At 41.2% G+C, this 139484-nt stretch overlaps 13 protein-coding genes, 1 long non-coding RNA gene and 2 pseudogenes across 24 annotated transcripts; 7 read left to right on the top strand and 9 right to left on the bottom strand.

Moving 5' to 3' along the window:
- On the top strand, positions 7958 to 8515 carry LOC8064366 (1-aminocyclopropane-1-carboxylate oxidase homolog 11). Its single transcript, XM_021464874.1, has one exon. It carries the CDS (start codon positions 7958 to 7960, stop codon positions 8513 to 8515), a length of 558 nt encoding a protein of 185 aa, XP_021320549.1.
- Positions 9624 to 11823, top strand: LOC110436980 (annotated as a pseudogene).
- LOC8064364 lies at positions 25442 to 29176 on the bottom strand (annotated as a pseudogene).
- Positions 29566 to 30779, bottom strand: LOC8068539. Its single transcript, XM_021464572.1, has 2 exons — positions 30675 to 30779; positions 29566 to 30632 (listed from the first exon to the last, which is right to left on the bottom strand). Exons 1-2 carry the CDS (start codon positions 30762 to 30764, stop codon positions 29967 to 29969), a joined length of 756 nt encoding a protein of 251 aa, XP_021320247.1. The 5' UTR covers positions 30765 to 30779; the 3' UTR covers positions 29566 to 29966.
- On the top strand, positions 41347 to 44611 carry LOC8068538. The gene is made up of 5 exons (XM_002444850.2): positions 41347 to 41920; positions 42183 to 42310; positions 42847 to 43647; positions 43753 to 43902; positions 43997 to 44611. Exons 1-5 carry the CDS (start codon positions 41890 to 41892, stop codon positions 44381 to 44383), a joined length of 1497 nt encoding a protein of 498 aa, XP_002444895.2. The 5' UTR covers positions 41347 to 41889; the 3' UTR covers positions 44384 to 44611.
- Positions 47140 to 47809, bottom strand: LOC110436850. The gene is made up of 2 exons (XM_021464427.1): positions 47418 to 47809; positions 47140 to 47307 (listed from the first exon to the last, which is right to left on the bottom strand). Exons 1-2 carry the CDS (start codon positions 47772 to 47774, stop codon positions 47296 to 47298), a joined length of 369 nt encoding a protein of 122 aa, XP_021320102.1. The 5' UTR covers positions 47775 to 47809; the 3' UTR covers positions 47140 to 47295.
- On the top strand, positions 49335 to 53149 carry LOC8068537 (survival of motor neuron-related-splicing factor 30). Its single transcript, XM_002444849.2, has 8 exons — positions 49335 to 49549; positions 50537 to 50614; positions 51122 to 51229; positions 51414 to 51493; positions 51601 to 51676; positions 52011 to 52196; positions 52300 to 52425; positions 52625 to 53149. Exons 1-8 carry the CDS (start codon positions 49484 to 49486, stop codon positions 52793 to 52795), a joined length of 891 nt encoding a protein of 296 aa, XP_002444894.1. The 5' UTR covers positions 49335 to 49483; the 3' UTR covers positions 52796 to 53149.
- LOC8064362 (serine/threonine-protein kinase-like protein CCR4) lies at positions 73646 to 76962 on the bottom strand. Its single transcript, XM_002443686.2, has one exon. The coding sequence runs from the start codon at positions 76776 to 76778 to the stop codon at positions 74148 to 74150; it is 2631 nt and encodes an 876-aa protein (XP_002443731.2). The 5' UTR covers positions 76779 to 76962; the 3' UTR covers positions 73646 to 74147.
- LOC8064361 (bromodomain-containing factor 1) lies at positions 77818 to 84090 on the bottom strand. The gene is made up of 8 exons (XM_002443685.2): positions 83933 to 84090; positions 82924 to 83784; positions 82723 to 82800; positions 81641 to 81878; positions 81117 to 81195; positions 79914 to 80055; positions 79000 to 79302; positions 77818 to 78594 (listed from the first exon to the last, which is right to left on the bottom strand). The coding sequence occupies exons 2-8, from the start codon at positions 83713 to 83715 to the stop codon at positions 78382 to 78384; spliced, it is 1845 nt and encodes a 614-aa protein (XP_002443730.1). The 5' UTR covers positions 83716 to 83784; positions 83933 to 84090; the 3' UTR covers positions 77818 to 78381.
- Positions 86598 to 92164, bottom strand: LOC8068536 (auxin-responsive protein IAA25). Of its 10 annotated transcripts, none has more exons than XM_021464362.1 (6): positions 91382 to 92059; positions 89771 to 91297; positions 88919 to 88983; positions 87280 to 88791; positions 87005 to 87167; positions 86598 to 86877 (listed from the first exon to the last, which is right to left on the bottom strand). In XM_021464362.1, exons 4-6 carry the CDS (start codon positions 87776 to 87778, stop codon positions 86814 to 86816), a joined length of 726 nt encoding a protein of 241 aa, XP_021320037.1. In that variant the 5' UTR covers positions 87779 to 88791; positions 88919 to 88983; positions 89771 to 91297; positions 91382 to 92059; the 3' UTR covers positions 86598 to 86813. The 10 variants fall into 10 exon arrangements, with proteins under 10 accessions (XP_021320037.1, XP_021320039.1, XP_021320036.1 ...); XM_021464364.1 differs by lacking the exon at positions 88919 to 88983 and having other exon boundaries at positions 89771 to 89879; positions 90973 to 91297; XM_021464361.1 differs by having other exon boundaries at positions 87280 to 89879; positions 90973 to 91064; positions 91174 to 91297.
- LOC8064360 (adenylate kinase, chloroplastic) lies at positions 94767 to 97704 on the top strand. The gene is made up of 7 exons (XM_002444847.2): positions 94767 to 95017; positions 95273 to 95368; positions 95495 to 95623; positions 95720 to 95854; positions 96205 to 96351; positions 96787 to 96861; positions 97236 to 97704. Exons 1-7 carry the CDS (start codon positions 94841 to 94843, stop codon positions 97332 to 97334), a joined length of 858 nt encoding a protein of 285 aa, XP_002444892.1. The 5' UTR covers positions 94767 to 94840; the 3' UTR covers positions 97335 to 97704.
- LOC8068535 (alcohol dehydrogenase) lies at positions 98939 to 101839 on the bottom strand. 2 transcript variants are annotated; one of them, XM_021464281.1, is made up of 9 exons: positions 101765 to 101839; positions 101380 to 101696; positions 100882 to 101017; positions 100629 to 100698; positions 100431 to 100524; positions 100122 to 100335; positions 99851 to 99992; positions 99467 to 99637; positions 98939 to 99383 (listed from the first exon to the last, which is right to left on the bottom strand). In XM_021464281.1, exons 1-9 carry the CDS (start codon positions 101773 to 101775, stop codon positions 99189 to 99191), a joined length of 1350 nt encoding a protein of 449 aa, XP_021319956.1. In that variant the 5' UTR covers positions 101776 to 101839; the 3' UTR covers positions 98939 to 99188. The 2 variants fall into 2 exon arrangements, with proteins under 2 accessions (XP_021319956.1, XP_021319957.1); XM_021464282.1 differs by lacking the exon at positions 101765 to 101839 and having other exon boundaries at positions 98941 to 99383; positions 101380 to 101725.
- On the top strand, positions 103746 to 108479 carry LOC8064359. The gene is made up of 4 exons (XM_002444846.2): positions 103746 to 103982; positions 106555 to 106624; positions 106715 to 106742; positions 107093 to 108479. The coding sequence occupies exons 2-4, from the start codon at positions 106559 to 106561 to the stop codon at positions 108205 to 108207; spliced, it is 1209 nt and encodes a 402-aa protein (XP_002444891.1). The 5' UTR covers positions 103746 to 103982; positions 106555 to 106558; the 3' UTR covers positions 108208 to 108479.
- On the bottom strand, positions 109662 to 116121 carry LOC8068534 (phosphoinositide phosphatase SAC1). Its single transcript, XM_002443682.2, has 16 exons — positions 115905 to 116121; positions 115612 to 115816; positions 114944 to 115109; positions 114614 to 114836; positions 114379 to 114455; positions 113832 to 114019; positions 113154 to 113251; positions 112608 to 112741; positions 112388 to 112522; positions 111819 to 112188; positions 111463 to 111584; positions 111212 to 111331; positions 110905 to 111135; positions 110629 to 110817; positions 110398 to 110509; positions 109662 to 110297 (listed from the first exon to the last, which is right to left on the bottom strand). The coding sequence occupies exons 1-16, from the start codon at positions 115986 to 115988 to the stop codon at positions 110046 to 110048; spliced, it is 2706 nt and encodes a 901-aa protein (XP_002443727.1). The 5' UTR covers positions 115989 to 116121; the 3' UTR covers positions 109662 to 110045.
- LOC110436922 (TOM1-like protein 2) lies at positions 117370 to 121579 on the bottom strand. Its single transcript, XM_021464634.1, has 10 exons — positions 121424 to 121579; positions 121062 to 121263; positions 120661 to 120739; positions 120081 to 120179; positions 119866 to 119979; positions 119295 to 119452; positions 118595 to 118670; positions 118396 to 118481; positions 118104 to 118262; positions 117370 to 118029 (listed from the first exon to the last, which is right to left on the bottom strand). The coding sequence occupies exons 2-10, from the start codon at positions 121160 to 121162 to the stop codon at positions 117684 to 117686; spliced, it is 1218 nt and encodes a 405-aa protein (XP_021320309.1). The 5' UTR covers positions 121163 to 121263; positions 121424 to 121579; the 3' UTR covers positions 117370 to 117683.
- On the top strand, positions 128579 to 130289 carry LOC110437415. The gene is made up of 3 exons (XR_002455509.1): positions 128579 to 128731; positions 128840 to 129190; positions 130227 to 130289. It is a non-coding gene; the product is annotated as an uncharacterized LOC110437415 (long non-coding RNA).

Genomic DNA, 139484 nt, shown 5'->3' with positions numbered 1-139484 from the left:
AGAGAGGGGTTTTGGTTCGTGGGATTCAGCGCTTTTGAGAAAATGAAATGCATATTTTCTATTGCGCCGATGGAAAGTTTGGAGAAGTCGCCGGAGTGTTTCTCACTGAAAACACTCACCGGACGCTCTGACCGCACGCACCGGACGCTGAGCCTGCACGTTCGATGTGTTGTCAGTGTCTGACAGGTGAAAGCTGAGCACCGGACGCTCAGTATCGGACGTGGGCCGGATGTTGTTTCTGTGTCTGGTGCTCCTGCTCGTGTGCAGTGTTCTCTGAGTAAGAGTCTGGTGCTGAGGGGACACATCCGGTGGTTCACGTCCGGTGATCCTGCGCGAAAAACAACCTCTCTGGGTACGGATCCGGTGTGTACCGGATGCGTTCGGTGCTCACTTGACCGCATCTGGTAGTTTGAATATGACCGTTAGAGATCGACGTGTGTGGTTCAAATAGCTAACACGTGGCTGCATCTAGAGCACCGGACGCGGGTGTTGAGCGTTCGGTGGTCACCTATTGTGCGTCTGGTGACCGTATTATGCCCAGTGAAAGAGTCAACGGCTCTATTTGGTTGAGTAGCTTATAAATACGTGTTGGCCGGCTTGGGGCTCACTCTCTTGGCATTCTAGCATACCTGAAATCCTTATGAGCCTAAGCAAACAACTCACACTCATCTCTTTCATAAATTAAACATCTTTGTGAGATTGAAAGTGATTCCAAGTGGATTTGTTTGAGTGATTGCATTTAGTGGCACTTGGGGATCGATTTGGCTGCGGTTTTCTTGTTACTTTTGGTGGTTGTCGCCACCTAGACGGCTTAGAGCAGCAGAGGAGCATTGGCATGAGTTAGTGATTGTTTGTAGCCATCTCCCAGTAATTGTGAGAGATTTTGTGCCTACGCCGACGGAGAGCCAAAGGCAACTTTAAGTGGATTTGCGTGTGTTATTGAGCTACCTCACTTGTGGGTAGGTTCTTGCGGTGTCCTAGTGAGGACGAGGTTCATGCTACACCTCTTAGCCGCCGAACCACCAAGTGTTGGTCAACACAACGCGGACGTAGCGTGCCGGCAAGCACGTGAACCTCAGAAGAAAATTATGTGTCTCCATTTTAATTGTTCATTGGATTTCTCCCGGTGATTGGACTTTATATTATTGTGATTGGTTCATCCCCTCTGCGTGGCGGTATAAAGATCAAACCCTCTCTCTTACATTCCCGCAGACTAGAGTAGCTTACTTACTTGTATAGAAACTTTAGGTAGCTCTTCAGTGTAAGTAGAGACATGGTTCTTGTGTGCCTAGTGATTATAGCAATTAGAATTGTTGGTTAGATGGTTTGCAAACACCTTATTAGAGCTAGAGCAAAAAGCTTCGCTTTGTTATTTTCTAAACTCTTGCTCTAGTGAGTTTGTAGATTTTTTTAAATAGGCTATTTCCCCACCTCTATCTAATAGGACCTTTCAATGATATCTTTTTTTCTTCCTCATACTAATTTAAGAGTTGACAAACACCATATTTCAAGGAACAAAATATGAGAATCTCTTGGTAGTATTTACGATATCATCATCGCAAATATGTACAGTATAAAGCAATTGACAATTACATTAAGAATAGTCCCAATGCTAGAAACTACGTGTAATGTCTATACCTATTATAATTTCTATAGATACTACATATAGAAACTATGGTCCCAATAGATAGTTTTTATACAAATATTTTTTATCTAATCACATACTCTCTCTCTATTTTCTACCAATCACGTCCCTTTATGTCTTGGTTTTTGTGTAGACATGGTTTTTAACTTAGATATAGTTTCTATCATTTTTGCTCTCTCTTTAATAACTATCTTGCCACGTCAGCAAAATATTTTAGGTGATAGTACAATTAATGTTCATAGAATGATAGTTTCTGCATTAAGAGTGCCTTGAGACCCTGTTTGGTTCTAGACAATAAACCTTAGTCTATCACATTGAATATTTGAACACATATATAAGGTATTAAATATAGACTATTTATGAAACTAAAAACATAACTAGAGAATAATCTATGAAATAATTTTTAAATCTAATTAATCTATAATTAGACATTAATTACTATAGTTACAAATGTGCTAGGTATCTATTACACTTTAGTCGCTCAAACACCCTTTAAGAGCCCTGGAGGACAATACAGTAGTAGTTAGCAATGGAGCTATTGGCTCCCTATTATTTCCTAATTAGGCAGCCGCGCTCTTCCTAGGTGCTGACTGGGAGCTATTGTTATAAATTTCTGTATTGAGCACCTATATTTGTAACTATCTATTAGAATAATATACATTATTTTAGGAAATCACAAAAACTGCCCCTTCGCCACAGGAAAAAAACATTCTTACTTTCAGGAGTCTTAATATCAAATTTAACCCAAATATATAAAAATACAAATACTTTTTATCTCAAGTATACAAATACTTATGTTGTATAATAAGTATTATTAGATGGAATGTAGAATATATTTATATAATATATAAATATCTTTAGAGATACACGTGACAAGGTAGTACTCTCTCTATCCAAAATTGTAAGATATTTCAAGTATTTTAGAGAGTCAAAAGATCTTAAGTTTAACTAAATTTTTATATGATAAGACCACCTGTAAACCGACTAAATAGACCACCTGTAAGCCGATTAAATGCTGAGGTAGAGAAAAGAGGGAAGGAGAGAGATGAGAAGCGGGTTGTAAGAGCAAGTATTATAGTGGACTGTAAGTCGACTAAATGATGAGGTGGAGGAGAGAAGGGAGGAGAGAGGAGAAGCAGGCTATAAGCTTATAGCCAGCTTAGGCATATGAACCAAAAAACTTTGTGAGAGAAATATGTAAGTCATGTATTAATAGTGAATAGCTAACTATTGTATGGGTGGGCTGGAAGAAGGCTAAAAAACCTTACAACCAGCAAGTGAGCTATATTATTAAACTTACGCTAAGCTTACAACTGGCTTAGGCACAGAAACTAAGAAACTTTATGAGAGACAAATGAGTTATAAATTAATAGTGAAGAGCTAATTACTATATGATATGTCGAGAGAAGATTACAAAGAACATTACATCTAACAGATGGGCTTTATTATTAGTTTATTACTCTTACTCTAAGATAATAACATTTATGATATCAACTAAGTATCATTATATTTTTTGTTAATTATATTTTTATAATATATATATTTGATTTTATATCAAACTTAAGATGTTTTGGTTATTCAAAATTCTTAGATATAGACTTATAATTTATAATTTGAAATCGATTTTATAGGCCTAGTCAATTTTTTTGTCTGATCCAAACCTGACAATTTATGGCGATCGAGTGTGATATACTCCGCATACGGTACGTATAGTAATAATTTTCTCTTTTTTTGACATGAAATAATTTTCTCCTTGGAGCGCAGCAGCTCAGCTAGGGGGGTCGGTGGCGTGGTCCACGGCCACGACCACGACGTTTGACACGCCCGCCCGCGCTAGCTGCCAGACCGCAAGCAAGGAGCGCCGCGGCGCGGCGCCGCGAAACGACCGCACGCGCACCAGCACGTGGTCCGTCCGCGACGCATCCCACGAGCTCAACTGCCGAAGCCGAAGCGTCCCTACTAGCCTCCTCGTCCCCTCCGAGTGCCACGTGGCAGCAGTACCGTGACAGTAAGAGTTCAGGGTGGTCTGTGGAGACAGGAACGAAGGACAGCTCCACTATTTATCATATGAGGCTTGGCAAAAAAATTTGGTTCCGTGTGCTGTAGCACTTTTGTTTTTATTTGACAAACATTGTTCAATTATGGAGTAACTATACTCAAAAGATTTATCTCGCGGATTACAGGCAAACTGTATAATTAGTTTTTATTTTCATCTATATTTAATACTCCATGCATGTGTTGTAAAATTCGATGTGATGGGGATCGGAATCTTGAAAATTTTTGGGTAAACTGAACAAGGCCTCAAGTATTATTGATATGAATATAAATTTCTCAAATTTGAGGTTTATAGTATCAAGTATCATCATTATTATATATATACCATAGACTATATTTTCATAATATGCTTATTTTACGTCATACAATTACTGTTCTTTTCTATAAATTAGTCAAACTTAAGAAAACACAGATTCTATGAATTGATTTATTTGGCAACAGAAGAGTAGATTTTATATGATAACCATATACCTATATGCCTATATGCTTGTCGATAGTTTTAGTAAAACAAACTCATTACACAATAGACCATATCATTATATAACCCCTATAGATACTGACAACTCATAAAATAACATACTTAATAAATATTTAAACAACATATCCAAACTAAAAAAAGTATAAAATATATTTATCAACAAATATTGTAAATATATAAAACAATTTCACCAATATATGAATAATTGAATTACTTAAAATTAATATGATCAGACATATTAAAACTACCATTTATATACCATCAACATTAGTAAAAATATATAATGTTATTAGCCACGTAGATAAGTTTTAAATAGTTCAAATGATGCATATTATTACTCTTTAGTCATAGATATAAGTTTTAGATGACTTTAAAGTGTACTTTTTTTTATTTGCGGATACGAACAATATTGGATATTTTGTATTTTTTTAGTTTTAATATGAATGTGAAATCAGGTAGAGAACAAAGATCATAGAAAATGAGTACAGGTACAACCACTTAGTATCTATATTAACTACGAAAATGGATATCCATATTGACAGAAACATCTCCATTCATCCTAGTTGCTCATAGAACATTGAACTTCTGTTTAATAAGGAGATATAATGATAAGTTAGCTCTTCGTAAAGAGCTAAAAATTGTACAAACATCATATGCTACTTTAGTTTTATCTTTCTTTGAATTCATGTAAGGCCTTGTTTAGATCCAAAATATTTCGCAAAACATGAATAGTACCAACTTCGTTTGTATTTGACAAATATTGTCCAATTATGGATTAACTAGGCTCAAAAGATTCGTCTTGTCAATTTCGACCAAACTGTGTAATTAGTTTTTATTTTCGTCTATATTTAATATTTCATGCATACGTCTAAATTAGATTCGATGTGACGGGAATTTGAAAAATTTTACAAAATTTTTTGGGAAGTAAACAAAGCCTAAGCTAGCAAGCTGAGTCTATTGAGGGTTCTCTTTGCCGTGTTGAGCCACGCTCGTAATAAACACAAAATGTAGTGCCTTGCCGTTAAAGATTTTCCCTCATTATTATCTGGAGGCAGCTAGCAAAGACACGAGCAGAATGCCGGACCCACCGTGGCGGGCCCGTCCACTCTCTCTCTCTCTCTCTCTCTGTACGGTCCTTCCCCTTCCCCAGTTCCCCCCCTCCTCCGAACCGCCGAACGCATCCCCCTCGCCGCGGCGGTTATAAAACGTGGAGACGGCTCCTCCGACGCCGTCACGAGCAAACAGCAAAGCATAACCCCCATCTGGAGAGAAGTAGCCATACCACACCCACACCCACATCCATCGAGAGCGAGAGCGATCCGAATGGCGGCTCAGGGCCCGCCCGTCGAGGTCGACGGCCTCTGGGACGCGCTGTCCTCGGTGGTGCTGACAGGCGCGCGCCACCGATCGGTGGTTGCGGCGAGTCTCCGTGCGCGGGATGCGGGCCTGCTCCTGGAGCTCGCGACGCGGACCTGCAGGTGGCGGGAGCGGGAGCGGGAGCGGGAGCGAGGCTGCTCCATCTCTCCAACCGCGGTCCGATCGGCAGGATGGCTGATGCGGCGAACCTCCTCCTCCTTCTCCAGAGCCTCCTCCTCCCGGCGCTTCGAGACCGCCCTACCAGCGCCGCGACCCTCAACCTCGTCGACGCGTCGGCGGTGAGGCTGAGGGAGCACGCGAGAGCAGCTGGCGGGGGTTTCCGCAGGGAGGCGGTGGTCCTCGTCGACCGCCTCGCCGCGTTTGTAGCGCAAGCTCGCGATCTGCCGCCTCACGCCCCCGACGGCGGCCTCCGCGAGGGCGTCGACGACATTCATCTGATGGTCAAGGCTCTCCTGGATGCCAAGTGTACCATCAAGTACGAGGACGCTGCTGCGGGCGGCGGTGGCCACAATTGATGCGGGCGGCTCCTGAGACTTCATCGGTTCGTCACGATATCTTTCATCACAGTTGGGAAAGTAAGTTGAGCATCGTCATGATTTTCATGGAGTCTGTACCTCGATTTCCCAAGGAGTTCCCAGAGCTTTTGGTAGTTGACAATCTAGTTGATTAGTCGGTAATAGTTCCAGTAGTGGCAAGTAATCCGCAGTTGTTTCAGTAGTCTCGCTCGCTTAGTTCGGTGAAATTCTCGGTTCTGAAATCCGGTGGAATTGACTTCCCTTTCCCTAATCATCTGGAATAGTTGCATCTGTGACCCTGTATCATGATGAATGATTGTTGGCAATTCGAAGTGCCAATGGCTTTGTTGCAATCTGTGCTTATTTTTTATTTTGCACCAGCCCCTTTTCAGGGTTGCTTTTCGTATGAACTATCCAATGAGATGTGTTCCTTTTTTATGGAACTACCTACTGACCCTACTATGAAATTTTCGGTAGTCTCTGAGTTCCGTGAAATTCTCGGTTCTTAAGTCCAGTGGAATTGAATCTTAATCTGGTGGAATTGATGGGGCCAGTTCTCTGCTTCTTAATTTCTGGTATTACGCATGCATCTTCCTGTGTTTGTGGCTCTCTGTATGTGGATGAGTATTTTTTACCTCTGCAGTACATTAGGGGGGAACCATCGTTGGTGTTGGACTATATGGATGAAAAACTAAGCAGTAGGGTTCACATTTGATGACATGCAGGATGTCAATAGTGTGAATGGCCTTGTCTGCTAACTTGTTGTATACCATCTGCACCGTAACCGCCGTTTCTTTGGGATTTATTATTCATGCATGATGCTTGAATCGACAGAAGCTAGAGTCTGATGTCTGGAGTTGAACATTGTCGAAGGTTTGGGCCTTGTTTAGTTTTTGTTGGTGAAAAGTTTTCTAGCACCTTTGTTTGTATTTTGGTAATTATTGTCCAATCATGAACTAACTAGACTCAAGATTCGTATTGCAATTTTTAGGCAAATTGTGCAGTTAGTTTTTTTTATCTACATTTAGTGCTCCATACATGTGCCGTAAGATTCGATGCGATAGAAATCTTGAGTCTTTATTGAATTTTGGGTGTAACTAATATAAACAACGCATCTGTCTGAATTTTGAGTTGTTGTATATCATTCACGGTATCGCAAGCCATATCATTCACGTAATATGTGTCCATCTTGGCTGCAATGCCATTCTGTTCCATGTTGCATGATTCATCCATGGAGTTGATCATATCTGAACTCTTCTGATTACCTACATGAAAGATTGGCTTAGGTGGTCGCTTTCTTGGCCAACTCAGTTTGTTGCTATCTCGGTTTAAGGGTGTGTGTGAACCTTTCGATATATATATGTCTCGTTCCGCACGGACAATACGGCCATTCGGCCGGTGTCCTGGCCCGTGCACTTCCGCCGCACTCTGCCCCGGCGATCGACGATTGCAAATTAGTAAGTACGGAGTACTCAACATTGAACACCGCCGCGAGCGAGGTCAGTTATTTTAGTAGTACATCATTTCCACAGTGGAGTTATCTAACCCCCTCTGTTTGTTGCCGAGTCTTAACCCCCCACTGTAAAGTTGACATGATCTATAAACTGTAACTTTTATAGTTGATAACCTTTTTATTTGATATCTATTATTAAATGACTACTATACATATATATATATATATATATATATATTTTCAATTATTAAACTTTGAGTTTCATTTTTAAAATTTTCAAATGGCTACGTGGCATTCGTTGTAGACTTGTAGTGCGTGAGATCTAAAACTTTCTTGAGAATTAGAGAGGGGGGTTGACTCAGCCGCGCGCGCCCGCCCACCCAGGGATCAATCCAATCCTGCACGGCAGAAGGGATGCATGGCCGCAGTCGACGATGTTGACGCGCTGGTCCTGTTGGACTTCCACGAGTCCCGTGCCGGCGTCCGCGGCCTCGTCGAGTCCGGCGGTGCCGCCGCCGTTCCTGGCGCCCTTGGTCGCCCCAACCGTCGACCTCTCCCTCCCGCGTTGTTCCAGGTCACCAACCACGGCGTCCCGGCCGGCACCGTCGAGTCGGCCGGCGCTCTCCGCTGTCAGGGCCTTCAACGAGCAGCCACTGGCGTCGCGCTCCGCGTACTACGTACTCCGTCTCGACCGCCGGGCCTGCCATATCTACACCATCCCGGCGCGGAACGCGGGGCAGCCTGCCATGGCGCGACGACGCGAGATCGTTCTCCGCTTGGGCCACGGCGAATCCTACCTCGACCACCTCCCTGCGGCGTGCCTTGACGCGCTACTGGAGTACCACCGGTCGCTGACGGTGCTCGGGAAGAAGATGATCGCCGGCCTGCTGTCGGAAGCGCTCGGCGTGGCAGCTGGACAGGGCAGTGCAGTGCACGTTGAAGCCACCCTGATGCAGTGCCACTACTACCCGCCGTGTCCACACCGACGGTGATTTCTTCACGGTGGTTGCGCATGACGGTGTCGCCGGCCGGCTGCAGGTGCGGCTCGACGGCCATGGACACCGGTCACCGGTCCACTTATTGTCAACATTGGCGACGTGCTAAAGGTACGGTACTATAATCATGGAATAGTAACTTCTATTTTCTTTCCTACTACACAAGTTTACAATTATCTAGTACTACTTGCACACTTATTTCATTAAGATTATACACACACTTTATTAAAGGTCTTGTTTAGTTTCGAAAACTTTTTGATTCAAGGACTGTAGCACTTTCGTTTTTATTTGACAAACATTGTCCAATCATGGAGCAACTAGGTTTAAAAGATTCATCTCGCGATTTACGGGTAAAGTGTGCAATTAGTTTTTATTTTCGTCTATATTTAGTGCTCCATGCATGTGCCACAAGATTCGATGTGACAGAGAATCTTGAAAAAATTTTGGTTTTAGGGGTGAACTAAGGCCTTGTTTAGTTCCAAAAATTTTTGGAAAATTGACACTGTAGCAGTTTCGTTTGTATTTAATAAATATTGTCCAATCATGGACTAACTAGGCTTAAAAGATTCGTCTCGTCAATTTCGACCAAACTGTGCAATTAATTTTTATTTTTATCTATATTTAATACTCCATGTATGCGTCTAAAGATTCGATGTGACGGAGAATCTGAAAATTTTTGCAATACTTCTACCCAAAAATCCAAATTTTTTCAAGATTACTCGTCACATCGAATCTTTAGATGCATGCATGGAGTATTAAATGTAGACGAAAATAAAAACTAATTACACAGTTTGGTTGAAATTGACGAGACGAATCTTTTGAGCCTAGTTAGTCTATAGTTAGAACCACAAAGAAACGAAAGTGCTACAGTGTCGCGACCACAGACAAAATCGGGCCACATAGCTTTGCCCCGCTCCCTGTTCAGATCCGCCAGCCAAGGTCGAGTTTGCCTCTGGCGTGAGCATGTGCTCATGGGAATTGTCGTCAGGCGAGGAGTAGGAGCCACTGGAATATATGTCGATTCTTTAGTAAACCTTTTTTTCCCTTTTTTTTGCCCCTGAAAAAGGTAATGGTAACATTTTAATTGAAAAACTTCTTTAGGCAAATGTCCAATTTACCTATCTACATTCATCTATCTGCAATATCTACATGTGTAATGCAGCACACCTTTGGCTTTAGAATCCCAGTGTTAACTTTTTATCCATGCTTGTGCATGCAGGACATCTTGCACCATATACATTCCATGCTGCCATTGCGTGATGCTGCTTGTGCTGCATATGCCTGTCTCATGCCTTTCTACGTTTCTGGAGATGTCATCCCATCCTCACCTTGAATAGGGATATTCTTGGTTCAAAAGCAAATGCACGTCAAGAGAATTTCAGCTGCATAATTGACCACATTCTGAGGAACCACTCAGGCATTGGCGTTAAGATTTCAAGATTGAATTACATGGCATTGTTGATGCCTGTCATTATCTTGACGGGGTTTTTTTTGATGGAACATTATCTTGACGGTTGGCTTCAGACTGCTGTTACACCAGGGATTAAAGAACTCACCCTTGAGCTATGTCATAGAGGCAAGATAAAGTACAACATCCCATGTTCACTTTTATCTGACGGGGTTAGAAACTCCATTCGGCATATTCAGCTGGACTTGCCCCCTGAGAAACCTAAAAAGAGTGGTATTATGTTCTGTCCATATTTCGGGGGACGAGTTGGAGTGCTTTCTTTCCAAGTCTCCTGCTTTGGAACAGTTGAAACTCCATGATTGCAAGGAAATAATCTGCCTAAAGATACCTTCTGTGCTGTAGCAGCTCTGCTGCCTGGAGGTCTCTGATTGCTGGAAATTGCGAGTTATAGCGAGCAAAGCTCGAAACCTCGTTCGATTCATCCTTGAAGGTGTTAGTGTAAAAAGACTCTCACTTGGAGAAACATTGCAAATGAAGAAACTGAGTTTGCAGCGTGCAAACCTTGTCTGTCACGCGCGCACCGAGCTGCCATCCAGTATGCCAAATCTTGAGACTCTTACCATTAGCTCACATTATGAGGTATCCTTCTAAAACTTTAGTTGTTGTTGTTGACTAGTGATATATGCATGCTGTAGTAGTCATTCCTTGTGTACAATTAATCTGAGACATCTTTTAATTTACCACGCAGAGGGTCAATACACCAGTGCTGCCTACCAGATTCGTATTTCTCAAGCACCTGGAAATTTCTCTGGTTGCTGGATGGACCTTTTGCCCATCCTATGATTATTTTTCTTTGGTTTCTTTCCTTGATGTTTCTCCTTACTTGGAGAATTGGTTGTTGAATGTAAGGCACTGTTCATTGAATCCTGCAAATATATCTGGTCACTCTAGGGAACCAAACACCCCCCTAATTCTATTTTATGCTGTCTTTTTTTTTTCTTATCTTCAGGTGTCCCAGGAAAAATATGAAGCATCAATCGGTGTTGAAGGTTCATCACAGTTGAGGTGGATGCCTGAACATCTCCATGGCTGCCTCAAGAGTGTGAAGTTCAAAGGTTTCAGCTCAGCGAAGGGCTTGGTTGAGCTAACATGTTATATTCTCAAGAATGCGAAGTCACTTGATCGATCACCTTACACTGGACATCACTTATGGTTGGCCCTGAAGAGTCTGCTCTGCACACAAACTGCATTGCAGCGTCGGAGCAACTGAAACTAGTGCCAGGAGTCTAGGACTTGGCCGTGCTATTTTAACTTCAGGGCCAACCCACACTGCAGGACCTTTTGGCACGGCTAAAAAATCGAGTTCAGAACAGAGAATAAACCAATGCCTGCATATGTGTAGTGCCGTTAGAAAATGAGTAGCGCATAGGTTGCAAAAGGGTGCTGCGCCTGCGAGGATCAATTGAAAGCGTTGAGAAAATTATGTAGGGTGGTGAAAGCATTGGTTTCTTCAGTCATTCAAGTATATATAGAAAATAAGAGGTTTGTCTCAGATAGTTCAGTTTTATTGCCTTGTGAATCAAATCTGAAGTCATCATCAGAATATATGTTGCAGTATTTCTGAGTAATTTATCTTCAAGTATTTGATCTGCATACGAGTTATGCAAGCATTGGTCTGCGTCTCTGCATATCCGTCTCCGTCTCTATCTTATCTCTGCGTCCTCCGATCCCTCCAAGCCCGGCGGTCATGCAACGGGCTGGCTGTGCGTGTGCGACAACAAGAAGGCCCGGCGGCGCCATCTCGCTGCTCAACCCGGCCACCCGCGAGAAGCCGCTACGCCTCCCGCCGCTGCCCGTCTCCGGCCACCAGGGCGACTACCCCATGACGGGGCGGTAGGTACACGAGAAACCGGTGCTGCACCTCCCGTGCCGCGCCGACGTCACCGGCGGCTTCATGTATTACCATTATTTCAAATTATAAAACGTCTGATTTTTTCTACTCTAAATTTAACCACTCGTTTTATTCCAAAAAATATATAAAAACATAGTCAAATTTAAGTCATCCTTAAAAAACTTTTATTAATAAAACTAAGCCACGACAAAAGACGAGTAGTCAAACTTAATATAAAAAAGTCAAACATCTTATAATTTGAGACGGAGAAAGAATTTACTAGCGAATCTCTTTCATGCGGACATTTCATTCGAGTGTTTTAAATACTCCTAGGTTTTTAGGACCGTACATCTTATAAACACATGAAAAACTAAATCACTTTCTTGGAAACAAGACAGATTGCCTACAAAATCAAAGGGCATGGGCCATGAGCTACTTGCATAAACGGGTCCATATGGCAATGAGCATACGATCGAAATCTTTCAGCCCATGGGGCACATAAGTAGCACCAGGGGTGAAGCCTGGGCTTTGTAGCCTGACTGGGAGCTGCCTGTATCTATTATTTGGAATTCCATGAGAAAAAACGTTCACCAATCACAAGTCCATATTACGTTTCTTAGGGGGTCTTTGTTGTTGTTAGGGCTCAATGCAAAAACTATCATAATTTCTGTAGACATTAATTGTAGTGTCACCTAAACATTTTGCTGATGTGGCAAGGTAGTTATTCAAGAGAGAGAGTAAAAATCATAGAAACTAGGTCTAAGTTAGAAATCATGTCTACACGAGATCCAAGACATGAAGTGATATGATTGGTTGAGAATGGATAGAGAATGAATATGATTGGATAAAAAATTATTTTATAGAAACTATTCATTAGGACCATGGTTTCTATATATAGTGTCTATAACAATTAATAGGTATAGAAACTACATTGTTGAAAGATTTGCACAGAAATTTTGCGTTAAAGGATCTAGGGGATCTTCACTATTTCCTTGGCATTGAAGTTAAGAAATCCTCAAATGGAATTTTGTTAACTCAAGAGAGATGTGCAAATGATGTCCTTGCTCGGGCTAGTATGACCAAGGCAAAGCCAGTTGAGACGCCCTTGTCCGTCTCGGAGAAACTCAATATTTTAGATGGAGTAAAGTTTGGACCCGAGGACTCCACGCGTTTCAGAAGCCTAGTAGGTGCATTGCAATATCTCACGCTTACACGACCTGATATAGCATTCGTTGTGAACAAAGTCTGTCAGTTTTTACATGCTTCTACCTCGGTTCATTGGAGTGCGGCGAAAAGGATATTAAGGTATATGTTCCTGAAACAATCAAGCATGGTCTTTAGATTAAGAGGTCCAATTCCATGTTAGTTAGCGCCTTCTTGGATGCAGATTGGGCAGGTGATGTGAATGATCGTCGTTCCCCTAGAGGTTTTGCCGTGTATCTTGGTGCTAACCTAGTGTCATGGACGACAAGAAAGCAAGCAACCGTGTCAAGATCTTCGACTGAAGCTGAGTATAAAGCTTTAGCCAATGCCACAGCTGAGCTCATGTGGATACAAAATTGTTAACTGAATTGCGTATACCACATCCACTTGTGGCGCGGTTATGGCGTGACAATTTAGGTGCAACTTATTTATCAGCAAATCCAGTGTTTCATGCTAGAACGAAACACATCGAGATAGATTTTCATTTTTTGTGTGAGAGAGTGGCACAAAAGCTACTGGACATTCGGTTCATCGGTTCAGGAGATCATGTTGCCGATGGTTTTACCAAAGCAATTTCTGTTGCGCAGTTGAAGAAATTCAGAAGCAATTTAAACCTCATCATTGGCTAAGATTGTGGGGGAGTATTAAACTATAGTCTCGGCTGAACCTGGACACCATGCATCCTTGACTTGTACTTGAAGTAATGTAACACATTATTATTAGCTAGTAAGTTAGCTAGGAGATAGATCTTATCCCTGAGTTTGTTGTGATCTTGTAACACAAGTTGTAAACCACGCAGGGGTGTTTCCCTGCTTATATAAACATGCAACCGAGCGCCCCAAAGGGCCAACTGTTTTAACCTATTTTAAGGTAAGATGCTATACAACCTCCCCACTCATCAAGCTAGAAGATAATTATGTGCACACGATGTTCTACCTTTTCTGAATTGCATGGCATTAAGCAGTTGACACAGTTGTAAGTATCTAATTATACTGAGCCACAGGTTTTATACCCATCTCAAATGTCACCAAGTGCACTAGCTATGTTTGGACTCATGAAACCATGTGTTGGCCTTGGTCCTGTAGGACCTTGCCATGTTGGTGCTTTAAATATTACGGAGTAACAAATAACTTTTATGCAGATACTCCCAACACATCTAGCCGTTGGTGCTTGCTAACAATGCCCTTTTGATATTATTAAAAATATGTGGCATCAAGGTTTGTAAGAGCATACACTTAGGACAGAATTACTCTTAGTTTCACCTAATGGTCACCCCTCCTCTATGTACAACATATGTAGACATTGTCGAGTTTGCACAATATTCATGTTTCGAAGATCACGCTCACAATACTTTTTTGGGTATTAACTTTTCCCATTGCATCGCACGGACATTTATCTAGTATCCTACAAAAATTGGGGGATAAATTCTTTTATGATAACTTATGCGTACAATGACTGCCCTTTTGTAACAACTTATACATTACATGTAAAACAACTAATTTGTAACAACTTATACATTATAGGTATAAGACAACTAATATGCATGATTTAGAAAGACATTCAAACCTAAATGAGTGTTTGAAATCTGAAACTACTTTTTTCAAAAAGAAAACAAGACTAAAAAATGAAACTAAAAATATTGAAAAACTGAAAATTAAAAATTTATTTGAAAACTCCTCATAAAACTAAAACTAAATGAAACAATGAAAAAAAGAAATGAAACAAAAACTGAAATTTAAAAAAGAAAAAAATGATTCTTTAACATGACACCAATGGCATCCACCAGTCCACCACGAGCACAACATCCCTAGGGCCAGCAACAAGTTCTAGGATATAATGTTTTAAGGTGTCACTCGTATAGGGTGTTTCTATACTAATAAAAAACAGATTACAGAATCGATCAATAATTTACGAGATGAATTTATTAAGCTTAAAGCACATGTGTTACCGTAGCACCTTTTTTATAAAATTATATAGTAATTAGGTTTAAAGATTCGTCTCGCGAAGTAATCGTAATCTATATAATTAATTATTTTTAGTCTATATTTAATATTTCATACATGTATGTGTCCAACATGATGGAATAGGGTATAAACTTTTTTTTGGGTAGGAACTAAACGAGGCCCAGCCGTACTCAAGTCCAAAAATCAGAAATCGATTCCGAACCAAACTAGGGTCTGGTTTAATTTCAATTTTTTTTCAAGATTTTTCGTCACATCGAATCTTTGGACGCATATATGGAGCATTAAATATAGTCAAAAATAGAAACTAGTTGCACATTGTAATTTGCGAGACGAATCTTTTAAGCCTAGTGTGGCAGAACCTCCTGAATTAATTGGCCCACATGCACACATCATTGTTCTAAAGACTTTTGATCGATGTGCACGAGTTCCAAATGACTCAAGAAGTCTGTCGGGTGTCCTCGGGAAACCCGAATCATCCACGTTACATTCTTTTCAGGAATTCCCTCATCAAGCATCACAGTATTACAACATTTCATAGATAAGAGAAATCAGAGTAAAAGCGGAAAGGTTACATAACATAGATTGAAACTTAAGTTCATAGTTTACAAACTAAAAGTATTTGATACATAAAAGCTTCGGAACTTTATATTACATAAACCATAGATCACACAACAAGTTTTACTTGCCCAAGGTCACACATCAGATTCATCATCATCACTCTCCTCCACAAGGGTAAAGTAACAACGACTATCAAAAGGATAATCAAGAGGTTCACCTGCAACAGGGGTTAATAAACCCTGAGTACAAAAGTACTCAACAAGACTTAACCGACTATAAAAGAGGCGAAGACTCAGGTATGCAGGCTATAGGGATTCAAAGTAAGGCTTTAGCAAGATCAAAACATTTCTTTTGCATAAAAGCTTTCTAAGAGTAAAACCTACTTTCAAGTTTTAACTCAAGGTTATCATATATGACTAACTAAATTATTATCAAACTTTCATAAGCAAACCATATCTTTCTTATACCAAAGATTCACTTATTACTACGATGATGGTGTGAGGATTGAGGCTCCATATCCGAGGAAACATGGTGATTCGAATCGATTAAACCCAGCTGGGGATTCAGTACCACACGATATATGTAGAACTTAATCTTGCATATGTCAACCTGTTTCTATAGATCCTCCCATACAAGAACGGGTCCAGCGTCACCCGAGAGTACAGTACACCACCATCCTACAGCCAATCTAGATGTTTTCCGGTCATCTCAGATCCGTAAGGTGGGTACACGCTACTCTCGCCATCTCTCCACTCCCAGTACGCGGTTAGCCGTTCTCAAGTATCGGAATAGCTATAGGTAAGGCTTACCACCGCATGTGGGCTGTACTCAAAGATCTCAATCACAACAGGCCAATCAACGGTACGGTCCTTAATCGACATAGTTGGAGACACTACTTTAAGACTCCATTCTTAAAGCAAGTCCACCGACCGGTCTCAAGTTGAAACATTATTGACTATAAAAGTATTCCACAACAACCCTTCAAACTTTCTCATTTGAAAACCTATCTAATAAGCAGGGCTAAGCATACTAAGTATTTTCATAAAACAAGTATCAAGGTTAATATGGAAATCATCAAGGTAGGTAATGCAGCAAATAGGATTCACTCAACTCCTATTCACCTAATGCATCATATTAACTCAAGTGATATAAATAACTTTATGAAAATACAAGGATAGGGTTTAATGTCCGGGGCTTGCCTTGACCGGAAGGGAAGTTCGGCAACTCAGCAAAGCCCGAAGGATCCACAAACTCGGAAGTAACCCACTGAGGATCAGATTCTTCCAGAGCGTATTCTATACGTAAAAGTGCATATGCATGATCAATGAGATGCTCAAGACATGATAAAGACAGGTTACATGTTCTTGGATGATAACAACGAACATAACTTCCTCGAGTACAACTTTCCTTCACGGTATAAAAATAAACTAACTTAGCTATCAAAACCTAAATTACTATTAAGCAAGTTTTACCATCTCCATTAAGCAAGGTTGTGAAGCTATTATACAACAAAGATCATTTATATGAAATAAACCATAACCAGGGAGCATATCATGCTAAGTAACCTCTGGTTGTCAATCAATCCAAAATATCACTCAAATCCTAAAGGGATTAATTATTTCTATTCCTTTTATACTTATTTTAAATAGCTTTATTAATAAACAGAGCATACTTTATCAAAAAGAACTGAAATTATTCCTGAAGCTAGATAACAGTAACACAAGTTCACATATTAAATTTCATAATTTTTGGATATACCCATAAATTATTAAAATTCATGGAAGATTTATTTATTAATAAACAGAGGCATTTTAAATATACATGCAAACTATCAGAAAATAGAACCTAATATTTTTCCTGTGTCCTACTCATTTTATGGAATCTATACAAAAATTTTCACTATTTTTGAATTACTACACAAATTATTACACAAATTCAAACATCAAGCATTTTTAAACAAAAAGGAAAAAGAAAAACAGCACTGTGGCGCAGGCGGCCCGCTTGGACACGGCCCAAGTCGGCCCGGAAGCCTTCCCGCGTCGCGCGCGGGCGCTGCCGCTCTCCTGCAGCCACTGACGAACGGGTCCCGCTCGTCAGGTGCCGCCTCCCTTCCTCTCTGCGGGACACTGACACGGCAAACCCCACCTGTCAGTTCCGTCTCCTACACGCGCGCGCTGACAGTTTTGCAGAAAAGCCCTCGGCTTTCTTAGAAACCAACCCGCAGACCAGGCTACTATTCACATGAGTCTACGGCTTCGCAAACAAACCCCTCTCCTTTCTCATCTTTACAACTGCAAGGTCCCCGACGCACCCGGCCGTCCAGAGCGTGACACCACGCGGCGGCGTGGCTTACGCCGGCCAACTCCGGCCACCCCGAACCAAACGGAGACGAGCACGAGCACCAGCAAACAACCCGCAACCAAACGAGCTAGAAAACCCGCACTCTACCGCTCTAGCGAGCTCTGGCCATGAGCGGTGGCGGACATGGCCGTGGCGGTGCTTACGCCGGTGACTCTAGACTGGTAGAGAAAGAATGGAGAGGTCAGGAAGCACCGGTTTCTCACCCTGGGTGTGCTGACGCAGAAAGAGGGAGCGGAGAACAACCGGGTGATACTCGTCCACGCGATCAGTGACTTCGGCGGCGAGCTCCGACGAAGAAGACGATGTTCCGGCGACAGCTGTGAAACAACGGGGAAAAGAGCGAGCCGATGAGCATCACGGAGTCATGACGAAGCAAAGACGAGAGAAAGAGAGAGCAGAGAGTTGCTCGGATGGGCCAACCACGGGATACTCGAGCTCGGCGGCGGTTTACTCCGGCGAGGATGGAAACGATGAATTCTGGTGCTCTGGTGCGAGAGGGAACAGAAGGGTGGGTTCTGGAGATGCGCAAGGAGGTAACAAAGATATGCTCACGGTGAATTTGGATATGGATCAACCGTTGCGGTGAATTTTGGATTTGAGTGGAACGCTGTCCGTCGGTGCTCCGTGGCAAAACGACGTCGGTGAGCGCAAGAGGAAGAGACACGCCGCGCTCCACCTCGCCAGCAGCTGCTTCACCTTGCCACGGACGCGAGCACGCGCTTGGACGAGGTTAAACGGTGGTCCACGCGCTGTCAAACGCCGGCTCAAGCTCGGCGGTCTACCGCCATGAACAGAGACCGAGCTTATCCCCCTCTTTCCCAAAGTACCCTTTCTGTCTTTTTGTGAAAATCAACCAAAATTTGAACAGAAGTCAAATTTCTGCCAAAATAAAACTTGCTCAGAATTTTGAATGCTACAAAACATCTTTAAGGGTCCAAGGCTGATTTCAAATGGAAAGGGATGAATTTGAGCCAAACAGTTTGAAATCCAAATCTCAAATTGGGAAAATTTCAATTTTTGAATTGGGGCAGATTAGAAATTCTAAAATTACTTTTGATTTTCCAAAACAACTTGAAAAACTCCCAACATGAAAGTTGTTCAACTTTTCAAGCCCTACAACTTTCATGTTGACCGTTTTTCAAAATTCCAAATAGATTTTGAATTGGAGATTTAAATTAGAAAAGGGGACACTTTCCGGAAATCTGTATTTTCAAAATTACTTTGAATTTTGTATTAAAACTCCAAAAACTCAAAACGCCAAAGTTGTACCTCTTGACAAGACCTACAACTTTTCTTTTGAACTCAACTTCAAATTTTGCTTAGTTTTTGAATTGCACAAAAGGGGGCAAATCTAGGGTTTTGAAAACTAGGGTTCCCCCCTAAGTTTTTCGGAAAAAATTTTCACCCATGGTTTTTAAACTCCAAAACAAGCATCCATACACAAAATAAACACACTTTAATTCTTAAGCACATTCAACCAAATTTAAACTTATTTTAAGTTAATGCATAGGGTTTACTTAACAATAAACTATGCAATGCTCATGATGACATGTCATGTTTTAGTTCGCTTAACACGAGAGTGTTACACCTAGTTTATCTGTGATTAGATAATAATTGTCAAATACAAACGAAAGTGCTACAATAGCCAAATCCAATTTTTTTTTGCAAACTAAGGCCTTGTTTAGTTTAGGAGGTGAAAAGTTTTTGGGCACTGTAGTACTTTTGTTTTTATTTGGCAATTATTGTCCAATCATGAACTAACTAGATTCAAAAGATTCGTCTCGTAAATTACAGATAAACTGTATAATTAGTTATTTTTTATCTATATTTACGGGGTGGCACTGCTCCACAAACTCCGCCGTGGAGCAGCTCCACAAAAAAACTGGAGTTTGTGGAGTACCTCTTTAGGTGCTCTCACAACTCTACATTTTTTCCTCGAACTCAGTGCGTGAAGCTAAAACCGTTTGGCTAAAAAACATGGAGCGGAGTACTCCCAAACACTCCCTTAATGTTTCATGCATGTGCCACAAGATTCGATATGATGGAAAATCTTGAAAAGTTTTTAGGTTTTGAGGTGAACTAAACAAGGTCTAAACAAGGCCATTATAGGCTTATAGCTGATACTTCAAATGAAAGGAAGAAGTCCACTTTAGGTCCTCAACTTTCGTGAAAGTCTGTTTTTGATCCCTGAACTTCAAAATTAGATAAAATATATCCCTTAACTTTTGAAACCATGCATATTACGTCTCCAACATGGTTATGAACGGTTTTGACGACAGTTTTGTCTTTCTCATTTTTATTATTTTGTCTCAATATTTGTAAAATTATAGTAAATCACATAAAATTCATAAAATAGTAAATCTAATTTTGTTGGACCCCAAATAAGTAGATCTATACAGTAAACATATATTATGGTATACTTTAGTACAAAATTTTGTTGTAGCTTTAGATCTGTGTTTTTCTATAATTGATTAGAATAATTCAAAGCTATAGTTTGTATGGTCCAATTATGGTGAATTTTTTATATTAGGATAATTATTATATGTTTAAACTATGGTAAAAATTTCATACTTATTAGATCATGCATAACTTAGTTATAGATTTATTAAGACTTAACAAGCATAAACCTAAATAAATCTATAACTAAGTACTACATGATCTACTAAGTATAAAATTTTTAATACAACTGAAGCATAGAATAATTAGCCTACCATATAAATTTTATCACAATTGGACCATAGAAAATGTAGCTATAATTAGTCTAATTAATTACATAAAAGCATAGATCTAAAGCTGTATCAAAAAATTTGTATTAAAATATATTATATTATATATTCAATGTGTATATCTATTCATCTGAAGTCCAATAAAATTGAGTTTTCTATTTTATAATTTTTATGTGATTTATAGTGATTTTAAAAAAAAAGTTCAGCCGAAATAAATGAAAAAAGAGACAAAATCGCTTTCAAAACTAAGTCAGGGATGTAATGTACATGGTTTTAAAAGTTGAGAGATGTATTTTGTTCGATTTTAGAATTTAGGGATAAAAATCAGACATTCATCAAAATTGAGAACATAAAGTGGACCTTTTCAAATAAAACCCTATTTCCAACACAAAACATAGGCCCAAATAAAAAAGCTGAACAAAAGAAAAAAAATCTATCCGTCGCTATAAAGCTGGCCTCGCGAGCCAGGTTCGAGATCGAATTTATTTAGAGTCCGAATATCCAACATTCGATATCGTATCCGTATCCAAATACTTAAATCGTATATTCATGTTGTCGATATTCAATCGTATCTTATGCATTATCCATATTCGAATGCGAATCTGATTAGAAATATGAAAACAAATATAATAGGATATCTGTCTATGTGATGTGTTTTTATCTCTATAATACTCGCGAGGCAGCCGTCGCCATCCCCATCCATATCTACCTCCATCCTGAGAGGGCAAAGAGAGAAGGCGCCAGAGACATGGCGGACCTCGTGCGCGGCATCGAACTGCCCCAGGAGGAGCAGCAGCGTCGGGAGATGAGGGTTCGCGAGGCGGGTCCCTTCTTACAGCTGATGAATCTCCCGCTCTCCGGAGACGACGACGACGACAACAACAACAACATAGAGATCCGCCGCGTTCTCCCTAACCGCGAGGTTCTCAAGAAAATCGCTGATGCGTGCGACCTAGTCCTCCTGCTTCAGGATCCGCTCCTCCCATCTGTTCGCCGCCTCCCCACCGACGCCACCCATCTCCTCATGATGGACGCCTGCGCCAACAAACTGGAGGAGTACGCCCGGGCGGTTGGCGGATCCTTCAACGTCTCCTGTACGGAGTTTGCCCAGCGCATCAACTCCTACACCGCCGATGCCCGCGGCCACCCGGGCTACAGCACCGACGACTCACTGCGCAACTCCATCGATGATCTCCTGTGCCAGGCAAGTCGATTTCTCGACATGACCTATACCCCCGACGAGGCGGAGGCTTGAGGGCGAGGCAGGCGGCTACTACTGACCCAGATCTATGCATGGTTGGTAGTTCAATCCTCATCAGAATGTTAGGATGTTAGTGTTTACTTAAAATCTTCAGATCTATGCGCGGTTGGTAGTTCCCAATCTTCATCAGAATGTGTGGTTGGTATGGTTATCTATCTTCAGTAGTAGTAGTAGAGATGCCCGAGTGGTTTGGTCGAATTGGTTGGCCAGATCTTACTGGTCTATGGAGATGGAAACCAAACTGGTGATGGTGTTGATTGATGCATTTCGATCTGTTTCTCAATATGTGAAATGTTATCGGAATCGATGGTTGATTTGTCTGCCTTTTAGGTTGAATTTTTGTTTCTTTCAATATGTGACTGCTGATTCAGGCGATGAATTTAATCTTCTCCAGTGTGTGGAATGACAAATTATTTGTTTCTTTCAATATGTGACTACTGATTCAGGCGATGAATTTAATCTTCTTCAGTGTGTGGAATGACAAATTATTTGTTTCTTTCAATATGTGAGTACTGATTCAGGCGATGAATTTAGTCCTCACTATGAGTAGGATGACAAATTGCAATATCATTCTATAACATGTTTTGTTTTCAACACCATTAGGGTCTTGTTTAGTTGTAGCACTTTCGTTTGCATTTGGTCTTGAAAAAATTTTGGAACAAAATAAGGCCTAGATCTTGAATTTTCCAAAATAATTTATGGTCTCTTTTTACATTGCAGCCTCTTGGACTGCAGCCGTGGCTGAAAGAAACAAGTACTATTGTTTACTGTATCTATTACTAATGGAAGCCAAACAAGTGATTATGTTGATTGATGCATTTCTGTTTCTCCATGAGAATCGTTGTAATCGTGTTCTCTTCCTGCTTGATTTGATTTGTCTATGTTTAATTTTGTTCTTTTCAAGATGTGAGTAGATATGCTTAATTTTGTTCCATGTGAGTAGAGATGCTTGATTTGATTTGTCTATGCTTATTTTTTGTTCCTTTCAAGATGTGAGTAGAGATGCAGGTATGAATTTAGCCTTCAATAGTGAGTGGCATAGACGAATTACAAGATCATTTTATAATATATTAAGTTATCAATCAAATTTCAAAAGACAGTATAATTATTGATCTTAATTTTTCCAAAAGACCAATTGTGCCGTCACCAGACCCATTTGATTCATTGATTTTGACTACTCCACAGATGATGTTCATATGTATATCTCATATATCGCCGGTCAACTACAGTAAACTATTGAAATGGATGAAAACAACTGGAAGATAGAAACAAGATCCACATAATGTACACTTCGTAGTTGTTTTCTTTTTCTTCTAATTTTACAAAATAAGGATACACAATTTCTTGACTAACATTTCCAAAAAAAATCCCAAATAGTGCAAAATGATCAATATTTTTGGCTTAGTCTCGCCGTGTACACAATAGAAGAAACATGTTAAAACTGCAGATTATAAAGCCCGGAAGAACTGGAAGGGGTAAAAAACTATACACCGACCGATCTAAGAAACCGGCCCTCAAGCGTGTGTGAGCATGGTGTTGGCATCTGAATTTAGAAGAATACCCACTGCTTGTACCCCGCTTCCTGTAAGTGCATCTAGCCCTTTAGTGGTTTTTTGAACCGTTTTCTTAGAGGTAGTTGATGATCTTCTCTTGAGTTTGGCAATTGGTTGATCATCAAGTATGCTTATTGTATTTAGTACTTAGTACTGCATTCATGTTCATGGTATGTCTAGATTTACGAGTTCAATAGTTCTATACTATCCACTTTCACTGTTGTTTTTTCCTTTAAACTTTGACTTCAAGCCCTACGCTAAGCTCCTCGGCCTACTTCTACTGTCACAGTATAGTATTGTAAAGCTACACTAACTTCTACTTGCTGCTAAAAAAAATCCTACCTGCCCAAAGAAGTAAACAAGAACATAGATTCACATTATCGTCATCATCTAATATAATATCGGTACCTTACACATTGTTAGACCAAACTTTGGAATCAAACTGGTTTTCTGTGCTGCTTTTTTTTTGGTGTAGATGCGCTATGTTTATTGGGCCTCTAGAAAAAATAGCGCTGATAGATTCACTGTGTACTCGAAACTCAGTTCTGTTCCTTTCTTTTTAGCTGATCCTCAGTGCCCTATCTTCTTACGTGATAATGCAAAGGATTACTGAGGCGTGGGCCGTGGGGACTGTGCAAAGTATCGGTCCCTGTGTATGGTAAGGTGGCCTTCATTGATAATTCTTTAGATATGCCTGATGCCTTGGTTAGCTTTTACAGTAAAGATTCCTATATGCAGCTTTCACTTCTTCCGTGTTCGCCTTCTTTGGTTTAAAAAAAGTAAATGAATGTTGACAGTTCTTAGATTCTTTTCAGCATTTTCTAAACAATTTCTCTCAATTTTCAAAGACTTCGCACCTGACCTTCAGGTGTATAAGCGGTACCATTGTGGAATTGAGGGATCCCATGATCACCCGTACGTCTACCTAATCCTCCTGCTGATCACACAAGCTTCAGGCCTCCATCTACCTTTGCGGTGTCTTCTCTCTTGGACACAGGCACTTTGTGCATCTATAATGATATTCCAATATATTTATATGTTAAGTTTTTCCTCTAGCCGGAGATGTCTATGCTAAAGTTGTGGAAAGCAATATAGCGCTTTTGCGTGTCTACATATAGTTGCTATTAATTGTTCTCGTCTTTCAATTCACCTTACATCTTATTTGCACAAGTCGTGGTTCGGTATTCCTAAATGGCTTCGGTATGCAGCATGTCTGTTCATTCTTCTTAGACCCGTTTAATGTTCCATGGCTGCTCAACAATAGAGGGACCGAGGGAGTAACTACCCCTAGAAAATGCACCTTTTCTTGTATCCTTATTATCATGAAGGAGCGCACGGTCACGGTCAGCATTTGTCATGAGCTGAAAAGCATGCTCAAGCCCATTGATAACAACATCCACATTTAGGTCGGTGAGTTCATTAGGAGTGACAGCTCTGTGCTTTAAGTTGCACGTGATGTTTCCGTCGATAGTTATAGTGACTTTGTCAATCTCATCTTGATAAGGATTTGTCAGTCTAGTCTTCTAACTGTGATTACTAGGATGGAAGAATGATCCAGGGTGAGTTCTGTCCTGTATTCCCCTTTGACTGCTTGATGCTGAGTAGGCGCTGAAAAGTAAAGTCGCCCGTGACTGGGAGTGGAGGTCCTGACTGCCGCTTGTGCTTGCAGGACCTAGACCTAGGCCTTGTTTAGTTCTCCAAAAATTTTGCAAAATTTTTTGGAAGTAAACAAGGCCCTAGGGCAGGCGGACCGGAAATGCCACATCGGATGTGTTGGAAGGATGTCGGGAAGGGTTTTTAGAAACTAATAAAAAAACAAATTACATAGCTCGTCAGAAAACTGCAAGACAAATCTATTAAGTATAATTAATCTATCATTAGCATATGTGGGTTACTGTAGCACTTAAGGCTAATCATGGAGTAATAATTAGGCTTAAAAAATTCGCCTCGCGATTTTCAACCAAACTGTGTAATTAGTTTATTTTTTTATCTACATTTAACGTTCCATGCATTTGTCCAAAGATTCGATGGGATGGATGAAAAAATTTTAGGGGAGTAACTAAACAGGACCTTGAGGCGCAGCTCTAGGAAAAGACTGAGCTCCACCAGGAGGCCTGGAAATTTGGTACTGATGGTGGGCAGATTTGATGGTGTCAATGCAATTGGGCCTTGTGGTTGTGGTGTAGTTGCACCAAGAGGAGAGACAGAAATAGCCAAATAGGAGATGTCATTGCCATGAAAGTTTGCAGAGGCCTCTGAGCTTGCGATGGAACAGTAGAGAAAAAGGTGGCCAACCACCCGAGGCATGGGGTATTTGAAGGGGTCGCGGTGGCATTGAGCAAGATTTTGTGGACCAGGTGGTTGACCAAAAGAAGGCCCAATTGAGGAGTTATTAGCTCGAAAAATTGAGGTGGATGTTGTCGATTGCTTGATACTGGTTGCTGAGGCCCAGGAACAGGTTAGGTAATAATGTACTCAAAACAGGCCCCGTGGAAGGAATTGATGGAGCATTGTTCTGGGGTGTGGGCAGCCAAGGAGCATCGTGTGATTGGTAATGAAGGAAATCTGGCTGTGAAGTGGTATTCTGCACCGGTTGCACATTAGCTGAAACTGCACCCTTGGAGATAATTGCTGAAGAAACAGCAGTAGTTGAAGTAGCTTTTGACTTTACCTAAGGTCCAAATGACTCCATGGTTTGTTGACAACAAACTGATTTTGAGGGGGAAGAAAGGCATGCTGGACTTACGGAAACAGGACCAAGAAGCAGCTCAATCAACACAACTGCAGTATCTAAACTTTATCATTAGACTCAGCCGATACATTGATGTATAGGTCTTCATAAGCATCTTGTGCTTCATTTATGTCTTGATGGCGAATCTCACTCTGAGCATGACAAAAACAAAAGGGGCTTCATTTGTCTATTGTGTTGAAGTTGCTATATAAGTTATTTACTATAAGGACAACACACAACAAAATGATGTGCTGTAGAATGAACATCAAGATAACTAAAACATTATGACAAAAAGGACTGCAAAATGGAACAGGACATTTAAAAATCGCTCTGAAAAATATCTTAGCAAAATATACCTTTCCTCCATTGAGCATGACAAAAAAAACAGCGCTTCATTTGTCTATTGTGTTGAAATTGCTATTGAAGTTATTTACTATAAGGACAACACACAACAAAATGATGTGCTGTAGATCTGTAGAGCTTGAGCGTCAAGATAAAGATGAAACTAAAAAAATTATAATGAAAAGGACTGAAAAATGGAGCAGGACGTTTAAAAATTGCTCTGGAAATTATCTTAGCAAAATATCACTTTTCTCCAATGATTTTCTTAGTCCCATATACTCCAATGACAGCTCCAGTATCCTATCATGTGTGAATGAAGCCAACAGTTTAATAAAGAGACTGCTCTCAGGGATGTTTCAACAAAATAATACCATAAGATTTCCAAGAATAGATCATACTTCAAGTAGTCAGCTTCTGGGTATTGCTTTCATGACCTATACGCACTCCAATAATATATGTCCTGGATGTGCTTCTGCCTGCAATGGCCAACATAAGACAGTAAATATCATGGGCAGCCACCTAGACCTTATGGGCCAGATCGGAAGTAAGAAAGGGCCATTAGTGTTAGGATTAGGCATAAGATTAGCCACCCTTGTTAGGAGTGAAGTAAATCTCTCTTTATAGACAAAAGGTGGAGTTGTACTAATTGTATAAGTAAGGAAAAATTTACCAGGAGAGATCCTCATCTATCTGAGCCCCGGGCCTTGAGATTGACCGCCGTCCCCAGTGTGCCCAATCCCAAATGCTCGGTTTGGCGTCTGTTCACCCTATCAGGCTGCCACCCACAATCACTCAACGTTGTGCACGCCCCTCTAACCAAGGACATGATGAGAACTTAAAAAGATATATCAAAGTTTAACAAAAGGCTAAATATTAATAGCAAAATGAAGTATAGCACATCATAGATTTAAAAAAACAGATCAACCAACAATATACTACTCTCAGAAACGACCCAAGCTATGATGCGTAATTATAGTACATTACAAAGGAAAATTAAGATAAGCTCCTACTAGTGTAACTCGATATCCAAGTACAAGGAATTCTTGGTGTATCAGAAATATAGTGGCAGAAGAACCAAAAGGTCGCTAAAGGCCAAAACAAGCAAATAAGCATGATGAGGAGTTTTTGTCTCCTTGAGTATTGGTTTGTAGTCCTAAGGCATCTTATATCCCGGATTCAAACTGAGTATTTCACCTACAGATAATATGCACCACAGTTACGACTACAGATTTTCTCAGGGATTAAATACAGATATTTAACAAGGCCAATAACAATTAACAAGAACCTAACATATTTATTTTCAAGCAACTACATGCATTATCAACTATCAAGCAAGATACTACTTGATAAAGGAACCCTATGCCTCATTAGCACCAAGATGCATTGACTCAGGCACATATTTATTTTCACTTCAGTAAAACGAAGTGCATGAATACAAGAGAAAAGGATAACTTCTCTGACCAATAAGCTCTCGTCTTTAAAGTTCCAATAGTTCAACATTTCCCAGCTGCAAAAAGGATAAAAAAATTATTACCAAATGGGAGCATATAATCATTTTATCTTGACACACGATGGCCTCACATCCAAAAAATTTGCTGAGTGTAGACCACATGTAGTGGTGACAGCATTCATATTGGGAATACCTCATTCTCTTTCAAGATGTCAGAACCAATAGAATTCAATTCATTTCCAGTAGACACTGAACCATCAATTTTGAATGTATCCAAAGTTCCAGATTTCAGCTGCTTGGTAATTTGCTCCACTAGGCCTTGTTTGGATGTAGTCGGATTCACATCAATCCACATGTGTTGGGGTTGGGTTGGAGTGGAACTTGAACTAAATTCCACCCCAATCCACTCCAACACATGTGGATTGAGGTAAATCCGACAACATCCAAACAAGGTCTGAGTCTGCTCGTGAACTAATATGAATTAATGACACCTGGCAATCGAAGCATCATACATGAGAGAATCGCAAGAAAAATGCTCATATCTGTCCAGTCAGTGGGGAGGCTGGGCTTATCCTTTCAATAAAAGTAAATAATGATGCTTTTTAGCCTAGCCTCCAAAGTAATGCTCAATCAATAGTGTGTTTTTCAGCATTCCCGTTCTAGTCAAAGGAACTGAAGTATGAAGCAAATTCTAAATTTCTAAAGTGGTTGCAAAAATGTGTGCATCTTGCTTAATTTTTGAATGTAGATTGACATAGGTACCAGGCTACCAAGAGAAAGAGATATTTTACGAAAAAAGACATTCAAGTTAGACATCCTTTTGACTGGAAGTAATATGGAAATATTTACAACTGTCTCGGGTTATTTCCATGGATTAGTTTTACTGAGAAAATGTAACATAATGTAACCAGTAGGTACAAGTTGAACCAAACATATTGCATCAATCAAAATGCAAAAGATGGTAGTAGTGCATAGAACAACAGATACCAAGAGATAGAGCAGGCTAGAAGCATGAACCCGTGGAGGAGAAAGAGAGTGATAATAGATGGTAGGATACCTGGTAAGCCAAAGGCCTTCGTTTGCACACGACGGGGTCCAAAGTCAGGTCAGGCGCCCACTTTGTCTTTCTGTGAACGTATCTGCTTCTATCTTCGCTGGACACAGTTAGCGTTTCATTCTTGGCACTGATGCTCACATGCAAAGGATCACATTAGTTCATATGCAGGAAGTAGAGAATAAGTTCAAATTTAATTCAGAAATTGTGCACACATAACTGTAGCTCAGTAGTCAACTAAATTAACCATACATAATCTGTTGCCAGCAAGGCATGAATTCCTCCTTCCAAACAACCTGATATTGCTTTCCAATAGCCTCTGAGTCATTCTGGCAGCTGCCACCTATCTCCACTAATCTGGATTAAGATATCTATGGGAATCCTCCCACTCACTCATGGAACTGCCGTAGCCCGTAAGACAACCAGCACAATTCAGTCAGCAAATCACAGGACTTTCAGAGCACCAAATAATTCAAATCAGAGGACTCAAACAGCTGGAAAGATACCAGATAGTGCCCCTGAGAGCCTCATTTATCAGAAGAAACTTTAAGCACAAGAGAAATGAGCATTTATACATAGCTGAACATTCATAGGGCAAGTATAGCAGAATTGCTTATTATAGCAGCACTGTAGCACCATCTTTGATTTGAGAGACTAACAGAATTACAGAAACAGATATTTCCATGGGATGGAACTCTTGACTCTACTACTACCATAGTACTACCAGAGAGTCACATCTACTTTCACCATCACCCTAAACAGATATTTCCATGGGATGGAACTCTTGACTCTACTACTACCATAGTACTACCAGAGAATCACATTTACGTTCACCGTCACCCTATCCATAGAACTGCTCCGACTAGAAGAAAGTAAGATTGGTGGGACTCTAGTAGAAACTATCAACTACGATTTGCACCACTTCGGTGAATCTTCACGCCTTGCCTTAGTTGCCTTCGGCTTCCTCAGGATCAGCCTCGGCCTCGGCCCCCAGTCCCGCCACCGCGCCGCCGTACTGCGCTGCATATGCAGCCACCTCCACCGCAGCAGCAGCCAACTCACCCGGCTCCGGATGCTTCACGGTGACCGTGAGGTCGAGGAGAACCGTGGCACGGCGAATGATGTCATCGATAGACGAGCGGAGAGGAGCGTACGGTGAGAACATCGGGTGGGCGTGGGCTTGGGTGACGTACAGGATGATGCGCTGCGCGAACTGACTGCAGGATGTCTTGAAGGAGCCACCGGCCTCAGCGGCGAGATGCTGGAGTCTCTCCGCGCAGGCCTTCACCCCACGGAGGTGGGTGGGGTCGGTGGGGTGGCGGCGGAGGCAAGGCAGTAGCGGATCGATGAGGAGGAAGAGGACGTTGGCAGCAGCAGCGACCCTCTCGATCGCCAGGCGGTTGGGGATGGTGCGGTTGCCATGTGGGTTGGCTGCGGCGAGTGGCAGACGCACCAACTGCATGAACGGCCCTGCGTCGCGGACCTTGATCTTGCACACGATCACCGGGAGGAGTGAGGCCCGAAGCAGATTCCGCTGCTCTTGGTCCGGGTGATTGGGAGAAGACGTCGCCGTCCTGAGGAGGAGGTTCAGCGTATTGGGGAGACCGTCCACCTGGGGCCCGACCCCGTCGACGAGCGGTGCCGGTGCGTCCACCTGGGGCCCGACCCCGTCGACGAGCGGCAGCGGTGCCGGTGCGTCCACCTGGGGCCCGACCCCGTCGACGAGCGGCAGCGGCGCCGCCATGGGTGCGACGCCCTCCTCTCTCTCTCTCTCTCTCCCGGCGAGGATGGATGGTGGGGTATGCCTCCGAGGATGGAAGTGGGGGGATGGGGATGGATAGCGACGGCGGCCTGGGGGCCCCGCTTTATAGAACGGGCCGGGGATTGGACTGGGAGAGAGGGTCCCGCTCGGGTGTTGCCAGACAGTGACAGCTGGAGCCTGCAGGGTCCTGTAATACGCGAGGCGAGGGAAACGTACGCGCTACTCTTCCGTCCATGCCTGCGTTTTGACAGTGTTTCTTTTTCCATTTCCGCCGCCCCTAGAGATTTTTTTTTTTTTTTTTTTTGCTAGTGACACTTGGTTTCTGATTATCAGGCCTTATTTAGTTGGGAAAATGTTTTTTAACACTGTAATATTTTTATTTTTATTTGACAATTATTATAGCCTCAACGGTCTCGATGGTTACACCCCTATACTGTTTGGCTGAATCGGCGGCCGTGCACTAGGGCCTTGTTTAGTTTCCTAAAAATTTTGCAAACTTTTTCAGATTTCTCGTCACATCGAATCTTTAGACATATGCATGAAGTATTAAATATACATGAAAATAAAAACTAATTGCATATTTTGGTCGGAATTGATGAAACGAATCTTTTGACCCTAGTTAGTCCATAATTGGATAATATTTGTCAAATACAAACAAAAGTGCTACTATTCCTATTTTGTAAATTTTTTAGAAGTAAAAAAGGCTTAGGTCCGCCCTGGGGCAAATGTGCATGCTGGCTGCTGCTGAGACCCACCCGAGCGAGTGTGAGTCGGACAATGCCACGGCACCATGGTTCTCCCGAAAATTACAGATGTGCGCCAAAATTTGAAGAAAATTTGTTTGAGTTTATATACCGAATCTATCAACTATTTAACAATATTTTTTTATAATAAATCAGTGAATAATATTTTTAACTATAAATTTTGAGCTAAACGAACATGCCCTGTACAAGGGCACGTGGAGCCTACGTTTATGGTCGCATACTCAGCTTTGTTAGGCCTTTTTTAGTTTTTAAAATTTTTTAAGATTCTCTGTCACATCGAATCTTAAAACATATGCATAAATTATTAAATATAGATAAAAAAGATAACTAATTGCACAATTTATCTGTAATTTACGAGATGAATCTTTTAAGCCTAATTAGAGCATCTCTAACAGTTTTGCATATTGCTTTTGCATTCTTAATTTTTGCCAAAATTCACAAAACACCTCTCCAATAGTTTTGCATATTGGTTTTGATTTTTTGGAAACTTGGCAAATTCTAGAGAAGGCTTGGCATTTATACAAGTCCGTCCATGACTTGGCAAACACTGATCTGCCGCGTCCTCTACATCGCCACACCGCGCTCCTCGTGCTCTACCGCCTTTGATTTGTGGATCTTTTTGAGACGGAGGGAGTATGAGTCTTTGATTTGTGGATCTGAGTGAGACTCTTATTTAGATCCTTTCCCGTTCCAAGTGTATAGTAAAAAGAAAAAAAAATCTATATATCTCGAATGGCCAAAATGCCGTGTAATTTAGAACATGAGAAGGTAGGATCGTTTCAAATAAAAAACTCAGAAAAAAAAAACAATGCCAAAACGCCCGCCCTGCAAGCAAAACATAACGATGAAAACAAGAAAAAAAATAATTCAATTAGGCCTTGTTTAGTTTCAAAAAATTCAAGATTCTCCGTCACATCAAATCTTGCGATACATGCATGAAGTATTAAATTTAGACGAAAATAAAAACTAATTACATAGTTTAACTGTAATTTACGATATGAATCTTTTGAGCATAGTTAGTACATGATTGGATAATATTTGTCAAATAAAAATGAAAATACTACAGTACCCAAAATCTAAAAATTTTGCCAACTAAACAAGGCCTTACTATCTTTGCACGTGGAGCGCTCCCGTGCTCGCACCAACATGCAGCCGGCCGCAATTTAAATATGGAGTATTTTTTGTGAGGCAAGCTATTTAAATATATAAACATACTCCCTCCATTTTTTTATCAAAGTGTCATATTTAATTTGTTAAGTCAAACACTAAATCTTTAACCAACATTTTTTAAAATCTTTATGGTTTCACAATATATGGATTATATATTATGATAATATTTTTCACAATAAATCTAATAACATAAATCTTACTCCCTCTATATCCATAAGTAAAGTCATTTTAGACAAAATTTGAGTCAAACATTGAGAATATTGTCGAGTACCGTAAACCAGGTACCTAGTAAAAGGCATAAAAACGACAAAATCCTCCCTTCCCCATAGAACTTCACCAGGTTAGATCGAGATGACTCCGTCTCAGCCCAACAGACAAGCCCAATAGGACACAGTAAGGGTCACGACTCGCTCGAGCCTTGACCTCGAGCGAAACCTATGCCTCGGCCGAGCCTTGGCCTCAAGCAGGACTTACACCTCGTCCGAGCCCCGGTCTTGAGCGAGATCTGCGTTCCGCCCGAGCCCCGGCCTCGAGCAAGATTTACGCCTCGCCCGAGCCCGTCCTCGGCACGGACCACCCGCTTCAGGCTTCCCATACACGGTGACTGCACTGTGGTCCGTGGATGGGATGCGGGCCACACCTCAGGCCATACCACGACAGAAAATGACACCCATTGTGCTACCAACTCCGGTCCCTGTTGCACCTTACCTACATCACTATGGGTATGGCCGGACAAGGAAGGGGATGGGGGATGTCAAATCTCGGCGCTATCGCCATGACCAAGCATCACTATACCTTGACACAGGACAGAGGATAAGGCCTCGGAGGAGATTGCCACGACCCAAAACAAGGCTCGGCAAGGTAACTACATGAAAGTATAAATCTGGGTTAGTCCGAACCAGTATAAATCTCTTGTGTTCTTCTTGCATCACCATCTGGGTTTCGGAGCACGTAGACTCGTTTACTCGTTAGTGTCTAGATCACGTGTCCAGACACCGACAAATATATATCATGAATAACTTTCAAGTTGTTGAATTTGGAAATATGAAAACCATATGAATAGGTTTGTCTTGAAAAATATTTTCATAAATATCTATATACCACTTTTTGATAAATATTTTTTTGAAAATAAAGAGTCAAAGTTAGGTTTTGGAGACCATGTCATTGTCCTAAATGACTTTCTTTGTGGGTATGGAGGGAGTATGACATAAAACTATACATAATTTTTAAAACCAATGGTCAAAGATACATACGTTTGACTTAGGACAAATCAATGTGACACTTACTCCCTCTATCTCTTAAAGCTTCAACTTCTAGAGTTGTGCTAAGTCAAACTTTTAAAACTTTAATCGAATTTCTATAAAAAAAGGTTAATATTTATGGTACCAAATTAATACCATTAGATTTTATGTTATAGATATTGATGAACATATATTTTATGGCACTCTCTAAAAACGTAGCTAGAGAATAATTTGTAAGAAAATTTTTAAGCCTAATTAGTCTATAATTGCTATAATTACAAATATGTTACATTACCTTAAATTTTAGCATCTCTAACCAAACACCCTCTTGGAAGGTGAATATATGAAAAAGGGGCTTTGACATAGGACTAAAGGGATATAGTAACATCTAAAAAAAAGATGTAGTAAAACAAGTTGAGAGATATTGCATGGCATTTTGGAATAAGTTGGAAATTGCGTCTCTCAAGGTGACCCTTATGACGAATAAGAATTTTGATGCGTAAACCTTGACACATTGGTCGGTGGTCTAACAGATGGAAGTTACACGATAGTTTATTTGGAGTTTTGATGTGTTCGACATGCCACAATTGGAGAAGTGCTTGTGTGTGTACCCTAGAAACAAATACTCTAGGATGAGTTATGGGTAAAGAAGGATCTTACGTATACAAAGTTATTACCCATAAAGGTCTTGGACATATAGTTGATCAGGTCATTGAGAGCAAGGACGAGTAAAGTACAGTGGAATCGTTGCTAAGGAGCTAGTCAAGGGAAGGTAAAACATCTAAAGTCAGAGTCTCCATAGCTTTCTACTGAACATCTTCCGAATCTTGAGGATGAGATTTATAGTGGGTAAATTTGTAACATCCAAAATTTAGTTATTTTTAAAAAACATATAAATTGATTTAACTATGTATTTTGTATCATAGAAACATAAATTTTATTAAACCAAAATTTATTATAAGACTCAGTAACATTGTTGTGTATACATGCCGGTGCATTAGATTTATTGTAACGTGTGGCTTTCTTTAAAATTTAAACGTTTTCAAATGCTTTTGAAAAGTTTTGAAGATGTATTTGAAATGAAAAAAAAACAAAAGGAAAAAAAAGGAAAACTCACCCTCTTCTCGTTGTTTTCGCCAGAAGGGCTTGGCTATAGAATCGAGATGGCGGATTAGAGGGGGGGAGTGAATAACTATATATCCTTGTCAAGACTATATCCCTGTATTTAAGTTGACAAGCACCTTATAAAGATCCTAATTAGGCAAACAAAAATGTCGGGCTAGTTAGAGGTCACCTAAACAATTCTAGTTAGTAAGAACATACAAACCTATGTAACTTTGACAATTAGAAGAGCTCCTACACAATCTAACATGCAAATAGTACTTTGGCAACGAGAATGTGTTCCAAACAGCCCTTACAGGCTGCCCCTCGTAATTTTATATGGTTCCTGACAATCACAAAAAAAAAATAATGGTACACAAGTAAAATCCTCGTTTTGCTTTGTTTAGTTTCTACCAAAAAAATTTTACCTAACACATTAAATCTTGGACACATGCATAGAACATTAAATGTAGACGAAAACAAAAACTAATTGTACAGTTTGCATATAAAATCACGAGATAAATTTTTTAAGCCTAACTAGCAAATATGCTCGTGCGTTCTAATGGGAGAAAAAATATTCAATACATTAATTGAAAATTATGGTAGAGAGTGCTACATCTCTATTTATGTTTTTCCTTTCTATAAAATTTAAGACCTCTAACTTTTTTAGATAATCACAACTTCTATAATATAAATTAAAATTGGTAATAATACGATGGTTATAGCAGTACAAGCTCTCAGAACTCAGAAGGAGGCGGCACATATCAATGTCGACGGACTCCTCCATCTACGACATAGCAGACCGTTTTGTCATGTGAGGAGAGGAAAAGGTGAACCAGATAAAAGTGAGCGACGGGGACAGTTGGGCCACTAAGGTCTTATTATGTAGGTGTAATTTTTTTTTATTTTGACACTATAGTACTTGCTTTTGTATTTGACAAACATTATTCAATCATGGACTAAATTTAAAAAATTCGTCTTATGATTTACAAGTAAACTGTATAATTAGTTATTTTTAAATTTATATTTAATACTCCATATATGTGTCATAAGAATTGATGCGATAAAGAATCTTGTAAACTTTTGAGTTTTTTTAGTATATCTAAACATGCCCTAAACAGGCCCGATGAAAAAATACCGAGACCAAAAAAAGATAGGTATTTTGCTTTGTTTGAATATATTTTATTTTTTTATTATTAGGTGTATATACAGATATAGATATAGCAGCAGGTAATAGGTATAAATAAGGGTGGTGTGACGAACGTCGAGAGAAAAAAAATAGAAATAACTTGATTGGTAGCAAAATATCTAGTAAAATAGCTTCTCAGCAATATTGAAAACGATTAAAAGGCTCTTTTTTCTCTTTTTGCCCTTTCTTTTTGTTTATTACTATGTTTCTCTTCATTATTTCTCTCGTAATCTTATCGTCACATGGACCTTGTTTAGTTTACCAAAACCAAAAACTTTTCAAAATTATCTGTCACATCGAATTTTAGGGCACATGCATGAAGTATTAGATATAGATGAAAACAAAAACTAATTACACAGTTTGCCTGTAAATCACGAGATGAACCTTTTGAGCTTAGTTAGTTTATGATTGGATAATGTTTGTCAAATAAAAACGAAAATACTACAATACCGAAATCCGAAATTTTTTCGGAACTAAACAAGGCCATGGTCATATCCCATCGCACATAGCACACTGTCTCCGCCGTATCAGGCCAGTCTCAGTGGGGGTTTCACCAGGATATCATGTACATTTATTAGAGCGTCATATCAGCAAATTGCGTTGTTTCCTACATGATGAAACGGGATGAAATCGCCACTGAGGGCTAAATCGTTTCACCATCTTGCATGTGATCCAATTATTTTACAGTAATTAAATGTTTTGCCCAGCCTAGAAAACGTTAAAGTAAAACTCATACATTGTGGAAGTTGTTTCATTATCTATTTCTTTGATGCCCTATCAGCGGATTTGTTCGTACTGCCCTCTGCGCTAGCTTCTCTTCGTTGTCCTCACCTGCACCGTCGTCTCACCGGGTAGGCAGCAGCGGCAACGCCCCTATTTAGGCCTTGTTTAGTCCCCAAAAATTTTGCAAAATTTTTAGATTTACCGTCACATTGAATCTTTAGACGTATGCATAAAGTATTAGATATAGATGAAAATAAAAACTAATTACACAGTTTGATCGGAATTAACGAGACAAATCTTTTGAGCCTAGCTAGTCTATAATTGGAAAATATTTTGTCAAATACAAACAAAAGTGCTATGATTCTTATTTTGCAAAATTTTTTATAAGTGAACAAGGCCTTAGTTCCCAAAAATTTTTAAGACTTCTCATCACATCGAATCTTGCGCTATATGTATGGTGCATTAAATATACATGAAAATAAAAACTAATTGCACAGTTCGTTCATCTGTAAATCACGAGACGAATCTTTTAAACCTAGTTACTCCATAATTGAATGATTTTGTCAAATAAAAACAAAAGTGCTACAGTGTCGAAATTTAAATTTTTTGCGAACTAAACAAGACCTTAGTTAAGCAAAATTTTGTAAAAATAACTACTGTAGTATTTTTATTTATATTTAACAATTATTATTTAATTATGATAAAAAAACAATTATTATTTAATCATAAACTAACTAGGTTTGAAAGATTTGTCTCATAAATTAAAAGCAAACTATATAATTAGTTATTTTTTATTTATATTTAATGCTGAATGTATATATCGCAAAATTTGATAGGATGGAAATTAAAAAAATATATAAAATTTTTGGAAACTAAACTGCCCCAGGCCTTGTTTACTTCCAACAAAAAAACGCAAAATTTTTCAAGATTCCCCATCACATCGAATCTTTATACACATGCATGGAGTATTAAATATAGATGAAAATAAAAACTAATTGTACAGTTTGGTCGAAATTTACGAGACAAATCTTTTGAGCCTAGTTAGTCTATGTTTGGACAATATTTGTCACATACTCCCTCCGTCCCTGAAAGAATCAATTCCTAGGATCCGTGCCAGTCAAACTTTTTAAAGTTTGACTAACTTTATAGAAAAGAGTAACAACATCTATAATATAAAATACACATTATATGAAAATATATTTTATGATGAATCTAATAATACTAATTTGATACTATAAATCTTAGCATTTTTTTCTAGAAATTTGGTCAAAGTTTAAAAAGATTGACTTAAGACAACTCTAGAAATTGATTCTTTCAGGGACGGAGGGAGTACAAACAAAATAGTTACTGTAGCAATTTTGCAAAAAATTTCCCAAGTAAACAAGGCCCCAATGTTGGGCGGGCCACGACAGCTCGGTGGGTGAGCCGCATGTACACGTGCGACAATGGTAGTGGTAGGACAGCACGTCCGCGGCGACAGGGAGGGCAGGTGGCTCCACGACCTTGGGGTGAGCGGTGTTTTTTTTTTAATGGCCGTGCTAGGCTCAATTCCATTCTCACGGTCATTAGTTGGAACGATCTAACAGCTATACAAGCCGGTCGCCCACCCTCCTACCTCCCACTTCCTTTTCCCTCTCCTCTTGACGTCATTATGAAAAAAATAAAATATTTATTTCAAAGCACTATAACTTTTGAATGATGTATTTATTTTTAATTCTGTCTACACCGGTGTGTTCAACGTGACGAGACGAACAAAACTAGACCCCAATTGTATATGTTTTGAAGATTTTTATTTTTCTAGTAGTAATTTATGTATATTAACTTATAACATATAGTAAGTTATATTGCTAACTTATTCTGTTAAGTTATGCTGCTAACCTATTCTGCTAAGTTGTATTGTATAACTTCTGTTTGTGTATGGTACCTAACTTAGATCATTAACGTATTCTATAGAGTTATGTATGTAACTTGTGTTTTCATGTGTATGCTACCTAATTTATTTTATTAATTTACTGTATAGAGTTATGTATGTGACTTATGTTTTCATGTATTTGCTATCTAACTTATTTGGTTAACTTATTCTTCAGAGTTATATTTGTGCTTTTATGTGTATGTTAGATAGCCATCGTATGTTTTCAGTTAACTTATGTTTTTTCTTGTTATCAACTTTGTTTTTTACTTGTTATTTTAAATATTAAAATATTTTACAGACATTCCAAGTGAATACAAATATACTCGATGTCATAATTATAGAGATGCTGAGAATATCATACTTGCAGAAGTTATGAAAGTTATTATATATATGTTTTTTTTGCAAGTTTTCATGATATTATGGAATTTCTTTTGTAGTATAGATTGTAAAAGTTACTTTTATTTTCTCTCCCACCCCTTTTAAACTCTTGTCCCGTATTCCCGAATGATTAGTTTCTGAAAAGAAAAAAAATGTTGATGAAACATAAGGAGAATATAATTCTCATAACAACTCTCAAAGTTTCAATTACGTATATGTTTTAGTTTGCAAAAAAGAAAAAAAGTATTTGTATAACTTTGCATGTTTAATTTATTCCTTAAAGTTATATTGGGTACCTCAGCTAGTGTAAGTTATGTGTGCGCTTTAAAAAAATATTGACGTGCGTGAGAGCGCAAAAGAGAAAATTGGTTGCGCGTCGGACGTGCGAAAAGAAAATAAGACCCACGCGAACGTCTGTTTGAAAAGAGAAAGAGAATAGAACGTCATAGTACTATCCTACAATGGTATTAGACGGGATTGATTGTTTCCTAAAAGGAAAATATGATTGGTCGGAAAATCGTTCGCTGAAATCAGTTTGACTGAACGTTCGTTAAATAGTGGTGTCGCGTGCTAGGGCGGCGTGTCTGCAGCGACTGAGAACTTTTGTTTGTATTTGGGTTTTGTTTAGGCCTTGTTTAGTTCCAAAAACTGAAAAGTTTTCGAAACTGCGGCATTTTCGTTTTTATTTGACAAACATTATTCAATTATGGAGTAATTAGGTTTAAAAGATTCATCTCGTGATTTAAAGGTAAACTGTGCAATTAGTTTTTATTTTCGTCTTTATTTAGGCCTTGTTTAGTTCGCAAAAATTTTCAAGATTCCACGTCACATCGAATCTTTGGTCACATGCATAGAGCATTAAATATAAATGAAAATAAAAACTAATTGTACAGTTTACCTGTAATTTGTGAGATGAATCTTTTGAGACTACTTACTCCGTGATTGGACAATGTTTGTCAAATAAAAACGAAAGTGCTACAGTACCAAAAACCAAAAATTTTGCAAACTAAACAAGGCCTTAATACTCCATGCATGTGGCGTAAGATTCGATGTGACGGGAAATCTTGAAAAGATTTTGGTTTTTGGAGTGAGCCTTAGTTGTAATTTTTTTAAAAAATAAACATTGTAACATTTTTATTTATATTTGATAAATATTGTTTAATTATAGATTAATTAGGTTTAAAAAATTCGTCTCACAAATTATAGATAAACTCTATAATGAGTTATTTTTAATCTATATTTAATATTCTATACATATACAGTAAGACCTTGTTTAGTTCCCCAAAAATTTTACAAAATTTATCAGATTTCCCGTCACATCAAATCTTTAGACGCATGCATGAAGTATTAAATATAGACAAAAATAAAAACTAATTGCACAGTTTAGTCTGAATTGACGAGACGAATCTTTTGAGTCTAGTTAGTATATGATTGGATAATATTTTTCAAAGACAAACGAAAGTGGTATTATTTCTATTTTATAAAATTTTTTGGAACTAAACAAGGCCTAAGATTCGATGTGACGAAAAATCTAAAAAATTTTGTAAAATTTGTTGGAAACTAAATAAGGCCTTGGTAAATAATGTCTAATCATGCTCTAGCTAGATTTAAAAATATTTGACTCGTGAATTACATATAAATTGTATAATTAATTAATTTTTATTTATATTTAATGTTTTATACATATATGTGTCTGAGGGATTAGTGTTTTATACATACTAGGTGAATTTCCCGCGCGTTGCTGCGAAGTTTTCTTAAAAATAAATCATTATATATATAGCATTACTATAAGGTATTTAGTCTATTATGTATGTACATATATGAATTTAACTTGTATTGCTAAGCTAATAAAACAAAAACTAATATTTAGTTACATTATAGAGAAATTAATTGGTGATCAAACAAATAGTGTACGTACATGACTTGTATGTGAATATATTAAAGATTTAAAGATTTCACATGATATAGATGATATGGTTATTTTTTATAATTAATATAGAATGACATGGACTTAGTGGGGAATGACGTGGGGTTTAGCTTTATAAGAATTATAGATTATAGATACGTGTCTGAGGGGATTAGAAATCTTGTAAATTTTTGAGATTTCGAAGGTCTCCCTAGACTCTTTCCTCCGCGAAGAGCCGCATACGTAGCAGCCGCCGACGACGACGAGGAGCAGAGCGAGGGCGAGCGCCATCCCGTCCCGCCTCTTTCTTGCCGCCGCAGAGGAGGAGACTGACGGCTGCGGCGCCGAGCGGCAGCAGGAGGCCACGGCGGTGGTGGCGCGTAATAATAGCTGGGGGCCATATCGCCGCGGCGCGGATCAGGAGCAGCCGGTGTCTAATCGGATTCCGTCATATGTTTCCAACCGGGACAGGAGAGTCCCTCACTTTCCTTTTCCTGGTGCCTAATCGAATTCCGATCCAATCATCCTCCAAACCCAATCGAGTTCGAAACCAGACAAAAAACATAGCGCGGGAGGGAGGTGGCGCACATACATATACACACGGAGGATGATTGATAGATAAAAGAATATACATACAGAGGAGCGGAAATCTGAGGTAATCGGCGGGAGATCTGAGGTAACTCGGCGAGATCTCTCGAGGAGGGTGTGTCTTCTACTCGTGCCATGGGGATTCAGAGCGAGCAGCAAGCCCCGAGTAAGCTTCTACTATCTTGCCCCGCGGTCTCTGTCTGGTTGGCTTGCTATTTACTTCTGGCGCTTCATTCAAAGAAAATCGATTTTTTAATCTGTTGTTCGTTTACGATTCATCATTTAGACTGCCACACATGGATACTAGTTTTTTTTTTTTAAGAATCTATTTTTGAGAATCCATCTGTTGCGTCATTAGCTTAGTTCTCTCTGTCTCTCTGATCTACTCGTATAGGGCTCATAACCATGTTTGGTTTGTTGGCTTGCAGATGGATCCGTTGGTACCGCTGACGACATTAAGCACTCAGACTCACGCTGTCAACGACTTGGTGATGGTGGTGAGGGCGATTCTCAAGATGGGCAAACATCAGAATATTCAATCCCATGCCTTCCTGAGGTATGGCAACATAAAATTGTGAAGGCAGCTATTGTGTTAGTTTTTTGAACTCAAGATCTAAACATGCAGAACCTGAGTTATCTGCATAATGAGGCATACGGTTGTTTCTTGATGAGATATGTAAAAAATCATATTAGCGTAGGATCTCTCACCGGTTCAATTTTAGCCTGATATTGCACAATAAGATATCATCTCGTGTGTTTGATAGACACATTGTTTGCTCTGTGTGCTCATATGCAGGCAAGAATGGATAATAATGGATAGTTAGATATCATAGTAGTTAATCAGTGCTGGCCATCATCAGATGTGTATTTTTTTCCTTGTTAGAAAACCTTTAGTAACACTGTTAGGGAAAAACTTCTTTGTGAACTGCTAAGTTTATTTGCCACCGATACATTCAGTTGGCAAGTTACATATGTAATACACTGTCCCTTTTGCAAGCATGCAAAGAGCTATCTTGTTCTACTGTTTTCTTTATCTGATTGAAATTCCACTAGACTTTAAACTTGAAATTTTATCCCATATTGTGCTTGCAGGATATCTGGGGTCATATACATTCTTTAATGCCAATGGAAGCTGCTGCTCGTGCCGCTTGCCTCTCTCATGCTTTTCTAAGTTCCTGGAGACGTTATCCCACACTAATTCTGTGTTCACAAAAGTTTAAGGCAGGTAGCGGAAGTTTAAGATGCAAAATCAACAACATCCTGAAAAATCACTCAGGAATTGGCTTGAAGATATTATGGCTTGATTTACTTGATGAATCTAGTTGCTTTCCTTATATCGACGGATGGCTCAAGGTTGCTGTTACACCAGGGATTGAAGAGCTCAACCTTAGGCTGCCTGAAAAACACAACTTCCCATGCTCAGTTTTATCTGCTGGGGTTGGAAACTCAATTCGGTCTCTTCTACTTGCCTCTTGTGCCTTCCGTCCTACGGCTGAACTTGGACCTTTCAGAAGCTTAACAATTTTGCGTCTGTGTTCTGTCTGTATCACGGGGGATGAATTGGAGTGCCTTCTTTCCAACTCCCTTGCTCTGAAACATTTGCATCTCACTGAGTGCAATGAGATAATTTCCCTCAAGATACCTTCTGTGCTGCAGCAGCTCAGCCTCCTTTTGGTTGATGGATGTTTTCCTATGCAAATTATAGAGAACAAAGCTCCAAGTATCTCTAGCTTTACCCTTTCCAGAGTTTTACCAAAACTCGAGCTTGGAAAAGCGTTGCAAATGATGAAGTACTTGCAGTTGAATTTTGGGAATTCCGTCCGTTATGCTCGTGCTGTGCTTCCGTCCACGATGCCAAATCTTGAAACAATTTATTTAAGTTCGACCTATGAGGTATACTTGCAATTTCAAGTGGCAATACATCTGTGCAACAGTAGTCTTACGACCGTTATGTGCAGGCGTATAATAATCTGAACATGACATATATCTTTTGTGCAGGTGAATACACCAATGCTGCCCTCCAAATTCGTCAACCTCAAGCACCTGAGCATTCAGATTGCTTCATCGACCTTGCCCCCATCCTACGCTTATTCTTCCCTGCTTTCTTTCTTGGATGCGTCTCCTTCCTTGGAGACTTGGTGCCTGCAGGTAAGGTGCTGTCCATCCTATATATCCAGCAAATTAATGGATGCTCATTTGGGTGTGCATCCATTGATTCAGCTTCATGTTGTTTTGTCTTCAGCTACCCCAGGCAGATACGGGGCATGAATTGGTAGGTTCTTCTTCGCATTTGAGGCAGCTGCCTGTACGACGCCACAACCGCCTCAAGATTATGGAGATTGAAGGATTCAACTGTACAAAGAGCTTGGTTGAGCTAACATGTAGCATTGTCAAGAGCGCAGTCTCACTTGCTTGCCTTAAACTGTACACCCTTCGTTATGGTAAATCTCCATGTTGTTGGGATGGATTTTGCATTCCTTATGGCAAATCTGAGGTCGAGGAAGCTTCTAGAGCAGCGGCAGCTATAAGAAGGTACATTGAGGATAAAGTTGCACCTACAACCAAGCTGACCATTATGGAGCCTTGCCCACGGTGTATTGCCACCGCAATGGACGATGGTTTGGCCTAGGCAGAGAAGTTAAGATGGAGGGTGAAAGTTGTCAAAGGTTATCTTAATTAAGTGTGCTGTCATTTATAATACTTTTTTAATTTAGTTTTATCACTTAGTTTCTTTCAATGTTGTGGCTTAAAAGTTGTCAAACTAGTGGATGTGCACGCGAGGCATGGACATGGTTATGTTTATGACTTTTTTATTTATATATCATCATATATATAAGGTTAGTCTCAATGCATGTTTTATGAGAGTGTCATGCACATTAAATAGGATGTCACATAGCAAAATTGCTAACTTGGCAGGATCATTAAATGAAGGAGTTTCATTAGATGTGAGAGGAGTTTTATCCTCATAAAACTCATATGGCTCGGTTATCTAATTTATAGTTCTGGTAAATGTATCATAAAATAAAACTATGCACTGATTCGTTTGGTTTCTTTCATGCATGGATTCTAGAAGTCCGTCATCATTACATTCGTCCTTGTAGCGCTTGAATAGGCCAGTAGCAGAGCAACCTCCAGAACACACTCACTCTGGGCATGCCGCATGCCGGACCACTCCATGACGGATCAAGTGAATCCTCAAACCAAACAGGCAGTACTTGTATGAAACCGCTTGACAGTTGCTTCACTTGGTATTAGATAATTTAATAGCAACATATTATAATGTAAATCTGTGCTGGCGCATATGATTAGCAACAATAATATTAATAATAATGTATTACAAATGCCTAGTGCTCTCCTCGATATGGTTGTCATGAACATTATATATCCTGACGGGTTGATCGAATCCTTTCGCTGTTATGCACGCCTAATAGCCCGGCTAGCCCCTTGTCCATCCAGCCCTGATTGATTGACCTAATAAAGCCCAAGTCGCTGTTTTTATTTCCTCGTTGACGAATTAGGACAGGCTCGTAGATATCAGATCACGTCGTCGCCGGCCCTTTGCCGAGTGCACTTGGCGACGGTGATGGAGAAGCCTCGTTGCATACACTACTACATAAAAGATTAACTGAGGCGGGCAAAAAGCATTAACCGAGGCAGTTTTTGTAACCGCCTCGGTAATTAAGATCACGGTAAATGAACGATTTACCGAGGCGGTTCACTTGCCCGCCATGGTTAATGAAAATAAAAAAAAATTAAAAAGGAAAAAAGCTCGCATAACTGGGCCTAGATCAGGCCTCGCTCTTCATCGAGCCTGCCACCGCTGCATCTATCGCCGGTGAGGGAGGAGCACCACCGCAGAGGGAAGCCAGTGTGCCGCTCCACCTCGCCAAAGCCGAGATCTGTCCGTGCCGCCACGCGCCTGCGTCGAACGTGCCCCAGCTCGATCCGCCGCCGGAGGGCATCTCTCCCGCAGGATCCGCCACCTGAGGGCATCTCCCCGCGGGATCTATGCCGTGGTGGGAGAAGACAAAGAGGAGGGGGCACAGGGTGCTGCTCGCCTATGGGAGAGGGAGGGGCGCTGCTGATCAGCCTCGGGCTGCCGCGCGCGTCACGACGCTCGGTCCCGTGTGGTCGTGCTGGCCTCGCGCGATCACGGCCCGCGCAGTTGCTGTGCCCAACCCCGCGCCGCCGCACGCATAGTGCCACCCAGCCCCATGCACGGGGGAGATAGGGGTGGCGCCACGGTTGAGAGGGAGGGGATGGCGCTGAGGAAGAGAGGGTACGTGAGGGAGAGAGGAGCTGGCGGCTGAGGAAGTGGTCAATGTGAAGGAAACCCTAAGTGGCTGAGGAAGTGGCCAATATATATATTGAGCAAAATATGGGGCCGAGATGAGCTAATATTATCTGAGGCGGGCCTTATGATATGTCCACCTCGGTTACTATATTAACTGAGGCATTTGCATTAGAACAACTGCCTCGGTAAATCGCTATTAATCAAGGCGGACGTTTTAAGATACTCGGTAAATCGATTTTACGAGGTGGTGTTCATAACCGCTTCGATTAATCTGAGGCATTAATCGAGGCGGTTTAAAATTATGCATGCCTCCGAGGAAGTTTTAAAAAGGTCACGGTTAAGTTTTTTTTATAGTGATGGCATGTTCATTGCACTTTGCGATGGTGATGGGGACTAGATGGCAAGGAGGAAGTGGAGCACATTCTACAGCGGCCTTGTAGCAGTGTGGGAGGATATGTTGCAACATGGGTAGCAGGGATCTAGCTGGAGCCGACCATCGTGTAATGCTGGTGGCAGTAGGAGGCACACATCGGTGCTAAAGCTGCTACAGATAGCTGCGGTGCTAGGGATGTCTTGGGGCTACAACATGGGTAGCAGGGAGATAGGAGCGGGAGTGCACGAGGAGTAGTATGTAATAAGGTTGGTTGTCAACGCGATTAAGGGGGTGACAGGGGGATCCTATTAGTGGAGGGGGCGGCATGGTTATGTGAGGGGAGGGGATGGATGAGGACAACATAGATTAGTTAACAAAGCTACAACAAACGAAGGTAAGTGTGGAGGTAAGTGTGGATGTCTCCTTTTCGTTCTTCGTATAGTAGATCAGGGGGTGTTTGGTTGTGGTTTGACAATTAGTGTCCAATCATAGATTAATTAGGCTCAAAAGATTCATCTTGCAAATTACTCTCTAGCTGTGTTTTTAGTTTTGTATAAATAATCTATATTTAGTACTCCATGCATATGTCCAAACATTCGATGTGACGGGCGGTAAACTTTACCGGATGCAACCAAACAGAGCCTAGGTCAAGGGTATATTTGCTAGTTTAACCAAATTAACGGTCCCACTTATTATTTAGCCTTATACCATGCTAGGAACAATTCAAGCTACAAGTTATAATAATGGTCATGCTTTGATCGATTTTATTAATCAATTAGCGGATGTATCAACATTCAATTTCAACTACAACCGTTTCTCTAGAAATCTTTCTGTAGTAGTGATGACCATGCACTTAGCTTCTTCGTCAGCATCGTTACACCATGACCTGGTAACAAGGAAACATGATTTAATGAACGACCAATTTCTTAGCTTCTCCTACACTTGCATTTTGTGCAAGACTAGTATGAAAAGAATCATGAACAACATGATTTTTACCTCAGCAGATGGAAGAGCAAATAAAGATGAACGTTGTGTGCAATATCTTTTCAAGTATAGCATCACTGTTGCATTGTACTGCTCGCTCTCTGCGTGTGTAAGTAGATCGATGACACACTGCATCATCCCCTCGCCATGGCTCTGCAATGTTCTCACGGCCGCACAACATGGATCACTTTTAGGTGGCAGCCTACGGGTGTTTGATGCCATGATGTAGTGCCCACATACTTGCAAGATGTAGTTCTTTTGCTTATCAGTACATGTCTTACTGCAACATCCACTAATCACGGTGTCAAGAGAGCAAATTGCTGCCAACACTACTAGAAAGAGAATAGCTACTTTCTTATTAGGTGACATCTCAGTGCTAATATTAGTGTAATTTATTAGCACAGGTGCTGATCAAATGGGTACGGTGAATGAACAAAGCCCTGAGCCTGATGCTCTGTATATATAGGTAAGGCAAGTGATCATAGTCTATGAGGGATTTGCATTGATTCTTGATGAACCTTTAATCAAACTTTGTGAAAGATAGATACCCTATGCTGCAACTAAGATATTGTATGATCAATTATGAGTAGAGATCCCTAGAGGTATATATATTCGATGCCTATTTAATATGGAAGATATCCATTTTTAGTTTTACAGATTTCTTGGATGCAAGAGAATAGATAACGGATCCTTCTATCTATTTGTTGACTGATATTTTGGCACAGAATCTATCAAATTATGAACCAATAGCATGCCCTATTAAAACAGAATTTGGCAACCAGCTCAAAAAGCAACTAGCAGCGCATCAAAAGCACATAATAGATCTGAATCAAATCCATCACTGAGGAAGGAGCCTAATCAGTTGAAATCCTAGGTCGAATGAAGGCACAACAAAAACATTAAGCAAAGCCTAAGAATAAAAGACAAGCTAGGATGGGGAAATTACTCCCTCCGTATCGTAAATTGATGTCGTTCTGGAGTCTATGTTATTTGCGGCAAAAGATATCGTTCACGATATTGAGACTAACTTTGGACGCAATTACCCCTAGCCACACACGCGCGCCGCCCGTTCGCATGGCCTCCTTGTCATTAATCTCCTCATCATTAATTAATCACAGACTCCTCGACTGAAGAGATTGCTGCACCCGTTCACAGCACGCTCGCAACCGCCCAGGCACGCGCGCGGCAGCCAAACATGTAGCACGCGCGAAAAAACAAAAACATATCGCGGCTGCCAGGGATCGAACCGTGAAGCTCAGGCCTCGGGCAAGGAGCGTTGGCCAACTGAGCTAAACCCTCAGCCATATTTAATAAGGGCAAAACAGAAAAAACTAACCCCTAATTAATCACTCCTTGGTAATCGTAATCATGTCCTAAACGTCATCTAATTACGATACGGAGGGAGTACAATAAATAGGATATGCGCAATGCAAGAGTCAATCAGAGTATGAGATGTGGAAATAATAATCATCACACACCAAATTAGTGTTCTATTTTTTTTCTCATCAAACAACACAAGAGGTAAATTTTGTTGTTTCTATAGTGGATTCTACCGCATCTAGATCCAGATGCTGTAAAATAAAATGAAAAAAAAAAATAAACCTACTGAGAGAAAACACAAGAGATTAGCAAATGCTGAATGATTTCCTCGTCATGGTCACAAAACGGGTACTCAATCCCCACTTGGCTCACCAGTCTACAAATCCAATCACCTGAATGAATTCCCCTCCATTGGGACCAACTTGATGTTGTTGAAGAGTTCTTTTTCGAAAAAAAAACATAATCCCAAACCAAGCCGAGCACATGTTTTAAGGCCCATGTGGTACCAATTCAAGATGGGCTCGAAAGTAGCAGGATGAGGCCGGGCCCATGTGGAAGATTGACTCGGCCTTTTCTTGTCGTCTTTTTGCTCATAAAATCCCAACCCATCGGAAAACATTACACAGGGGAGCGGAAAAAAAAAAGGGAACTCGAATTGGGGGAAGAAAGAGAGAGAGAGAGAGAGAGGGGCAAATCGAATCGAATCCAGCCGGGGAGAAGCGTGGAGGAGGGCGGCGGAATCGGCGCCGGCGGCAGGCATGGAGGACCTGAGCGTGGAGGAGCTCGCCTCCAACCTCTCCACCTACAAAGAGCAGCTCCGCGAGGTCTCATCTCCCCCCATCCCCCATCCCCACCCTCTCCTCGATCTGGCTGCCGTTTTCGCTGCGATTCTTCTAGTTCGGTCCGTTCTAGCGAGTATCCTCCTCTGCGGCTCAGGATTCGCGCGCGGCTGTAACCGGATTCCTGGACTATGGATGTTCCGCTCTGATTCTAGTCTAGGGTTTAATTTGTTTGATTAAGTTTCATTCCTTGTCGAATTAGTGTATGCGCAATAAGATTACTTGCAGGTTTGCTCGGTTATTTGCATCTCGTATTGGATTCATATAGTATAGGAATAGGAACGCGCTTAGCCTTACCTTCTAAATTAGCAACATAATCATTTACCTTACACGGTATGGGATATAGGATGTAGCCATTTAAGGTAGTAATAGTTCAGCCATATCCATGCCTCTGGAATTGCGACTTTACTCCTGGATCCTAATAACTAGCAGCAATGCGGCGTTATCTTTATGCCTATTTTTAATTTATATATGCATTTTATATGTTAAATTGTTAATTAGGCTATTTTTTTGATGGAAACCACCATTTGTTATAGACTTCATGTTATGCGTTTTTGACATGAGCCTTTGTTGTTGCTCTCGATGTTTAGAACATGGAACCTCACTCTTGTTCAGACCCTATGTCTCTCATGTCTCATCTCGTTCTTGTTTTTGACTAGTGATTTCATTTTGAGGAATGATATTCTTCAATCAGATACGGTGCACTATTTTCTTCTTCTGTCTGGAAACTGCCAATAATTGCTATATTGGCGCCACACTTGACTTGTTGGTCACTGATTAATAATGAAGTTTGCATTAGTCAAGATCCTTGTTCTCCCCATTTTGCACTGAAGTTTCATGCTAATTCCTTGTCTTTATTTTTCCTTACCAAATCTATTTTTACTGTGAAACGTTTCTTGTTTTGTCTATGTGTTTGAGATAGTAAATCCAATTCATGTACTTACAGATGTCTCTTATGTACGTGAGTTTCAGGTTAAGAAGCTCATCAAGGAGAAAAAGGATGACCCTGGAATTTCTGAATATATTGATATGGAGAAAGAGCTTCAAGAGGTGAGTTCGTTTCTTATTTTATCCTGTAATGTGATCCCTCATGCTCGTGTAGCTACACGTCAGATACATCGAATTAATGATTTCACAAATGGATGCTTGATTTCTTCTCTGATTTTTGGGGCCTGTTGCTATCGATTCCTCTCTCTTCTTTGTTACAAGGAGCCATGCCCAGCAAGGTAGCATGCAAAGGCCGCTTGCAACAGAAGATTTGTTTTTGGGGAATTTAGATTTTTTGTAACCTTGAAAGGTGAGAAGGTTGATTATGACAATGGTAGGGACTGTCTTAGCAACCATATTAATAGTAGTGAACAATATGCAAAAATTCAGTGGCTTCAAAGGTGTCCATTACCCTTTATCTTGATTGATTGCAGGTTTGTACTCCTCCTGATTTGGGTGTCGCTGCTGCTGTTCTAAGTTGGATCTCGAAAAATACGAGCGCATATTTAATAATACTGGGACGTTGCTTGTGTTTATGATGGTTAATGTCAATTTTTGTGACCGCTGCAGGTCATAACATTAACCGAAGAGATTTTGGCAACTGCAAAGCAAACTGAGAGTGCCCAGAATGCTGCAGGTCTATCACCACCAAATTATTCAGCTGGAGCACAGTCTGAGGTAGCTTTTTTCTGCATTAGTTGTTTGATGACTTCCTTCCTTTAGCTGAAATTCTGAATAAGAAAGAAATACGTGCCAATTGTTCCATAGATAAAGGGAGTGTCCTGATGAATTACAATTTGTGTTGCTTACATTGAAATATAATGGTGTGTCTTCCTACACTACTCTGACAGTCTTGTGGCAGGGACTGGATGACCTGTCACATTCCCATAAGTTTGCCGTCGGTACTAGAGTTCAAGCTGTGTGGAGTGAAGATGGGGAATGGTGAGCTTCTCTTTGATATACCTAGCATTGTTTATGTCTAGATTATCTTGTTTTTAATATTTTTCACATCATTCCATTGCAACATGTTTGATTAGCTGAATTGTCAGGTATAATGCAACAGTTGAAGCTTTGACACCAAATGGATATTATGTAGCCTACGATGGCTGGGGAAACAGGGAAGAGGTATGCTCCTTTTTTCTTGTATAAAAATAGACTTGGTATATTCATGTATGAGTATGGAGCAGACAGCTACTTCAGTTGCACTAGTGCAGCATTGCTTCTCATATTACTTATGTGATGGACCTGCAATTTCAAATGTTTTGTTCATCAAAATCAAAACTTATTGCTACTGGGTTGAGTTGTTCTCATGAGAACATGTATTATCCTAGCTAAATTTTCCTGTTTAAGTTTGTCTTGTAAGATTGCTATATACTGTAGTAATTAGTAATTCATATATAGTAGTTCTGAAGTTCTATGATATGCTAATCTAAGCTATTAATTTCACTGCCTTATATAGGTGGACCCAGATAATGTGAGGCTGCTTGAGGAAGAAGCAGCTGATGCCTTGAGACAAGCTGAAAAGGAAGCTGAAGCTACAAAAATGGCAATAAAGAGAAAAATCGAACAGGCAGCAACATCTGATTTTCAGGCGCGTAGCTTGCCTGCCAAACTTCGTATCGAACCAAGTGATCCTGAGGATGTTGTAAGTGAACTCACCTTTTCATTTCGATAATGTGCCTTGCAAGCTGCAACTGACCTAAATCTTGTGGTATTGTGTGTTGTTACTGACCATTTTGTGTTTGCAGAAAGCTGCAAAGCGTAAGAAAATACATGCCTTCAAATCAAAAGCCCGCTTTGAGCAACTTGAATTTGCACAAAACAAGCGGCAGAATGCATGGCAGCAGTTTCAAACCAAAGGGAAATCCAAAAAGGTAGCTTCTTGGCCCCCACACCATATTTTTTTTAAATTTTTTTTTGCTAGGCAGGCACTCTTTCATTAAGTTAGAAATCTGAATTTCAAGGTACAGCTTCCTCAGCTTTTATGTTATGATGAATTGATGACCAAAATGGAGCATCTGCATCCCAGTTTGTTGAGAAACAGATTGGCTGAATTTCATGGTTTGTTTGCAGGTGGGTTTCTTCTCTGGTCGCAAGAAGGAGAGCATCTTCAAGTCACCGGATGACCACAGAGGTAAGGTGGGTGTCACTGGGAGTGGCAAAGGTCTGACTGACTTCCAGAGGAGGGAGAAGCATCTACACCTTAAAGGTGGCTCTGGGGATGCAGCGGATGACGAGGAATAAACCCAACCGGCATGTGACTGTTAGCTTGTGAGTGTATCACCAAACAGACATTTCTATGGCTGTTTAGTGCCGACCTGGTCTCCAGGGGAGCCTGTTGTACTCTTGACTTGTGGAAACTAGAAATATCAATGTTTGTGCCATTCTATATATAGAGATGCTGTTGCCTTCGGGCGCCCCCCTCCGCTCATTGTTGAATGTTGCTGTTGTTTTAAAGCTGCCTTTTGGTGGCATTTGGTTTTGGTTTTTTAACTATCGAGGGACAAGTGGTCAACCCGTCGATATAAAAGTAGTATGTATGGTGTAATGTTTGTTCAATATTCCTGGAGCTCTGCTCCTCAACTGTACCCTTGCTGAGCTGATGGTGCCATCCTTTACAATTTTTTTTTTTTTTTTGTGTTATAAGCTGTATTTTTTCTGTCCGTGAACGGTACTTTTAGCTATGACTTTTCAGACTAACGAACAGACTTTATCTAAAACAAAACTAAGGTGGAATGTAAGTAAGAGTTACTTCCTCTATCTATTTCTAAATTATAACATGTATTAACCTTTTCAAATCTATTATAATTTTTGCTTTATTATAATTTTTGCTTTGAACTAGCGATGTATCTAGAAAAACTAAAATGTTAAAACGGATGGCATCTAGCTCCTATATTTGGAGTGACGACGATTGCACAAAGGAGAGATTTTGGGATGAACTAAACAACACCTTAATGCTCCCAATCAATTTTCCTCTTGGAACAGCGTGGTCTTGGGTCGCTGGTGGGAGGGTGGGAGACACACTACCTTTAAAGAGGAGAGGGCTATTCTCCTCTCTCCTGTATCGGTGCACCCACCGAACGGTCCACCACCACACTGCTGTGCTTGCAATGGCTTTGTCTACCTGCAAAGAAGGCGACCGCCATTGCTTCCTCTACCTACACGGAAGGCGACCGCCATTGCTTCCTGCACTACACGAGCACATGCACAGCCGTCAAGTGTCTGACCATCGATATGAATATATGATATGATAGCCCCTGATCGACCCTGGGCTTATTATTAGCCTGCAGTATGTAGGGATGATGATTAATTAGCATGCATAGCAGCAGCTCATCTCCCAAGCTACAGCTACACTACACCATGCAGAAACAGCAGCAAGAAGGAGCTGACCTGCATCTGCAGCTGCAGACGAGAGGAGGGGACGAAGAGGAGGAGGAGGAGGTGGTGGTGCAGGAGCTGGCCACGTGGGACTGCGGCAGCCCGCTGTACGACTCGTTCGAGCTCGCGTCGCTGCACTACGTTCTCGAGAAGCACACCATGGTCCTGCCGTTCGTCGTCCCCGACGCCGCCGCCGCCGCCGCGGTGTCGCGGTCGCGGCGGCGTTCGCTGCGTCGGCATCATCATCATCATCATCATCGGGGCGGTGGCGCCGCCACGATGACCGACGACATGGCCAAGACCACCGGCAACCACCGTGGCGCGGCGAGGAGGAGGAGGACGACGACGGGGTGGAGGAGGGGCAGCAAGGCCGCCGCCGCAGCTGTATTCAGGGCTGTTACGTGCTGGAGGATGAGCTCCGTATAGTCGTATAGGTACTTCAAGTAGCATTTTTATTTTTATTTCATAAACATTGTCCAATCATATAGCAAGGCCGCCGCAGCTATATAAAATCTAGCTCCTATACATTCCTATATATACAACACTCCTTCATGTCAGGACGATGTGTTTGTCATCAGAGCTGTTCCAATTCCTTGTCCTTTTGTTTAAACAATCCTCATGTGTCAGTGTATCACCCTCAAATGTGAAACATGCATGCAACTGGAATGTGTTTGCCATGGCTCCATCAGTCCATCGTCTAGGCTCCCAGTTAATATATACTCTTTGTCGTAGAAGATTCTTCTTGCCTTGGACAAAAGTAGGTTCAGCCAGAAAAAAAATAACAAGTACTAATCAAGAAAAAGAGCATCATGAACCTATTAGCGCCTGCATGACACAACAGAAACATGCCATGTCACAAGTCACTTTGATGGGAAGCACTGTTAGGTGGAAGATGGATCCTGGATATTGCACATAACCTGAACCATGACCTTCTAAGGGAGTACTTCACATTATGGATTGCTATTGAGTCAGTGCAGCTCGACTTTGAAGATAGCCGGAAGGACACCATAATCTGGACCTTAGAGAGCTCAGGCGAATACTCAGCCAAGTCAGCTTATACAATCCAGTTTGCAGGACACCTCCAGTCGGCTCACCCAGTTTTGATCTGGAAAGCCTGGGCGTCGTCAAAATGCAAGGCACGGCTACTACGACGTCAATGGGAAAACAATTACTTCTGTGCTCTTTGCGAGAGAAATCTGGAGACGACACATCACTTGTTCTTTGAATGCCCCTACTCCCGCCTTGTTTGGCAGCTTGTGGCTTCATGGAGCTCTTGTTCCATGTCTACACCCGGCAAATTGGGAGGTTAAGCATGAGCTTGAAGATTGGTTCAGTCAAATGTTGGCATCAGGAGGGAAGAAGAGTCACACCCTGGCAATCCTCACCCTGTGGAGCATCTGGAATAGACGGAATGCGGTCGTCTTCAGGCAAGAATGGAGAACAGCACACGCACTGCTAATCGAAATAAAGGATACGGCGCATCAATAGAGCTTGGCTGGTGGCTCTGTTCTGCAGTCTCTCTTTGTTGTCCACATAATTAGTGAGTAATTAGCTAGTTAGCTGTTTCCTACTCTCGCGCGGCCTAGGCCACAGTGGGGGGGCGCTGCTCGCGCATGTAAACAGATGTTTTTCTCCTTCTTCTTATTATTAATCAAAGCCGGACAATGTCCGGATCTTTAAAAAAAACAAGTCACTTTGATGGAGGAGAACGAATAGATGCTTTCCTTTTTTTTATGTCATTAAACGTATGATGTGGCATCCAGTAATAACGAAATGGCGATGTGCCGATCTTCTATAAGATGTGTCTCTAAAGATGTCCTCAATGGCAATTTACAAATGATTAGCCAGATGAAGAATGTAGTGGAGAGTTATGTGGGTTGTGAAAAAGTTGCTTCTAAAAAATCATGCTAGATTAGCTATTTTGTCGATCTCTCTCCTTAATAATTAATAGAATTCTTTCTAGACTATCTATTTGGGAACCATTGGGAATGCCCTAAGCAATTTCTACAACAAATGTGTATGAAAGCATCATAGATTAGTGACAAAACACATCAAACGTTATTTGAGATGCTGCCACGAGTTAGTTTTGTCATCATAAGTTGTCACATGTAGCTGTAGCATTTATGGGCTAATTTCTAAACCACGTTGTTTGGGCTTGGGCCATTTTATGATCCAATTTGGGGCCTAATATTTTTTTTCTTAACCCTGTTTGGTAAACTGTTTGTGCCTTCGTGGGCGTAGCTCATTTTGAAGCTAACTTTATAGGTGACATCAAATTCAACCCAATTAATCATGGCCTAGGCCCATTCAAACAAACATCACAAGTCTGCCAAATTGAAGAGCTAACCGTCACTATTCCAACACCAGAGGTTGCATTAACAAAAACATTCAAGGAAAATTCAACTAAGGTTTAGGAAACACAAGTATCCATGTAATAGCTACTTGGCGGTTATGTCCATCAAGTTATATAAGTTTTTTTGGCTGCCCTTGACAGGTTGACCACCAATCAATTTTCATTGAATGCCAACCACAAGGAGACATATACCACCAACAAAAAAGATAAAAAAATATACAATAGTTTTTGCACAATTAATTTCTATAACATATTGGCATGCATTTAGACAACTCATTTTGGGACACATGCATCAATGTCAAGATCTCAATTTTCATGAGTAAACTGTCATGTCCTTAAGATCTTTACAAGTCCATTACCTCACAAATATGGTACCTTGATTCATAATTGAGTTTGGCAATAACACTAATCAATTAAGGTGAAGATAGATAAGTTACAAAAAATAACATATGAAACTTGATTAGATTGACTGCCAACTACATCCTTGGGATCATACAAACCATGCTCCATCACAAACGTGATATTAGAGAGTTTTGAACCCTGCACACACTTGATCTTAACCGCTTTATAAAATTATCTAGTCTAGATAACACTATATAACAAACTATAACTAAGAATTTGTAGAAATACAAAGAAATATATGTAACAATACACTAGAATTGCTTATAGAGTGAGATAATTGTCCTTACTAATAAAAGCGCCAAGGAGTATATATATTTCCTTGACCATTTACTAAAACCTCCAAGGAAACAATATATAACTAAGCTATACATGATCCAGCTAGTATGAAACTTTTACTATAGTTCAATCATACAATAATTAGCTAACTATAAAAATTTCATCACAATTAGACCATAGAAACTACAGTTGTGAATTATTTCAATTAATTATAGAAAAGCATAGATCTAAAGCCAAAGTAAAAATTTTGTATTAAAACATATCATATCATATGTTCATTGTGTAGATCTACTCATGTGGAGTCCAACAAAATTAGATTTTCCATTTTAAGATCTACTATGATTTTTTAAATATTTAGCCAAAAAACCTAGGGAGATAAGATAAATGGTTCTAAAAGTTGAAAGAGATATTTTATCTGGTTTTGAAATTTAGGGAGGAAAAAATGAACTTTTGTAAAAAATTGAGGGAGGTAACTTAGACTCTAGCTATAGGATCTACGAGTGACAGTAACTTCCAACCTGTCTACCACTATTCAAACCGGTCGATGAAATCTACGAATTGAAAGAACTTGTGGTTGTTGGGGTGAACTTGGAGTTGGATGCATGGTCTGTTCCAGGTCCAGGCCCGTGTTGGATAGGGCGATACAGCGTTCTGCATATCGTGTAGTATGTCTGAACTATCAGCGTTCTGTAATGACCGTGTAATATGTCTGAACTAGACGACGCTGATCGGACGGCGATACCGTGTTCTATCAGCCACAATGGAGGTAAATAGAACTGTGTCGAATGAATACTGAAATAGTTGTTATATTATTCAGTTCTAATGGATGGCGCTCCTCAATATATATTAGTCTCATTTAGACTCTTCCATTACTTTGGTTTTTGTAGCCACTTAGTGTGGTCGTAGTTTGTTGCTTTCAGTTCAAGAGTGTCTTGTGCAAACGTTGTAATAATTAGTCTGATTTTATCTTTTAATGGATGAAGCCGAATATTAAATATCCTTTATCTAAAAAAAAGTTGTTATATTGTTCACATCAATCACATGTTTGAAACTGCTTCATATCGTGTCACATGGAATTTCCAAAAAGAAAAAGAAATTACGTCTAACAGAGCACGCTGCTATTGTGTAGCCAGGTCGTTATCCTGTCCACCTGCAGTTACTCGGAAGCTTGTTTCCTTGTGCTACAGGAGCTGCATCTCCATTCTCACATTCTCGTCACCTTGGCAAAATCTGCTCTCAAACCTTTTTCAGCTGTTTACTTGTTTGAAAAATCATAGTTAAAAATATTATTTTTTTAATTTATTATAAGAGAGAAAATACTATTAGCCGACAAAGAAAAAAAATACGGTTTAGAAGACAAGGAAACGGAGTCTGAAAAATCATTGTGTTTCTCTGGATTCCACGATCTAGAAGACACAATAAAAATGCCAACCTGTGTACATACTATTTAGTTCAATACGATAACAGGTATGAATTATAGAGTAACTAGATTTAAAAGATTCGTCTCGTGATTTATAGATAAACTGTGCAATTAGTTTTTATTTTTATCTATATTTAATGTTTTATACATGTACCGTAAATTTTGATGTGACGAAAAATTTTAAATAGTTTTTAAGGTAAACTAAACGAGGCCTGAATATCTCGGGCACTGCGGGGAACCTGGGTAGGCAGGCCCACGAGCCAAGTGTTTACTCTCTGACACGCACGAACTGAGAACGTGTTGATCCTGTTTGAATTTGTCACATGATCCACCTGAGGCCTTGTTTAGATACGTCCAAAAACTCAAAACTTTACAAGATTTCCCGTCGCATCGAATCTTGCGGCACATGCATGAAGTATTAAATATAGATAAAAATAATAACTAATTGCACAGTTTAACTGTAAATCACGAGACGAATCTTTTAAGCCTAGTTACTCCATAATTAGACAATATTTGTCAAATAAAAATAAAAATGCTACAGTGTCAAAATCTAAAAACTTTTTGCATCTAAACAAGGTCTGAATTTGTGAGGTACATATTCACATGCGACCCACTTAAAAAAAGTGACATGTTCACATGCGAGACTGCAGTAATACTACGTTTTGGCTTAGTAGTTGTTGAAAGCATCCCATAAAGCAGACTTTTTTTAAAAAAAAAACGTATCTATATTTTAGGTAAGGAAAACAAACATATACGTATATGCATACAGACACGTATAGAAATACAGACACGTCTGCCACAACCAAACTAAACGAAGCTCCCTAACAAAGGCCTTGTTTAGTTGGGAAAATTTTTTTGGCTTTCGCTACTGTAGCACTTTCGTTTGTATGTGTAAATTATTGTCCAATCATGGACTAACTAGGCTGAAAAGATTCGTCTCGCAAATTACAGACAAATTGTATAATTAGTTATTTCTTTTATCTAGATTTAATGCTGCATGCATGCGTCCAAAGATTCAATGTGACGGAAAATCTTGATTTTTTTTAAACTAAACAGGGCCAAAGTAAAAAAGTCACAACGATGACCTTGGAATCTTTGTGAACCACCTGGAGTCGTCGTCATCATCGCCGATGAAGACGAACACCACCATGAACCAGAGGAATCCCATCGCGCCAAGGCTTTGAACGGAGTCGAAGTAGACACATGTCCCAAAAGGACAGGACGAAGATGGTGGTCACCCAACAACCGGGGCCTCACCCCAACTCCTTCGGCTCCCAGATCCAGCCACAACTCCGACGACCACTGCCATTAGAGAAAGCTTGAGCCAGATCCGGCCATCCCACATTCACCACATCTACAGACTTCTCTATATCCAAAAGAAAGAAGGCCAGTAGGAGCATCAACTGAAGAAGATGATAGAGCCTCGGCCTCGAACTCTTGAAGGTTCACCAACCTCACCGTGGATACCAGAGAAGAGCAACCACGGGGCGAAGAAGATGACGCGAAAGCTTATTCCATGGCGCCGTCGATGCCATCGCCTCTCTGACGCCACTCGCCGCGGCAGAACAACCACCCGCCCAAACTTAGCTCCACCATCAACCGATGGCAAGCAAACTCATCTAGGACACAAACCTAGTCTATATACAGCCGCACGACGATTTACCAGACTTCCTTCCCCTCCGACACCATGCCGGCGGCCGTAGAGGAAGAAAGCTGGCGAAATCGCCGCCGGAAGACGCGCTCGCCTTCTTTTCGCCCTTGGGATACTGTAGCAGGGGAAAGGGAGTGAGGAAGTCCAGCGAAAGCAGGAAACTAGGGAAGGACGGCGTTCTGCTTGCAGTTGAAATTGAGGCACTTGGTCTGAACTCTGAACCTTCGTCGTGCCCAGAGTCAGAGGTGACTTTTACATGAAGGCATCAAACTTTTCATCATCCCAAAGAAAGGAGCGCCTGATCTGCCAACACGGTTGTTTGTTGCACCCATCACCGACACGAAAACGTACAGCATCTGAATTCTGAAACTGCTGCATTCGTGTGCATGCCGCATTCCTTCTGACTTGAGCGACCGTCATCGCCGCTTTGTGCAGTCCACAATTTTGAAAATGGAGATTTCAGATACTCAGCTAACTTTTATACTATTCCATTCGCTCTTGTCATCCTGCTTAATTACTTCTCCTGGTATGATTGGCACCTTCTGTTTTCTTTTCTTCTGTAATGGGAGCTGCATCTCAATCCTGCCATTTTGTATTCTTGACATTTGGCCCAACAAGCTTGCTGACTTCTAGAAGACAGGAATTTGCAACCAATCAGCTAGCTTCTCCTTCCTCAGTTTTTTTCTTTCTCCTTGCCAAACAAGCAAAAAACTTGCAGTACTTTCTAGTAGTAACCAGATCCTTGGAAGTTGAAATTACTGAGCTTGATCACTATCAGGAGAAACATCTTTCATCTATCAGTCCATTTGTCACACGCGTGCCACAAGCTAAGTCATATGCTGCTCCACAAAATCCGGGAGAACCAAAATGTGATGACGCTGCGAATCGAAAGTAAACTGTGTTGTCATCTTCTGAATTTGTCACATGATCCCCGTGAAAGGTTTATTAGGAGAGTTGGATGGATGGTCAATTCAAGAGGCCGTGGGGATCAGACCAACTTGTGTTGCAGGGAAATGGCAGAAAAGATCTGCACCAGCATGACCTACAAATTAGAACTTGACACACACGTTCCTGAAAGAAACTTTTGTTTTGTTTTTTTAGTAAAAGAAAGAAACTTTTGTTTTGTTTACAGCACTCTGACTTGATGCCTCTCAGATCAAATGCCGGTTGACTACCGCGAATTGTGATACCGATAGCCCGGTAGGTCGATAATATAATTAAAATTTCTTGTCAGCATGGATAGAGGAACGCAAGGATTGGAACTTGAAGAGGTCAAGCTGTCAAGGTGCAGTGAGCTAGGAATAAATCCCTTGCATTGTCAGCATTCCATTGATTTTGCTTATATTTTTATTTTTGAAGCCACTGGATACCAAAGCTAGCGACTGCCTCTGCATGCAAATGCTTCAAGAAATCTAGAATTAGCATGATACTTCCACAAGCCGGCTACTACCTAACCTGGCCTTTTTTTTCTTATGTAGCAAGGTTGCTATTACCTACCCTTGAGATGTGACCCTCTTAATAACCTGGAAAATCATGTCAAAACCTTCCCTTTAATTCCTCTATCATCTTACGCCATCGTTGCTCCTTTTTGCAGGTAACCAAATTTTCGCTTTCATTTCGATTGGTGGCGACAGTTTAATTTCATTTTTTAATTTGCCGCAAAATGTTCCTATCTGTCTGTTCCTCTTGCGATCCAGCTTCCAAACCTTGTCTTGCTTCTAGAATCTAGAGCTTGTACTATGCCCTTCTGTTTTCACTTGCATGATAAGCCAAACAAAGGCCTTGTTTAGTTCCGAAAAAATTTCGGATTTCGACACTGTAGCATTTTCGTTTTTATTTGACAAATATTATCCAATCATAGACTAGGTTCAAAAGATTCATCTCGTGATTTACAGGTAAACTGTGCAATTAGTTTTTATTTTTGTTTATATCTAATACTTCATGCGTGCGCTTTAAGATTTGATGTGACGGGAAATCTTGAAAAGTTTTTGCTTTTTGGGTGAACTAAACAAAGCCAAAGTCTCACATGCATGCTCTCTGAATCATGAATGGTTGCCATGCTACGAAGAATTAAAACTCGATGAACACAATGCATATACCTGTTTATTTTGCCTTTCTATCATGTTGTTTCAATCCTTGTCGAATCTCATCATGATCTTCATCCGCATCAAAAAGGGAGGTGTCGTCCATCGATCTGCAGGTTCAGGAACCATCAGGTAATAAAGGTGCAAATGAAAGTGAGTTCTTTATGAGAAACAACGCAAATAAATGACATGGTGGAGAGACAGTTCTCTTTAATAATCTCACTTTGTGAAGAAAAGGCGTGATCTGCCAAATTAAAGGAGCTCAGCTGCTTTAATTCCCTTTAAGAATTTAATTACCTAACAAGAGTTTACTTTGGAGTGTCTGTAAAATTGTCATCAGGTGGGTGGCCGGTCGCCCTTAATTAACTGTTGCATGAGCTCACGGTCAGAACTGAACAAACTATGAAGATGAGGAAAAGGTGGGGTGTTGATTGATGGATAAGTTTCAGTTTGATGATGGCGCCTTTCATACGATGACAGGACAGGTGCAGCTTTCGATCATTCATTATATTGCTGCTGCTGCCAAAGGCCTGCGTGCTGGCGCTGCTGGGTGCAGAAACCAGGGACTTGGCGGCCACCTAAGACCTAACTAGATATTTTTATGTCACCTCGTTCCATAATAATGTATCTGAAGCAACATGGTGTTGTTTTCCATGAAGAAGCTGTTTTTCTTTCTGAAAATGCAGAAGCAGGAAATTAACCTAGGCAGCCCAAACACTGACGAGACGAGCATGCATGGGACATGTAGGAGAAACAGGATTAGATCATACCATAGCTTGTTGAATTGGTGCACAACAATTTAACTAATTGTCTCTTTGCATCATTGCATGCAAATTATCAGATTCATTCAATTTGCATAGGACGTCTATCACTACCGGAAACGCCACCTATGCTGAGTTGTCTTTGCCGAGGCTCAAAAGTCGGGCAATCGGTAAAGAGCCGCTTTGCCGAGTGCTGCCCTCTGCAGAGGACGACACTCAACAAAACCCCTCTTTGCCGAGTGTCGGACACTTTTCAAAGAATGGCACTCGACAAATGACCTCTTGCCGAATGTCAGAAACTCAGCAAAGTCTGACACACGGCAAAGTGGTGACGGCGGCTAATGGCGGTCACTGTGGTTAAACTTTGCTGAGTGTCAACCACAGACATTTGGAGGCTTTACCGAGTGTCAAACATTTGGAGGCTAATGGCACTCGGTAAAGTATTAATTTTAATTTTCATGACCAAGAAGGAGGCCAGCAGATGAATCATCCTTGCTTGCTAGCTTCTTTGGTCATGAAAAGTTTTATGCCGTGCATTCGTTCATAGACATAATTAAGGGGAAAGTAAAGTTTGTCCTCAAGAGCATGTGCCCTTGCATTGCAAAATGTTGGATTCGCACTAGGATACATGTATAACAGGAGAGAAATTACAAAAGGTTCGCAATGCGAGGACACATGCCATCAAAGGTAGAAAATTGAGTGTGCGTATGTATATATATATATATATATATATATATATATATATATATATATATATATATATATATATATATATATATATATATATATATATATGTGTGTGTGTGTATGATCTCGTCTGTGTTTCTACTGTGATTTTTGCAAAAGATAGTTGGCCGGCGTGTATGGTTGATTCAAACAACGCAGAACCTGTGGTCCGGCCGTTCCAACTGATCTCACCTCTGAACTCAGCTGGCAGAAGTTAACTACATGCAGCCCTGCAGCTGTACGTGGTACTCACTCAGCGTTCAGCGTAGCACATGGATGCTTTAATTTTAGTTAGGCCAGATCTGAGGGCACCAGTTGATCTCGAGCAAATTAAATGCAAAACCTAGTAGTATGTATGTACTCACGCGTTCATCTCTTCTCCCTCCAGTTTGAACTCATGCGTGTCGTCGTGCAAGCTGCATACTCCATATGTCGACATGTCATCGTCTCTAGAAACCAATTAAATATCACACACTAGCTAGTTAGTCCATCCATCGATTAGGATTTTATTGCAGATCGATCGATCAGCTACTACCGTTGATAATGATCCCTCCATCACGCGTCAACAGCTAGCAGCCTAGCACTGTTGTCAGTCACTAGCCAATTAACCTTTACTCCTTTACTACACTGTTTGGAAAAAAAAATAACCTTTTACTACCACCAGCTGCTACGCAGCAAAAGGCTCCTGATTAATTGATAGATGGATATAGATTGCTAACTTTTCCTGAAACCGACTTCCACAACCACTGCCGGCACTGCGTGTGTATTCATACTGAGAAACAAAACAAAAGATGGAATAGGATCCTTAGAGTTAACTCTTATATATAGTCTTCTAAGACATGCTAGAAAAGATATAAGTCATACAAATTCTCACCAAGAATAGATCCACTGACTAGTCTTGTGCAGTTGTGCTCTCTCCAAGTTGTCAATAGTTTTGATCTGTTTTCAAAAAAAATAACATGATAGACTTTAGTGATCATTATCAATAATGACCACTTCGTCTATGCCTTAACTAGTAGGTTAATAATAATGCTTCCTGCGTTCTAAACTGTAGTTGTTTTGGTTTTCTACAAAGTCAAAGTTCTTTAACTTTGATCACACTTGTTCAAAAATATATTAGCATCTATATATAATACTAAATAAATTTACTATCAAGGTAAGTTTCATGGTGCTTTTGATTAAAAACTAATTTAATGATGTAGATATAGATGTTAATTCATTTTTGTTGTAAATTGGATCAAAATCATGGAAATTTGACATAGGACAAAACTACAATGGCCTACAATATATATATATATATATACATATTTAGAGCGAGGGAGTAGTTATTTTTACCAACTTGAACCAATGAATAACGCAAGGAGAAAGTCTCGAGGCACACATGACCCATGACCTTCATACATGCGTATGTGAACCTGCGGCAGACGATGGATGTGCATGATGCATGGGCTTGGTGTAGCAGGTAAACGTTGTAATCATGACTGCAGTGTCAAACAGTTGACAAAAAACGGCAGCCGAGATATATGATCTCGTTTCTTGTACGTTCAGCACTTTCAAACCACTCCTACTCGTCCTACTGATATCCACCAGCAGCAGCAAAATTTGACATGCATGCATGCATGCAATTGCTGCCCTCAACTAACCTAACAGTACTCCTACGTAAACGCTTCTTGCTTGGTTGGTCTACATATATATGTGTGAAGTACGCACACTTCATCCTTATATTATGTCGTCGTACGTCCTCAGTCGTCACGGTCGTTTCCAAGTTCCAACTCCAATGATATCGTACTCCTTAATTCTTCCCATTAATTAGTTTTCCTAGTCTCTATTCTGAAATTATAAGTCACTTAGTTTGTTTAGATTCATAGTTTTCACTGTGTCTAGTCATCTAGACATAGTATATATATCTGGATGCATACAAAAAGGTACACTGCAGATAATTGATTTTGGGGCACAAATTGATTTATTTACACGGGTAGGCATAAAATGTTTTTGTTAGTACAATCAACCACCGCCACAAAAAAAAGATTAAAAGAGGTGGTTTTCTTTTTTTCTCGATTGTACCTTGGCATATTTTTCATTAAGCAGAAATAGAGTTTCTTATATCCTAAGCTAGCCACAGTAATCCTAAGATTACCAATGACCGAAAAGCACACGTGGTTGTGACTTAATCAGAAGTATTTTGCGACCTAAAGACAATGAATGGCCTTCCTAGGCAATCGTGCACCGACAAGAGCCACCGCCTCCGCCCAAAACCCACCATGTACCAATTATTCCTCGATCCAGTTGGCCATCTGTGATGGCGAAGTAGCGGTATACAAGAGTCGCCCACTCTTGGGCAACGAACTCCCAAATGACAATGAACCGCGCGCGAGCATTGGGACCTCTCATGTTCTAGTCGAAACATGTAGTTGACGCTATTGGGAAACCAATTTTGCGACAAACCAGCTGAACACCAGGCTTATATAGCCTCGTCATCAAGCCCAACCAAGTCAAGGTTCTAGGCCATAAGAACGAATTCACTTGAAAACAGTGCCTGCAGTGCCTGGTTTTCTTAAGAGACCCACCTCTAAAAACCTAGAGGCCTGCCTTAGGAAATAACTATGAGCGGTCAGCCCACCAGCCTATTAGAAAGGGAACCCTAACATGCACCTTTGTATTCCCACCCATCAACCATCATTCGCGTTGATCTCTCTCTCTCCCTCTCCAACCGAGATCTCTTGCGCCCCTCACCTCCACCGGCGCACAGGAGGAGCCACCCACACCTCCACACATAGAGGCACAGAGGATGACGACACAGCAAGGGTCACACAGATCTAGATGCCACTACTAGACCAATCAGATTCATCCGAAGGCGACGACGTCCTAGCGAGGGCCACATAGAGGTGGTGGTCAGCCCAATGAGAGCCACACTAATGTAGAGGCGACAACCTTCCCAGCGAGATCATGCGCATAGAGGTGGCGACCATCCCAACAAGGGCCATGTGTAGGCAGTGGTCTTCCTAGCAAAATCCACATGTGCGGAGGTAGAGGCCAGTGAGATCCTGCTCTACCACTCCTCTCTCAGATCTAGTAAGATTCGGCTTTGACTTTCTGTCAACCTTTTATAGGTAGATGGCGAGGTGGTAGGGCTCATCGATGACAGTTGGCCTAGGAGGAGCAAGCTTGGCGATGGTGGCGAGCATAGCAGCAGGTTTGGCAATGTCGGCTAGGCTAGGAGCAGGTTCATTAATGGTGGTGGACCTAGGAGCAGGCTCGGCAATGGTGGTGGTCTCATGAACAGGCTTCGCGATGCGGTGGACTCGGGAATAGGCTCATCAATGGGCTTATGATTTTTTTTTATTTTTAATATATTTTTAAAGGTGGGCATTATAACCACCTCTAGAAACATTGATTATCAGTGAACATCAGCTAGAGACATTTTTCTCTTCCTCTTTAAACAACAATGACCAACTTCTTGTCTAATATGTCCTCTGAAATCTTTCTGCATGTGAAAGTTAGAACTTAGAAGTAGTCTCAAAGAAACAAAACATAAATATAAGAAGACTCAAGAGGACTGAGTTAATTAAAACTATCTTACTCCAATCGAAAGAAGTTTTCCCTTCCAACTACTAGGTTTGTTCATGAACTGATCATAGATCAACTTGTTGGGTTTCTTGTGATGGAACCTGTCCACCCAGGTTCAAGTCCTCGACTTAACATGGGTGCTCACAGAGGTGCTTATAGGGGTATGATGTGTGTGCGTGCGTTCATAGAGGTGAGTGTGCGCTCGTGTTTGTGAGTGTTTTTGTCTGTAACTGGTCTCGCAAAAAAACTACTAGGTTTGTTATGAAATCTTTCTTGTGCCATCAACCAGTCCTTGTTCTGAAATCTTTCTTGTACCATCAACCAGTCCTTGTTGAAAATCTTACGGTGTACATAGGAATGTCCAAATATCTAAAAGGAAGAGGCCGGTCTCCTTTTCCTACCTGGGCCTTGTTTAGTTCCCAAAAAATTTTACAAAATTTTTCAGATTCCCTGTCACATCGAATCTTTAGACGCATGCATGGAGTATTAAATATAGACGAAAATAAAAACTAATTGCATAGTTTGGTCGGAATTGATGGGATGGATCTTTTGAGCCTAGTTAATCCATGATTGGACAATATTTTTCACAAACAAACGAAAATGCTACAGTACCTGTTTTGCAAAATTTTTTGGAACTAAACAAGGCCCTGCTATTCCTTTCATCATCTGTCATCTATGTTTTCACTGTATGAATGGATCGGATATAATAGACCAGCAGGTATGTACGTCGTTTGCTTAAAGGTGCAATGTACGTGCATACGAACGTTATTAACCTGTGGACAGCATGCACAGTACATACGTGTACGCATGCACCATTTGAACAAGCGATCATCACACAAATTGCTTTAGGTAGCCTTGGCTTGTCTATGTTACATAGACGGATGTCAGTGTCAGCTTACCTACCACATACACCAGCCTAACGGCTCATCATGCATCAGAACTTTTCTCATCTCATCAACCCTAGCCTGCGTGCTAAACTATTTTTCTTCCTGTCTCCAATTGACCTAATAAACCTTTAGGTGATTGTTCTCATTCAGTTGAATCAAACCGTTCATGCACTTATATTATTACTTAACGCGTAGTAGTGCATTTTTTACTGCCACCGCGTCTTGACCAAATAGACACTAATATCATCGGTGCAAAATTAGAGCCACAGAAAATCGATATCGCATTGTGACTTTGTGAGACTTTGAAACACCTGCATTTTTTATCATCAACACTCACGCACGTAATAAACTAAAACTATCTTGTGTAGAAAAGGAATGAAGTGGTTCCCGAAAAGTATAATGTGATGATAATTGCATAAAACACGTCCTAGTGCTAGCTGAGAATATAATCAATGGGTGACCCCATTTGACACAGCTCCAAAACACCCTTTTCCAACTGTTTTGTGCCAAATATGATAAAAATAAAATAAGCCCATCCACCTGAGGAGCTTCTTAATTAAAACAAGCTCCCACAAGGGGTGGATGGAAGATGGAGTGGAAAATAGTAGCTTTCTCTGGGGGTGTTTGGTTTGGAGTTATTTGACAATTATTATCCAATCATGGACTAATTAGGCTTAAAAGATTCGTCTTTCAAATTACTCTTCAGCTGTGTTTTCAGTTTTGTAAATAGTCTATATTTAGTACTCCACGCATGTGTCCAAATATTCGATGTGACGTGTGGTAAACTTTAACAGGGCAAACTAAACAGGGCTTATTAGCTTTCACTCGCTCTGGTGGGTCCTATATGAGATATTGTAAGAGTATGTTTCAAGGAGCTACACATATAGATATGTTTTGTCCAATGTTTCACTAAAATATGACTTCAACACTACTGATAGAGTTGTTCGTAGAGCCATTGTAAAAAAAACAATTTTACCAGTAAAGTGAAATGGTGCCAAAGGAGCCAATATTATTAATTAGCCGACACCAAGAAAGTTGGAGTTGAGATTTGAGAGAGACTTGTAAGAAATAATTACACGTGTAGCCACGTTAGGAGTGGGTGTTTGGCAACCTTTAAAAATTTGCATCGTTGATGATGGAGATGTACGTGATGAAACGACTGCAGCGGCAGTTGCAGTTATTCGTTAATTAAGCTAATAGATATGAATATGAAGGAAAGAATTAGGCCAATATAATACACTTGCTAAGGCATGCAACAAGCCAATACAACATATATGGCCTTGTTTTGTGTCGGAAGGATATCGAGAGGAAGTTTTGGATACTAATAAAAAAACAAATTACATACATCGTCTCAAAATTGAGAGACAAATTTATGAAACCTAATAAATCCATCATTAGCACATGTGGGCTGTAGAAATTATGACTAATCATCAACTAATTAGGTTTAAAAGATTTGTTTCGTGATTTACACCCAAACTATGTAATTAATTTTTTTATATTTAATGTTTTATGTATATATTCAAAGATTCGATGGAACGAGTAATTGTTTTATTTGGTTGAGGAGCTAAAACAAGGCAAGTAGAGAGAGAGCGCGCGCGCCCCAGAACAGAAGTACCGTATTTCTTCGGAAACCGAAAGTGTGGTGTACAGTAGTAGCAACGGTTTTTGGGTCCCGGCCGGCGGGCCAGTTTCCTTCCCATGAAGAAATACCGTACCTGTCTGCACTGCATGCGTCCAGACGCGCCGGCGCCAGAGCGAGCACACGGAATCGGCGGCAACTCGCTGCGGCTGCCTGCTGCCAAAACCGCGTCTACTCTAACTTAGTTAGAGGCCTTGTTTACATTAAAAAAATATTTACAAAATAAAAATAATAGCACTTTCGTTTATATTTAATAAATATTTTTTAATTATAAATTAACTAGGTTTAAAAGACTCGTCTCACAAATTATAGATAAATTATATAATTAGTTTTTTATCTATATTTAGTGTTCTATACGTGTGCCGTAATATTCGATGTAATAACCCAGTCATGCATATGGACTGTCCCTCTTTCTGATCCTGTAAATGTGCAAATGATCCGTGATTTAGCGGAATCTGGTGATGGTAATGAAAGGCCGTAGAGCCACCCGAGTTTCAAAAAAAAATGCAATATGTCAGGGACTAGTTTGTCCGCCCTCTATCGATTTTTCATGTAAGGGCACTCACAATGCAAGACTCTATCACAGAGTCCAAGACACTTAATTACATATTATTTATGGTATTTTGCCGATGTGGCAGCATATTTATTGAAGAAAGAGGTAGAAAAAATAAGACTCCAAGTCTTATTTAGACTCCAAGTCCACATTGTTCGAGGTAATAAATAGCTTTAGACTCTATGATAGAGTCTGCATTGTGAGTGCCCTAATGACCCTTGTTGGGGATTGCACTATTGTATGGGTACAACCGAAAGGGCACATTTATTTAGATTGGGTTAGGCAACAAAAACCTTAGTTCACGGTTTGACTAGTTGCACCATTGGCTCAACCAGGTTTTAATAAAGAACAAAAGGATCAGTAATCATACATACATACATACATACATACATACATACATACATACATACATACATACATACATACATACATACATACATACATACATACATACATACATACATACATACATACATACATACATACATACATACATACATACATACATACATACATAAATTCTAAAACCGTACGTGGAGGAACGACCTAGCAGCTATACATATACGTACAGAAGCCGAGACTGGGACACTGGTTATTAGCAAAGAGGAAGCACACATATCATGAAAGTGAGAGTTGAGAGGGAGAGTGTCATAAACAAGCTACAAGCAAACATGCATGTAGCCGCCTGTACGTAGGAGTACACTAGTCCAGATAATACGACAGATGATGCATGAGACGGCGGCCCCAGAAATCAAAATGAAGGAAACTTTTCTGAATCCAACCTTGTTTAGATGTGAAATTTTTTTAGATTTCGCTACTGTAGCATTTTTGTTTATTTGTGGTAAATATTGTCCAATCATAGACTAATTAGGGTCAAAAGATTGGTCTTGCGATTTACAGACAAACTGTGTAATTAGTTTTTTATTTTCATCTATATTTAATATTTCATAGATGTTCCGTAAAATTCGATATGACGGAGAATCTTGAAAACTTTTTGGTTTTTGGGTAAACTAAACAAGGCAAGCATGCAAGCAGGACAAATGAAATCCTGTCGATCAAACAAACATGCATGAGGACTCTAATCTGATCCATATACGCGGCATGCACACGTACTTTCGGCGCCAGTTTCCCATTTCCCATGATCGATTGTTTTTGGTCAGTCAGTACTACGTACTACGTGTGGTGTGGTGTGTCGCCTCCTTTTCCTGCGTCCAGAGTCCAGACAGTGTCGTTTGTACACACAGCAGAGGCCAGGGAAACAGAGACAGTGCCTGACTGCTGGCAAAACCCAACCGCGTCTTCAGATTAATTATCTTTATATATAAAAAAAAAATCTGACGTTTAGAACATGATTATGGTAACCAATAAATAATTAATTAGGAATTAATTTTTTTTAGTGAACCAACTTAACTGGTTAGTGCGTGGAGGTTTCAGTGCTACGTGATTAGGCCTGGTGCGGCAGACGAAGGGAGGCGCCGTGCAGGTGCGGTTATATACAGATCGATATCGAGGCGATGTAAGACGGTTGCGAGTCTAACGAGAGGGAGGGGTAAACGCGTCCAAATGATCTCCTGCTATGGTATGGTAGAACGTCAGGCTTTGTAGAATTGGCGTGGGCGCTCACAAACGTATGCTTTTTTTTAGTATGAAAGGAGTATGTATATATATATATATATATATATATATATATATATATATATATAATAATTGGAAGAGTCCACTAGGAAAGCAGATGGATCAAGTCTCAAATTACAGCTAGCTTTGTCTGACGTGGAGTTGACCTGAAGTAAATCCCGGCTTCTTCCTCTGACCTGACCTGGCCCTGCCCTGATCTCAGGATCTGAGTTGACCTCGCCCTATATATATATCGATCCTGGGGGGATCCTGCACAAAGAAATTCTCAACACGACAACGCCAAGCTGCTGAGCCGGCCCTTTTGCTTGGTTCCGTTCTGGAACCGGTCTAGTCTAGCAGTGTGGACGGAATCCCATTCCCCTGCTGTTTTCAACCTTTCTGCTGTGTTATGGGCCGGTGTACTGGTAGTGGTATCACCTGTGACCTAGTTACCCATGGTCCTCCATTCCTTTTTAATTTGCCACCCTCTCCGTTTTCATACCGGAAACAGTGTGCACATACCAGTCTATTTTTATAAAAACAGGATTTACCTCCATCGTCAAGGGAAAAAAAGGTACGTACGCACGAGCGTGCCTACAGCCCTTCGTGGTATCACCGCTAGACGGACTGACTGAATGAAAACATCATAAACTTGAGTTTTCGATGTTTTTAGTCAAATATATTTTTATTTTATTTTTACACATGACGCATACACATACATGAAAGGTTATTTACTGAACGTATAAATTTAATAACGGGCAACTATTTGTCTATTTCTTTCCACGCGCGGGTTTGACAATATACCGTATGTTATTGAAGTAAGTAGTATCTGACTGTAAACTACTCAGCTTTAGTTTTATGTCCTTTTCTCTGAAGCTACATATATACTATAGTACTAGGTCGATGGTTTGGTAAGTGGGTAGTAGAGCCTCCACCAAATGGCCTCTTATTACTACCTTGATGGATAGGTGAAGGTGATGGAATAACTAATTGGGGTTTTAATTGGACAACCATGCATGCACTGCACAGAATTGGTATGCAATTCAATGCTCCCATGCGTAAACTGCAAGGAAATTTTGCTATATACTACATCAAGTTTGTTATGTATCTAAACATAACAAGTCTAGATTCATAATAAATTCGATGTACCAAAAAAATCAAAACGTCTTATAATTTGAAATAGACGGAATATCTCTCTTAGTTAGCGTGTCACGACTTTTATATGCAATTAGAGTATTAGGCTGCAATCAACAATTTCCAGATAAGTGGACTACTTCATTATGTTGCCAAAATTGTTGGGGCAATGAAAACGCCGCATATATACTGTTTGGTAGACTTAATCCCTCTTGATCCATGTAATTGGAGTGAAAAATGAACTGATTTTCCACCTCAAACATTTTCAATGCGTAAAGTTGATGGAGATTGCTAAGTTCTTCATACAAACACTAATAAATGGGGCCGTTGGCCCGTTTCCATTTCCCACCCTCTTACTACTTTATTATCAGACAAAAAACAGTGTTATTTTCATCCTACTCAAAAGTAATTTTTCCCATTCTTGGAAATAAATTTCTACCCAAGCAAAAATACTGTACAAAAAAAACACTTGGACAACCCTATTGAAATCATTGGAAAGTTTCCTCAAAAAATCATTTAGGATATTCAAGGTACGAAATAGTTATGTTAAAAGATTCTCTCTCTCTTTTTTTTGCAAGAGAAGATCAAATTTATATGAAGCATTCAGAACAACCATTTGTTAGTAGAAATGTAAAGGAACAGCAAAGTATACAAGGCACCTGTCAAAGAATCAATCAAATCAAATGATTGTAAGTCTGATGATTGCACCCATTCCAAATGTGTGATATCATAATTGTATAACACAGTTGGTTGAGTTAAGTACAGTTGTTACATCTCCACACCTCACAAGTCACATCTGTATCTTCTTCTCTAACCCCTCTACCAACCCCCCAAGAAATTTTTTATATATAAATAAACAAAAATTAGCTTCTTCCTACCCTACTTACACCTCCCCCACAACTCTTCTCATCTAGAGTACTACATACTACATGTCAGATTTGGTCAAACACTCACTGAGATTTTTTTTTTCTCATCTATACAAATCAAAACTTTAAATTAGGAACAATTCACATAAGAAACGATCCATCCGAAGAACTTTTCTCCCTCTCTGTTTTTTTTTCTTTTAAAAATTTAAAAATTTTATGGACATCAACTAATTCAGCCTATGTTGTATACCAACCGTGGGAAAAAAAAAGACAAAAAACATGATTTTACATTGTCGAGTGAGACCTGCCATGGGAGATGGGTTGGCTCGAGCCGAGGCTGAGGCCGAAGCCGAAGCCGAAGCCGAGCTCGCGGGTGTGGAACGGGCTCGGATCGTCGGACTCTGAGCGCGACCGCGACCGCGACAGGTCGGAGCCGCCGTGCCGGGAGCTGTTCTGCCCGGCGCCGGCCGCGGCCGCGGCGGCGCTGGCCACGACGGACTCCTCGCACAGAGTGACGGCCCACTCCAGCTCCGCCACCACCTCGGACATGATCGGCCTGGCGCGGCCTCGTGGCCGGACGCACTCCGCGGCGATCTTGGCGACGCGCGACACCGCCTCCACCTCGTGCCCGCGCGGCGGCGGCACGCGCTCGTCGAGGATCCTGGTGATGTTGCCCGTCTCGACGGCCGGCACGGCGAACTCGATCACGTTCCGTGGGGACCCGCTGCCGTCCTGGCTCGTCCGGTGGATGGCCTTGCGGCCGGTGACGAGCTCCAGCAGCACCACGCCGAAGCTGTACACGTCGCTCCGCTGCGTCAGCTCCTGCAGCCGGTAGTACTCCGGGTCGATGTAACCCACCGTGCCGGCCGTGGCGGACGACGACGCGGCGGCCGCCGCCGCCGTGCTGCCGCTGGCCAGCGACAGCCCGAAGTCCGACACCTTGGCCGTCCACTCGCCGTCGAGGAGGATGTTGGACGGCTTCACGTCGCGGTGGATGATGGCCGGCACGGCGTAGCAATGCAGGTACTCCACGCCGCGCGCCGCGTCCAGCGCCACCCGGAGCCGCGCCTCCCACGACGCGAACAGCGGCGAGTACCCGCCGTCGCTGCTGCTGCTGCTGCTGCTGCTGCCGTGGAGGTGGTCGTGGAGCGCGCCGTGGGGCATGAACTCGAACACCAGGATGCGCTCGCCGCGCTCCTCGCAGAAGCCCAGCAGCTGCACCAGGTTGCGGTGGTTCACGCGCGACAGCAGACGGAGCTCCGCGCGGAACGCGCGCTCCGCGTCGAAGCGACGCCGCCGGCGGCCGCCGCTGCCGCTGCGCTCCGCACGCTTGATGGCCACCTCGCGCCCGTCGGGGAGCTTGGCGCGGTACACCGATCCGAAGCTGCCGCTCCCGATCTTCTTCTCCTCCGAGAAGCCGTCGGTGATGCGCGACAGGTCCCGGAGCGTGAACTCCTCGCACCCGAGCGGCCGCGCCGACCGCAGCGGCGACACCTGCGGCGCCGGCATGACCATGGCCTCCACGTCGCGGCACAGCCGCCGTGACGACGACTCGCCGAGCCGCAGCGTCAGCGTCTTCTTGTTGTTGTTCTGCCGCTTCCTGTACGCTACGAGGTAGAGCGCCACCGCAGCCGCCGCGAGCACCGCGACGCCGACGCCGCCCACGCTGAGCGCGACGGTCAGGGTCTTGGCCTTCTTCTTCTTCTTCCCGCCGTCGTCCCCGCCTGCCGATACATCCCTCCCGTTGGCAATGAGGATCCTGGAAGCGTTCAGCGGCATCGGACAGGCCTGGCAGACGGCGAGCTCCTCGCCGTCCTCGGCGCCACCGGTGCCGCAGAGCGCGCCGGAGCCGGAGATGATGTCGCAGGGGCAGCTCTTCTTACGCGCGCAGGCGCCGGGCATGGTGCTGTTGTAGACCAAGCTGCCGCCGTCGCCGAAGCGGTCGGTCCTCCCCCAGCACGCGACGGAGTAGTTGCTCTTGAGGATGCCACACACCGCGTCGCCGTCGGCCTCAATGGCCAGGAAATCCGTGTTCCTGTACTGGTCCGGCACCTGAACGGCGCCCCAGCACTGGACCCTGCCACTGCCGGAGAGGATGCAGGTGGTGTCGTTGCCAAGCGCCAAGGCGAGCATGTCTCCCGGCAGCTCGTGCGCCGGCACGTTGGGGACGTCGCCATCGCCCCAGCAGGCGAATCCTCCCTCGGCGTCGACGGCGCACGCGTGGCGGTGGCCGGCGGCGAGGGTCTTGAAGGCCGCGGGCGTGGGCGTCAGCGACGGCGTCGTCATGCCGCCGAAGCAGCTCATGCTGGTGTTGTCGCGCTTGTCGATGCCGCAGAGGAAGTCGTGGCCGAGCGCGATGCGGGAGAAGTCGAGGCCTTTGGGGAGGGCCAGGTGCGGCCACTCCCAGCAGGTGGGGTCGTGGTCGTCGGAGAGGCCGCAGACGTGTGACCCGCCGGCGTTGAGCGAGCGGAGCGAGGGGCCCCAGTAGAGGCGGCGGCCGACGGGGCGGGAGCGGTTGGCGGCGAACTCCTCGGAGAAGGACCACCAGCGCATGGCGGCGTGGCCGCCGAGCGGCGCCATGAGGCCGCACAGGAAGTCGGTGCCCGCCGCGATGGCGTTGTAGGGGATGTCCGCGGACGGGTACACGAACTGCTGGCCGTCCGGGTGCGAGGTGCAGTGCAGCTTGGTCCCCGCGCCATCGGCGGCGCTGGTGGTGACGAGCGCGCAGACGAGCGTGGCGTTGGGCGCGTGCGAGATGGCGACCGTCGAGAACTGCCGCGACGCCGTGCACACGTCGGCGATCAGGACGACGGCGACGAGGAGGACAAGGAGGTAAAGCTTCGTGCTCGTTCTCGTCAAGAGGAAAAGACGCGGACGACGACGACGGCGGTGGTCGACTTGGGCATGGCTAGACATTGGCGGCACCCGGAGGGAGAAGACGACATGAGCGCGCGAGGCAGCCAGCCGTTGCTTGCCCTGCCGCGGTGGACGGCGACGGCACGCGAGGAGGAATCGGGAATCGAGGAGACGGGAGAGGAGGGAGAGGGACCGAGTGGGTGCGCTGGCTTTTGCTTGGATTTCGCTTTTTGTTTCTTTCTAGTAGGTGGGCGCGTTGCCGGGAAAGAAACGCGTTTCCGTGGAATTTTTTCTAACATTTCTTTCTTTTTTTTTTCCTTTTCTTTCTTTAAATAAATATATAAAAAAACACAAGAAACGGCTCCTCCAGGCTCCAGAGATGATGAGCTCATGATGAGGAAGGGAGGCCGGCGAGGTTGCAGGTTTTGGGGTTGATTTGGTAGACTTGACTTGGTCCGTTCAAATTCAAGTGTCAATGGAAAAGAGTGCCATGCTGATGCGCTCAATTTTTGCCAGCCTCCTCTTCTCTCATTTCCCTATATTCTGCAATTTTACTCTTTTCGGTTCTTTCTCGTGTCATCAGAAGAAACTTACAGGAAGGACTTGTCAGACACACACACACACACACGCATGTACACACGTACACAGATGCATGCTCTTTGTTCCATTCCACGAGCAACCATTCATTCCAAACAAGGGTCTGCATTGGCAGTTGGGTTAGAAAGGTTTGGAAAAAACGTACTCCACCTACTTGCCTTGCCTTGCCTGCAGTACACTCGAGGTTGGTTAGGTTTACAGCTCACTTACTAAAGAAGGGAGCGACCTGTACTGCCAAAAGTCATTACTGCAAAAAAGTCATCAGCAAAGATTACCTGGGATGCTTAAACAACATTCAAGAACAGGGATGGCACAGATTTCCTCTTCACTGTGCACTGCCAACCAAAGCTGAAGCATCAGTGTTCATGGTTAGGTTAGGTCATTACCATACAAGTGTATCATATCAAACGACAAGCGTAAAGCGATGAGCCGAGGCTTTTTTGTTTCAACAGTGATCACCTCTGAATCAGAGATAAGCCATCTCCCATACACATACAGGATGTGGCACATGCCCATGCTCCATTCTTATCATCATAATATAATGCACTACTAGTCTCACCTCACATTCACAGGAGTAGGTGACAGGTTTAGGACCCGACTGATTCCAGAATATGGTATAATATTCACAGCAAATATTCTGGATTGTCAATCATGTATGTATCCCAGTTGAACTTCTGTTTGGGCAAAGAGCATCTCCTTTTTCTCTCTGGTCAGGTGAGCAGTTGGGGAGAAGAATTTGCCCAGGCAATAAACAAACCCTTTAGATCATCAAATTATATAAGGAGAGGTGTTTCATCAGGCCAGCCCTATTCCAGGGCGGCAAGCAATGGACCAACATGTGGCTATTACAATTAGCCACAATAGAAAAATCAAACAGAATTCTGAATCTCATATGCAGCCTACGGAGATGGGCATGCCTCAACTAATCTCGCACCCACATGTATGTATAGACTAATCAGCCTCGACATTCCAACCTGCTTCCATGTATTCAGGGTACAACTTTTGCCAAAGTCAGAACGCCGCTGGTCTGGAGCTTCTCTTCACACGAAACCAAGCTGAAAAAATCCTAACGCTTCATTATCGCTGCCATGGCTACATGCAGAGGGCTCGCCTTCAGTGGAGCTCGGCGGCGCGGACGGAACAGGGAATGTCGCACCCTGAAAGTACTGCTCCCGTTGCTGGGGAAGAGGCTAGCGCAGAGTTGCAGAAATGAAGGGTTCTCCTGCTGCATAGGATAATCCTCCTCCATTTCAACCTCTTGGCTGGTCTCTGTCTGCCCCTGTGATGACATGACACAAAAGCTGAGCTTAACCTTTTTCCGTAGATTCATAGGCATGCAACAATGACTTTGTGCCCACTATACTGATTGTCTATGGTACTAATTAAGATTTGTGGGTCATACAAAGAGAAACAACACAGAGACAGTAAGCCACTAACAGGTGTACCGACAGGGCATGTGAGTGGGACCAAAACCAAATTGCCCAGGTGACACTCGAGCAGACATAGGACAAGATAAGGAATGAAGTCAAACTGTTAATCAATTGATCCCAACCACTAAGAAATATAGCTTATAGAGAAGTTTTTTTTTTGCCTCTACTAATCCTAGCATACTATCAAATAATAATGGCAAGATATACATGGAAACAAAATGCAGAGGATGTCCTGGAAGTCTGGCTACAGTTACCTTTTGCTGGTGATGCTCAACATCAGAGTACTCATTAGGCTGAGTGGGGGTGTGCTCTCCGTTACTGTTCATATCTCTATACTCAATCTGTCCTTTTTCCTCCAAGTATTGTCTGGAACCCTCATCTTCATAGTCAGGGAGCAGCAAACTAGGTGTCTGATCAGTGGAGAACTTTCCAGCATCTTCCATCCGAATCCCAGAATCGTTTGCTTCTGATGTCTCTTTGTACACATAAGTTTGTGACGGTTGCTCCTGGCTAGAGCAAGTGTCATGATTACCAAGATTATTACCACCAGAGTTTCCCTGACATGCAAAGCATATATTAGCTCAAGGTCAAGATAGCCTGCATGCTTGAAAACACCTCTAGTCCTTTACATTCTGAGAATAAGAACATCACAATACAGAGGGTACAAAAACATCGATTGTGCCATGACTAAGTATACAGTGAGAAAAGCTTCAATTACACAAGACAAAAATGATACTTGGAACAATCCAAACAGATGTAATGTAATACATACCAAGCATCATCTTTATATGTAACCATTACTTTGATGTTCAGATTTCAGAAGATAGAAACAGAAAATTGGTGGATTTGGGTGCCTATTTCTTCTTAATTAAAAAGCTACCTAGTTCCTCCAAGGTTGGTCGAGTTTTTCAGAAATAGAAACTTGCAGACAGCAGAGGCATGCTTATTGCATTGAACACACTGTGATATGAGTATACACCTTTGATGTTACAAAGAGTTGCAGATAGCAGATGCATGGTTGTTCAATTTAAAACAGTGTTATATGAGTCTATCAGAACACCAAAATGACAACAAAAACATGGAGAAATAAAACTAACGCACATTTGGGAAGACCCTTGACAAAAAAGCATAACAAAAGAAATAAAAGGATGTAGATGTGCAAGCTAACCTCCATGTCATGCTGCTCAGAAGTGTTACTATCCATTGCAGCAGTCTCATTGTCTATAATAGCCAATATTTCATCCCTTTCTTTCTTGCGCCTTGTAACTTGACAAACAGCACATATGCAGTCACTTTTGTGGCGATCGTTCCTGCATTCAAACAATCATGTAAGAACACCAAACAATATAGTCAATAGGGCCCTCCTACTAATTCTCCTAAAGAAAAGGAAAATAAAAGTAAAGGAAATACACTAAACATCTTCTAAAGTGTTACAGGTACCATTGCAACTTTCAACAGAAACATCATTGGGAAAAATTCCAGTGTTTCCAGTGGCAGAGCTTGACCATAGAAATTGAGGGGGGCAGTTCATAGAACTCTGAATTAAACAACAATGAACAGACCAATTTCATTGTTTAACTAGTGGGAAATTGCATTGGTAGGGGAGCCATGGCCCACTTTGGCCTTAACCAAGCTCTGCCCCTGAGTGTTTAGCATGCTTTTAGCGTTTAGTGGTGATGGTCTAAATTAATACTCTTTTCAGAGTACTGATTCAGTGTCCAACATGTTGCAAGAGAAGGCTGGCTGTGTCACAAATTTATTTGATCCAGTATCAGAAATGCAAATGGAATAGCAGTGAAAGACCCTGAAGAGGTGGACGGTTTCAGAAGAGATGCATGGTTTCTCTTATGATATTTGAATATCCAAGTTTTCTACTTATTCTTAACTAAATAACTAGCCAATATGCACATGAGGGCAGTGTCACCTGTCGGTGCCGGTTTCATGTGATGGGATGGTAGTGCAGAACACACCACCAGGAACCTAGACTTTATAAGGAAGTAAATATCATGCATAAGCATCGCAAAACCAAATTGAAACTTCCATACTAGCATTTGGCATAAGACTAAAAGGGTAAGTCATAACCTATCAAAGTGTTAACGTTGTAGAATGCCTAGCATGTGCTCTAATGGGGCGGGTCATCTTTTTTCCCTGTCAAATATTGGCCTTAATTTCCAACCTCTTTTTATCAGTAACTCAATTATTTGCCTTAATTTCCAACCTCTCTTTATCAGTAACACAATACATCGCAGTTGTCCCATTCTATATGTGTGCTGCAGTTGCATGGCACATCAGCTTCGATGCATGATAACTTAGCCTCTAGAATAGATTAAGAAAAACTGCATGCAGCTGCCAGGATAGATTAATGGCATACCCTGGGCGTCGCCTTTTGTTCTTAGCCTTGCTTTTTGAGTGGCCTTTGGCATCCTCATCACCAGTATTGTCATTACCACCTACACAACATCTGGGTAAATCATATATTTGAACGGATGCACATGCGAAGGTATAAGGAAAATTATACATGGGTCGAAATGAATGACAGTTATGTGAACAGTTTCCCATTGCACAGAAATGCTTAAGAAGGGTGAAATGATCGCATCCTTCGTTCATTATTATAATCCAAAGGTTCCAAAAAATTCTGGCTACATGCGCGTTAGATGTACATGATGCAATATGCTTTTTTCCTCACTGCTCACTGAACTATTTTAAAATAAATCATAAATGTCCTGCAAATGAATCAATGGTAAAATAGACATTGATGAAATATATAAAAGATCTCATTTGTACATCACTTAAAAGTTGAAATAGTAGCAGTTCACAAGAATCAAATCAAGTCAAACATTGAACAGAAGTAAATTAAGGACAAATGGCAATAGCTGTCAGATATCCAATACATACCACTGTCTGGCACATCAGAATACAAGCCAGCGGCCAACCAATATTTCATGAAGCCCTTCTTGACCCGTTTCATAAGCTCAATTATGTAATCGCCTTTACTGTTGTACTTGGTACAGTTATCCCATATGAACTGCACATCCTTATATACATCCTCTGAATTCATGTACTTGTCACCACGTTCCAAATTTTGACATATTGTGCCAAAATCCATAGGAGTGTCAATAACATCAAAATAATCCTACAAAGTTGCATGTTTTAGGGTTGGGAAACTGGTGAAGTGAACGAAATACGAACCGGCAAAAGATATATTTTCAACAGCAGTAGATCTAGAAGCATATGGTACTTGGGTTAAGAGAAAGGCCAGGAGACATAAACAGAGAAATCTAAGAAACAAAAGGAAAATAAAAACTGCAGCTGAACTTATCCACGTTTGAGGTTGCAATAGCTTTCCTTACCCTCTTATCTAGGTTCCATATATCACAATATGCACCTAGAATGGGATGCAGGACTGTTGTTACAGGAAAGTTAATCTACCCTGATAGGGTTTTGCTCCCAGTGTCATAAGAAAAGGTGAAGCTTTCATCCTAGTTAGATAAGCATTCCCATAATACTAGTACTAAGAAAAAAGACAAATTGAATGTACTACCCCAAAACTTAGATCCTTGCAGATGGAATTAGCAATATATATATAACATAATCAATCCACCAAAAGACAGAGACTAAGGGAAAACAAAAAATTTGACACACATTTATGGAAATTGTATCTGAAGTTCTGAACCCACAGCGTGAGCGATCAATAGTATTACCATAACTTCTCAAAGGATGAGACTACAATGTGCTATGGCCTATTTGTCATTTCATCTGGAAGGCATAAGTCTTTGGTGAAGCTTAAAAAAAACAGGTATATTGCACCTTATCTAGTCAATACTCAATACAGTTTAATTACCCTCCTGGGGTAGTTTTGCAGGGTGGTTCTCCCTTGCTGATGTGCCACACTGGACAAGAAGGACATGCTTAACAGATGAAGAGTTGTGGTGTATTTCAAACGAAAGAAACCGCAATGTGTAGCACAAAATACTCACCGGTATTTCTAATGCAACAGGATCCACTGGAACATTGAACGGATCAGCAGCGTCCATCTTCATAACTTTCTTAATAGCCTGAGAAACAAGTGCAAACAGCGTTTCAGCATAGCCTCTATTATCCAAACTCAGCAGATCTCTCATCATAGGTAAAAAAAACTCAATGGACCTTCAAATGAAGGTAATCCGAATCCTACTCACTTCAAGTGCAGCAGCCAGCTCCTTCTCATTGCGCTGATGTTCCGGAGTAGACTGCTTTTCTTCCGACTCCTGTGAGCTCCTCACCTCCACCACATCCTCATTTTTTTTGCTTTCCAAAAGAGCTTCTTGCTTGCTCGGAGAAGGCTCATCTGCTGAATCGGCTTTCCGATCCGGTGTGCTGTTTTCTACAGAAGGCAGCCCCGCCAACTTGATCTTAATGCCTCCTAATTTCCTTGCCACCTTTTCCTTATCCGTGTCACTCGACTCCAGCCCCTGCCCATCTGCTTGCTGCCCATCCGTTACGGCCGGAGCCTTCTCCCCGTCAGCTCTCTTGATTACTTCAGACACAGCAGCACTCTCTGATTTCCCAGCATCAGCGGGCGGTGGCACATGAGATTCTGAGGAATCCTGCTGCTGCGGGCGCAGGGGCGAGTCCACCGTCTTGGACGACTTGAACTTGAGTTTCACACGGCCGTACACAGCTCCCACCTTGGGCCTGCTGTACGTTATGTCAGCTGGAGGATTAGCCGTCGCGGTGGCACTGGGCTTCCGAGGTGGCTCAGAAGGTTGAGGTTGAGAAGAAGGAGGAGGCGGCGGCCGTGGTTCAGGGACTGCTACCCCCGCATCGACGACGGTCGGCGCGTTATTATTATTATCATCCTCCTCCTCCGCCTGGTCTCGCGGGCTGTCCGACGCCTCCGTGCTGGGACTGGACGCGGAATCCGGCGACGTGGACTCCGCCGGACCAGCAGCCTTCTTGCCCGCCGGCTTACGGCCGCGCTTGCGCTTCATCGTGGTGATCCTGCCGTTTTGGTGGCGACTAAACAGCAGCTGAGGAGGCGGCTGGGATGGACCGACGCGCTGCAAATAGACGGCAAAATGTTCGGGCTCAGATTGCGCGCGGGAAGGCGCGGAATTCCACGGGACGGGTCGATAACGGATCGCCTGGCGGACGAACCCAACCCACCGTCCCACCGAGGCGAAGCGAAGAGGAGCTAGGGTTCCTTACCGGAGGAGGAGGAGGAGGAGGAATTCGGCCCCGGGGTCGCGAGGATCTCGTGCCGGCGCGCGTCCAATAGCAGCAGGAGGAGGAGGGAGAGCTCGGGGGACGCGCGGTGCGCGGGAAGAGAACGGGTGCGGCGGGCGGGCGGGCGGGCGGAGGTGGAGGCGGAGGCGGAGGCGGGGGGGAGACTGGAGAGCCCAAGCTGGTTGGGTTGAAGACGGCCGGGACCGGAAGGGACACAAGTCAACATTACTACTGGGCTGGTGGGCCTGTACTTTGTTTCTTCTCTCATGTTGGGCTTTACGTGGCGGCGGCGGCTTCTTTCTGTATGGAGGGACGGTTTGGGCTTCGGCCCGATTTCCATTTTCTTTTAGGCCTGCTTCGGACGGGGCCTTTTGGGTCAGTCCACAAAGCTTAGTACGCCTTCCGAATGCCGTCATAAAAAATATCTAAAAAATAAATTATTAGAAATATAAATTTTCGAGTGCAGCGTTCCTTCTTGTTAAACCGTGTTCTCTTTTTTTTCATGTTTCAGAGACAAGTTTTCTTGGGATCAAACATTTGCAATCCCAATTTATAACTTATATGCCTTCAATGGAGGGCTTGCAGGGCTCTTCTACCTCTCTCATCTCCCAGACACTCCTCTCTCTCTCCCTTAGATCCAGCCTCTCTTTATTCCTCTCTCCCTCTTCCCCTCTCTCCCCCCCTAGATCCTACACTCGTTTCTCTCTCCACATTTGACCAATCTGTTTTCCCTTTCTCTCTCTCTCTCCAGAAAGCTCTAGAGTCCCATCTCTTGATTATCTTCCGTTCTTTTTCCAAATATTTTTTCACTATATCGGTTTATTTAAATCCAACTTACCAATAAGTTGTTGCAGTTCCTATTTATATTATGGCTTGCATTTTCTATTATAATGTCAATTTTTTCCTTCTCTTCTCCAATATTTTTTATCTCGGTTTATTTTAATCTAAGTTACCTAACCTGCCGCAGTTTTGATTCGTGTTCAGGCTTGCATTCTTTTGCTCCCATCTCTTGATTCTTTTTCCCTTCTCTTCCCCAATATTTTTCTTATCTTGGTTCATTATTTAAATCTTACCAAAAACCTGAATGTCGTGACATATTCCCTGCTCACCTCATCAAGTTAGTAGCCAATTTCATTTCTTACTGCCTTTTTTAGATTGTTTTTGCCATAGATTTAATATTATTTCCTTCCTTGCTATCACTGGGTCTTCAAGATACATACCCCTCCCAGCTGCATTGTATTTTTTGTCATAACTCTGGTAAGCAATACTCCTATAGCACATCACTTTGTCTATTCACTTAGGTCAGACTCAATGCATGTTTCATGAGGATGTCATGCACATTAAATAGAGTGCCACATAAGCAAAAAATGCTGACTTGGCAGGGTCATTAAATGAAGGAGTTCATTAGATGAGAGAAGAGTTTCATCCCCATGAAACTCATATGGCTCGGTTACCTAGTTTATAGTCTTGGTAACTGTGTCATGAAACTATGCATTGATAGACTGGCCTTATAAATAGTCAAACAACAATCATATTTATTATCGTTGTGATTCAACCTTGTATCTTCTTAACTAGAACTGTTTCCCATCTTAGTAGACAAACAACAATAATATTTGTGGCATTAAAAATTTATTATATCTCTTTGAACTTTTAAGTTGTACTAATTGTTTCTTATTCTGATTTTTTTACATAATTTGTAATTGAATGATACCAAAACTTTGTTGAGTATGGCTCTTCGTTGCCGTTTCATTAATTTCTATTGCAGAGCTGTGACCTATGTAGATGTCCTAAAATTTCATTTAAAATTTGTTTGTCTGTTATTTAAACATCATGTCACACCTTCATAATATAGTGTTCAATCACACATTCAGTCAGCATATTCTTCAGTCTTATCTTTTGTTACATGGCAGCATCGATTTTATTCAAGATATTATTCATTTTTTGTTGATATCATCTCAGATCACCACCTATTTGCGGCCATATATCGTTTTCATTAATTTCTACTAAATTTATTATACATATTTGTAAGCAGTGGATATGGCAGGATGTATTCAATAGGTTTGAGCCAGTATCTTTTTTTTTATCACCTTTCCACAATCTCTGTGTCACGATTTCTGACTGATGCAATCCAATCCACTCAGATCTCACTTGTTGACAAAGATATTCAGATTGATCAGTTGCAGCTTGAAATCCAGAAGCACCCTCATAGCAAAAATGCATAATATACATTTCCTTTCCTCGTGTGCAGATGTGCCTCTTCTTGCGACAAACTTGACAAAGTGAAAATGCCTCTTCTCCTCCCACACACCCCTTTAACCTTGTTCCTTGAGATCTCGTGGTAACATGGATATTGACCCTTTTCCGCTTGCATTTCATAAAGTTATTTTGTGCTAATACGACAGTGTTAATGAAATGGTTATATTGAGCACATGTCCATTCTTGAAAATATGTTTGCTACCTAAATCGAAGCAATGCTGATTTGAACTTAGCAGAAATCTTTATATGTGGTTCACCATATAAAGAACAGATCCGCACGTCCGAGGGTCGGCACCATGATCTGCGGCACCGAGCCTCGTTGCACCAACCCTCGGTTTCATTTAGAACCATTAATAAACTCATTATAATTGATTAATAAGTCACCAAAGTCTGAGACATTAAGCAAAATTTCCTATATATTAATATTAGATTAGAGATGCCTACTACGCTGTATATGAACTGATGCTGGACAGGATTACATAATCGGAGAAGGGAGGTAGTTAAACACTAGCAGCATACACTGTTGCTATCTGCTTCGAGCTATATAGAGAGTAGAAATAAAATAAAGGCAGCTAGCAACGTCTTTCCTAGGCCCTAGCTAGCTTAGCTAGTTCTTCGTCTTCCTCGGGTCCTGTGCGATGTACAGCCTCTTCACCGAAGCCATGAACAGCCTGCACAACATCCATCATCCATGGTCCAAATTAAAGCTCAGCATCGACAATGACTCTCAGTTACTAACACACCTCTACCTACCAGCGTACGTGCAAAAGAACAGGATCGGAACGACGACGAACTTACTCCCACGGCACGTCGCCGACGAGCATCCGGTCGCCCTCGTTGTCCTCGTATAGAAGGATGTACGCCTTCTTGTTGCTCTTATTCTCCCCCTTCTTCGTCGGCTCCGGCTGCTCATCGTCGTCGTCGTCATCTTCTTCTCTGCCAGCGATCCTCCACTGACCATCTGAAAAGCAGGACAGCACACAACATCCATCCATCAGACCCATCACATTCACATCCTCATGGTTATGGAGACATGCCCAAAGCAAGACGAGGGGTGCGTGCTCTGCCCTGACCTGACAGGAAGCCATGGAACATGGCCTGCAGCGCGCGCGACAGCGACGCATACCCACAGTGCGCCTGCAGGTCCACCTTCCTCCCAACGGCGCAGCCCTCCATGTTCACCTTCACGAACATGGTGGACCGAGCCGGCGCCGGCCCCTGCTCGCCGAGCTTCACCTTGCTCGTCGGTTCCTCAACGGCCTTCGCGCCCACCTGCAGGTGGCTCCTGCGGAACGCACCCACCGGGGGCCATCCCACCGGCTGCGGAGGTGGAGGCCGCTGGTGGTCTTGCTCCAGGGCTACCTTCTCTGCTTGCCTGCCGGCAAGGCTCCATGGGTGCACTCCAACACCAAGCCATGGATCGCCGCTGCCGCCGCCATTGTCTGAAGAGATGCCCAGCCTGAGCTCAAGGCTGCTCATCAGGCCACGATGACTTCCCTGCATCTCGCTGCAATCGTCTGCCTGCTCCTGTTTCAGTTTCAGCCTTTGTGCAGCTGAAGAGGAGCTCTTCATGGCCTCTGATGTCAAGCTAGCTGCAGCTCTAGCACAAACAACTTGGTGTGTGTGTGTGTGTGTGTGTGTGTGTGTGTGTGTGTGTGTGTGTGTGTGTGTGTGTGTGTGTGTGTGTGTGTGTGTGCAGAGCAGGTGAGTGTTTGTGGGAGAGGAGCTAGCTTGTGGCTCTTTATGGTGTTGAGGCAACTGTGATGGATGGATGGATGGATGGAACAATTAAAGGGCACAGAGATGATGAGAAAGAAAGCTAGGTGGCTTTGTGCTTGCTAAGTACTCCTAAAGTGAGCTACTGGGGGCCTAACAAAAAGTATATATGAACAATGAAATGATAAGCCATATATGTGCAAGTAAAACTCTAAAAAGAATATGTAAAAAGTAACTCTCTGACCTTACATAAAGCCTAGTACTGAAAGAAAATTGATTGAAGGGAATGCATAAAGCCTAGTACTGAAAGAAATTTGCATTGATTAAGGCAATGCATTGCATGTCTGGAGCTCTGAACATGCATAGATCGTAGACCTGCAGTTTGAAGGATCCAGTAGTATGGTAAGAAAATGAAATGAAATGAAACATGTACCAAGTTCATGTAACAATTTGAGGTCAAGTTTTGCCCCCCTTTTTTCTGAAACAAAGGCAGGATCTCTGATTCGTTTGTTGATAGAAAAAGAGATCGAACTATATGCAGTATATTTTCAGTTGAAGCACAGGGGGGATTGTTGAAGCATGGAGAGGACGATAATCGCAATGCGCGACACGTGCCTGCATCAGTTCATGCAGTTTCTGCAAGAGATTTGAGTGCGCGGCACTGATCGATATGCATGCGAGTGGTTCAAGTGGATGGACATCTCCTTATCGTTTGCAAGAGTTGCTTCTTGCTTGTATGGTTTTGTCTGACCATTGTGTTGTGTGGGGGACACAGTGGCTGGCTACTGGAGCTCCAACTGAAAGTTCAGTCCACTCCACTTCGGTCTTTTTCCTGAAAGTGATGCTTGGAGCTATGCTTTTGCCTTGTCCTGCAGAAAATTTGGCAGGCACTTTTAGGTAACTGTAATAACTGGCCATGAACATGTGTCTCAAGATGCTTTCTTTCTTTTGGTCCATTGCATCATGTAAGGTTTCAGAGAGAGAGAGAGAGAGAACCTGTTATTATTTCTGTGAGTGCAAGCTTATATATATATGCTTGTGAAAAATATTTTATCCCATTTCTGAAAAAAAAAGCTATTTCAGAGTTTATCCAGCATTCCTGTTTGTGCTCCCAGCATAGTGAATGCCATTTTGTTGAAAAGAAAACCTTGAAACTAGAAGTCAGTCTTATATATATGCAGTGAAAAAGTACTGACACAGATACTGATGTTATTGGCTTTGCACATAGTAATCTACCCACAAGTGAATATGCACTGACTCCTTACGTATCAGTATATTTTTGGGATCAACTATCAGCGTACTATTCAACCAACAAATTGTTCAGCATACTAGTCAACCAACAAGTGGTTCACATTTGCAGAGAACTAACAAAAGCCACAACAGTTTCCAACCACAAGAACAATATCGCTAGTTGTGTGTCAAATTGAAAAGAATATATTTCTCATTACAAATAAATCTTTTTTTAACCAAATATCAATCCCTTTTTCCTGAGTTCTGATGACAATTTGCTAGGAAGTTATACATACTGTACACTGAACCTGAACATATCTCAAGAATCAAGATGCTTATTACATTGTTTCACAGCATTATATATAGACTTTTAAAGAGAGCTTGTGGACCTAAAATTGTGTGCTCATTGCCGTGACCTTACATCCAAAAATAATAAAAGAAACAGAGGAGCTCTGTTGTGAACAAAATTTGATTCCATAGGTACCATCTAAAGAGATGATCCTTATTGTACTCCCACCATATATAGTGAATGTCATCTTCTTGAAAGCAAAACTCCAAAATTACAGCGTATTTCTTTCCATAATGGAAGAGTAGTAGTGATATAGATGTTGACGTTACCTCACATATACAAGTGGTGATCCAACTGCAAATCAATTGTGCTTTAGTTCCTGTTGTGCCACACTTACCAAGCTTACATTCTGAGCTGCTAGTGTAGAGTAGCTACCACCTACCAGTACATTAGTCAGCCATGCAGTTCTTCATAATATTTGAAATGAAGAAGATTTCATACTTATATTAGATTGGCCAAAAGAAAGGTGCAATTCTTTATGCACATCAAAACGTTAGTGCTTATTGTCCACAATGAAAAGTGCATTTCTGGTTACAGCATTCCTTTATTCGACTACTTTAGGAATAAAGTCGGGGACATTTTACGGTTGTGGAAATACAGTAACTTACTTTGGGTAAAGTAATTTTGCACGGTTCTTGGGTTCTGCTCTACACGACAAGAATTTTCACCATAACAAAAGAATCTGTACTAACTAGCTATATGTTACATATAAACTGGACCCATGACCCATCTACCTGACAAGTGGGGTTATCTATTCTTAGTTGGTTTTGTGTACATGTAGAAGCAAGGCATAAGATCCACGATGCCTACATATGCCTCAAAATCCACATTTGAAAACAAAAAGTAGACTCCTAAGGATCGGTCGAATCGTACTACCACTTATAAAACCAAGAAAAAGGTAACTATTGCATTGTTCTTGATCCTCTCTATATAATGACAGCTCCTCACATGCCCATGTTATTAACATAATAATGTCGTCCAGCATCTATTCTTTACATGCATGTAACACAAGAAGCTTTACTAGAAAGCCACTCTACTTTTCACCAGTCAGCTTTATTACCACTTGCATATACGCATCTTCTTTATCAGGACATCATCTCTTTGTATTGTATCAAGGAATATAAAGCACAATTAAACCTATTAGTAGGCCGCTAGCTATCTAGCCCTAAGTAAGTTCCATTCCACCATGATTGGCCTGCCTACTAATCGCGTATCATCATCGCTTATTTACTCATCAAGCTAAGAGTACACTATCCCATCCCATCAGAAAAATCGTGATATAAGTAAATAACAGTAGCCACCACCGGAATATATGTATAACCCCTTTTCCCTTTAGCACATATCTCTTGCTTAGTGGTTAAGGAGTAGGCGGGTTTGCATTGATTGACAGGCGGATGCAGATAGCAAAACATGTCGATGTCTGATGTGCATTCCAATTCCATGCCATTTTTCCAGGACGACATAAGTGGACCTGATCAGAAGCTTTTGTTGACTTGTGCTGAACACCGCCGCATAAGGTTCAGGCTCACAATGATGATGGGGGGTCATCAGGTTGCTCCTGATCTGATTTGTTGTGTTATCTTTAGAACTGTGAGACTACAGGAGCCTCCAATTATTTGTTGGAGCATGGAAAAGATTCAGGTAGCAGTTTCACAGGGAGATGATATGATACCTCATATATTATTGGTCTGCTGAAGCTCTTGTCATGTCGCCAATGTTCATCCTGATTGCACAGTTATGGCGAGATTGACATCCATCCGCCTTGTCTGAACTGAATCCCTGTCTGAAAATCATTTCTTTCCAAAAAAAAAAGACAAAAAAAGGTCATGCGACGGCATTCAGATTTTCTGAGGCAATCGATAATGGCGAAGGATACATACAGAGGAAGAAACTAGTTGTAGATCGAGCTGTGAACTCTTTCGAAACGGCGGGGACACGCCGCCGCCCAGCGGGCGAGGAAGCTAGTACGGGCACCGCGCCGAGGCAGTGGCGCAGCCGCGGGCGGCGGCAGCATGTACGTGAGGGTATCCGGAGGAGATGGCTGAGGGCGAAGAGCGGGATGGACGGCGGCGGCCGCCGGCGACCTCGCCTTGCCTGAGTGCAGCATTTTTCGTATCACTCCTAGTCCCCGCGATCCAGATATTTGCAGATAGGCCCCTGGATCAGTTTGATCTGAGATTCTAATGCAAGAGCCATAGCCATGGAGTGTCTATCAGGCTCTCAGCTAAAAGAGTGTCTGTCTGTCTGTCAGGTTCCTGTGAGAAGAGTCATAGCCATGGAGGTGCAATTAATGAAAAGCTTCTCCATCTCCTCCTCTTTCTCCCTCTCTCTCCCCAACAAATGAACAAACACATGGCAATGGCCATGGCATCAAGATCAAGGGTCCAATCCAATCAGAATGACAACAACCACCACTAGCGCTTGCAACTTGCAGCATCATCTCATCCTCATTCCCATCCCATCAACGATCCGATCGTGTCGTGTCTGCCGGGATCTGCGACGAGTCTCGGTTGCTCATCCCACCGGTGCTTGCTACTCCGATCCTACTCCTACTGCACAATTTCTGTCTGTGTCCACTGATTGATGATGGCAGATACGATCCATGACTTTTAGAATGTCAAACATATATGCTCTGCATATCATTGTTTGTATGCTCCTTAATTCTTTCCTCTCTCTAATCTCTCTCTCTCTCTCTCTCTCTCTCTCTCTCTCTCTCTCTGAAAATGTATGTTTAGTCTAGGAAATAAAAAGAAAACACGAGCTTTCTTAGGGCCTGTTCGTTTAGGCCAGGATTGGCCCGGAAATTGTTTCAGCTGCTCATAGCTTATGTAAATATGGCAAACAATCCAGCCAGGAATGATTTCAGGTCATGGTTCCCCTTCAAACGAACGGGCCCTTAGTGTTCAGATTCATTTGTGCCTCACTGTTCTAGATCAATAAAAAAAACTACCGTATTCTGAAAAAAAAACAGTACCGTTACATTGTAATTTTCCTTCTGAACTTCGTTGCAGTTGGGGTTGGGTTTTTTCTCATACATTTTTGCTAGCTAAGAACTCTCTATTGCTGGGGAAAAAAGGGACTAGTGCATACCAAAGTGCCAACAAGGACGGGATCATATGAACTGAACATCTGAGCAACAGGAAACCTGAAAAGAGGGATCCTGCGACTATAGATGGAGAGGTGAGGATGGACCCCTTGAATCAATCTAGCAAAGATTTTCCTCGCCCCCTTTTTCTCTTTTTCCACAAAAAAAAATATGTCAACAGCTTTGCAGGTTTCAACTGGGTACATCCAATCCGGTCCATCCAACTTCCAACGCATTGGGTTCATGCACCTTAATGCAAAGTGCAACGCGTGGTGTACAACGACCTGCAACTGCAATATATACCATGAACACTTGGAGGAGTCAGGCAGGCAGGCTAGCTTCAGCTTGTTGTTGCAGACAGAACTGCACTGCCACTTGACTCAGGAAGGGACGGATGATTCAGATATGCACCAAGCTAGGGTTGACTTGCACCGTTGACCAGAGACCTCACACAATGGAACATTGCTGTTCAGAAAAACAGAACATCAAATCCAGTAGTACTCGTATTATATTACTGTAGTTCTTTTCCCTTAATTGAAAGGCCCTACCATGCGATTAGTGATCTGAAAGGATTCAGTTCAGCAGTTGTGAATCAGGTATTGCATGCACCCTACCTATCAAGACCAAGAATGCAGATGCCCTTTTGTTTTTTGGTCAGACAGGAGCTGAAGTGCAGATGGCTTTGCTGCAGCCAGCAGCCTGCAGCTTTGTTTGTTTGGTCAGTCAGGATAAAGCACAAGCTGGACGAACAGCCGAGCAGAGAAAACATGCGCTTCTTGACCAAGGAAACCAAGTGAGAAATCTGCTGACATGAGCTCGAAATTGTGATCCACATCCAATTTCATTATAAGAAAAAAAAATGAAACAAACATCCAATTTCATCATAGTTTTGTATAAGGGCCTTGTTTAGTTCCAAAATATTTTAGGAAATGAGCACTGTAGCACTTTTCGTTTGTATGTGACAAATATTGTCCAATCATAGACTAACTAAGCTCAGAAGATTCATCTCGTAAATTACAGGTAAACTGTGTAATTAGTTATTGTTTTTATCTATACTTAATATTCCATGCATGTACCGCAAGATTCGATGTGACGGGCAATGTAAAAATTTTTGCAAAAAATCGTAGGAACTAGGCCCTGTTTAGTTTCCAACCTAAAATTTTTTCGTCCATCCCATCGAATCTTTGGACACATAAGTGGAACATTAAATGTACATAAAAAAATAAACTAATTACACAGTTTGATTGAAAAACGTGAGACGAATCTTTTAAGCCTAGTTACTCCATGATTAGCCTTAAGTGCTACAGTAGCTCACATGTGCTAATGATAGATTAATTATGCTTAATATATTTGTCTTGTAGTTTCCTGATGAGCTATGTAATTTGTTTTTTTATTAGTTTCTGAAAACCCCTCCCGACATCCTTCCGACACATCCGATGTGACACCCAAAAAATTTTCATCTCCAATCTAAACAGGGCCTAAGCAAGGCCAAGCTTCCTGCCTGACTAATGCAGATTGCTGTCTTCTGCAAACGCTGACGACGGACACTGACCAGACCACGAATGGTAGATATAAATGGGCTGGGCTTAGCCCATTTCTCATACTCTCAGGCCCATGGTATTCAATTGAGGAAATCCCCTGAGTTTGATAATAAAAATCTAATTCTTCATTCATTGGAAGAAACAAAAAAAAAACGTGTCAGTCAAAGGTGAAACAATTTATGTGGAGATTGGCTCCTAACAGCCTTCCGTAAGATCTCACGCAGGGGTATGAACATTGACACACGGTGCCTAGTCTGTTGGCGTTTTTGATGAAGATGCAGGCCATTGTTTTCTGAAATGTAAAATGGTGAAAGGAATACTAGATAGTAATGTCCGTAGAAGTAGAACATATCCAAGTCGAGCTTTTGGAGTGAACAAACATCTGTGGAGAAAGGAACAATCGCAATAAAGCAAAATGATGGAGAACAATTGTGGTCGATATAAATCTTATCTGCTCTATGCAGTGGCGAGAGAAAATAGAAAAAATTCTATGATCGAAAACGTTCGTTGGTGTCCACCAGAAAACGTTCGATAAAGGATACGAGTGTTATCGACAATAGCAAGTTTGAGGCCTCAAAAAATGGGGAAACAAACTACGACTGATTTATATATTTATATATATATGCTCGAAAAAGTAGCAACTTTTCTGTCCACTGTCTCTTCCACGTCTTTCCGGTTTCTCCTCTCGCTCCCCTCCGCCGGCGGAGGAGCTCATGGCATCCTCTTCCATGGCCGCCGTCGCCTGCGCCACCGGCACCGCCCTCTCGCCGTCGACCGCGACGGCCCAGAGGCCGTCTGTCCAGGGCCGCCTCGTCTTCCCCGCCGCGCCCTCCCGCTCCCACTCTCTCCGGCTCCGCGCCGCCGGCCGCCGGTCAACTCGGGCATCCAAGGTACTCCCTCCCTCTCGGCTTATACCTCGCTTCGGTTGGATTGGCAGCTAGCGTAGCGAAGCGCAAGGGGACGGGGGCGCATGTATTGCGTGCCTGTTCCTTGCGGACGTTTGGAGGATTCTCCAGACATGGATGAGGGACCGTAGCATAGATCTCGCTAATCCTAGCCATTCCATCTCCGTGGATGGGGTTAGCTTGATAACGACACCAGTTTCTTCACGGCAGACTTTTTTATTTCCTGCTTCTTCATTTCAGGTTGTGGTGGCAGCGTTGGCTGACCCACTCAAGGTCATGATATCAGGGGCTCCTGCATCTGGCAAGGGCACGCAGTGTGAGCTCATCAAGACCAAAGTAAGCCATTCGTTCGTGAACAGCCTTGTGTGTTATTGTATCATGTCCTACATACCTTCTGTAATCTGTACAGCGAGTGCCAGAGCTTGGCAGCAGTTCAGTTAGCAATTTTCTGATAATTTGCAGTTCGGTTTGGTGCACATCTCCGCTGGAGATTTGTTGCGGGCGGAGATCGCTGCTGGCTCTGACAATGGGAAGGCGGCCAAGGATTTCATGGAGAAGGGCCAGCTCGTGCCTGATGAGATTGTCGTTAATGTGGGTCATGTTTTCTTTTGGGTTTTCCATTTATATATATGCATTTCAAGTCGCTGTTGGTGCTCATAAAGAAGAATGGTCTTGGGTTTCTGCCAGATGGTGAAGGAACGTCTTCTGCAACCAGATGCTCAGGAAAACGGTTGGCTTTTGGACGGGTACCCAAGAAGCTATTCACAGGCCATGGCGCTGGAAACCCTTGAAATCCGGCCTGATACTTTCATTCTGTTAGATGTAAGTGTACAGCTCGATCAAATTATTGACGCATAACACAAATCACATTCTTCCTTTAGACTATAATATGTCACCATTACTCTTGCTAGTAGCACAAAATAGATTTCTTGAACACTGCTATTGGCTATACTTGGTTCAATGAATAGCTTGTGCAATATTGTTGGATCAGACGTTGACTTAGTTGTTTCGATTTTCTGGAGTAAGTTACATAACAAAAGGAAGAAAAAATGTATCCATTGACTATAGCTTTCATGCATCCTCTGTTGAAATGAAATTAACTGCTGCAGTCCAGTGATTAGATTTTAGGAATTTAGAATTTTGTACCTTTAGCCCATTCTTTGCTGTTATAGGTTCCAGAGGAACTCCTTGTTGAAAGGGTGGTTGGAAGACGGCTTGATCCTGTAACAGGGAAAATATATCATTTGAAGTACTCTCCACCAGAGAATGAAGAAATCGCTTCAAGGCTTACGCAGAGATTTGATGATACAGAAGAAAAGGTACATGTTTGTACTGGTTATTGGTAAGAGTAATGTCAAATGCAATTGCCGGGTCTATCGTTAAACAGGATATAATTGCTTATCTAGGTATTAAATTGTTACTGCAAAGTGTCTTTCTTTGGTCTTCTACTAGGCAAGCAAGATCAGCATGCTTTATGATGCGCCTGCTGGCGATATCTAAACTATTCAGTGCATATATGATTATGTTCAAATCCACTGACACATGCATTTCCATTTGAGAGGTGGAAGCACCACATCTATGGTTACTGATATAGGATGATGTTTCTTCAACTGTGTATTGTGATGGTTTGCTTACCTCTACTGGATCAGATATTTTTCATCAATTGCTTGGCTGTTTATGTATATCGGAAAAATCAGTGAGCATGGTTTTATGAGAATTCACTTCTGACATATCTTGCTTTTGTTGCTTTACAGGTTAAGTTGAGGCTGCAGACTTATTACCAAAATATCGAGTCCTTGCTATCAACATATGAGGAAATTATTGTCAAAGTAGGCACCATCTCTTTTAACTGAAAACTATCTGCTCCATCAGTTCTCTTAAGGCTGATGTGCATTTCTGCTAGATGTTTTCGATAGACTTAGTACATTTCATGAAATTACCCTAGCATGGATTAACATGACATCCTCAGTAATTGCAGGCAGTTTGTTTTTTATGGTTCTGATATTTTTGCCATTGTTAATTAACATACAACTTGTTTATTAGTATATGCCTATGATGCTAAATTATATCGTTTCAACAAGCATGCTTTATCCAGTCACCTATATGGCTATCTATGCAATGAAACAATCACCAACCTGCCTTGCATGCATGTTCGTGCACTAACTTTCAAACCTTTCTTTTGTTACCGTTGTCTGTAATTTAGGTGAAAGGAGATCGCACAGTGGGCGATGTCTTTGCTGAGATCGAGAAGCTGCTGGCTTCTAGCCTGAACAAGAAAACAGAAATGGTGTCCAGCTCATGAGCAAGGAAAGAAAAGATTGGGTGCAGGTCCGACAAGTTCATGTAATGTAAGCCATCTCACATGATAGGAACTTCTCCAAGCGGATGTAGTTGAAGCATAGGCCGACACATACATGTAATGTAAGCCGTCTAACATGATGGAAACTTCTCCATGTGGATGTGGTCAATGCATAGGATTTTTTTTCCTCCAATTGTTAATTGTACGTGAATGGAAGCAGCAGATCGTTCGTAGGTTGTGAGTGCTTAACAGATCGTGTGCTGCTGTACATGTTTTGTTGCTGTCTTGTGAACATACATGTCATGTTGTTTTTCAACTGGAGGAATGGTGTTAATGCATTGATTTACAGCACTAGTGATTGGTGTTGTCTTAAGGTTGATCAGTGTTTTCTTAACAAATCTTTTATCTTTTTTAATTTACTATTTTTTTCCGTCTAATAAAAATACGGCAAAAGTTTTGCCGTTTTTCCAAAAAAAAAAATATAAGCGCCTAAATTTAGGTGGCAGTGGTCAAAAGTAAAGAATTTTCCTACATAGTGATAGTGTCCTTGCTGAAGATGGAAGCGTGTGGCTCTAGAGTACCCATGGAAACAAGAGAATCACACAGCTCCGTCGACCTTCCACGCCGCCGGTGTTCATCGCCCAGCATGAACCCAGCAACTGTCCAGCTCTCGTCGTCGTTGTAGTCCTGCACTGCAGCACCCAGATGTCTATGGAACGCAAGATGCATGTGAAAATCCCCCATGGCCAGCATCCCCTCCTCCATCTCCAGCAGGAAGCAGCTGTCCCCCTCCCATGGCGGGCGGCGTATCCGCCGGAACGTCTCTAGCACGCTGTCGAACGCCAGGATCGTCGCCAGGATCATCAGATATATTTGCCTCCACTCAGACAACGTCGCCAATCCGGACAGCGGACTCCGTGCCGATTGCCGAATCTAATGCGTAATGTACACAGAGTAGCCAGGACAGATTGCCAGGAGGATTCAGTTTGGTTTGCCAGGAGTACCGGAGCACTTCGCTAAAAGTTTAAGGTCCATGTTTAGTAGTAAAAGCAAGCAAAATTTGCTGCAGGACGGATGAGAATCATTAGCTTCTGGCATCAAGAAATCATTAGCTTTCATAGATGATGAGATCATGAGAACGTTTATAAACATGTGACATGCGTACTGGTTCTAACATGTACACATCTAGGTTTCATCAAATGTTCAGTAATCAAATGCTCAGTCGCTATCAGCATCCAAGACGTTTCTCTTGCTCTTAATAGTAACAAGTTCCTTCGGGTAGCATCAGTCTTAGCAGTATAACTGAAAAGCATCTACAAACAATAGGCAGTAGTGCACATAATATGGTTTTTTTTGAAAAGAACACATAATATGGTTTGAACTCACTTATAATGTCAGTAGCTGATGCTTTTGACTATGTAGTGTAAACTCGGTTGGCATTCCTTTTTCCCTTCACCCTTGACCCAGAATTGTTCAGGATGGTTTTCATTTTACGGCTTCCAGAGTATTAGTTTGTGGAATCATTTTGTTGTGTTGTTTTCTGAATGATGATTGGTAAGGTGGCCTAACTACAGTTGTCTATCGGTGTAGGCTCAGGAACTGGTTGGTATTCAGAGGAAACAGATCAGATTCCTTGCAACAGTAAATTTTCATTCTAAACAGAAATAACAAGGGCAAATGTTAATTCCAGTAACACACTTTGCCACACACTGCACACAGTGCGCATCTCCATATATAGCTCCGTCAGGACGGTCATCTTCTCATTAACAGATTTTGACAATGCTGTCAAAGAGTGCACACACTTTATTATTGTGTGACCCAGGCTTGGAACCACAGGATTGATCACCTCGTCCGTCATCACTCCATGATCTCAACGACAGCTCGCCCGACGATCTTACCCTGATTGAGATCCTCATAGGCGCCATTCGCCTCCTCAAACTTGCATTTCCTTGATATGGTGTTCTGGAGATTGAAGGCGCCACTCTCCGCGAGCTTCACTATCTGAGGAAGATCTTGCCTGGCCCTTGCGCCGTATGAACCAATGATTTTCACCTGGTTCCAAGTAAACATGAGAGGATGAACAAGGAACCATGCATGCAATGCAATACAAAGGTGGAAGCCAGCCGATTGCGTACCTGTCGTCGGACGAGACGGGTTATGTCGATCTCCCCCATTACGTTTACTGCAGCAAGCCCGATCATAACAGCTTTGCCTCCATCACGTACGCTTTTGGCGCACTGGGAAAATGTTAATGCCTTACCAAGTGCCTCTATAGCCACATCCACACCCCTACCATCAGTAATTTCCTGTGAACAGCAAGGCATTCACATCTGAGTAGGACCAATATATAGCTGAAAAGTTCAATATGCCCATTTTGACACAGCCCACTTGAAGAAAAAGAAAACTGAAAAAGCACAAGATAAGCATGGCAGAACTTATAATGAAGTAGATAACTAGATATATAGAAGTAGCTTCTGAACTTCATTGATAGATCACAAACTTTGGCAATCGACACATACCTTTATCCTTTCAACTGCATCCTCTTTTGCTGCATTTACAGTGTGGGTTGCACCAAGTGTTCTAGCGTTCTGGAGTTTCTCATCAAGAACATCCACTGCGATGACTTCAGAAGCTCCAAAGGCTTTCGCTATCTGTAAACAGCTGCAGAACAAAAGATCTACTTTTAAGATACAAGTAAGAGGGAAAAAGAATGGTCATATCTGTGTTTTCATGGTCCAAAGTAATAAATAAATGGATAAAGTTCCTAAAATTTATCAGGCATCAGCTGACCTTGATCCAACCCCTCCAACTCCGATCACAGCTACCGAATCACCCGCCCGCATTTCAGCAGCATGCCTCAGGGCACCATACGCGGTAAACACTGCACATCCTAAAATCGCTGATTCTGTGTATGGCAACGAGTCAGGGAGCACTGCTAGCGCATTGGCTGGCACGACGCAATACTCTGCAAGCCCGCCCATACTGTACATGTACACCGGTTTCCCTGCAGATGGAAAATTTCAGGGTACTTTAAAATGTCTGTTACAATTATACTGCGGTGCTAATGATGTATGATGCGAATATGTTTCATCAGGTTACCATTGCCCCTTAGAAACAGCCGTGTTTCGCCATCATAGAGTGTCCCCTTGGCACGATTATACGCGAAGAAAGACTCGCACAGATCTTCTTGGCCCTGTATCAAATCAATGCACATGAGCATAACTGCATAAGCAAGAAAAAGCATAGAGACAGGAGAGAAAAGAAAGTTGGTGCCATAATTCAACGAAGAGGCTGTACCTTAACACAGTAGAAGCAGTTCCCACATGGCATTATGAACGCGCCGACGACATGACTTCCAACTGGGAATCTGAAAACGTTTTCAGAAAAGGAACCATCAGTTCTGAACCGAAGACAGCGCCTGATGTCTGACGAACTGAATTAGCAGCCCCTGGTGGTGTATGTACGGTAACAGCAAATCTGTCACCTCGGGCAGTAGCGGTTCTCTATGGCCATGAAGCATATGGAGTTTGGTTTCATGGATATACCATACCTATTGATGATCTCGGCAGGAGTGTGCGTGCCATGGTCGACGACCTCTCCGGTGATCTCATGGCCCACGACACAGGGGCTGGAGAAAGGGAGTTCGCCTTTGAGGACATGGAGATCGGAGTGGCAGACCCCGCAGGCTGCACCAAGTTGATGAACACCACCATGTCAATGTCAGACGAAGATGCTAGGAATCAGATCGGTTCATCGAAACGAATCCCCGGAGACTCCAATCTGTCGCGCCGCACTCTCATGGTTGGGACTGTACTGAAGCATCAGCGGCGCACAATCACCAAATCAAGCCGCTTTTGCATTTGGTTATCCAAAGCAGCCTGTATCACTAGCAATCGATGGACGCGGCATGGGACGAGTCGCAATTCAGAATTAGGGAGAGAGGCCCCAGCGGAGTTGGCTCATCTGGATTGGAAGTGGAAGCGTAGCGGCAATGCGATGAGCGAAGCAGGGGGAGGGAAGGGAGGGAGGGAGGGAGGAAAGGCGGGACCTTTGGTCTTGATGAGGAGCTCGCCGGCCTTGGGGCGCGGCATGCGGAACTCCTCGAGCGTGAGCGGGCGGCCGGGCTCCCAGAAGACGGCGCCGCGCATGTAGCTGGGCCCGCCCGCGACGTGGTACCCTGCGGCGGCGGCGGAGTCGGAGCCGGCGGCGGCATCGGAAAAGGAGCGGCGGAGGAGCGCGCCGCTGATCCGGCGGAGGAGGGCGCGCGAGGAGGAGGAAGCGGACATAGCCATGGCCTGGCTGGACCAACTGAACTCAACTGCAGTGCAGGTGCAGGCTGGAATGGATGGAGCAGTCAACCAAGCAAAGCTTTCCTTGGAGTGAGCTGAGTGACTCAGCTACTGCCTGCCACACTTGACTACTTGAACAAAGCAGAGTTTGGCATCAATGGATTTGGATTGAGATATAAATAATTCTACGCAATTCATAGTAGGTCACGAACTTGTGATGTGACAAAGGTTTCTCCCGATCTACTTGGAAGGAAAAGAAATGGTCTGGTATTTGCGGTGTGACGTTGTTGCTCCTTTTTTAGAAAAACACAAATACGCATCTCACTTTTTTAAAAGCCATTTTGTTTCTAACTTTTGACTAAATACATATAAATTACTAATATTTATGATACAACATACTCTCTTAGTCTCTTTTTATCCGTTGTTCTTATTTCTCGATAAGTCAAACTTACTTAACTTTGATCAAATCTATACAAAAAATATTAATATTTACAGGACATAATTATTTGAAGATATAAATTTTGTTAATATTTTCTACAAATACGGTCAAAGTTGAGAAAAGTTTAATCAACGCATTTTCCATAACGACAAATAATAAAGAACGTAGGGAGTACTTTTTTAAATAAACATATTTAGTGATACAAATAATGATATTTTTTAACTTAAAATTTTTGAGTTCTTAAACAGCGAGATTTGTAATTTTTTTTTTAGAAAAACTGTGGGAGTATTTCATGTCTATCCTTTTGTTCCATGCTTTGACCACAAAACAAAAGAGTTGTTTCTTACCTTAAAAATTAGGATGGGCTAGCAGGAAAGAAAGCAGTGGCAATTGGTCACAAGTGTCGTCTAATTTATTCAGAGAGACAGAAACATGGTGATGAAGTAGGCTGTGTGACCCAACCACCCAAGGGCTGCTATGATGAGCCTATAGTATACATTATTATATACAATTAAAAAGTAGTTTGATTACTACTACTAGTCCTAGGTGATTACGGACCGGTGATTACACAATACACTATAGCTCACATATAGCAGCCGTTGGCATGGATAAGGATTACCACAGCCGTCCATCCAATCCAATTCTGCTTCACATGATGAATCCCTATTAGAAAAACAGGTTATCTTCACATGCCTTGGACTCGTTCCAGCGCTAAACAACCACTCCTCCAAATGCAAGACTGCCGGCGGCTACATCAGAAGCAAGGCAACAGTCTTGTACTCTTGTGCTGCAAAATACTCCATTCATCTTTAAAACAATGTAATTTCTTTGTTTGAACCAAGTCAACATTTTTTAAGTTTTGAAAAGCGAACGAGAATTGCAAAAGAAAAATGACAAAGAGGGTAGACATACTTTAGTCTAGGCTGTGTCCAATAATACCTACGGGCTGAGCTTGACCACATTTTAAAAGGTTCCAACTGTTTCATGAAGTATAAAAAAAATTAAGTTTACCCTCTATTCGTTTGTTTTATCAGCTGTACTTTTTTCTACCAGCCAGCAGCGTTTTTCTCTCACAATAAATTAGCCAACAGTGATTAATGTGCATGGTATCATGTAGGTTGAAATTGCCACCAACACCATCAAAAGATGCGAAAATGGCTGAAATAGTCTTAGAGAGGATCAATCTCATAATGATTGATTCAATGAGAAAGCACGCAAGGAGAGAACGACCTTTTTTTTCTAGGGGGGTGTGGGGGGAAGTGTATCTACTTCTGTCAATTATTTTACATTTTATATTTTATCACTATAAAATAGTTGACGTTTTGTATTTTGGATTCTACGCAAACTAAACACTCTCTAAATATATATATTTTTTTTTGTGGGGACTCTACGTTGTGGTGTACATGGGCCACCGATCTCAATTATCGAACGCTGAAACATTCCGGCCCAATCCGACTTCCAGACGCGACAGATTCGTTCGTCACCCTTATCATTCAAAAAAAAAAAACCAATGGAAGGAAAAGAAAAGAAAAAAAAAAGGCCCATCCAGATCCAGTGAACTGAACTGAACTGGATGCAAAGCAAATCGGGCAAATCTGCGAATTGCGATGGTGACGATTTCATTATGTTTTTGTTTATGTTTATTTATGCCTGCCAGCAACTTGCACTTGTCAAAGCTGCCCTCCCCACTCTCCTCTCCCCTTCTTCCTCTTTTTTTCTACTACTAAAAAAATACTCCTCCTCCTCCTCCTCCTCCGCCTATACTATACTAAACTAGTGCCAAATTGCTCCCGCATTCCCTTCCCCTTCCTCCTGCATTTCCGTCCCATCGGCGGCCCTCTCCCACCCTCGTGGCGACGGCCAGGCGACCGCAGCCGCCGCCGAGGTCATCGCCAGCGACCACCGCTCCACCGGGTACAACAGGTACGAGTGTCCGTCCGCCTCTCCCCCACCACGCCGTCTCCTCCCCCCGCCCTCTCACCTTCACTCCCCGCCGTGCGTCAGCGTAACCGCCCCACCTAAACCCTAGCTGGATCTGATCTAATCAAAAAGCCTGTCTGTATACTCCGTGTGTATATCATGTTGTAGTATGTACATGCCTACTGATTGATAACTTTGCTTTGCTATTTCCTTTTTTTGTAAAAAATTACCGAGTGTGTGTATTTACTGTGTCCGCTGCGCCGACCTTGATTCGGCGGGACTGATCGCGCGATTAGCCGCGCCAATCGTCGCTCTCCTCCTGGGTGTGGGTGGCTCAGTCCTCCCTGTAGCTAGTGCTCGTCGTATGTTTTCAGAGCGAGCCTTGTTGTTCTACCCATACAGCCTAGGTAATGATCTCGGCAAGGAGGCAGTGAAGTTCTGAAGTGACCCCCCCCCGGCTGTGCTACTTTTTTTTTCGTCGAGCCAATGCAGTGCCTTGACCGTTGCTCGTCTAATTGTTTGCTATGGCATGTGAGTACCAAAGGTTTGTGTAGGTTATTGTTGCTGCATTTGATTTAAGTGGGGAAATGGTCACTGTTAGATTCAGTGTTGTGAATGCTTATGCTTTTTTTTTCCTCTTTACCCGCTGCTCTTAGTAATTTGCCCACTTAAAAGGTACTAGGTTCTTCGATCGCCACAGCAGTAGGTGCGCATATTTGGCGCTGAACCAGACATGCTGGAGCTATTGTGCCATACATTTATTATTCTTGGTTGGCAATCAAGCAGTACCATACATGCATTAATTAACTTCACAACCGTGTAAGCGCATAACAAATAGGAATGGAATATGAATTCCTAAGATACCTTATTTAATAAGATAGCACAATCCCTCCAAATTCAGTTCTGACCAGTGTTTCTTTGCTGGACATCATTTGTCACTGTCAACCAATCTGGTTTTTTCCCCCACTTCTGTAGCATATATTAAATACTGAACGAATTCATGTGTTCGAGGTTGATCAGTAGTTTTCAAAATATAAATACAAGTTATTGGTGAACAGAACCTTTGCATCTCACTCTGGACTACATATATGAGCTTATGATGCAGAGTTGCCTGTTTATTGCATTTTCTGCCAACTGTTCAGCCAGAAAATCATGAAGAACCTGGCATTCTTTTCCTGATTGAGCACCACGCACGACTAGCCATCCTTTTGGCATATAAAAAAAATATATCAGTCAGATACTTTGCAGTGGTTTTCCTTCATTTAGTAGCCATACAAATATAAGTGTCTTTTTACTTCAGTGATTCAAGTGGCTGTATTTTGGCTTCGATGTTGTGCGTTGGTTTTTTTTTCTGCCATGTATGTTCCTCTTGTCCAAGAGCAAGTGGGAACACCTAGTCACCACCCGTAACATATTGCTTATGGTTTTTGCTGGTTGCCTGGTCCTTTATCCTTTGATCAAATCTTTGAGATGGTTCATTGTTCGATTAGGGGCTACAAATTGGAACTTCTCCATTAGTTTATATCTTTGAGCCCTTACACCATTAGGTCATACATATACATTGGCTTTTTTACATTTTCCTCTATTCTGTCCAACTATTTTATCAGGCTGAATTTTATAATTTGGCTAAAGTAACCAATGAAACTCACCGAGTGTGCACTGTAGATGCTGTCAGGTTTATCGTTGTTATCGAGTAAATTTCACTTAGTTTACCTTTGCACATTTGAGGAGCTTTTTTTTTTTGCATTATTCAATACTTGCTGTTCTTCATTGACACTTCACTCATAATATTTGGGCGATGGTTACAGTTATTCTAAATACTGATAGTAAATGGAAACCATGGGAGAATGTTGCTTATGACCTCTTGCCTTTGTATTTTTTTTTCTGTTTTCTTTCTTCCATTTTTTTTATGTCCTGTTTCACTTGTGTTAACTAAGTTTATGGAAGAAATTTTGAAAAGTGTGAACTTGCTTTTATTGTATTCAATAACTAGATAGTTTATTACAATATGGTTTGTTTGTTCTATTGTACCTATTTGCTGCTAAAAACCTGAAACTACTGTTAATTTCTCATGTAGTATATGTTGAAGAATGATTTGGAGCTAACAATACAGACACCAACTTTTGGTAATGATCAGAACTGACTGGAGTGTAGTAATGAATCTCTAATGGCTCACAATATAACCAGATACCTCATTCACATGGTTTTTCCATGTTACAGACTGGTAGCCTAGAACAAAGAGGTTAGGTAGTGGTGATATGTGCAAAAGTTTTCATATGTACAACAATAAAACTAGAATTTGTGGTCTGCAAATAATACAGTTTTCCTTCTCCATATGTATTGTATTTAGAGCAACCAATCGTAGTGATTAAACATGGTTAATCTAACCCAATTCTCAAGCACTCAAATTGTGCTATTTCGCAAATTACTTGATCATCTTTTGTTTGTTTTAACATATCCATTTACACTATATTCAGGTGTATGTTTGGGAGCCTTATTTGGATCATGGTATTTTGCATAATCAGTCATATATCTACTGTTGCTGATATTGTATCTCTGTTTCATTATCCGACAGATTTATGCTTGGAACTTCTGCAGAAAAGCACACAACAGTAATGGGGCACGACCATATTTCTCGTATAAAGGTATCTTCGTTCATCCTTTAAGTAACATGTTTAGGTATATGATCAATCACAACATCCTAATTTTTTCTGTGTTCTTTTCTTTGAATTCAGATGCATATGGCAGAAGGTTCTTTTGGTGGTATGTCTGCTCCATGCCTCAATGTCTCCATAGCTTGTGATTTTGCAAGGACGCATCTTTATTTTAGAATTTCAAGAAGACATTCTGTCACTTTATGTTTCACTGAGTTGGTGCAATCCACAAACTAGTCATGCAGCTATTTTTCTGACACATTTCATATGCTAGTGTTGGTTGATATATATCTTTTATCATGAATTCTGGAGCTAATATATGATATGTTGGTGTGACCAATTACTTTCAGTTTGTGGTGTTTCGCTATCAGGTTTTCTTTGTTTGCTTATTTGTTTCATATTTATATCAATTGTATTGTGTTTTATACATTTCTAATATATTGATTTCCTGTAAAACAGACAGGAACCGGTGCCAGCAACCCGGGTGCAATGAGGTTGTCGATGGAAGGGTAGTGTACTGCAAAACTCACAGTGGGGAGTTTTCATGCCAACAGTTCAGTCACCTCCACAGCGGAATGGAGAGCTCAGGTTTATCGGTGCCCCATGTTAATGACAACCAGTTCAAGGGATCTATTTCCATTGCAGTGCCATGCACTGAGCAAGAGTTACATGTCAAGCATGAAGGGAATGATCGAGGTAAACTAAAGGATAGTTCTGGGTACACTTTGGATCAGACTGCACAATTTGTCTTCTCTGGGGCAGGCTTGCTTTGCAAGAACGAAAACTGCAGCAAGCAAGCACATGAGAACTCGATCTACTGTAAGTTGCATAGCGGTGTTAGCAAGGGCTGCATGGTACGGGGTTGTACGAGAGGTGCGCATGGAGGCACACCTTTGTGCATTGGGCATGGAGGTGGGAAACGGTGTGTGATCCCTCAATGCCCGAATGCAGCATGTGGTCAAGGCCGTAGTGACCGCTGTGTAAGGCATGGCGGTGGTAAGAGATGTAAATTTGAAGGGTGTGCAAAGGGCGCACAAGGGAACACCGATTATTGCATAAGACATGGTGGGGGAAGGCGGTGCAAATTTGAAGGATGTACAAAGAGTGCACAAGGACGCACAGATTTCTGTATTAAGCATGGTGGGGGCAGTCGGTGCAAGTTCCAAGGATGTGGTACAAGTGCAAAATGGGGAACGGATTTCTGCTCTGTCCACAGGAAGAGTTTGTTGGGCGGTGACAGTGCCATCCCTGAAGCTTTGCCTGCCCCGTCAGAAAAACGACGTCGTGCCAAGAAGCCTAAAAAGGCAGCGAAGCTGTCTGAGACCTCCCAAGAGAATGTCACAACAGCAGCTATTGCTGGTAACAGCACGCAACACATGGGCGTTCTTCTCATAGCTACCCCTGTTACTAACCATGACATGTTAACCAAGGGTGTGACAGTGGCGGCGCCAGCTGCAATAGCGCCCACGCAGATAGTGGCGCCACTTGCCATCAAATCACCAACACCATCTGGATCGGTGGCTGCAGGAGCAGAGAGGGAGGCGGGAGCAAGCAGGGAGATGCTGGGTCTGTAGAAAGATGGTGGCAGTGCATAATTTGGGAGGCTTGGAGACACCTGGCCAGATAGCTCTCTAATTATTGCTTTTTAGACTGAGAAACCTCGAAACTTTAGGAAGGTTGCAATTTGACAGGCTTGCACCGTCAACTGACTAGTTATGTCCTGTGCCTTTCTCATTTGTAAATCTGTAATGCGAATCTCTAGTTGTTCTTGTGTATGTTCTCTTGTGCCTTGTAACTTTGGACAATAAGCAATAATATTGTGTCATTGCCTAGTTTCGCAGGTCCAGTTTGACTTTTTAAGTAGTGGAGGTTTTACATAATTTTAAGTACCCGACATACATATATTGCATGGAGCACATGGGAATTCTTGATAATTCGTTTGTGTGAACACGGTGTGACGTAAATACAGAGATTTAGATAAATTTTCATGCACCACTCCTGGGACAAGTTACTAGGAACTGAGTAATTTTCTGGTTATAGAAATGGTTGTCTGGGGGGTTATTTGGATGGGATTCATGTCATTACAACTTTCAAAGTTTTGAGATCTGCCATTACAATATAATTCTTTTGTGTACTTGATCCCATTTTCTGTCTGCCTATTCACTCGGCAGAAAAGCTATGGCTTATACTGTGCAAAGCTATGGCTTATATTATGCACTGATTTATTATGATAGAAAAACACTGTTAAATAGTTGACAAATTTGGTAGATAAGCTCAAGCCAACAGGCTCAACTTATGCATCTTCAATATATGTCTTGTTTAGATCCAAAAAGTTTTTAGATTTTGACACTGTAGCACTTTTGTTTTTATTTGACAAATATTGTTCAAGCATGGAGTAACTAGGCTTAAAAGATTTATCTCGTGATTTACAGACAAACAATGCAATTAATTTTTTATTTTTATCTATATTTAATACTCCATACATGTGCCGTAAGACTTAATGTGACGGAAAATCTTAAAAAAGTTTTTGGTTTTTTGGGTGAACTAAACAAGGCCATAGACAAACACCTCTACTGCTTCTTTCTCCCCACTCGCTGACGTGTGAACTCCATAAGGGCACTCACAATGCAGACTCTATCATAGAGTCTAAAGTTATTTATTACCTCGAACAATGTGGACTTGGAGTCTTATTTTTTTCTACCTCTTTCTTCAATAAATATACTGTCACATCAGCAACATACCATAAATAATATATAGTTAATTGTCTTGGACTCTGTGATAGAGTCTTGCACTGTGAGTGCCCTAAGTCAACTTCTCCTTCAACCTGCAGCCATCCTCATGCTTTTACCCTGGTGCCCGCGCCGGTGAGGAGAGGCCGAAGCAGCAGTCGAAGGAGAGGTGAGACAGGCTGGCACTGCTGCTGGGCGTGGCCATCGGCGACCCGTCGTGTCAGCGTCCAGACAGTAAACCAGTGAACTTCATTAATTTGTTCAGCTCAGATGGCGAGGCACACCGTCACAACTCACAATAAACCAGTGAAATACAGTACCTTTGTAATTGCTGGTGAACATAACAATTACAATTAACTAGTATTTTACTTTTCTTGCTATTTATAATTGCCAATGTCAATCCCTGCAGCAAGGCCACGCTGGTACATTGACAAATTGCATACAGTCCATCCTTAATCGATACATGGGCATGCACGTGCACTATCAAAAACAATTTGCACCGCATGCAAACACATCACCATCTTTCAATCATCGTGATTATTCGAATGTGCTCCCAGCCAAACAAAGAAAAAAGGCTAAATACAGCAGGCAACTGTTTCAGAGAAATAGCTAACTAGAACACAAACGCTGAGTCGATGAATGGTAATCTGTTGCTGTACAAACTTCCATAGAAACGCACTGGTCTACTGTGCAGCACCCACAAGCAGCTTCTCATCTCCAATGATCCACCTCGTCAGCTGACTCGGATCCTCCGCGAGTGCTCCGCATGAAGGGATAATGCTCAGGTCCGACCCTATGATCTGGTAGTCATCCAGCGCAGCTTGCATTTCGGCCTCTACCCGTGCATCATTTGAAACGTCAAGATCCACGATAAGGGCCTCTGCATAATGCCGCTCTTTCTCAGGGTCGTGCTCGAAAGGATCCATGACAGCTCCCTACAGTATCGCAAACATAAATATATGCAAACACAATACAATCAGAAGGAAGATGATGAGACTGATTGATTGTTTTTCCCACAACCATTGAGGCACTCACCTGGCAGAGTTCAGAGTAGTGTTTGTAAGCTCCGCTGTTTTCATCTCGGTCATATATAAGTGTTCCACCATACCAGCCATTCTCTACATCCGCTGTTGTGAATGCAAGATACCTGCATATTGCAAAGGTAACAAATTTCCAAAATTATCTACAATGAAATGTCAAAATGATGGGTAACAATCACACGCTCTCACAAAGGAGTCATTAAAGAGCTATAGCATATGGAGTCACCTTCTGAAAATGTCCTCCTCGCATGATCCTGAGGAGGATAGCCAATTTAATTCCCCACAAAGAGAGACATTTGGCTCATCTCTGTTCCCCTCGTTCACGTTTTCAACTAGGGCAACTTTTGCAGTTGGCATTGTCTCTGTATGTTTTCTTTGACCAAACAACCAGTTCGGGCTTTTGAGCTGTATCTCACTGAACCATAAATGCATGCAGTCAGAACAGCATCACAAAAATAAATTCAATCAAGAACCATATGTTACAAGGGCGAAAACTGCATACGCTGCATCTGGCGCCATTCCAGAAGTTCCAACACCTCCACTTAGCTTTAGATCAGCATCACAATGAAGTCTTACATTCCTTATCGAACTACATGTTCTTTGTATAAGTTTGTCAAACGAAGTAAGTTTCATCCTTGAGAAATCCTCTTTACATGCTGGAACAGGGCTCAATGTGGTTCCAGGGTTCAATGCAGCTCCAAATCCCACAAACACATTATGTCCAGGTGCAGAACTGTGAGTTATCATCTTGTTAAGGGACTGAAATCAATGTATCATAGCAAGTGAACCGAATAACCACTAAAACTTGCCTCAAGTGGTAGCTATCAGACATAAGATCATCCCCAGCTGTTGTTACATGAAGATAGTAATCGGTATCCAGCTCCCAAAGAGCTGGTTTTCCTTCTTGTGGTTGAAAGTACCCAAGAAATCTGATAGTACCACCAAACTAAGAATTAGCAGAGGTAGTCATTGCACCCATGGCAGTAAACAACTCAAGAGCTGCTTCACTACCTTATATGTTTAATACATCTATGATGACAAAGCAACGCGATAGACTTACAGATTTATAGCATCCTGCTTCTCGCCATCAGTGTAGGCATTACTGTAGTACCGTTTAATTGATTTCAGGAACTCCCGAGACTGAGTAGTAGCCTTCCACTTCCCTTGCCTCTCAGGGAAAACCTGAAATTGTGTTCATTGGACAGTACTGAATGTCTGAAACCAGAGAAGGACCAAAGAGGCTGCTCTGCTGAGCTGACCAACTTTATCTAAAGTTCTACACCCCCCCCCCCCCCCCCCCAAAAAAAAAAAAAAAGAAAGAAATGAAATTCTGGAATCTGGATCCTATGGGCACTACAAATGATGACTGGCAATTATTATCCTTCATTTAATATGTGCTGAAGAATATTTACTGACCGTGTTATGTGCCGCAGATCCTCCATACTGATGGGCAAGTGCATCACCCATGCTCTGGTACATTTCCATCAAAGCGGAAGCAATGCTGCTATCAGGGTGGATTTTTGAAACATCTGTCAGTCCCATTGCATGAAGTTGCCTCCCCAAAGCAGCAAGGCCATAAGCATACTGTGCAACATTTGTGCGATCCAGGCAATCTATACAATTTGTACGAAGAACTCCAGTTTGGTAACAGGGAGTGTCACCAAGAAACTCATGTTTGTTGGCCTCATTTCTCATATCCTGAAAGCCTGTAGAACTAAGTGCTTCAGCATTACTAGAGAGCCTTGAAAGATCTCCAGAACTAGCCCTTATATCAAGGGAGCCATCCCTGCACAGAAAGAAAACATTACCAACAGTTAGTATTGGTAGTATCCCTAGTTGCTAGTGTGGTATTGACAGATGATTAGCCATATGAAACTGCTCACTTCCTATATTTGATATCTCAATTCTCGGATAAAAAATCTGCAGAATACAATGTCCCTATTTGTTGTAAGCTATACATTCTTTCTAACAGATTGCATATTTACCTTGCAGTGCTAGTTCGGCTAAGCTGAATTGACCTTTTTTTCTGGACTTTTGGCTTTCCACTGTAGTAAAACCCAGTAAGGTCCAGTGCTTCACCTGCAACTTTTCCTAAAACACCTAGTACATTTGCAGATTTGCTGAAAAAGTAAAGTGTGAAACATCAGCATGTGAACAAGCACTAGCTTGCATAAGTTTGAAGATAGCCAAGAAGCACTTGAAAACCTTTTAGCAAACTTATGAAAATCCCAGTGGATGAATCTCAACTTCTTCTCCTCTGGGACATTTTGATTAAGATATTCAACAGCTCTACAATATTCACGCCTGAGCATCATTTCACGTGGCCTTTTTTCAACAGTCTACATAGAGAATTGAAAATCTTGATGAGTAACACATGGAAGACAAAAGTCAACATGTTGGTTATCACTTGTCAGTACAAACAAGTCAACGAAGAGTAGCAACTAGTAACACAGCTACACTACTAACTAACATGTCCATGCAGAATATAAAAGAGATACAGATCATTCAGTTCAGTTTTGACTCCCCAATGCATAGAACTGTAATATAGTGTAATTTCTACTGGAGAGGTATGAAGAATCAATAAATATATGAGACACAAAAAGGAATATTGTATTTCTGGACTGATATCAATGTGTAACTGTAGCAATCAATTCCTATGCAATGCACTAGTGAAGGTTAAAGCCTCAAATACCCAACTAATCAGCAAATGAAGATATTTGGGGACCGCAAAATGAAGTTGCAAGTATGTACCTTTATCAAATTAAGAATTATGATAGGATGTCCATATCGACGGGCAAGATCATCAAAATGTAATTTTGTTGCTTCATATGTGGGATCATATCTCTGTACTGCAGCAAAATTTTAAGGTGAGAAAGAAGTGATAATTTTTTTGTTGGATGTATATGTCCTCTTTGTCATGTGTGGGTTTAGTGCAGATTTGCTAATACCTCAGATGTATATACTCACTACTCAGGCCTAGATCCTCACAATGAAAATGAAAACAGGTGCTACTCATAACAAATTTTATTCATTTCAAGGCCTAAAAGAATAGTCAGATTTGAAGTTGAAGAGTGCATCAAACATCTAATAGCCAAACCTCAAGACCATTCTCAGATGTGCGAGTATGTTACTCTACCTGTCTACCATAAGGAAATAAAATGTTAAGGTTTTATATGAATGCGGGTGTGTTATTCTACCATAAGGCCTTGTTTGGATGTTGTCGGATTCACCTCAATCCACATGTGTTGGGGTGGAATTTAGTTTAAGTTCCACTCCAATCCACCCCAACACATGTGGATTGATATGAATACAATACTATCCAAACAAGGCCTAAGGATAAAATCTTAAGATTTTATATGAATAATCCTGCAATCAAACTATTATCAGTTGGTCTGAGATTATAATCAATGATTCACAAAATCTACTAACCAAAGATATCAGGCTTAGGACTAAGTCGAGAAGCCTCTTGTGACCAAAAGAGAGGGATTGATCCTCGCATCTGTACTACGGCACTCATTCTTCCCTTCCAGGAACCAGCCTCTTCTTCAAAGACTATCTGCTCTGTTTCAACATCATTAGCAACTTTTCCATGGTCATTCACACCTCTTTTCAAATACCTAGAGAAACCGTGTAGCGGTAGTAAATTTTCAATTGAACAAAAATAAGATAATGCATAGCTTGCAGTCTTGCAGAGCATAGAGAAATGGTGCCAAGTGTAAGTAAATGAAAGATGACAGGAAATTAGTGTTGATTTGAAGGTTCCGCATAAGAATGATTGATCCAATAAAGATATTAGATATATGAGTTCTAAGTTTTTGGAACAAGGGCGTGCAATTGATAACTCAACAGTGATAAGAGAATAATATGCTCAATGGAAGAGGATGTAAGCCTCAATAATGAGTAAATGACTTCAGCTTACACAAATGAAAAAAGGAAATAAAAAATTATGGATGACTAGAAAGCAAACAAAGATTACCGTGTCCCAGCAAAGTGTCGGGATCTTCTAGAGCTAAGAACAACATTTATCTCTCTTCCAAAAATTGACAGCTTGACCTGGAAATAACACTTAATTAGGCATTATGCAAGACCCCCCCCCCCCCCCCCAAGAAAAAAAAGAAAAGAAATGGAGGTCATCAACCAAACCGATCTGCAAATCTCATGAATAGAAAAGAGTTACAGAGGAAAAAAGTGGCAGATAGTTTATAGCTAACCTGCTTGAAGTGCCCATGGACAAGAGCTACTGTCCAGAGAGTATTGCGGCACCTTGAACGTATTGGTTCTGTCAGGAAAGTGTTCCAGACAAACAAATTGTCATAAGGCATTTCCTTCATTCCTGCAGAAGTAACGTTCTGCTGCAGGCTCTGCATGATGGGATATGTGTAGCTATAGAAGAAATCCTTGGTGAGATCAACACTAGCCAAAAGCTTCTTGTACCTATTGTTACAGAGGTATAAGTTTCTTAATTCAGCAAACATACACAAATATGTGCAAACTCAAAAGTGTGGAACAGCGCAGAGAAAAAAAAAGGCTCCTTCTTATACCTCAGCTCATTCTTAGAGGTCGCGACATCTGTTTGCACTGACGAGTGTGGGATGGTGATCATTTGGCTCTCATCTATACAATATATAGCATGCCCACAAATGCAACCGATTTGGCGGCGCTTGGTGACTAAAATCAGGTAATATGACTCCAGGAACTTGATGCAACCTACGTAGCAAAAATGAAAACAAAAACAAAGGATCTTGAGAACAACCACAAGTGACCAACTTGGGAAAGAAACATAAGGTACATAAACATCATCTCTCCTTCCCTCCCTACACTATCCTGATCATAAAAAATCCTAGCATCTGAATGCGAAACTCATCAGTACAGAATTAAACAACAATCCAAGTATTGGCAAGAGATGCAGGGGACATTGCTAACACAGTGTACCCGAGTTAACTTCATTCTGAAGTAGTTCTGAATCCCCGCCATTCTCTGGTCACCTATTCGCTGAAAGGGAACATTTTGGAAATCCCAATAGTAATGAACTACTGTATATGTTATCTAAGAGTAGTTATCTAGTATAATCTACAAGAGAAGCTGCTATCTAATAACTAGTGTTAAGAATCCAATTCTCCAACAATAGAGAGCAACAGAGGTAGGCGAATGAAGAATGAATGCAAATTAACTGATCGCTGAGAAAATGGAAGAAGGACTAGGAACCGACCTGCGATGCCGTAGGCCTTGGTGACGAAGGTGAGTCCACCGGTGGACCGGTTGCCCTCGTCGATCCGCTGGAGGAGGCTCTTGACCTCCTGAAGCGAGTACCAGACGGGGTCCTCGCTGACGTTGAGCTCGGAAGGCTCGGAGCGGTCGATCTTGAGCACCCGGAACCAGCGCTTCTCCCGCGAGCTCCCGATCACGTAGAACCTCTGCGTCCCAGCGAGCAACCCCGCGCGGATGAGCCACCTTCCAATCGGATGGGGGAACGAGGAGGAGGCAGGTGGTTTAGGTGCTCACCGCGCGCGTCTCGTAGAGGCGGAACTTCTCCAGCGTCGCCGCCAGCGACGGGTCGTCCACCTCCGCCGCCGCCCCCGCCGCCATCTCGCGAGATGCCCGCCCGCCTCCCTCTCTCTCGCTGGCTGTGGTTGGGACCGGCCTCCCGTCCCGCGCGCGCGCCACGCGAGATGGATCGAGCCGACGACGCCACAAGGAAGGAGAGGACAGAGGAAAGGCGGAGAAGGCGCACGTGCCCGATGTTGCAGGCTGCCCGTAACACCAACACCGGTGGCGTATTGTACAGAATACGTGACCGTTCGCTTGAGGAGAACTGGAGAGAAGAGAATGGATCCTACTTGAGTGGGCCGAACTGGGCCGCATTTTGTGGCATTCTGTGTGGTCTGCCCTCACAATGGAACAGTCATTTTCAGTTCGAAAAAAAAAGAACAATGTCTAAACTTGCACGACTTTTTTTATAGAAACTGAAAAGGGCGGAACTGGAGAACCGCTTCCACTACAGGCCTTGTTAACAAGTTTCTGGCCGAAAAAGTTTTTGGTACTGTAGTATTTTTATTTATATATATTTAGTAATTATTGTCCAACTATAGACTAAGGCTCAAAAGATTCGTCTCGTAAATTTAAAAAAGTGTGTAATCGGTTATTGTTTTATCTATATTTATAATGCTTCATATATGTGAAAGGCCTAAGGACAAGGTGTTTGGTTCGAAGTAATTTATCTTCCCTTTTTTGCTGTCTTTTTTAATGTGACAGTAATATCTTTCCTTTCTTTTGTTGTCTTGTTGAATGTGGCTTTCCTTTTGCTTAGTGTGTTGTTGAATGTGGCGTCCCCGGTGGCTGTTTAGGGCTTGTTTGGATTGAAGAACTTTTCACGGGAATTTTGAAGGAACACATTCCATAGGTAAGGAATCGAGTAGAAGCGTTTGGATTCATCTGGAAATAAATAAAAAGCTGACAACGCAACTTGTTTTCTGCAATCCAAACGCCTCAAACTTTCCATTCCTATACTTCTAAATCAGTCAGTTTTCATCCATCCTCGTTACTGTGTTTCTTCCAATTCCGTTGTTTTGCATCCTCATTCGTCATTCATGTCCGTTCCAACAGGGCCTTAGCTAACCAGCCCCTGTTTTCAGTAAACTCTCTACCCTCTTAACTGAAAGACACAGCTCTTGCCATTTCCCCCAAAAAAACAAAAAAAAAAGAAAAAAGAAAAAAAAAAGACAAATTTGTCCAGAACGTTGGGTTTTCAATTTTTTCGATCTATAGACAGCTCAAGGTGGGTTTCTCGCATGCGTTGCACAGTAACTTTTCACAAAGACAATGACCGACCACTTTGGTGCCCTGTGGCCGGCAGCAGCAATCTGACTGAATCTAAAGCTGAATAGCAGCAGAACGCACGCCTCTGACACACCTCCAAGTGCTACACCACACACACGAGCAGAAAGCCAAAAGGGGAAAGTCACAGCAATGCTTCAGACCCAAGCCATACCCCATGCAGTAGATCACAATCATCTATAGATCTGAAAGAAAAGAACACCCACAACGCCACACCAACACAACGGTCTCCCAATAATGTCATCAGCCAAAGGGAAAGATGGAAAGGAAGAAGAACAAAATGCTACCAAGCCAAGTGTACACAGGTCAGCATGAAGGAGAAAGAGATGCCGAGGGCCGAGCCAAACTCCGGCGCAACACCAATGTATCGCCTGCCTAGCCAAGTGGGAGACCAACAACCCCAAGAAGGGAAACCCTATATGTACTGCTGCTGCTGCCGCTCCCCCCTCAGTCACCGTAATCAGTGCTGCCGCTACACGAGCTGCTACCGTCCCGGCTGTGCTGTGACAGGCCCCTCAGGTGGCCTGGCAGGCTGGCCACGCCATCGATGCTCTTCTCCCGGAAGAACCTCTCCCTCTCGGCGTGCTTTGAGGGCGGTGGCGGGATCAGCGGAGCAGGATCAGGCCTTGGCTCTTCACGGTCTGGTGAGCGGATGTTCAGCGCACCCAGTCGCTTGTCGGGGTGAGGCGATTGGATGGTCAGCGGCCGCCGCAGCTTGTCCTCGGGCATGGATCGGAATGACGGCACCGAGTCATCTGTGTAGTCCTGCGACAGAGCTTTCCCCTTCCGCAGTCTGTTTTAGTAGGGAGAGAACTCTGTAAGAGGCTGCCTTCCACCGTTCAGAAGGAAAATGGTGCATGATCCTACCTCCGATAGAGACTTTCAGCATCCTCTTCCTCCTCTTCCTCCTTTATATTAGAAGGTACTGTTGTTGTCGGATGAACAGAAAGCAACGCATCATGCCGGACAAGGACCTTATGTAGCTCTTCATTTAGCTCTATAGCTTGTGATACCACCATTTCATCTCTAGCAAATAATAGCAGCAACACAGAACATCAGTGCAGCTGTAGCAGACAGCGACAAGTAACAAACAAGTGATAGATGTGCACAGATATTCCAACACCATGCCAAAGAAACAATAATAAAACTGGATCCATACCTTGATGTCATAACAAGGTGCATTATTCTTTGCTTCTGAAACGTACATTGCTCGACAAGGTCCAACACAAATTCATCCGTTGCTCCCTACAAGAACACATTGCTAGGGCATAAGTTATATTTACACAGCAAAAGCACTTTAGCTACACAGCAAGAGGATACAGATATATTGGTCATGTGGATATTAATTTAACCCATACCTCAGGGTGCCTAGGATCCATAGAATTAAGCACATCCCTCAATACTTCCATGACACTAGAGGCTTTCTGGACTATACTGAAAAAAAATCAAAATGTGCTGTGAGAACATAGGAATAACAGCCAATAAAGATGAGGCAAAAATTGTTGCATCCAGATCCATTATATTGTCCTGAGTATTAAATCAATAACAAAAGGTATCACAGATGCTAAGCATGGCATCCTGAGGACACCTGTGCTGCACAGAATTTATCTCTGACATAAGTTCCCCCAAGAAGAGATGTATGATGATTTATGAATATCATGGAATAGAATAAAAAAAAACACATTACATTACCTAGTGACAGCAATTCAAAAACAAAGTCAAAAGCTACAACAAACTGTATATTGATGGTTATTCGACCACACGACATTATCACATGCAGTATATCATCATAGTGACCCCTAACAAATTAGCAATGTCAAGGCATGTTCACTAAAAAAAACCTCTAATTTCCTTATTATTCACGAGGACAAAGAAAAAACATGAGCAGTACAAATTTTTTGACATGTTAGGATGTAAACTAATTGTGCAACAATAACTAACAGGACATACAAACCAAAGAAAATAGAGGCACCAAAATTTCAAAAAGAATCTTGAGATGCGAGTAGATTGAAATGTACCATACAGCTCAAGATTAACATTTCAATGCCAAGAAAGTACCTTGCATCAGGAGCAGGCTGAGTGTGCACTTCCTGTTGGGCTTCATTCAATCGGGTTGCTAAACTTTCATTATTTGGTTCTGTTCTTGGTTCTGGGACTGGCACTTCTGCTCTTGTGACAACAACATTTGGGCGATTTGAAAATTGCACACCAGCAGACTATGGAGCAAGATAAATGATAGCTTCAGCTATATATCATAATAAACACTGCAACAACCAAAAAAACAGCTACTTTCTATTGTAAGCTAACAACAAAAGAATATGCTGAAGAGAAGAAATTTGCTGCACATATTGGAGTCATAGAAGTGGTTAAGGAATAAATCTTGCAACCACCAAGCAAACAACAGCACCATAAAAGTATGTATGACATTTTTATGACTCTTCACATATTTATCAATAAATCGACAAACAATTTGCACACGCGTTTCACTTGAGCAGGAAAAAAACTTCTAGTTAAAAGGAATAAACACACCAATAGTTAAACATAGTGCTACTAAAATTCTCAACACAAATACATGGGAATAAATAAAGGAAACCAAGCAAAAGAAGTAAACTGTAAATATGATACCTACCACCAACTCATAGTATGCCTCATAGTACTGAGGAAACTTTGCTTTAGCTCCACCAAGGGATGTTTGTGTAGCATCTAACAGAAGAAATATTTTTTCTCGAACTGGTAAATCCGTCTGCAACGAAGATAGCGTGTTACGTCAACATCAATTGGTAAAGTTTCAAATGAGAACAGGTTTCACAATTGTCATCCTAAATTCAGTGAAAAAGAAGCTACCTTTTTCTTCACTATCTTCACAAGTATTGGAAGAAGGCCATTATCGATGACCTGCCTATGGATAGGCTCTCCGCAATTATTCAAAAGCATCTCCAATAGCTGAAACAAATAGCAGTGAATCTGAATCAAGACTAAAGGTTAATCATAGAAACACATCTGCACATTATGTAATGATCTAATTAAAAAAATTAAAATGAAAATTGATAGGCCATTTAGGTACAGTGACATCAGGACCAAGACCTAGATTCACAGTTCAAAAAATTCAAGACGTAATATGAAGCGCAGCCGCAGAATTGACTCAGCAGGCAAGAAAACATCTGAAGTACTATCATGCCCGCTTTTACATCAAATGAACAGTAACCATTAGCAAGAGTAACTCTTTTTGCCTTCATGGAGTTTTCCATTGTGGGTGACTGGGTGAGCAAAAGTACAAGTCGCCCTCCCTTCTTACATGTCTATGATCCATGATCAAATATAAAAGGAATGTGTTCCTGTGTCTAGCATAGTCATCTAGATAATAGCACAGCAGTTGATGGGGGAATCAGGATCCAAGAGGGCTGCTTCTGTGAAAATAACTCACCATAACAGCAAAGAGTTGAGTGCTCTTGCTCCTGCTCCCTATAGACTTTTTTATGGACTTGATCACATCCTTCGCTTTCCTGGTGACAGTAACAGGGAAAGAAAATTAACACATCATTCAAGTAAACAAAAAACACCCTTTCCAAATGGCAACTCATGAACCACGACTTATGTGCAAGAAAAAAAAAATCATAGCCAACTGGCAACGAAAAACTGGTAGCGCTTCCAGATCAATTCGCCGTACACTCAAAAGAAATCTTGACAATAAGAGAGTACGATGTCGAATTCATCGTCACAACCTTCAACCAGCGAAGTTGCAATGCTACTCGGTAATCAATGGTTCCGAAAAGGAAAAAAAACAGGGGGAGAAAGGGAACAGAGAGGGGGGAATGGCAAGCATACCCAGGATCCTGCGCCACGAGCTCGCAGATTTCGATGTTCTTTGCCCAATCCATCTCCTTGAGCTTGTCGCTCGTCGCTGCCTTCACCATTTCCGCAGCCATCTTCTCCCCGCGCCTCCTTTCACTCTATTACCCCCTCCTCTCGCTCTCGAGCAAATCCAGGCCCGTTTCTACAGCGCAGGGCGCGAAGAAATCCCTGCTTCCTGCAACGAAGCCATTCAGAGCGTAAAGATCGCGCCTTAAAGCATAAACCGCAGCCCGCGAGCAAGAAAAGAACCATTCTGCCCGAGGGAGATGCAATCTGGAGCTAGAAGATCACATCGACGGGAGCAGAAAGCGAGGGAAGCGGTAGCGCGCACCAACCTAGATCGGCAGCAGGTGCACCCGCGACGCGCTGCTAGTGGGTTTTGGCTGGCGACGGCGGCGGTGGCGCGGCCATGGCGCCGACGGCACGCGCAGTGATCTCAGTCGGGGGGGAGAACGCGGCCGAGGAGGGAGGGAGGAGTCTGGAAGCTAGGGATTAAGGAAAAGACATGTCTTGTCTTTTTACAGATTACACCCTGAATTTTTCTGGTGTGAGCTTGTCGGTACCAATTGACTTCTGTGTCTTTACCGCCACGTCATCCGGTTAACCACCTGACTAGAAATTTTCCACGTCCAACTTCCTCAGCAGAGCATGTAAGGGCAGTAAGGCCTTGTTTAGTTTCTAAAAACTACCCAAAAATTTTCAATATTCACTATCACATAGAATCTTGTGGCACATGCATAGAACATTAAATATAGATGAAAATAAAAATTAATTGTATAGTTTGACTGTAAATCACAAGATGAATCTTTTGAGTTTAATTACTCCTGACTGGACAATGTTTGCCAAATAAAAACAAAAATGCTATAGAACCCAAAACAAAAAATTTTGGGAACTGAACAAGGCGTATCATTTTTTGTTCTTGTTCCGAGGCGGAACCAGCTATTTTGATTAAAGAATCGTATTTTTTAATATAATAAAATATACATAGTTATATGTTTAAAGATTTTTTTAAAAAAAATACATTATTTTTTACTAAAATCATCATATTTTAACAATATATATATGATATTTCTTATGCTATAAATACCAATATTTATATAAGTATTTAATAAATCTACTGTGTTGTCTTATAAGCTATTTTTCTCACAATAAATCAGCGAACAATGCTTTCAGTCACGGCTTTACAGAGAAACGAACATGCTCCAAGCTCCCCTGATTCCGCAAGTATTCTTATTATATGTGTTGTGTCATCGCAACAAAGCTTCAGCTAATAAGTTGAAGAAACATTTTACTATAACATAATGTACTAGTTCCTTGTGAAAAAGAAAACCAAAATATTTTTTGAGTTTTAGAAAGAAAAAGAATCATGATTTTATAAAATACTTTAGTTTTTAAACGTTGTGGAGTGTTCATATATGCACAAAATGTGAGTTATAAAACACTTTAGCTTTATAACATTTTTCTCCTTGAATAAAATTAATTTGTGATAAACCACACGTGAAACTTTGAAATTGGGAGGCTTGATAATTTGTTATATTTTTATAAACATGATGTGAAAATGAGGCATTTGCTACATGGCTATTACACGATAGAAAAAAATGACAATGCTAATAAGTAAAATGCTATTCTACTTCATTCTGAATGAAGTTGCGAGGTCGTAGTACTTCTTGGCATATTCGCTGACTTTTAACTTATGTTGTTGTTTATTCAGAAATATTGTGAGAGAAAAAATATTATTTGTTCGCTAAAAAACACTACTTCAACAGTGGTGCAAAAATATAACCAATTATATTATTAGAAGCGAAAAAGGTGCTAGCTTACCAGACCCTCACCATAATTAAACGTATGTATAGATATAGGTACAAGATAGACCCGTTTGACCTCATTTAGCTATGTTTCTTGGTACGGTGATTCTTGACAAGAATACTAAAGATAAATTACACGTAGAATCCTGTCTTTCTCATTTCTGGCAAAAAAAAAACACTTTTAGTTTCATTCATCGTCCGTTGAAATCAAATCAAATCAAAAGGAAAAAATATATAAGGTCCATATCAAAGAATCGAATCTGGATTTCTGATCTTGGTCCATTAAAACCGTGTGTTCACCGGCGCCTGCGTGTCTGCATGGCAAGGGATGGAAACGTTGACCGACGACCATCTGGAACCGGTCCACTATAATAACAAAGTAGAAACAAATACCACAAAACCACAGGGTCCTATGCGCAAAAACCGCGGGGCAGAAAAAAAAAAGGCGAGAGCGGGGCCAGCAGGGGAGGAGGAGGGCGCGTGCGACAGCTTGGGACGGCGTGTGCGCTCCGCTCACCACCGTGGGCCCCGCCAGGTCCACGCCGCCCGACGCGCCGTGTGCCCGCCACGTGGGGCCACGCGACGCGCCGTGGACCCGGCACCGGTGTGGGGGCTGGGCCCCTCGGGCCCAGCCGCGAGTGGCCCGCGGCGGGCGCGGCACGTGGGTGGGGCCCGGCCCGGCCGGCGCCGTGCTGCTTGCTAGTGCTAGCCTGGAGTCGGGCGAGCAGGGAGAGAGCGCTTTCGGCGGCGTGTGCGGGTAGCGTGGGTTGGGAGGCTGGCACGCGGGCCCGGATGCGCGTAGACCCACGTGGCAGTGTGTGGGTCTCGCGTGGGTCGTGTGCGTGTCGACAGCAAGGATAGAGCTGGTGATGTGGCCTGGGCCTCCGATGGAGGAAATGAGGAAATTGCTTGGTGCCACAACAACACTCCGGCAGCAGCAAATTAGAGCAACCGTTTCTCAAATAAATAAAAAAAAGGGGAAAAAGGAAATTAGAGCAATCAATCACAATCAGGAGGTTCTTCATCAAATCAAGGATGGATGGAACAGTGTCGAAGGACGAAATAAGAGCCCATTAGACCTTGTTTTTAAGTAAACTTTTTTTCGTGAGACTGTCCTAAGTAATAATTAATAATAATGTTTAAGTAGCAAAAGGAGTCGTCCTCTCTGAATTAATGCCAACGGCAACCGTTTGAAAGCGGCTCCATTGTATAACTAGTAGATTGGTTGGCGGTAAATCGGTTATGATAGATTAGTTGACAATACCTCCATCATACTTATGATGTGTTTAACATCTACTCTTACGTCCTGTAATATATTGCATTCTATAATTTTTAGAACAAATTAAGAGAAAGCATAAAAAAGCATGTGTCCTCACTTTATTTCTAAATAAGACGCTATTATTAACAATTAGTGATGATTGGTTGATAAATGGGAATTTTTAAATGCAAACTGGTTTCTAGCTTCTGGAATGTCTTATTTTTAAGGATAAATTTTGAATGCTAGAATGTGCTATATTAGAGCAAGTATAGTAACTAGCTGTAAGCTGGCTAAATGCTGAGGTGGAGGAGAGAAAGAAGAAGAGATAGGAGAAGCAGAATATAAGCTTACAGTCAACTTAGAACTAAGAAACTTTGTAAAAGAAATAAGTAAATCATGTGTTAATAGTGAATAGCTAACCACTATATAAGTGGGTTGAAAGAAGGCTGAAAAAACAGCAAGTGAGCTATATTATTAACCTTGCTTTTTTTTAGGACGGAGGGAGTTTATTTATGAAATACTGCTTTTATGATAACTGAGGACAAAGTGCATGACGTGGACACACACAAGGGCTTTGTTTACCTCCCTTCCCAAAAAAGTTTTTTGGAATTCTGTAGCATTTTCGTTTGTTTGTGGCAAACATTATCTAACTATAGATTAACTAGGCTCAAAAGATTCATCTCACAAATTACAGGTAAACTGTGCAATTAGTTATTTTATTTATCTATATTTAATGCTTCATGTATATGTCGTAAAATTCGACGTGACACAAAATCTTGAAAACTTTTTGCATTTTGGGTGAACTAAACAAGGCCAAGATGAAGAAGAGGCAACCGGTGGGAGTTAAGCGTCATTGTCATGTACTCATGTGCAAGTAGCTAAATAGCACAAGGTGGCGGACAGAGTTGAGGTTTCAACGCCACTAGCGGAGCAGAGACGACCAACTCATCTCAAATATATTCTCATGGATGGAGCTGCTAGAAGATAGACAGAGTAATCTATCTATAATCTAATTCTTCCCTGATTTTCGGCGTTGTTATATATAATAATAACAATAATAATGAAGCCTATGTATGATGATAGATCCTCCCTGGTCGGTGGTAGTTAGATAAATTATAGATTAAATTATATAGGGGTTGTTTGTCCTGGAAATCCTTTTAGGACTCTGCTCCTTCAACTTGTGCATTGTTTATGATTATGATATTATTTATTGAAGTTATTTTTTTCTTTTCTCTAAATGAACTAGAAACGTAGAGTAACTACTATTTTTGGCTCCTTTGGCTCCGCCTCCTCAGTCACCAAAACGGAGTCGAGAGAAGCCTAGCCAATCAAACATTTACTCCATCTGATACTCCATCTGTCAAAAAAAATATTTCTCTTTTTTTCTAGAAATTAAACAATTTAAACTTTTACTAAATTTTTATAAAAAACTATTAACATTTATGATAAATAAGTATCATTAAATTAGTTGTAGGATCTAATTTCATAATAAATTATTTGAAGATAAATGTTAGCATTATTTACTATACCTAAACTTAATCAAATTTGAGTCAGTTCAATTAGCATATATCCTGTAATTATATTTTTTTTTTCGCTGACGAAGATAATAGCATTATAGCAGTGACATGTTTTGGCAGTTTGGCACTTAGTTTTTATGGGCACCAACCACCAATTCAACGACGTAACCGTACCAGTACGTTGATGTACCGTCGGTGTGTGTGCACCGGAAGCACTATCTAGCTACCGCCTTGGTCTGCTGCTCCACCAAATTAAAGTCGTAAAAGGAAGCACATGTGACATGTACGACCGCCTAGTCGAGTTACTTGAGTCCGCCATTAGTCAACTCATGCTAATTACTCCTGGCACTAGTTTGACAATTGTCAAAAGTAGATTATATTGGTTTGATATGATGCTGCAACAAGATATTATGTAAAATGGATCCAGGACGGAAACGGAAAACAAAGAGAGGAGTCAGTCAGATTGCCAATTTGTCACTTCGTCTATCTCAACGGCCGTCTGTCGTGGACAGTACTGCTCATCTGCGCTGTGCTCTTGGTGGCTATCCATTCTGTTCATTTTTTTTATAAGGGAATTCATTCTTTTCATGCTGTTGAGCCTCTCTCTGATTCCAATAATATATATACTCCATACAAGTGCAATGTCCGTCCATGTTCATCTTTCCTAACCAACCCTCCACTATCAAGGTAAAAAATAGGTATACTACACCTACAACGTGCTCTGTTCTAGTCGTGTGTTAGCCTGACCATTGACAATGCATGGAGAATTAATTAGGCCTTGTTTAGTTCCTAAAATTTTTTGGGTTAGAGTAATGTAGCACTTTCATTTTTATTTGATAAATATTGTCTAATTATGGAGTAACTAGGTTTAAAAGATTTATCTCGCGATCTACAGACAAACTGTGCAATCAGTTTTTGTTTTTTATTTATATTTAATGCTTCATGCATGTGTCGCAAGATTCGATGTAACGGGGAATCTTAAAAAGTTTTTAGCTTTTGGGGTGAACTAAACAAAGCCTTAACCTAGTCCATCTTGGACAATGATAAAGGTCCCTAGCTATGTTTGCTAATATAAGCTTTCATCCATCATCCGGTCACAAATTATCTCACTACTCCAAGTCCGTCCGTGGATCATTGTTGGGTCCAAACTAATCCAGCATCACTGTTAGAAACAACCGGACCTGACAGACGGTAATATAACATTATATGCAGTGATGATAGACTTGACAGCTCTTTGGAAAATTTGATGATGTAGTTTCATGAATTAATTAAACTCTCGCTGCATTTTTGTAACCAAAAGTTTGTAGCCCAAGCTGTGTTTGGAAGCCACAATTGTCACTTATTATTACGTGTGTATCTGTCACGTATGCGTCAGCCTGGCATACGATGATTAATTGACTAAGGGCTTGTTTAGTTGTCCACCTAAAATTTTTTCATCCGTTCTATCGAATCTTTAAACACATGCATGGAACATTAAATATAGATAAAAAAATAAACTAATTATACAGTTTGGTTGAAAATCGCGAGACAGATCTTTTAAGCCTAGTTACTTTAAGATTAGCCTTAAGTGCTACATTAACCCACATGTGCTAATGACAGATTAATTATGCTTAATATATTTGTTTTGCAGTTTCCGGACGAGTTATGTAATTTGTTTTTTATTAGTTTCTAAAAATTCCTCCCGACATCCTTCCGACACATCCGATGTGACACAAAAAAAATTTCATCTCCAATCTAAACAGGGCCTAAGGAAGTTTTGTACTTATGTAGCCACATCTGGAATTGTCAGGTGTTAAAGGCCTTGTTTATTTTCTAAAAAATAATTAAAATTTCTTACGACATCGAATTTTTGGACACATACATAAAGTATTAAATATAAGTAAAAAATAACTAATTACATAATTTACTTGTAATTTGCGAGACGAATCTTTTGAGCCTAGCTAACTTATGATTAGACAATAATTATTAAATACAAAAGAAAGTATTACAGTAGCCAAACCCAAAGATTTTAATAAAATAAACAAGGTCTAAGTAGTACTCCATTGAGTATAAGGCCTTGTTTAGTTCCCAAAATTTTTTGGGTTAGGATACTGTAATATTTTCGTTTTTATTTGATAAACATTGTCTAATCATGAAGTAACTAGGCTCAAAAGATTCATTCCGCGATTTACAGACAAACTGTGCAATTAGTTTTTGTTTTTATATATATTTAATGCTTCATGCATGTGCCGTAAAATTCGATGTGACGAAGAATCTTGAAAAGTTTTAGATTTTTGGAGGGAACTAAGGCCTTGTTCAGTTCGCATAATTTTTTGGTTTTTGATACTATAACACCCCGAAATTTCTATTTCGGGTTGTTATTAGAAAATACTAAATAAAATGAATGGTTTTAATATGTGGATAAAATTTGCCAACAATAGTATAGATTTCTATATATTTTTTATCAAAGAAAAATGGTGCTTTTCAAATGTTTTGGAATTAATTAGACGAGCTTTAGTTGATGTGATGCTTGTCTATTACTTGAGTTTATTGTTTTTGTGTGTGCTAAGATTTTAAAAACACGTTTAGATGCCGTCCGATCCTTTCCGATAATTTTCTAGACTTTTTCGAGCTTTTTCCCATTTTTTCCTAAAACAAAATTTATTTTTATATGCTCTAAAATTCTTTTTTTATAGGCACCAAAAACTTTATTTGGATTGATCAACTCTCAATATATCTCTAAAAGTTTTCCTTTAATTTTTAGAATTTTGGAAATATTTTTCAGGGATTTAAAATGATTTCAGCTTTTTCTGGAATTATTTTGGAACTGAAAATGATTTATTTAAAATCCCGAAATTAAGAAATTCTAAAACTTTTCCAAACCCTAGACCTATATATATGCCGGTGTAGCCCTCGATGTGCTGATTTCAGAAGTACGAGCCTTTTTCCGAGCCGCCGCTCGTAGCTCCGTAGATCCATCGCCGAAGTTTCGGATCTCGTTTCCGGCGAACTTTTCCGGCGAACGTTCGGCGAGCGTTTCCGGCCATCTCCGGCATCTCCAGCAGAAACCGTCACCATCCCGAGGTTCGTCTCATCGTCCTCTACACCGGCACACCGTTCGTTTTGCAAATCCGTGCTCGTTTACCGTTTCCCTAATCTCTCTTTCTCTTCTTCGGCGAACTTTATCCATAGATGACATCTTCTTCTTCGTTTCCGACCATCGCGACCCTATACGGCATCACCGCGGCGTCACCGGCGACCCTGCGCCCCACGCTGTAACCCCCGCAGCATCCCGACCCGCGCGCCCTTGGCGTGCTGCTGCGAGCAGGCAGGAGCCGCCGCTTCCTGCTCCGTGCAGTGCGTGCGAGCAGGCCACCCTGCACCGGCCCTAGCAGGCGGGCCGACCACCGCCGTAGCCTGGCACGGCCGCGCCGGCCGGCTACCCCCACGACCAGGCCAAGCTAGCCCTCCCTCTCTGGCGCGACGCAGCAGATGCACAACCATGGCCAGAACTTGACGTTCGTGAGAAGAAGATGACCCAAGGTAGAAGACGACTTATTTACAAGTTTGCCACTGATCATTAATCCTTCGTCAATTAATCGTTTTAACTCCGTTTCAATTGCGTTACGTTCGTAACGTCGCGCTCTACGCAGTGGTGCTAACTTTTATTATGTCATATATTTTTTATATATATTTAGTTGAATATTAGATTAATTAATATATGCACCTAAATCTATAATTAAAAGCAATATAGAGTTATAATCATGATTTCTATTGTTTTATGACCATGACAACGTAAATAACTTGTTAGCGATACTATTTTCCATGTCCCATGTTTATAAATATAATTAGTTTAATTAATATTTATTGAGTGTCATTTTTAATTAATAAAAAAAAACAATTTAGGTTTACACTTTGGTATTTTTTTTATAATCAAATATTAACTTGATTAATATTAACTTAAATATTTCTTAATTATAATTGGTTTAGTTAAATATGAAGCATGTAATTAATTTAGTTAATATCTATCTAATGTCTCTTGGATTAAAAGCGACTTAGTTATATAGTTTAGTCTTTAAATAAAGAATGTTAATATAATTAATATCAACCTAAATGAATTTTCAATTATGACCTGCTTAGATTAACTTTTGAAAATAAATAGTGATTCTAATTAAGTTGTTCTCACTTGTTTTATATTCTCTAAGCTATGAATGCTAAAATAGTCTAAACAATTTCTATAACTGTTTATAAATAGAATATGACTGGAACTATACTTTGTCTTTTATAATTATAGTTTGTTTAATTTCACTTTATGATATTTCTCTTAAAAGTCTATCACCTCTTTTCATCAAATAAAATAGATCAAGCGAATAGTTGATCTTCTTCGTTACACTTCGAACCTCGAAAGCCGTGTTCATTTAACGAATAGCTCCGTTCTTAATGGTTCTTGTGTGGTCACGATCGTAGCAATAAGCCGTGTCGTTTAGTGCGCTCTTTCTAAGCTTTTCTTTTGATTGATGCTTGTTCTTAGTCGTGATTGTTTGTTTGTCTGTTTGTGTTGCTTGGTTGCTACACGTAGAAGAAGTGTGGTTCGTCAACAGTGAAGACCAGGAGCTGAGGACCGACAGTCGAAGCAGAAGGAAAGAAGCTAAAGAATTCTGAGCAGTTATACACTGGGAATAAAGGCAAGTGCAGACACCCTTTGATCATATTGTACCTATGAACTTTAAATATATTTACTTTCCATTGCATGTGTCTTAATACTGCAAACCATAAGGACTTGACTAGCCTCCTACTATATTCCTTGTATGCCTGGGTTATACATGTGTAGTATAGTGAACAGTAGATATGCTTAGTTGCTCTACTCATCTAATCTATATAATAATAAAAATAATGATCTTGCTTAATAAATTCTTCAATGATGATTAATGATTAAATGGTGAACAATGGTCACTTCGGTGATGGAGATGTTGCGGTGCTTGCGAGCATCGTGTTTTGGTTGAGGAAAGGGGGAGCGGGTACTGTTGGTGGTCCGGTTTGTCGGGCGTACCCGTCTCTGCTCTCCGTAAGGACTTAGTCAGGGAGCGGCCCCCTGGGACTTACAGTGCAGCTCCAAGCTATATGGGCTCTGGCTTGACTAATTAGCAGGACCTCCACTGGTAGGGTGTTACTTTCCGGGTAGGCGTAAGGAATGTAGCTTGGGTATTCATATTAAGAGGTCGGTCAGTTCGGGGTCCCATTGCTATGGGCACGGCTGCCGCGCGCCCCGGCAAAAACTTACGAGTGGCATCCTATTAGATGGACCCTGTGAAAGGTCTCGTAGTGAAACCCTGCCTGCTCACCTTGGTAGTGTTTTGGGGAGTCGCGACCCCGAGCGAATGGGAATCACGACTTGGAGTGAACGTGCACACCTCTGCAGAGTGTAAAATTGATATATTAGCCGTGCTCACGGTCACGAGCGGCCCAGACCCTCACTTGATGAGCAAATTAGAATCACATGGAACTTGGAGGCGAAACTTGGTTGAGGTTGCTACCTCGTGCTTTGGCGGAATGGCTATTCCGTGTTGGCAGGATTGCTATCCTGTGTTCTTAATTGGGATTGCTATCCCATGACTTTAATGGGGTTGCCACCCCGAGTTTCTATCCGAGGTTGCTACCTCGGAGATCTTAATAATAATAATTATTATAATGATGAGTAATAATATTGTTAATATACTTTCATCTAATTAAGGGTTGGGATGCTCACTCATATTTAGTAATAATTCGTTTTAATAAAAGAATTGTAATAAAAGTTTACCAACTTAAAAGCTCATCTGCAGTTAAACAGTGTTAGCTTTTCCTTTGATTAAGCCTTGCATGTCATTATACTTTCCGCCTGTACTTGCTGAGTTCGACATGAACTCACCCTTGCTATTTCCCCCACACCCCCAGTGTGTAGTAAAGTGCTGCTCAGAAGAAGAATAAAGAGGTCATGGAGTTTTCTAGAAGCTTATGGGAAGTGCTTGGCGTACGGAGCCCCCAGTCAACCGTCACTGAGAAGATTGGAGCCTAAGAAGTTTAGCTACTGTTTCCGCGTACTCTGATGTTTTGTAAGTGTTATTATAAATATGTTTTTCCGCTATATATAACATTGATTCTGATATTTCTATTCTTTTGTTATATGTGTGGACTTCCTGGGCACACATATGACGACTCTGGTCTTATTTTAAAAGCCAGGGTGTGACAGATACTGTAACACTTTTGTTTTTATTTAACAAAATTTTCCAATCATGGAGTAATTAGGCTTAAAAGATTCGTCTCGCGATTTACAGATGAACTATATAATTAGCTTTTGTTTTTATGTATATTTAATGTATCATGCATATGCCACAAGATTCGATTTGACTGTGAATCTTAAAAATTTTTGGGAACTAAACAAAGCCTAAAGAAGGCCTAAGTAGCTCACAGTCAGGAGTCTAAAGCTACTAGCAGCACTACTGATCCATCCAGATCCAGCTCCCATCGCATGGCAAGGGCATGTTCGGTCAGAGATGTTAAAGTTATATATATATATATATATATATATATATATATATATATATATATATATATATATATATATATATATATATATATATATATATATCGTAGTATTTTTGTTTTATTTGATAATTAATATTTAATTAAAGATTAATTAATTATATTTAGGAAATTTCTCTCGCAAATTATTCTCTAACTGTCCTTATTTGTTTGGCTGTAAGCTATGGCAGAAAGTACTGTTGGCTGATTTATTGTAAAAGAAAAATACTACTAAATGGCTGACAGATTCGGCTGATAAACCTAGCTAAACGAACAATTAGTTTCATAAATAATTTATATTTAGTACTTCATGCATATCTCCAGAAATTCAATGTGACAGGAGTTAAAGTTTATCGGAATAAACCAAACGGGGCTAAGACAACATCTATCATTAGTATAATCAGAACTTGTTTACTTCCCAAAAATTTTGCAAAATTTTTTCAAGATTTTCCGTCCTATTGAATCTTGCAGCGGATACATGGAGCATTAAATATAGATAAAAAATAGCTAATTGCACAATTTGTCTATAATTTACGAGACGAATTTTTTAGAACTAATTAGTTTATGGTTGGACAATATTTGTCAAATACAAATGAAAATGCTACCGTTTTCATTTTGCAAAAAAATTTGCAACTAAACAATACCTCAGTTTCAGAATTTCAATGGTTGACACCGTCGGTTTGTTCACCATTACTCACTTCGTCCACAAATAAGGCTTTGTTTAGTTCTTTTTTTATTTCACTACTGTAGTACTTTCGTTTATATTTGTTAATTAGTGTCTAATTATAGACTAACTAGACTCATAAGATTTCTCTCGTGATTTATAGTTAGTTATTTTTTATCTATATTCAATGCTCCATACATGTGCTGCAAGATATGATATGATTAACAATCTTGAAAAGTTTTTGAATTTTAGATGCAACTAAACAAGACCTAAATATACGTCTCGTTTCTTGAATCATACTCTTTTAAACTTAACTTAATATATACAGAAATATAGTAATATTTATTATATAAAATATACTTTCATAATATACTTATTTACAGATATAAATACTTAATATATCTATAACTTTTATAAAGTTAAACCCCACTAGATGAATTTTATCTTCATGCAAAGTGTCCACATTATTCTCCACTAAGTAACCCACTAAATATTTTATCTCTTCATGCAAAGTGTCCACATCATTCTCCACTAAGTCCATGTCATCCTATATTAATTACAAAAAATGACCATGTGATCTATATCATGAGAAATACTTTAAATCTTCAATCTATTAACATACAAATCATGTACATACACTATTTATTTCATCACCAATTAATTTCTCTATAATATAACCATATATTATTTTTTGTTCTATTAGCGTAGTAATTTTTTACTAGATCTAATACAATAAAATACATGCAAATCAAATTCATATGTATACATACATAATAGACTGAATATTATATAGTAATGCTATATATATAATAATTTATTTTTTAAAAATTTCCGCAGCAACGTGCAGAGAATTCACCTAGTTTCTAGAAAAACGATGGACGGACAGAGTACTGCTTATTTGTGATTTGTGCCTTGTTTAGTTCGCGAAGGGAAAAATTTCGCGACACTATAGCACTTTTGTTTGTTTGTGGTAATTATTGTCCAACCATAGACTAACTAGGCTCAAAAGATTTGTCTCATCAATTTCGATCAAACTGTGCAATTAATTTTTATTTTCTTCTATATTTAATACTTAATGCATGTGTCTAAAGATTCGATATGATGAGAAATCTTGAAAATTTTTGAGTTTTTGGTTGGAAGTAAACAAGTCCCTGCCGAGTACCAACGACAGACAGTAATGTGTACAGTACTGTCAGTAAAATCACCTGCCGCAACAATTACCTGCGTTGCCAACAATGGACTTGTTTAGTTCATCCTAAAAACCAAAAAATTTTCAAAATTCCCCGTCACATCAAATCTTGTGGCAAATGCATGAAACATTAAATATAGACGAAAATAAAAACTAATTACACAGTTTAGTTGGAAATCACGATACGAATCTTTTGATTCTAATTAGTCCATGATTAGATAATATTTGTCACAAAAACGAAAGTGCTACAGTACCGAAAAGTTTTCACTTTTCGAAACTAAACAAGGCCAATGTACAAATACACAATGGCGACTGGCCGTGCATTGCAACCAACGAATTGCTGGTAGTTAATGTGATAGCGATGCTGCTGGTTCATTAAGTCAAAATGGTGATGCGGTGGTAAAAAAAAGCGTTTTATATGTCTCTATATGACTCTATCTTATCTACTACAACTTAAAAGTTTTTGTTTAAATGTAAAGAACGAGCTGAGAAGCAAATGTTGATTTTGCCCCCATTCATTTTTTGGGCCTCCAACCATGGGCCCAGAAGTGACAGGCTGCGTGGACTGCCTCAAGGCCTTCTTTTGACAACAGCCTCAAGGCCCTTTGGCAAACAGGCACAGACCGCAGCTAGGTCGTTTCTTAAGGCCCTTTGATCTAGGTTTTCTCCTCGAATTGAAAAATTAGACAATGTTTTTTTATATTAAATAAACTCCTAAAATCATTTAAGTTACCTCCATGCTCCGGGTGAAACTGGTTTTTAAAAGTCTTTTTTGTCATTTTCAGTTTTAAAAGTTCTAGTGAACACTTAATAAGATTTTTAAACAATGAGAATATACCTAAGCTTAAAAAAATCAAAAACAAAAATTCTAGGGGGATGTGAAACCTAAATAAAATGTTTATAAATCATGAAAAATATCTTGAAGCTTCCATAAATTAGATATACCTTTATCAAAATGAAAACATATGAAAATATATGTAAAAATTTCAAAACATGCTTATGAACTACTACTTATAAGCACATTTTTAAAATTTTTCCAAAACAAGGATATGAGATGCATGTATGCAACCAGCATGAACGCAACATACAATACACTGAATGCATTCATTATAATATTGTCTAGATAATGATTGTTTGAGTGTTTTTGTTGTGTCCCATGTTTTTGTTTTGGAAAGCTTTTAGAACTTGATAGCCATTGATTAGAATATTTGGCTATTTTCTAGATTTTTTTCTAGATATTTTCCAAACTTCCTAGAGCTAAATTATTTTAGGGGCATAGTTTGCATGCGCATGTTCATATGGGTGAATGTATATGCATTATGAGTCTCCGTGTGAATTTAATATTTTGCTGCGGCTTTCGACCTCTAATATGTTCAAGACATTTATAACTTGCTGGTGATGCTCAAAACCATCTTAGAACATTTTTGAGGTCAACACCCATGTAAAACGACGGCTAGAGAGTTCTGATTCTCTCATATCAAGACTTCAATGCAAGCATTAAAAAAGGCCACCTATCATTATTCTTTTTAGAAGGCCTCCTAAGGCCAGTTTTAATGGAGTTTCACTGGAGTTTTCTGCACATTAAATATACTGATGTGGCACTCATGAAGAGAGAGATTAAGGATTTTATGGGAGTAGAGAGAGTTTTATAGAGATAAAACTCTTCTGCACTGTTTGTAAATTTATGGATATGTTGAAAATTGAGTTATGAAAGCTCCACTGAGGATGGTCTAACAATATTAAAGTTACCACCCAGGAGAGTTGATATCTATCATCTGCACTACAAATTTGAAGCATCTCTGTAAGGAAGGCTTCATTTGAACTCATCTAAGTAGTCCAAAGTTGCAATCAGAGCCCACTGAAAGCCATCGCCCTTGTTTCTAACATCAACTTTAGGCTTTGTTCAGTTCCCAAAATTTTAGGTTTTTGGCACTGTAGCACTTTCGTTTTTATTTGATAAATATTATGCAATCATGGACTAACTAAGTTCAAAAGATTCATCTCGCGATTTACAGGCAAATTGTGTAATTAGTTTTTGTTTTAATCTATATTTAATGCTCCGTGCATGAGCCGCAAGATTCGATGTGACGGAGAATCTTGAAGACTTGATGTGACGGGCAAACCGTGCATCCAGTGTTGAGGCTACAGCTTCACCCAAAAACCAAAAACTTTTCAAGATTCTCTGTCACATTGAATCTTGCGTCATATGCATAGAGTATTAAATATAGATGAAAACAAAAACTAATTACATAGTTTGCCTATAAATCACGAGATGAATCTTTTGAGCCTAGTTAGTCCATGATTGGACAATGTTTGTCAAATAAAAACGACAATGCTACAGTAGCGAAATCTAAAAAATTTCTAGAACTAAACAAGGCCTAAAAGAAGCTGAAACACTGACGTATAAAGACAATGATGCGTTGTTTAGTTCACCCCAAAACTAAAAATGATTCCTCGTCACATCGAGTCTGGCGACACATACATAAATAATTAAATATAGATGAAAATAAAAACTAATTGCACAGTTTGTTTATAAATCGCAAGACGAATCTTTTAAGACTAATTACTTCATGATTGGACAATGTTTATCAAACAAAAACAAAAATGCTATAGTATTAAAATCCAAAAACTTTTTGAATCTAAACAAGTCGTGAAAAAGCAAGTGTAGGTTGTCAGAGCCTAGGTTGAGTGAATAGTAGCCTCAGATTAGGCTTTATTTTTTAGTTCACCTAAAAACCCAAAAATTTTCAAAATTCCTCGTCATATCGAATCTTATGGCATATGCATGAGACATTAAATATAGTCGAAAACAAAAACTAATTACACAGTTTGTGTGTAAATCATGAGATGAATCTTTTGATCCTAGTTAGTCCATGATTGAATAATAATTGACAAATAAAAAAAGTGCTATAGTACTATAAACCTAAAAATTTTGGAAACTAAACAAGTTGTTTAGTTCACCCAAAAATCAAAAACTTTTCAAGATTCCCCGTCACATCAAATCTTGCAGCACATGCATGAAGCATTAAATATAGACGGAAACAAAAACTAATTGCACAATTTACCTGTAAATCACGATACAAATCTTTTAAGCCTAGTTACTCTATAGTTGAACAATATTTATCAAATAAAAACGAAAATACTACGGTACTAAATTTTTTTAAAAAATTCGGAACTAAACAAGGCACTGGCCTTACTCAAGTCTACATGAACTGATACTTTTGCATGGGGCTAACAAATTTGGGCCTTGTTTAATTCCCAAAAAAATTTGAGATAAAAATAACTAATTGTACAGTTATCTATAATTCGCGAGACGAATCTTTTAAGTTTAGTTAATCTATGATTAGACAATATTTGTCAAATATAAACAAAAGAACTACGATATCTATTTTGCAATTTTTTTTTGAACTCTTTGCCCGCGTTGGGCTTGCACAGCAGCAGCGGCCCTCTATCTCGCTCTGGGTCAAACATGCAGCATGCACGAGCGGCCAGGGTGTGGTGCAGTGCATGCGTGAGTGGTCCAGCTGTTGGCTCTGAGAGCGCAAAAGGGTCAAAACTGGGGCCTTGTAGTTCTTGAGGCGTGAATTTTTTGGTACTATATAATTTTCATTTAGGTCTTGTTTAGTTCATCCAAAAACAAATTTTTTTTCAAGATTTTCTGTCACATTGAATCTTGCGGTACATGCATAAAGCATTAAATATAGATAAAAATAAAAACTAATTGTGAGATGAATCTTTTACTGTATGGTTTCATGACACAATTACCAAGACTATAGATAACTAGGTAACTGAGCCACATGAGTTTTATGGGGATGAAAATTCTCTCTCATCTGATGAAACTCCTTCATTTAATGACCCTGCCAAGTCAGCAATTTTGCTTATGTGGCACCTTATTTAATGTGCATGACACTCTCACGAAACATTCATCGAGACCGACCTTAGTCCATGATTAAACAATAATTGCCTAATAAAAACGAAAACACTATAGTCCTGAAAACCAAAAAATTTTCGAAACTAAACAAGTTCTAAATAAAGTTGTTAGTGTACAGTGTACACTATGCAAGTAGCAAACTTAGGGCCAGGTTTGGCAGTTTTTTTTTCTGGCTCCAGTAGAGGAGCCGGATCGGTGAATCTAGTTTTTGTTTTTGACTCGTATTTTATTTCTCAAAGAGAGGGGGAAAAATAGTTCCTCGCTATAATGAACAATATTCGCTACAAGCCAGATTTCTTTAGGGCTCGTTCGTTTAGCTTCTGTTCCCGTTGAATTCATTCTAGATGATCAAAAATAGTATAAAATTACACAATGTTTCTGATGGAATGATTCCAGGCCTCCATTCCATGAGAAACGAACGGGGCCTTAGGGAGCTGAAGCCCCACATGAATAGGATCTAATAGTGCCGGTTCAAAACTAAACTTAATTTGAAGTGGCTTTGAATTACTTGTCGTCACTTTTTCCGAAGTTGGAACACGATGAAAGTCGCAACACTAGTTACTTTGCTGCCTGGATTTTCCTAGCGAGCCTTCTATTCAGCAGCATTCTTATCAGTAGTTGCGAGCAAATAAAAAAGAAGCTAAGATTGGTTAGTGTTATATAATCTCTGTCGCAAGAGCAAGACTGGTTTGGTTGGTAGCAAAACTACTAGTGTACCTACCTACCTACAATACGGCAGTTGAAAAATCAAACTTTCAAGTGGCATAGATTCGTGCTTTCCGAGTGCTGTCTTTTCCACAATGGCTTTCCGCTTTTTTTTCTCCAACTCCAAATGATGTCACATGTGAATTTTAAGTGTCCGCACGAAAACAACAATCATTTGGGCGCACTAATCATTTTTGGGAGTACAAGCAATTCCCATTACAAAGATGGCCTATGGTGCCTTTTGGCGTCGATGGTGCTGTAGGTTGCAATAGGGGGAAATGATGGTGCTAGATTTTTTTTGGGGGTCAAGTCGCGACGACCCCCGCCACGTCCATCGGTGCTGACAAGGACAGGAAAGAAGAAGCAGTGGCGAATTCAGCCATGAAGTTCATCGGGGTCATCATATTTATACAGTGGAGTCGGCACCATTTGTTTAACTGTGATGAACAGTAATTCTCTACTATTTTATCAAAACTATCGGGGTCGGGCGACCCCGACAATATAGGCTAGATTCACCCCTAAGAAGCAGCACGTTTCGTCTCCCCGTTGGCTGCTTCCCGTGCCGGGGTGGGTGGGACCTCTCTCGTTCCTGCACTACTCCGTGGACACGGAAACCTGCTTCTCTGATGCCTTGTTTAGTTCTATGTATGGAGTATTAAATATAGATAAAAATTAAAACTAATTACACAGTTTGGTCGAAATTGACGAAACGAATCTTTTGAGCCTAGTTAGTTTATAATTGGACAATATTTGTCAAATACAAACTAAAATACTACTATTCCTATTTTGC

This window comes from Sorghum bicolor, chromosome 7, assembly GCF_000003195.3.
Source record: "Sorghum bicolor cultivar BTx623 chromosome 7, Sorghum_bicolor_NCBIv3, whole genome shotgun sequence".
Classification (NCBI taxonomy): Eukaryota; Viridiplantae; Streptophyta; class Magnoliopsida; order Poales; family Poaceae; genus Sorghum; species Sorghum bicolor.
The sequence above is the reverse complement of the archived record's forward strand: the minus strand, read 5'-3'. Positions and strand labels throughout refer to the sequence as shown.

Bases quoted from the DNA above. Each gene is read 5' to 3' on its own strand.
- LOC8064366 (XM_021464874.1), top strand. From the start codon at position 7,958: ATGTTGACGCGCTGGTCCTGTTGGACTTCCACGAGTCCCGTGCCGGCG.
- LOC8068539 (XM_021464572.1), bottom strand. From the start codon at position 30,764: ATGGCGGCGCCGCTGCCGCTCGTCGACGGGGTCGGGCCCCAGGTGGAC. The intron at 30,633-30,674 runs GTGGACGCACCG...GTCGGGCCCCAG, and splicing joins TCGACGGGGTCGGGCCCCAG to GTGGACGGTCTCCCCAATAC.
- LOC8068538 (XM_002444850.2), top strand. From the start codon at position 41,890: ATGGGGATTCAGAGCGAGCAGCAAGCCCCGA. The intron at 41,921-42,182 runs GTAAGCTTCTAC...GTTGGCTTGCAG, and splicing joins GAGCGAGCAGCAAGCCCCGA to ATGGATCCGTTGGTACCGCT. The intron at 42,311-42,846 runs GTATGGCAACAT...TTGTGCTTGCAG, and splicing joins CAATCCCATGCCTTCCTGAG to GATATCTGGGGTCATATACA.
- LOC110436850 (XM_021464427.1), bottom strand. From the start codon at position 47,774: ATGTCACCTAATAAGAAAGTAGCTATTCTCTTTCTAGTAGTGTTGGCA.
- LOC8068537 (XM_002444849.2), top strand. From the start codon at position 49,484: ATGGAGGACCTGAGCGTGGAGGAGCTCGCCTCCAACCTCTCCACCTAC. The intron at 49,550-50,536 runs GTCTCATCTCCC...CGTGAGTTTCAG, and splicing joins ACAAAGAGCAGCTCCGCGAG to GTTAAGAAGCTCATCAAGGA. The intron at 52,197-52,299 runs GTAAGTGAACTC...TTGTGTTTGCAG, and splicing joins CAAGTGATCCTGAGGATGTT to AAAGCTGCAAAGCGTAAGAA.
- LOC8064362 (XM_002443686.2), bottom strand. From the start codon at position 76,778: ATGTCTAGCCATGCCCAAGTCGACCACCGCCGTCGTCGTCGTCCGCGT.
- LOC8064361 (XM_002443685.2), bottom strand. From the start codon at position 83,715: ATGAAGCGCAAGCGCGGCCGTAAGCCGGCGGGCAAGAAGGCTGCTGGT. The intron at 82,801-82,923 runs GTGAGTAGGATT...CTTGTTTCTCAG, and splicing joins AGCTGGCTGCTGCACTTGAA to GCTATTAAGAAAGTTATGAA. The intron at 81,196-81,640 runs GTATGTATTGGA...GATGTTGTGTAG, and splicing joins TTCTGATGTGCCAGACAGTG to GTGGTAATGACAATACTGGT.
- LOC8068536 (XM_002443684.2), bottom strand. From the start codon at position 87,778: ATGAAGAGCTCCTCTTCAGCTGCACAAAGGCTGAAACTGAAACAGGAG. The intron at 87,168-87,279 runs GTCAGGGCAGAG...CCTGCTTTTCAG, and splicing joins GTTCCATGGCTTCCTGTCAG to ATGGTCAGTGGAGGATCGCT. The intron at 86,878-87,004 runs GTAAGTTCGTCG...GATGTTGTGCAG, and splicing joins GTCGGCGACGTGCCGTGGGA to GCTGTTCATGGCTTCGGTGA.
- LOC8064360 (XM_002444847.2), top strand. From the start codon at position 94,841: ATGGCATCCTCTTCCATGGCCGCCGTCGCCTGCGCCACCGGCACCGCC. The intron at 95,855-96,204 runs GTAAGTGTACAG...TTGCTGTTATAG, and splicing joins ATACTTTCATTCTGTTAGAT to GTTCCAGAGGAACTCCTTGT. The intron at 96,352-96,786 runs GTACATGTTTGT...GTTGCTTTACAG, and splicing joins TTGATGATACAGAAGAAAAG to GTTAAGTTGAGGCTGCAGAC.
- LOC8068535 (XM_021464281.1), bottom strand. The intron at 100,525-100,628 runs GTACAGCCTCTT...GATTTGATACAG, and splicing joins ACTGCTTCTACTGTGTTAAG to GGCCAAGAAGATCTGTGCGA. The intron at 99,384-99,466 runs GTACGCAATCGG...ACTTGGAACCAG, and splicing joins CCCGTCTCGTCCGACGACAG to GTGAAAATCATTGGTTCATA.
- LOC8064359 (XM_002444846.2), top strand. From the start codon at position 106,559: ATGCTTGGAACTTCTGCAGAAAAGCACACAACAGTAATGGGGCACGAC. The intron at 106,625-106,714 runs GTATCTTCGTTC...CTTTGAATTCAG, and splicing joins ACCATATTTCTCGTATAAAG to ATGCATATGGCAGAAGGTTC. The intron at 106,743-107,092 runs GTATGTCTGCTC...CCTGTAAAACAG, and splicing joins GGCAGAAGGTTCTTTTGGTG to ACAGGAACCGGTGCCAGCAA.
- LOC8068534 (XM_002443682.2), bottom strand. From the start codon at position 115,988: ATGGCGGCGGGGGCGGCGGCGGAGGTGGACGACCCGTCGCTGGCGGCG. The intron at 115,110-115,611 runs GTCGGTTCCTAG...TTTGCTACGTAG, and splicing joins CAAGGCCTACGGCATCGCAG to GTTGCATCAAGTTCCTGGAG. The intron at 114,456-114,613 runs GTTAGCTATAAA...TGTTATTTCCAG, and splicing joins TCCATGGGCACTTCAAGCAG to GTCAAGCTGTCAATTTTTGG.
- LOC110436922 (XM_021464634.1), bottom strand. From the start codon at position 121,162: ATGGCTGCGGAAATGGTGAAGGCAGCGACGAGCGACAAGCTCAAGGAG. The intron at 120,180-120,660 runs GTGAGTTATTTT...TATTTGTTTCAG, and splicing joins CTCAACTCTTTGCTGTTATG to CTATTGGAGATGCTTTTGAA. The intron at 118,671-119,294 runs GTACTTTCTTGG...ATTTTTTTTCAG, and splicing joins CAGCCTGCTCCTGATGCAAG to TATAGTCCAGAAAGCCTCTA.